Genomic DNA, 144,179 nt, shown 5'->3' on the forward strand with positions numbered 1-144,179 from the left:
CATTTCCAGCACCCCGCAAATTTGTTCTCTGCTGAAGAAGGGATTAACCTAGAAACACATGTGTCCAGAGATGCACAGTAAAGGCTGTACCTACTTAGAGGTGAAATATTTAAAAATTAATGGAGTTCGTTTTTTGAAGAAACTACATCTACCATGATGCAATGGGGCAGATTAATTGCTGGGATGTTAGGCAGGTGCGCTCCTAACTGTTTGTGACTTTAAAAAGGCTCCCTTGAGCTACTGGGCTGACGAGCTCTGGAGCAGGCACCAGCATGCCAGTGAAGAGGTATTGAAACCGGGTGATTAATGGCAGCATTTCCAGCACCCCGCAAATTTGTTCTCTGCTGAAGAAGGGATTAACCCAGAAACACATGTGTCCAGAGATGCACAGTAAAGGCTGTACCTACTTAGAGGTGAAATATTTAAAAATTAATGGAGTTCGTTTTTTGAAGAAACTACATCTACCATGATGCAATGGGGCAGATTAATTGCTGGGATGTTAGGCAGGTGCGCTCCTAACTGTTTGTGACTTTAAAAAGGCTCCCTTGAGCTACTGGGCTGACGAGCTCTGGAGCAGGCACCAGCATGCCAGTGAAGAGGTATTGAAACCGGGTGATTAATGGCAGCATTTCCAGCACCCCGCAAATTTGTTCTCTGCTGAAGAAGGGATTAACCCAGAAACACATGTGTCCAGAGATGCACAGTAAAGGCTGTACCTACTTAGAGGTGAAATATTTAAAAATTAATGGAGTTCGTTTTTTGAAGAAACTACATCTACCATGATGCAATGGGGCAGATTAATTGCTGGGATGTTAGGCAGGTGCGCTCCTAACTGTTTGTGACTTTAAAAAGGCTCCCTTGAGCTACTGGGCTGACGAGCTCTGGAGCAGGCACCAGCATGCCAGTGAAGAGGTATTGAAACCGGGTGATTAATGGCAGCATTTCCAGCACCCCACAAATTTGTTCTCTGCTGAAGAAGGGATTAACCCAGAAACACATGTGTCCAGAGATGCACAGTAAAGGCTGTACCTACTTAGAGGTGAAATATTTAAAAATTAATGGAGTTCGTTTTTTGAAGAAACTACATCTACCATGATGCAATGGGGCAGATTAATTGCTGGGATGTTAGGCAGGTGCGCTCCTAACTGTTTGTGACTTTAAAAAGGCTCCCTTGAGCTACTGGGCTGACGAGCTCTGGAGCAGGCACCAGCATGCCAGTGAAGAGGTATTGAAACCGGGTGATTAATGGCAGCATTTCCAGCACCCCGCAAATTTGTTCTCTGCTGAAGAAGGGATTAACCCAGAAACACATGTGTCCAGAGATGCACAGTAAAGGCTGTACCTACTTAGAGGTGAAATATTTAAAAATTAATGGAGTTCGTTTTTTGAAGAAACTACATCTACCATGATGCAATGGGGCAGATTAATTGCTGGGATGTTAGGCAGGTGCGCTCCTAACTGTTTGTGACTTTAAAAAGGCTCCCTTGAGCTACTGGGCTGACGAGCTCTGGAGCAGGCACCAGCATGCCAGTGAAGAGGTATTGAAACCGGGTCATTAATGGCAGCATTTCCAGCACCCCGCAAATTTGTTCTCTGCTGAAGAAGGGATTAACCCAGAAACACATGTGTCCAGAGATGCACAGTAAAGGCTGTACCTACTTAGAGGTGAAATATTTAAAAATTAATGGAGTTCGTTTTTTGAAGAAACTACATCTACCATGATGCAATGGGGCAGATTAATTGCTGGGATGTTAGGCAGGTGCGCTCCTAACTGTTTGAGACTTTAAAAAGGCTCCCTTGAGCTACTGGGCTGACGAGCTCTGGAGCAGGCACCAGCATGCCAGTGAAGAGGTATTGAAACCGGGTGATTAATGGCAGCATTTCCAGCACCCCGCAAATTTGTTCTCTGCTGAAGAAGGGATTAACCCAGAAACACATGTGTCCAGAGATGCACAGTAAAGGCTGTACCTACTTAGAGGTGAAATATTTAAAAATTAATGGAGTTCGTTTTTTGAAGAAACTACATCTACCATGATGCAATGGGGCAGATTAATTGCTGGGATGTTAGGCAGGTGCGCTCCTAACTGTTTGTGACTTTAAAAAGGCTCCCTTGAGCTACTGGGCTGACGAGCTCTGGAGCAGGCACCAGCATGCCAGTGAAGAGGTATTGAAACCGGGTGATTAATGGCAGCATTTCCAGCACCCCGCAAATTTGTTCTCTGCTGAAGAAGGGATTAACCCAGAAACACATGTGTCCAGAGATGCACAGTAAAGGCTGTACCTACTTAGAGGTGAAATATTTAAAAATTAATGGAGTTCGTTTTTTGAAGAAACTACATCTACCATGATGCAATGGGGCAGATTAATTGCTGGGATGTTAGGCAGGTGCGCTCCTAACTGTTTGTGACTTTAAAAAGGCTCCCTTGAGCTACTGGGCTGACGAGCTCTGGAGCAGGCACCAGCATGCCAGTGAAGAGGTATTGAAACCGGGTGATTAATGGCAGCATTTCCAGCACCCCGCAAATTTGTTCTCTGCTGAAGAAGGGATTAACCCTGAAACACATGTGTCCAGAGATGCACAGTAAAGGCTGTACCTACTTAGAGGTGAAATATTTAAAAATTAATGGAGTTCGTTTTTTGAAGAAACTACATCTACCATGATGCAATGGGGCAGATTAATTGCTGGGATGTTAGGCAGGTGCGCTCCTAACTGTTTGTGACTTTAAAAAGGCTCCCTTGAGCTACTGGGCTGACGAGCTCTGGAGCAGGCACCAGCATGCCAGTGAAGAGGTATTGAAACCGGGTGATTAATGGCAGCATTTCCAGCACCCCGCAAATTTGTTCTCTGCTGAAGAAGGGATTAACCCAGAAACACATGTGTCCAGAGATGCACAGTAAAGGCTGTACCTACTTAGAGGTGAAATATTTAAAAATTAATGGAGTTCGTTTTTTGAAGAAACTACATCTACCATGATGCAATGGGGCAGATTAATTGCTGGGATGTTAGGCAGGTGCGCTCCTAACTGTTTGTGACTTTAAAAAGGCTCCCTTGAGCTACTGGGCTGACGAGCTCTGGAGCAGGCACCAGCATGCCAGTGAAGAGGTATTGAAACCGGGTGATTAATGGCAGCATTTCCAGCACCCCGCAAATTTGTTCTCTGCTGAAGAAGGGATTAACCCAGAAACACATGTGTCCAGAGATGCACAGTAAAGGCTGTACCTACTTAGAGGTGAAATATTTAAAAATTAATGGAGTTCGTTTTTTGAAGAAACTACATCTACCATGATGCAATGGGGCAGATTAATTGCTGGGATGTTAGGCAGGTGCGCTCCTAACTGTTTGTGACTTTAAAAAGGCTCCCTTGAGCTACTGGGCTGACGAGCTCTGGAGCAGGCACCAGCATGCCAGTGAAGAGGTATTGAAACCGGGTGATTAATGGCAGCATTTCCAGCACCCCGCAAATTTGTTCTCTGCTGAAGAAGGGATTAACCCAGAAACACATGTGTCCAGAGATGCACAGTAAAGGCTGTACCTACTTAGAGGTGAAATATTTAAAAATTAATGGAGTTCGTTTTTTGAAGAAACTACATCTACCATGATGCAATGGGGCAGATTAATTGCTGGGATGTTAGGCAGGTGCGCTCCTAACTGTTTGTGACTTTAAAAAGGCTCCCTTGAGCTACTGGGCTGACGAGCTCTGGAGCAGGCACCAGCATGCCAGTGAAGAGGTATTGAAACCGGGTGATTAATGGCAGCATTTCCAGCACCCCGCAAATTTGTTCTCTGCTGAAGAAGGGATTAACCAAGAAACACATGTGTCCAGAGATGCACAGTAAAGGCTGTACCTACTTAGAGGTGAAATATTTAAAAATTAATGGAGTTCGTTTTTTGAAGAAACTACATCTACCATGATGCAATGGGGCAGATTAATTGCTGGGATGTTAGGCAGGTGCGCTCCTAACTGTTTGTGACTTTAAAAAGGCTCCCTTGAGCTACTGGGCTGACGAGCTCTGGAGCAGGCACCAGCATGCCAGTGAAGAGGTATTGAAACCGGGTGATTAATGGCAGCATTTCCAGCACCCCGCAAATTTGTTCTCTGCTGAAGAAGGGATTAACCCAGAAACACATGTGTCCAGAGATGCACAGTAAAGGCTGTACCTACTTAGAGGTGAAATATTTAAAAATTAATGGAGTTCGTTTTTTGAAGAAACTACATCTACCATGATGCAATGGGGCAGATTAATTGCTGGGATGTTAGGCAGGTGCGCTCCTAACTGTTTGTGATAGTACCAAAACAGCACTTCTAGCAGCCACTGATGACATACGTGCCATACTGGACCACAGAGACAAGGCTGCAGTCATCCTCCTCAACCTCTCTGCCGCATTTGAAACCGTCTCCCACTCCACTCTCTGCCCCAGACTCCACGATGGCAGCATTCGCGATGAAGCACTAGAATGGATCAGATCCTTCCTTACCAGAAGAATACAGAGTGTCAGACTACCACCGTTCACATCAGAAACCAAAGAAACATGCTGTGGAGTACCCCAAGGGTATTCACTCAGCCCAACACTCTTCAACATTTACATGGCCCCGCTCACCAAAATTATCAGACAACACGGCCTAAACATAGTCTCCTACGCCGACGATACCCAACTTAACCTCTACCTGACCGACGACCCAGCAAAGGCCAAGAGAAATTTCCACAACGGAATGAGAGCAGTTGTCGCCTGGATGGAAGCCAGTTGCATCAAACTCAACTTGGACAAGCCGGAGATCCTCGTACTCGGCTCCACCCCCTCCACCTGGAAGGACTCCTGGTAGCCTACGCCCTGGGAAGCACCCCTGCTCCCACTGACCACACACGCAATCTGGGCATCATTCAGGACTCCTCTCGGTCCATGACCCATCAAGTCAACATTGTTTCGTTGTCATGCTTCCACACTCTTCGACTCCTTCGAACGATCTTCAAGTGGATACCCACACAGACGAGGAGGACAGTCACCCATGCACTCCGCAGTAGCAAACTAGTCTATGGCAATACATTCTATGCCGGCATCACAAAGAAACTGCAAACAAGACTACAAAGAATCCAGAATGCAGTAGCCAAGCTCATCCTGGACATCCCCCACTCAGCCACATCTCCTCCCACCTCAAAGACCTACACTGGCTCCCAGTCAACAAAAGCATCACTTACAAGCTTCTGACACACACCTACAAGGTACTACACAACATAGGACCGGCCTACCTCAACCACTGCCTCACCTTCTACGCACCCAACGGACAACTCCGTTCTTCCAGGCTTGCCCTCACAGCTATTCCCAGAATCTGAAAAAGCACAGCAGGGGGAGGATCCTTCTCCTACCTCGCAGCTCAGACATGGAACACGCTACCACTCAAACACAGACAGACCTATTCACTGAAGCAGTTTAGGAAGGACTTCACGACCTGGCTACCCGAGTGAGCAGCATGCCCGCAACAGCACCTTGAGACCCCACGGGTGATAAGCTGCGCTATAAAAGTATTGATTGATTGATTGATTGAAAGGCTTCCCATTGGAAGAGCTGAACTCTGGATTGCCCCAAACATGGTGAAGCCAGCATTCCATGCCTTTACTGGTGTTGCAGGGTGTAGAGTGAATACTGAAAATTCTTTACCTATGAATTTCTTCAGTTGTTTATGGACGATGTATTTTTGGATGAGATTATTGAACAGACTAATCTCTATGCTGAACGGTATTTGAGGGACAACAGTGCCAGATTTAAGCCCCACTCTAGAGCAATCCGGTGGACTCCCACAAATCTGGATGAGGTGTAGAAGTTTTGTGGTTTAACTTTTTTGATGGGCTTGATACAGAAGCTGATCCTGTTTTGATATTGATCTACCAGTTCCTTGATGGCAACGCCATATTTCCTGCAATCATCAGTTATGATCAGTACAGTCCTAGCAAGAGTGCATGTTATGGAATTAAGATATATATGCTGTCTGAGAGTATTACAGGATAAGCCTATATTTTCCGGGTGCCTACTGGTAGGGATTCCACTAATGACCCCCCCCCCTCAGTTGTCCGTCCACGTTCGGAGTTAGTAAGAATATTGTGTGGGAACTTGGTAGAGAACCTTTTAACGAAGGTCACCATTTGTACTTAGATAACCTCTACACTAGCGTGCAATTGTTCAGGGATTTGTTCAATGTGGGCACTGTTGTTTGTGGCATAGTCTGCTCTAATCATAAAGGTTACCCAAAGGATTGTTTGTAAAAAACTTGAGAGGGGAAAGTGCAGTGCCGTGCGTAGTGATGAACTGCTAGCTGTGAAATTTGCAGACAGAATTGATGTCTACACGCTGACTACCATCCATGATGAAAGTACTTCACCTGTGACTGTTTTGTGTCAGGTTGTTGAAGTGTGCATACCTGTGTACGTTTTACACTACAATAAGCACATGGGTGGTGTAGATAGAGTAGCTCAGAAGTTGGAGCCTTACACCGCACATCTGGTACAAGAAGTTAGCTATCCATCTCTTCCATTTACCAAACTTTAATGCTTTTGTTGTGTTCACGGATTGTTCTTCTAAGTCAAAGATAACTTTTGTTCAGTTTCAGGAGTCTGTGATAGGCAGCCTTGCTGTGGTGGAACAGGGAATTATTCTGAGATTTGGAGTGGTGGAAGATGTGGCTAGATTGAAAGATCACCATTTTGCTGATCACATTCCTCCCACACCCAAAAAACACAAAGCCCTATGAGAGATGTAGAGTCTGTATGTGAAAAGGCATGTGGAAGGATAATCATATGCATTGCCCTGATTATCCTTCTAAACCTGGGCTGTGTGTGTCCATTTGTTTTAGGATGTACCACACACAAAAAAGTTTGAGAGCACCAGTGAGCATTGCCTGGTCTGTATCATCTTATGTTTTTGTTCAGTTTCACAGCTGCTATTAGTGTCATGTATATTGTTAGAGCTGCTATGTTTGTAGTTTTATATTTACTTACAATTGGTTTGTGTTTTCTTATTTGTTAAAAAAGATGTGATGACAATGTGTGTGGACTGGCATATGGCTGGTAGTGTGTGAGCTGGCGCTTGGCTGGCAGTGTGTTTGAGCTGGCTGGCAGTGTGAATGGGCTGGCACTTGGCTGGCGGTGTGTGTGAGCTGGTGCTTGGTTGGCAGTGTGTGTGAGCTGGTCTTGGCTAGTAGTGTGTGAGTAGTAACTTGCTGCTGGTCACTACACACGCTGCTAGCCAAATTCCAGTCCACACACTCCATCAGTCAGTGTGATTGCCCTTTCAGGTATGTGGATATATGAAAGTGATGGAACCTTGAATGGCACTGTCTGTTGATGTGAGTGTTGTAATGTGCTGGGCCTGAGGCTGGCTGAATGAATGATCTTAGGTGTGTCATGAATGAAAGGAGTGTGAATGGCCTGTAAAGTGGTTGGTGCCTTGTTGTGGCTTTTTCAGCTCACAAGTCATTGGTTCAGTTTTTTGACCTATCAATTATTAACAGTGCATTTCATTTTTGTGAAATCTCTGGTTAATAAAATGTTATATATTGAACCGTCACTCACCCTCATGCCAAATCCAACCAGTATTTATGTGTACCAGTAAAGCGAGCATGCTACAAAGTCTCTTACTTTTCTGATGTCCCAAACACTCAAATTATGAAAATCACTATTTTTTAACCTTTGCCCAAAGTTACCACGATTAAAAACAGGCCATACTGGTAGGTAACCACAAGACCGTTTCTTTGCACTTCTCCCCTGAGTTGGAAATTCAACTCATGAAAAAAAAACACTCCGCTGTAATCAGGTTTGGAAGCACGCCCTTGATGCTCTAAATGTCTCGGATAGGACCCCAATGATGAAGAATGCCACCAACTAGGTGCGTGGGTGAGGGGTCTTTTTAACAGAATGCAAGGCATGTTTTTGACAATTTGAGTGTTTGGGAAATCACAAACGTAAGAGACTTGGTAGTGTGCTTGCTTCTTGTCTAGGGATAATCTACCAACTCTAGATATGTTTGAAAACTAGACACACAGGGGAGTGCAGGGTGGTGTGTCTCTTGTGGATCCCAACAAGTTTTCTTAACCACAATGCCCTGCAAACCTCAAAATGTGACTAAAATCAGACATTTGTCGTGCATTCCTTCACCACATTCTCCCAGAAACAGAAATAAACCACAAATATACTACCACCTAGCATTCCCCTTGCTCTCCTGATAAAAATGATGTTACTTGTGTGGGTGGCAATAGCAGAGTCAACCTAAAAGCGTATTAAAATAAAACTGCCCTTTTGTACCTGCTTTGCTTCCCCCTCAAACTCTAAACATTTTTGGCCCTTCCCTGTCGCAGGCACATGGCCCACCCACACAAGTGAGGTATTATTTTTATTGGGATACCGAGAGGAACACTAAGTGGTAGAAAGTTTGTGGATCTCCTCAGATGCCACAACTTTTCATCACAGAAATGTGAGGAAAATGTGTTTTTAGACTATTTTTAAGGTTTGCAAGGGATTCTGGGCAACAGAACATGTAAGAGCCACACTAGTCACCCCATCCCAGATTCCCTTAGGTGTCTAGTTTTCAGAAATGTACATGTTTGCTAGGTTTCCCAAGGTGCCAGCTGAGCTAGTGCCCAAATCCCACAACTAGGCAATTTGGAAAAAATGAGGCAGTTTTCAGTGTGAAAATGTGATGTGTCCACATTGCATTTTGTGCCGTTCCCTGTCGCAGGACCTAGATCTATCCACACAAGTGAGAGCCATTTTTATCAGGAGATCTGTGGTAATGCTGGCTAGAAAGAAGTTTGTGGCTTCCCTCAGATTCCAGAACTTTCCATCAAAGAAATGTGAGGAAAATGTGGGTTTGTTAGACAAATTGTGAGGTTTGCAAGGGACTTTGGGTAAAAGAACATGGTAAGAGCCACACAAGTCACTCCATCCTGGATTTCTCCAGGTGTCTAGTTGTCAAAAATGTATAGGTTTACTAGGTTTCCCTTGGTGCCGGTTGAGCTAGAGCCCAAAATCCACTGGTAGACCAATGCAAAAAAACAAGTCAGTTTTCAGTGGAAAAAATTGATGTGTCCCTGTTGTGTTTTGTGCCGTTTCCTGTTTTTGGTACTAGGCCTACTCACGCAAGTGAGGTACCATTTTTATTGAGAGACTTGGGGAAATGCTGGGTGGAGGGACATTTGTGGCTCCCCTCAGATTCTAGAACTTTCCATCACAGAAATGTGAGGAAAATGTGTTTTTTGGAAAAAATTTGAGGTTTGTAAGGGATTCTGTGTAAGAGCCACACAACTCACCCTATCCTTGATTTCCCTCAATGTCTATTTTTTACAAATGTACACGTTTGCAAGGTTCCCTACGTGCTGCCTGTGCTAGAGCCCAAAATCAACAGCTAGGCACATTAAAAAACAAGCCTGTTTTCAGTGGAAAAATGTGATGTGTGCACGTTGCATTTTGTGCTGTTTCCTGTTGCGGCCACGAGGCCTACCCACACAAATGAGGTACCATTTTTATCAGGCGACTTAGGGAATGCTGGGTGGAAGGAAGTTTGTGACTCCCCTCACATTCCAGAGCTTTCAAACGCAGCAATCTGAGGGAAATGTGCTTTACACAGATTTTGAGGTTTGCAAGGGATTCTGGGTAAGAGAACTTGGTGAAAGCCACACAAGTCACCCAATCCTGGATTTCCATAAGTATCCAGTTTTCAAAAATGTACAAGTTTGCAAGGTTTCCCTAAGTGCCAGCTGTGCCAGGGCCCAAAATCCCCAGCTAGGCACATTGCAAAAAACAAGTCTGTGTTCAGTGGAATAATGTGAGGTGTTCACGTTGCAATTTGCTCTGTTTCCTGTCATGGGCAGTAGGCCTATCCACACAAGTGAGGTACCACTTTTATCAGGAGACTGAGGGGAACACTGAGTGGTAGGAAAGTTGTGGCTCTCCTCAGATTCCAGAACTTTCCATCACAGAAATGTGAGGAAAATGTGTTTTTAGACAGATTTTAAGGTTTGCAAGGAATTCTGGGTAACAGAACTTGGTGAGAGCCACACAAGTCACCACATTACGGATTCTCCAAAGTATCTATTTTTCAAAAATGTACAGGCTTGCTAGGTTTCCCTGGGTGCCAGCTGTGCTAGAGCTCAAACTCCACAGCTAGGCACATTGCAAAAAGTGAGTCCGTTTAGAGTGGAAAAATATGATGTGCCCACATTGCGTTTTGGGCCATTTCCTGTCATGGGCGGTAAATCTACCCACACAAGCGGGATACCATTTTTATTGGGAGACTTTGGGGAACACAGAAGAGCAGAAAAAGTGTTATTACCGTTAGTCTTTCTCTGCCTTTGTGCCTTTCAAATGCAAGACAGTATACAAGGAAGAAGTCATTTTGCTAAATGCTCTCTATTTTACGTGCTAGAATGGGTACCCACAAATTCAGAGATGTGCAAATAACCAGTGCTTCAAAATCCCATATCTTGTGCCAGTTTCAGAAATACAAAGGTTTCCTTGATACCTATTTTTCACTCTTATTAAATTAAATTAATTGCTGTACACCTGTTCACAATGAAAAACTATTGCAAGGTGCAGCTTAGTTTTTGGCTCTGAGTACCCCGGGTTCTTTGTGAACCTAAAAGCCGTATATCTTCCTGCATCCAGAAGGGTCCAACAGACTTAACGGTATATTGCTTTTGAAAATCCACCATAGTTAGAAAAAGTTACAGATGAAAATGAAGACATAAATGTCTGTTTTTTCAACTCAATTTCAATATTTTTTTATTTCAACTGTTACTTTCTATTGGAAAATTTTGAAGGATCAAAATATTGTCTATTTTTCTCAAATATATAGCTTTCCAGGATCCACCATTGGTTTCACACCCATTTCTACCACTAACTGGAAGAAGGTTGAAAGCACAAAAAAATAGGAAAACTGGGGCATGTACCAGTAAAATGCCAAAACTGTGTTGAAAAATGTGGTTTTCTGATTCAAGTCTGCCTGTTCCTAAAAGCTGGGAATGTGGTGATTTTAGCACCGCAAACCCTTTGTTGGTGTAATTTGCAGGGAAAAAACAGACGCTTTCTTCTGCATAACTTTTTTTCCATTTTTCCCAAAACATCCCAAATTTAGGTGTATTCTGGCTAATTTGTCGGTCCTCCTAATGGAAATCCACAAACCCCGAGTACGTTTAGGATTCCAAGGATGTTGGAAAAAGGACACAAATTTTGAGTGGATAGCTTATGTGGACAAAATGTTATGGGGGCCTAAGTGTGAACTACTACAAATAGCCAAAAAAGGCTTAGCATGGTGGGGGGAGTGGAGGGGAATGGCTTAGCAGCGAAGGAATTAAGAAACAATTCCCAAGCATTTCAGATTTTGTTTGAAGTGTACCAACATAACATCGCTGATGTGAATCAGTTGTTAACTTTGGTTGTGTCACCTGAGAGATAGATTGATTAAGGAAGAAGGGAGACAGAAGCCCAGAAACGGTGGGGACGTAAGCACACTGAACAATGCAGCTGCAGACGTATGCTCAGTGAAACCTGATTGGACAAATATCTTTAATTATAAAGCAAACAAAGAAGAGTACAATCAGATTACAAAGACAGGTTTAAAGATGTGTTTGTAAGGTATTTGAGCATTGCCTATCCTGCGGAAATAGCTAAAGAAGCTGTAATTGCTGCTTTTGTGCAGGGATTGTTAATGAAGGTGCAAACTAAATTGATGACTAAGGGCTCAATTCACAAACTGCATTTTTAGTACATTTAGTAGTACTACAGTAGTACCAATCATCTATTACTAAATGCAGTTCAATAACCTACGTGATATGATTTATGCGAAGAGCTTTCGGCCCTGACTACAGAGCTCTCTGCACACATCACACACACACACACACACACATATATATATATATATATATATATATATATATATATACAATATATGTAGAAAGGGCAAGGCGAAGTGGATAGAAAAGAGGGAACACCTACTACAAAATGGGAGGGGTTTATGGAGAAGTAATAGAGGTTTAAGGCGAGCTAAGGAAGGGTCTTGTAAGGAACATGTACCCACCCACAAAAGACTACACCCATTACTAGTCACAAACTAAACTTCTCAAGTTACTACAGCAAAAGGGACTGAAAACCATAGCAAATGTAGTGAAGCACAGAGGAAAGAAGAAGAAAGTTGAAGGGGCTGATTTTGAGTTTGGCAGAGAGGGTATTCCATCACAACAGCGATGCAGTACCCTCATCGTGAAACTGAAAGCTCGCCTGTCTTATTACAGATGGACAGAACTCAAGTATGTCAGCGATGATGTAAGAAAGTGGAGCATTATGCAGTGATTCTGGTTAGGCTTCCCTATGTGATACTCTCACAATATTCCGAAGATGGCACATGGATTCTCAGTAATTAACTCTTAGCTCTGTCCTGGTAGTGTGGAAAAATTAGTAGAGCAACATGTGTTAAGCATTTGGGAGTACTAGCAGGGACAATAAGTAATTGACATGACTCGAAAGAAATCCAACACCAATTTATAAAAATAAAGCAGATTTTAATATCAATTTAGACACCAAAAACAAAGTAAGTCAGATACGTATAACCAAAGTTAGGGAATTTCAGCTGAAACATAATTTAATACAGTTCATGCTTTCAAACTTTTACCATTGCAATCAATGGGGAAAAACACTAGTGACACACGGCCACCTGCGGGGTGAGTTCAGAGAATCTCACTTTTGGTTAAGGTCATGTGGGTCCCAGGACCAAGGTGTGACCGTCAGACCAATTTTACCTGGCTTGTGGGGCCCGGATGTAGAGGTGTAATGGCTGTCCATTTTGCTGAACTCAGGAGCCGCGGGTGCTGAAAAATGATGTTTGTGATACTCAGTCACTTGCAGGTTGAGCCCACTGGGGGTTAAGCTCGTATAGGCTCCTGGACCAGAATTCTCCAGGCAGAACAACTCCACCTAGGTCAGGAGTCTCTGGTGCAGAGGTGTGCTTGGCTATCCTTGGTGCTGAACACGAGCTGTGGTTGATGGCTTTGCCACTTTGACGGTGCAGGTGAGGACGCAGATGCAAAAACTCGATAACAGAGCCACTGGTGACATTGGATGAATTGTTGCTGTGTGCCCTCGGGTTGCAGCGTTGAGTATAGGTGGTGATGACCAGAATGGCCAGCAACAAGTCTTGGTACTGGTAAGGTAGAGGAGAAGCTATCTCTCCTTGCAGAGGTCCTGGAGGAAATGGTAACCGGCTGTAACTTGGTGGAGAGCTGGACTGCACTTCTCACAATGCACTGGACCACCTGCTTTTGGGATATCCCTCAGAGGGCCCAATGGCCAGCGCTTAGCTGGTTCCAGTAGGGCCTTTAGTTCACAAAGGGTTCCCTCTTGCTGGGGAAATCAAACTTTGGTCCAGGATGAGTAGTAGTCGAGCAGTTCCAGAAAGGTTGCCACAGGTTCAATGTATTACGCCTTTAGTTTGTGCAGGTTTCTGTTGTCGTTGATGCAGGTCTCCTTCACAAGTTGTTGAACATCTGAGGTTCAGATGCTAGGGGTGCCCCTTAAATTCTAGATTTAGGGGCATTAGAGGTGTGGGTGCAAACAGCCAATGGGCTACTAGTCCCAGTGGCTAATGGCTAATTCAACCCTGAAGTGACCACATCTGGTGGGTTGTGGAACCTTTTGTACCCAGAACCCTCTGTTTTGCCACTTTTCACGATGGCAGAAGGCTTCCTCAGCCGCACAGACTAAGTAGCCCACCCTAGCTGTATCGCTAGCCTACTGAGGGTGTACACCTCCTGATTATTTTCCAGCCTGCTGGGTGCAAATGTGCCTGGGGGCAGTGGGGTGGCTTTGTCCTCCACTGGGGGACAGCCTGCTTGCATATCAGAGGTGGTGTGCCCTTTGAAGCTCCCTGCCTTTATGTGCCAATTCACTAGCCTTACTGGGAGGAGGGAGATGAAACCCCTTCCAGTCCAAGCCTTTGACCTGACTCCTGAGTGTGTTCACACTTGTGCCCAGGGGTTCAGAATCCTGTCTTTGCGGCAGCAGCTGGGAGCTGGCAGACAGAGAACAAGAAAACTATGGCAACTAAGAAGGCAAGCTCTGAAGTCGCCACCTGGGTGCATGCCACATTGCCCTCAACATGAGATTCATGTCACGGGTGAGAAGGCATGTTGCTTGATACCAAACATGACCCTTTTTGCCGATACCATAATGTAGCTGGCAATCTTGGGTTTGCCCAGGAGCCAGCCTGTGCTACCTCACAGAACCCCTTTCACTTATAGTAGCCTTTATTGGAAAAGGCCACCATAGGGACATACAAGCTTGCACTTACATGTCCACAACCTTAATATAATGCATCCTGCCTTCTGGGCTCAGGAGGCCTTCTTTAGGGGTGACTGATATATATTAAAGACAGTGCTTTGGCTGTGCCACACATGGTGTGGGCACAGTTGAGCAGATTACCCTGCTCCTGCAGTTGGCAATGACAGGCTTGCTGGTAGTAGTTTACTTGAGTCACTCAACGTGGCACAACAGTTCTTCAGGCCCTGGAGATCCCTTTAACACCCATGCCCTGAGTACCACTGGTAAAATATACTTGGGACATATAAGGGGTGTTAAAGTCCTTGCCATTTGGGGAATGCCAATTCACATATATAAATATAGATAGAGAGCCTTGGCACTGGGGTCTGGTTCGCAGGTTCCAGTGCACTTTCAGAGTCTTAAACCAGCAGCTAGTAGTCCAAATGCAGAAAAAAAGTGGAGGGAACCCAAAAAAAGCCTGTTTTCCTACAGATGGAGACTACACCATCTCTTTCGCTGACATACTTCTCCAACAGCCCAAAGGAGTAAGGATCGTCTAAGGTTTGGACATTCAACTGCCTGCTCGATTTAGAGTGGGAAGTCCAATATCCAGTTTCTCCTCTCCCTTAGGCCTGTGAAAAATGCAGTAGTAAGGGACACGGAACGTTCAAATGGCCCCACATCAGGGGAGAGAACTCTCATTGTGTAGGGATCACTATTTTGTTGTTTTTAAGAAACAGTACCCCCCCCTTTTGGATTTTGCTGAAAAGAAAAAAAACATGTTAATATATTTACGGCACCATCCAGGAAAACTTTTAATATATTGCCTGGAATTGCTTTGACAGTGGTTCCTGCTATTGTTCTGAGTTGTCCGCAGAGGTGGTGGATAACTCTAAATTTGGCAGGCAAAGGGCCTTTGGTATGGAGGGATTAAAATACTCTACATACCAATGAACTTACCCCCCCCCACCAAACTCTAAATCAGCCCTTTTGTTTAAATCAAATGATAGACTAGCGCATGGCCTGCCTTCTAAGGGTGTCCAGAAAGAGCTAGCACTTATCCCAAAAACAATATATCCTATAGGGTTTTAGACAGAAAAACCACGCACATTCAGTGGTGAGATGTGACATAAAAGGGTTAAACTAGTAATATATCATTCTAGTAAGCCAATGAACATTCTAATACATAAGACACTCAATAAGATATACCTAGAAACACATACTTTTTTGCATATTAATAAAGGAGGAGTGCATAGGAAATGAAGTAAATGACATCAAATTTATATAACAGTGAAATACAGTAGACAATGGGCCTGACTCACAAAGGTAAACTTCAACCAAAAGTTTGGACCAAAAGTCTAAACTTAGACCAAAAGTCTAACTTTACTACTAGAAAAGTTAGCATTTTGGTCTGAGTTTGGACTTTCGGTCTAAGTTTAGACCAAAAGTCTAAACTTAGACAAAAAATAAAACTTTACTACTAGTAAACTAGAGACCAGATGTATCAAACTATTTTGCATTCGCAAATGGGCAGAATCGCAAATTGTCACCATTTGCGAATGCAAAATAGCCTACTACTATGAATGAAAGGCATTCACAGTGCAATTTTAAGTAATCGCTAAAATAACGATTCTCTAACATTGCGACTTAATTTTGTGAATCGCAAATTGCGATTCGCAAATAAGGAATCGCAATTTCAATGTACAAACCAATCACAAATTGTGAATGGTCGCAAAACGGGGATTTTGCATTTTACCACCAACTCAAATCAGGTAGTAATCAGGTGCAACATATAAAGAGAGGCCAAGAGTGCATCAGCCTTTTTTCAACAAGGGCTGCACTCTACGGTCATGGCGAGGAGGATAAGGATCCTGGCAAGTTTTTGGGAGAGGGAGGAGGAGATAGGAGCGCCTTTTCAAAGTGCGCATTACTCTGTTTGACCAGACAGAGGAGGAGATATTTGGTAAGTATAGATTGAACTCTGCCATGATACTAGACCTAAAAGCAGAATTACAACCACAACTGCAGCGACACACACACAGAATCAATGCCATACCCACTCATGTGCAGGTATTATGCTCCTTGCACCTCTTAGCCTCAGGAAGCTATCAGGGGGTTATAGCAGCAGCTGGAGATGTGTTTCAAAGTGCGCGCTCACGTTTCTTCAATGCATTTTTCAATGCAATGTTATCTAAACATAATCAGCACATCAAATTCCCCACCACCCCACAGGACTTGCAGCTCACAAAATTACATTTCTCCCAGGTAGCCCAATTCTACATCAGTGGCTGCATTGATGGGGCTCCTATGGCAATCTGTCCACCATCAGAAACTGAGTACATATACAGGAATAGAAAAAATAGTAATTCCATAAGCATACAGGGCATCTGCGATGCCTCCCACATCATTACAGATTGAGTTGCCAGATTCCCAGGTAGCACACATGATTTGTACATCTTCAGGTATAGTAGAATGTACACATGGCTTCTTGCTGGAGAGATGGAGAAGGATATCTACTTGGTAATGTAATAGAGAACAATGTAGCATATCATACAAGTGAGGTCACAGATAACAATTACTCAATTTTCACTCCTGTTATTGTAGAAGACAGTGTATATGCAGTGCGGTCCTTCATCCTAACACCATACCGCAATCTAGCCACACTAAGTAAACGGCGTAACAATGCGGCACATAGGAGAACGTGAAGTGTTATTGAGAGGACCTTTGACTTGCTGAAAAGTCGCTTCCAGTGCCGGCACAGAAGCAGGCGCGCACTACAATACAGTCTGGAAACCTCCTGTAAGATTGTGGCCACATGTGCTATGTTGCACAACATCACTACAACAAGAGGCATACCACTGGAACCCACAGTTACTGAGTAAGATGAGGATGACGACCCATTGCCAACCCCTAACACAGCAGACCGACCCAGGGTAGCAGACGTCAGTCAAAGACGTGCAGAGATTACGCGCAACTATTTCTGATGTAAGTAATGACAATACCACGTCTTGTTTATTTTTTTGCTACAGGTATCACATTTCTTGCCTTAACTTGAGGTCAAATATGTGGACATTGGACATAGGTAGTCCAAAATGCAATATCTGTACTCAAATTGAATGTTATACTATTAGCATCATGGTATCAATGCAGTGTCACAAACTATGCAAGGCCCAGCACGTCTACATTACTTTTTGCGTCCACACACTCCACTAGAATGCTCATTGGGCCTAGTGGCACCTCTTGTTGCGGGTTCTGAGACAGTACTGTGTCTGGAACTGCGACGCCTAGGATCCATCACAGGGGCTGTGACACTACTGAAGCTAGAGAGCTCCTCACTATCCCCACCACCCAGCTCGCTGCTAACAGCACTCCGGGCTGTCTGCATGGTCTCCAATGCATTGGTAACCTGCACCAATCCCCGTGCAATGTCCCACTGCAATGTGCCATTTCCACTTGCATGCTCACAGTACGTCGTGACAGCAAAGCAGTTGCATTAGTGAGGCGATTTACAGATCTGCTGAACCCATCCAACCTACCCATCAATTGGCGATGGCGTCTATGGTGGGTGAATTGGTCCTGCTGCATTACAGTGCAGCGTTCCTTAATTGCATTTGTCATCTCCCTTAGATTTTCTGCTGTAGCTTTCTGTCCTTCCTGCAGCTGGCACAGGCTATGATTAAAAGACACCAACTGCCTGTCTATTGATTTCATCTGCCTACATTGTAGATGCTGTACCTTTAACATGGATGCCTCCAGACCACCAAACAGAGAAGGGCCCTCACCTTCCTCTGTGCTCTGTCTGACATCTGCTCTATGCCTTCTCGGGGTTGAGTATACTGGCACTGGAAACAGCACTGACATCTGTGGGTGAGTCTACCATTAGAAGGTGGTGTGTGTATGTCTTCTTGCAAGTTATCAGAGTCCTGAGTAAATTCAGGGAGTGGGTCCACTGTTGCCCTGCGTCTGGGTGGTACTGATGTAATGGACTCAATGATGTCAGTCTCAGGCGGTGGCTGGCTTTCCTCAACCCCCTCTGTTTCTGTTTCTGCTGCATCAAGTGTAGGAACACATGCAACAACAGTGCGCAGCATGTCAGTCATAATGTACTTTTTTGATTTCTCAGTTCACAGTTTTTTAGTAAACATTTTCTCTGGCATAGGGTCTCTAATTGTCTTTTGTATTGTCTCTCTGTTTGGTTCTGCATGATAGTGCGATTTTTGGTGTAGGTGCACTGTTGGGGTAAGGACTTCCACTCCAATAAGGCATTGTTGTGTACCATGGAAAATGTGTCATGGACTGTTTTTCACAGTGCATGGTAACATTGCAATTAGCTAAGGGACAATTGTACATGCACGTATGGTGATTCAAATCATTACTGTCCTTACCTTTGCTGGTGCCCGGTGTGCCTAAGGTGTCAATATCAGTGTCATCACCTACTGCTTCAGGCTGCAGTGTTGACTCCACGATGTCCTCCAAGGAGGTGGGCAGTGTCTGGGTGGCTGGTCTTCTACCAATGCTCCTTGCCTCCTTCAGCCTGCTTCCTACCCTCTCCTTGGCATGTGACCGTAAGTCATACCAGTCCTTGCAAATCTCCTCAGTCGTACGCAGTGCAACACCCACCATGTTGATTTTAGCCTGGATGTCAGTCCATATTTTCCTCTTCTCACTTTGGACATGGAGTGAGTTTTTGCCAAATAACTTGTCATGGGTCTTGACCAACTCTTCTGTTAGCACCTCCAATCTCTGCTTACTGAACTTGAGATTTCTCTTTCTTCCTTCTGTGTCCTTGCCATTCCGTCCAGTGGCCATTATGTCTTATTGTCCTGACTGACTCTCCTGAGTACCTCCCTGGTGCTATGCTAGGTATGTCTGCCTGCTTCGGTGGCTTCTGGAAACAGCATGCACTGACTCACTTCCTGGTTGTGATGTAATTATGCTGCTCCAGAAAGCAAAATTCTCAATTTGTGATTACTAAATACAGATTCGCTTTTTTACCGAATCACTATTTGGTGCTTGTTATTTGAAATTGTGATTTTTTGGTAATCGCAAAATATTTTGCAATTGCCTTGATACATCATATTTTGCAAATCCCAAATAGCGATTTGGTGAAAACTGCTATTTAGGATGCACAGTTGTGGGGCTTCATACATATGGCCCTTAGACCTTTATACTTTTGGTCTAAGCTTAGACTTTTGGTCTACCTTTGTGAAACAAGCACAATAAATGGTCCACAGAAAAGGCTTGAGCAAAGGGCCTTGCAAGATACAAAGATAGGAACATCCTGAACATGGTTTTCTCCAAAGGAACACAAATAATACAATTGCAGAGACCATGGATTAGGGTTTCTTTTTTCTGCTTTTCTGAAATGGAAAAGCACAGATGAGACATGCTTGTGGAAAACCTTGCCCACATAAAACAAAAGTGCAGATTTATTCCCACAAATATGAACAGTTGTCACTGTAAGCTAGCTGAGGCCTAGTTATGACCCGGTTACCTATAATAACTTTATACTTGGAAATGGTGAATACTTGGAAATTTTCCTTTGTAAATAGGCCAGATTATTTGAATAGCAAACTAAATAGCTGGCTGAACTAGTAACTGTAGCAAATCATTTTGGTGTATTGAGGAGTTCAAGAAAGAATCAGTAGAATAGAAACTGATGTCTCCAAAATATAAAATACGCAACGGAATGTGAAGAGGAGAGTCTGAGGAGCTCCTTCACAATAGGAATAATGGCTGAGGGGGGGTGAAGAGCAGGGAGGTGAAAGGAGAAATGGGAGCCGCAAGGGAGAAGCTCAGAGATTAGGAGGGTCATGTTTTGCTTATGGGTATCTAGGACATTGGAAAAGGGATTGTCCTAATGCTATATCAAATGTGACTCATTAATCGGACCCACCAGAATTTAACCACATCAAACAAAAACCATACCTTGATTCGGAGAAACTGAGAAATGCATACTATACCCTGAACACTTTGATTTTCGTAGAACAAAAAGTTCCTATGCTGATCATGTAATAAACAGAAAATCCACTTCTTGCTTTATTGCTACTGGTGCAAGTTAGCAGCCCTAACACCCCCTAATTCCCCTCGCTGCTTCTCTCAGCTTTACAATAGACACTGACAGTGCTTCTGGAAGAAATTACCTCTTTTTGTATGATCACCCCGCCAAGTTTGTGAACAGATGCTGTTTCTTTTGTATTTAACAGGCCCAGACAGTCAAAACATGAAATTGCAGTTTTCACTTAACAAGGTTGGTGGTCCCAGTGGCTAATATGGAGCCTCACTAGCCATCACGCTAAGTGCTAAATTCCATTTGGGATCACCAAAAATGCATTACTCCAAGGTATCAAAGTAATTGTTATATTAAACTCAACTCATTGTGGAGATCAGATTTAAGGTAATTGTTCATAGAAAGTTGTCAAGAAAACTGCCTCTCCTGCCAGAAAGGTGAAGTGCTCCCAGGAACAGGGAACAAAGTGACTTGATGAAGAAAAGAGGTATGACCTCCTGCAGCAGGATGACTACCAGGTGGTGGCCACAGATGGCCCACTTGAAAGAAGGCATTGTCTCAGTGAAGCAAATGGCAATCACACCTTTGCCTGCCTGCTCCTTTTTTTAGGCAGACGAGCAGGAATCTCCTCCACTGGGGAAAACCTATGGCAGAACTGTTTATCCAGGAGGTGTGGCTCATTATGCTGGGTACACCCCTGTGGGGTTCCCAGGGCTCCTCACAGGGGAAGAAGGCTTGAGTTAAAGCAGAAAGGGTAGCTCTCTCAGACCTATTTCCCCATAGGCTAGCTAGTCCTTCCCTCCCAAATATGAGAAGATGGCATAAAAATGACCCCAAAGCCTTCATATCACTGGTGGAATGGCAAGTAGACGTAAGAAGGACTGCCCTGCTGCTCCATGGACCAAGCAAAGAGAGGCTGCACCAAAGACTGGACTGTATTTGCTGAACCCAAGGGACTCACAAGGAGGACTGTCCCTGCAGTGGCCACTAGTGGAAAGAGGATCCACTTGTTGTAGGACAGAAGAAGTGACTGTAAGGTCTAGGTGAACAGCTGCCTGTTTGGCACTAGGGACACAGAAGCTGAAGAAAGCCTTCCCTTGTGAGAGCCTAGCTGCCCAGGATCACCTGCCCTCTGCTGAAAGCTGAAGTGCTTGCTGGGAGACCGAGTCCTGGCCTGCCTGAGATTTTTACCAAGTCCACGGGACTTGTAGACATCATAGAATTGAACCCTAGGCCTCCTGCAAGAAAGAGACACTCACCTGCGTACAACTGCAGAGGCCACTGTAAATTGAGACCAGTCAACCAATGGCATCTGGACCTGCTGTGGGCTTCATTAGGGCATCATGGGAGACTGAGTCCTAAGGCCAGAGATGAACCATGAAGTTTGTTCACCACAGAGTAACCCCAGAGGCACTCACTGCATCACATCCACAGCTCCAGAATCTTCAGTATCCTTAGCATCGTCTCAGTAGCCTCAGCATCCTGTATCCCCAGCATCACAACCGCTTCTTTGCTGGCACCACGATTATGGTGAAATCTTCTGTGAGGACACTGAGACTGCTGGACCCAAAGGTAACTGTCTCCCAGGACCTAAGTGTTCCCCGTGACTGGCTTCCAACCTGGTGTGTCCAGTCCAAGAGAAGATTAATTATTCATACTAGCCTGTTGGTCCACGGCTGGCTATGCAGTTTAAAAAGATTTTTCTGGTACCTAGACAATTGTACTAACCTTTCAAAAATCATATCTCTAGTTCTCATCGAAAGGTTTTAGTTTTTTTGGTATCTAATTTATGATAAAATACACTCTGTTTTTATAAATTAGTATTAGATGTATTATGCTGTGTTTCTTACCTGTTGTTTTGGTACTTCTGAATCCTTTACACTTTTTCCTCAAGACTGGTTATTCTGTGCCACAACTACCTTGGACTGAGCTAAATGATTTGTTAAAGAAACCTAACTGGACCTGATAGAGAATGTGACATTATTATATGGCGAGGCCCCACAACCACATCACATAATAATCCACTTTCTTACAAAGTTCAAATCAATGGGCCCCACTAATAAAGGTAAACTTAGACTAACAGTCTAAGTTTAGACCAAAAGTCTAAGCTTAGACCTAAAGACTTTTGGTCTAAACTTAGACTTTTGGTCTAAGTTTACCTTTGTGAATTGGGCCCAAAGAGTTTCACACCACATTTCTAAGCCTGTTGCTATCACTCTTGGCTCTGTCACAGACAAGCATGCTATCTTTTTAAGCCCTACCTCTTCTGACATTCTGTTGACGTGTGATCGTATGTGTGAATTGAACTGCACAGTTTTCTATACACCAGACTGAATGTACCTCAATGTACAATACAGCAAGGAAGACAAGGTAATTGCCCTGTTGTTCAAAACTTATTGCAACCCCCTGCTGATAAATGTAAGATGTCTGAAGACCTTTCAGAATTTTTCACACAAGTGCCCTTACGTTAAGGGCCTCGGAGGATAATGATTTGGGGTGAAATACATCTTGCAAAACAGTAAAGATAAAAATAATTTCCATAAAAAAGTTGCACGATATCCCAAAGTATCATCTGGAGCCTGAAGCCAAAGCAAAAATGTAACTAGTCATCAGAGACCTTGTAAAACAAGGGGTTTATTAGCAGGTGTAATACCCTTATTCTTTCTTTCAAAATGGCAAGAAAGACCAATGTGTACAAATGTGTTCACAATTTGAGAGCCATAAATAATGTGGCTATCCCTAGTTTACCTGTATACCCCAACGCTACTACCATCCTTTCCTGTATCCTTGCTAATGCCTAATGGTTCACCCTGGGAGATTTATGTTCCACCCTCTTATCCACACCTCTTCAACAAGAAAGTCAGTTTATCTTTGCTTTTTCATTTGATGGATCCCAACTGGCAAGAAGGAGGCTATCTCAAGGATTTATGGAACCTTTTCATACCCTTAAAGAAGATTTAAATACCTTGGACTTTCCTAGAAATTCTACTTTTGTCCATTATATTTATGACGTTATTCTAGCCTCTGTTACTTTTTAGACAATGCAACAATTACACTTTCCAAATAATTGGTGAGAAAGGGCAAAAGGATTCAAAAGAAAAACTGCAATTTGTCATCCCAGTGTACAATATCTATGTGATGAGATATCTGTAGGAATGCACCATCTATCTACAGAACAGATTGAAGTCATCCATAAGTTACCAACTCTGGTAACTGGGTATAGGAACAGACTTTCTTAGGTATAGCTGGGTATTGTAAACAGTGGACCCTTAGATATGTCACTATGGTGAAACCTTTGCAAAATGTTATTAAACACACAGCCCTCAATGCTTGAAATGATCTTAAGAAGCTGAACAGGCATGTGCACAAATAAAACAAGCCCTGGTGTGCCTATGCTTGCCTTGGGGCTTACCAATTATGTGAAATGATTTATTCTGCATTGCCACGAATGAGATGGATTTGCACTTGGGTACTGGTGCAATATCACGGTGATCAGAAAAAGTCTGTAGTATACTATTTCCCCGCTTGCAGGGTTACCTCCATGCCTCCTCTCTGTACACACTGCTGTACACCTTGAAGAAGAGCCGAGTAATGCCTTGACTGTGGCTGTTCCTCATTTTGTGGTTGCTTTCCTCCTGACCAACAAAACCCAAAACCTTTCACTGCCTGGTTATCAGAATATGAAATATTACGGTTGCCTGCTGCCTGCATCACCCCTGATCCACTGCCACTGAACCCTATGATTATCATGTAGAAACCAAGAATCTGACAAAGCCTCACACTGATCTTACAGATAGTCTGATACCAAACTGTGAAAATGATATATTTTGTGGATTTTTCATGCCTTAAAAATAACCAGGAAGAGCTTGTGACTGGATATGCCTTGTATACTGTAAATCTACTCACTGAGAGCTTTTGTTGATCCAAAGTGGCATCAGCCAAGGTAGATGAGTTTGTTGCCCTCATCAGACTTTGTAATCTGACTGATCAAAAGATTGTAACTGGATTCACATATTCAAAGCATCCATTCAGAGTTGCTCATGACTTTGGGCTTCTCTGGGTGTAGTGGGGTTTTCTAACCTCTGCTAGCACCCCTAAATATGGCTTCAATGTAAAAGAGCATGCTTAGGGCCTGATTTAGATATTGGCGGGCAAATTACTCCATCACAACGGTGATGGATGTCCTGTCCCCCCAAATCTAAATCTGATTTTATCCTTACGGGGTTTAGATTTCGGTGGATGGGATATCCATCACCATTGTGGCAAAGTAACTCGTACGCCAGTATCCCAATCAAGACCTTAGTCTAATGGTTTTGCCATTTTGGACTACAATTGTTAAATGCACTGCCCAGCAAAATTCTCACAATGAAGTTTCTCAAGGAAATACCCTTGCTGATTCTGCTGCTAAAACTGATTTATCTCTAAATAATGAATCTGCCATTTATTTTGTACAGATGATTTTGTTCCTGTTCCATTTCCACAAGATGTATCTTTGTTGCAGGAGCAAGACTTAGAGATCACAAAACAATACTGAACACAGCAGAATTACACAAAGCACCCAGAAGCACTGGTTGATCACAAGGATGTATCACGGAGCTGTCCATTTTGGAGGCGATGGTATGTTTTATGCTGCTGCAACCCACTGGTATGCAGCCTTCTATCACCCAGAACTATTGCCACTACTATATCATCTTCCAGTTTCACGACATTGGTGTTGAAGCAGATATGCTAATTAAGAAAATTATAAATGATTTATATGTTGTTACTAATGAGAAAATACATAGTGAAATTAATTGAACAAAAATAATGTGCATGTTTGGAAAATGTGCCCTCGGGTTATGGTCACCATGTGTACTAAAACGACTGAAAATGTGAAAAATAATGAAAATATATGAGAAAAATTTGGGAATATGTCATAATGAGATGCATAACCTCTGTTTTGTATTATTAAGTTAGCTGAACTAAAGGCCAAGTTCCACTGGGCCTCGCCCACTCTGAACATGGAGAAAACAGATGCCTTGCAAAGGGCTGCAAATCGTGGACTACAGCCTTGACCCATTCAAAGTTCAAGTTACTTAGCTACAATTTTCTGCAGTGTACCGGCGGACAAGAGATGATGAAGACAATTTGAAACAATTATGTGTAGAGCAGGCTAAATGTACTTTCCCAGGACTTGAACAATAGAGGCACTGACTGGAGAGCTATATGCAACAATTTTTATACCTGAAGGGCCGGATGATGAGGGCATCGCATGAAGAACCAATCCGTTTCTTGTGACTTGGAATTTATAAAAATTAGTATATTTGGTAAACAAAAACTATAGGTTAAAGTCTTATCTGCTGACTGACTGACCAATTAGCAATTAGGGGGATGGACTGGAAGACCTTAATAAAAAGTCATGACAAGGGGCGAGGAATCAGAATTGCGGGAAAAAAATTGATGACGTTAGGAGACGCTGTCTGAGGTGCTGATATTGGGTTCATACTCCGTGAGCCTGATCTGTAGCCGACTGATTGATGACCTGAAGACAAAGACTGACTTGTTGCTTATCCATCCTGGATAGGTAGCTATGAAAATGTGACTGATGATTTTTTTATGCCTTTTCTTCTAGGTACCAACTGCGGTGTTTATAGAGATTCTCACTTAGGTAGAATTTTCCAAATTGATGTTTTCTCTAAATTGTTTTTGCACGAAGACCCCCATGCTAATGCTAATCTTGGTTAGGTAGGTTGTTAGGGGTGACGTTGATGGTGACACACGACTGACGAACTTAATTGCTGAATTACATTATTAATGCTGGTATTCATAGCTTATGGTATTGAAATGTTGCATATGTCTTCTTTAAGAAATAATGTATTTTAACTAATGAATTAATAAAGACTTGATTTGAATAACGTTGAACTAACAGATGATTTAGAATTGTAAACAATAGGGAAATAAAAATTGTTAACTCTTATTCTGAACACTGGTTATTCTTGATTAGTATGGTTTAAGGTTGTGATTTCATAGAGTGTTTCCTTGATTATTGATGTTAGATATTGATTCAATAGTCACTGCATGACTAGGATACTCCATGCGATTCAAAAGATTCATCGACCTATACGCGTCCCCTTGTAAGTTTACTTACTAAGGACCAGGCGCGCTTGCAGCTTTTGGTAGCAGCTTGATGGTTAGTTTCCTTGGGGAACTAGTTATGTGGTGATTATTGGTTACGGTAGTAGTTTAAGTTAGGATTCGTTGTTCATATTTTTATGAGGTTTGAATTTAGTTTTTCTGAAATGGCATGTGGGGCAAAGATGATGTCTCCTTAAGCCCAGAAATGACTTTCCTAGATCCTGGATCTTGCTAGTGGAGTTGGGTATGCTCTCTGCGTGTTTTGAGATAGTGTGAAAGTGGTAGATTGCTCTTGCACAGGCTTAAGAAAACCGCAGGTGAATTGTGATGTATGTAAGGTAAGTAGGGAGTCTGCGTACTCCAGTTGAGGTTAGTAGGAATGTGCGTACTCCATAGTATGAGAGTAGGGAAGTCATCGAACTTCACATGTGAGTGGCGCTTTGTGCTCAAAAAGTATCCATGTGGTTGTTGGTGATGTACAGAACCTGCGTGGTCTTAGACCCCTGAGTATATTGACAAGTGTAGGAGACACTTGGTTATATGTTGTAATCTGTCTGGTTTAGTAGGTTGACCGGGCGTGGTCAACAAGCCTGTGTGTGTGATAAATGAGTAAAAGAAATTTCGACTGAGATTTGGGAAGTTCTATGTGCACCAGGACAGACCTATTGATCAGTTGAGAGTAAAAATTTGCGGGTTGAATTTTGCTTGAGAATGTGGGAGACTGAGAAAGAAGAATAGCTACATAAGCAAAAAGAGCCATTAGTGAAAATCCGTTAGGTCTCTGAAGCGATTGTGTCCCTTCCTGTAGTAAACCAGCAGGTTTGTTTTAGTTATTGGTTTTTGGTAAGTGCTCGCAAAAATTTGCATTAGTTGTGTGAGCTGAGTTGAGGAGGACGAGCCGCAAGACTTGAGTCATCTACTGTGTGAGAGTGTCACGTCAGGTTGTGCCGCGCTGGGATAGGCTGGTTAGTGAGAAGAGTCGCGAGCGGATTGGGAGCCGTCCATAAGAGGCAATTGGTTGAGTAAGCGGGTGAAGGGAATCTCGGGAGTAAAAATCATTTCATTGGCAAGTACCTACCTTCTCTTCACCCCCCATAGCTCGCTCACCTCTGCTCTTCAACCTTTAACTGCCCTTGTATTACCCCTTACCCTTTCCGCCTACATCTGTTACTTTCTGCCGCTACTCAAGCATGATCCACACAGTAGTTCTCACATGGCAGGCTCTCCCCCAAATACATCTATCCCTATGCAGATCATATCCTGCAATGTCAATGGCCTGACCCATTTCATTAAACATGAAAAGATACTCTCATACCTCCAATCGAAGCAAGTAGGTATTGCCCTGCTACAAGAGACCCACCTAGATAGGGCGGAATCTGCTAAATTGCACCGGGACTTGGTATGGACGGCGTTATACAGCTGTAGCCCCTCTTCCGGGGAGAGAGACAAAGGTACCCCACAAAAATGTGGTGTTGCCATACTAGTGCGGAAAACCATCCCCTGTTCGGTTTCCAAAACATGGATAGACATGGAGGGTCGTTATGTGTTTGCTAGAATCAAGTTTGGAGATTCCTACCTACCTGTGTGGGATCCGTCTATGCTCCCACGAGTTCCAAGCGTTTGTTCTTCCTGCGACTCAATCGCCTGCTGTCGGAAATAGGAGCCACCAGATATGTCATAGGAGGAGATTGGAACCTGGCCAGGGATGCAGTGTTAGACAGGACGGGTCCCTTAGATGTGGCCAACAACGGGGATAGGGTCTTTCAGTCTGACGTGATGCAGGACAACGGGTTGGTGGACTACTGGAGAATGGCATACCCGGCCAATAAAGAATACACTTTCAGATCGTCGGTCCATGGTACTCAGTCCCGGCTGGGCTATTTACTCATCTCGCATGGCCTTGCGGTCCAGGTTTCCAGCGCCCAGATGCTGAAGGGTGGTCTATCTGACCATTCCCCAGTGCAAATTGTGGTCCATATAGGTCTGTCGTCTCCCGGTCGCAAACCCTGGAGATTGGCAGTCCACAGATATCGCTCCCCACAGGGCAAGGAACAATTATGGGAACATATGTCCACATACTTCCAGAACAACAGGGCTCTACTGACTATCAGAGAGTCCTATGGGCAGTGGCCAAGGCAACTATACGAGGGCAGATGATGAGAGATGCTGCACTGGCAAACAAAGACAGGAAAGCAAAACAAGCGAGCCTGGAGGAATCAGTACATCAACTGATGCAGCAATACACAGACCACCCATCCCTCCCCGTGCGCAGACGTTTAGAATCCACCAGCATGGCGTTCAATGACTTGCACACCATGCAGGCCGAGTACGCACTTCAACGCATACTGGGTAGACACTACGAGCAGGGGGAAAAGCAGGAAGGCCGATTGCGGCCCAACTCCGTCAGAGAACTGCAGCCATGGCCATACCACTGCTGACAGCCCACTCCGGAACGACGCTTACACGTCCACAGTACATAGTTAACGAGTTTGCATCTTACTACAGCCATCTCTATACTCCTGAATCGACAAATACACCCGAACACATTGAGACCTTCTTAAATGGCTTAGAGCTACTCTCCCTCTCCGCGGAAGGGCGTGCCCTCCTAGAAGGAGACATTAGCCGTCTAGCGATATCACAAGTCATCTCTGACCTTCCCTATCACAAATCCGAAGACGGCTTCCCAGCGGAATTTTACAAATGGGCAGGGGATGGTGCGCTTGATATCCTACATGGAGCACTAGATGAAGCCTGTCGAACGGGCTCCCTAGGCATTATCTGTAACACAGCCATAGCAGTCATACCAAAACTTGAACGAGATCCTTTACTTTGTAGTAACTATTGGCCAATTTCCCTCCTAAACGGGGACATTGAGATTCTAGCCAGCGTTCTAGTGAACCGCCTACGTAAAGTTATACCCTCACTTATCCACCATTCTCAAGTAGGATTTGTGCCGGGCTGCACCTCCAGAAATCACTTGCGTACCTTTTGCCACACCCTGTGGACACCTAGAAATTTGTCGGAAACCGCTCTAGCCTAATCCTTAGACGCTGAAAAGGCGTTCAACCGAATCGAATGGCCATACTTATTTGCAACCTTGAAAAGGTTCGGCCTCGGGGACCAGTTCATCTCCAAAGTTCGCCTCCTATACGATCACCCCATAACGCGGGTTGATTGCAGGGGCTTTCTTTCAGACCCCTTCCCCATTCGCAGAGGGACTCGCCAGGGCTGTCCCCTTTCCTCTCTTTTATTCTTGCTAGCTGTGGAACCGCTCGCAGCCACTATCCGTACGTCCCCCTCGATAATGGGACTCACATTGCCCGGTGGTGTCTCAAAAATTTACCTCTATGCCGTTGACATCCTACTCACAATACCGGACCTCGAGCGCTCCATCCCTGTGCTGCTGGAGACCATTGAGACTTTTGCTCCTATCTCTGGTTATCGAGTGAACTGGGGGAAGAGCGAGGCCCTCCCCCTCTCACAACTGACGACGAAGGCCGACATACGCAGGTATCCATTCCGATGGACGCCGAAACACCTTAAATATCTAGGAATACTGGTCAATAGAGGACTGGAACATATGCTGACGGATAATCTTACCCCTCTGATTAAACGAATGAGGCTGGACTTTGACAAATGGTCCCATTTGGGTCTCTCCAAGTGGGGACAGAGTGCAGGATCTGAGAATGGTTACAGTACTGTGATTTACCTATACCTTAGGCCTCCTACCACTTCAGGTACCTCTTCCGTTACTCCGATCTGTGGATGCAGCGATCAGAACCTTTGTATGGGGCTCCATGCGACCACGCCTTGCCCCTACCAAACTCAGGGTGTGCCGTTCCTATGGGGGTTTGGGCCTCCCTTTGGTGGAATACTACGCCCTAGCCTTATATCTGTCGCCCTTGGCTACACTAACATCGGACGTACTGGAACTGCCTCACTGGATAGCAATCAAGAAAGCTCTGCTCTCTCATAGTGGAGGTCTAGACAGTCTTTATAGAACTAGCTCATCTTCCTCTACATCTACAAATCCGATACTGAAGGCGACACGGGCAGCGTGGAGAAGGGCCCACCGCCTGCTTGGAGTTCACCCTTCTCTGCATACCCAGGCGCCCTTATGGAACAACAATGGCCTGCGGATAGGGAGGAGGGCCTTCACCTGGCAGTCCTGGAGGGAGGCTGGTATCGTCCATCTTGGCCAGATCCTGCAGGGTGGAGCGATCAGGAAATTTGCCTCACTACAAGAGAGTTTTGGACTCCACCCGTGACAAGAATGGCGGTACCTACAACTTCAACACAGACTGCAACATAATGCAGGCATTGCCGAACACGGATCTAAGTCTTTACCTGTGATGCTCTACCTCCGAATGTGGGGAAAGCACAAAGGTGTTATGGCAGGTCTTTATGAGGTTCTCATGCGGCATAAGTTATTGCAACCCTTCTAGAAAATCTCAGTTTGGAATGGCAAACCCGCCTGCAGAGATCCTTTGACGCGGAAGACTGGGTGGACTTACTAGAGGCACTGGACAGAGGCGTTTGCGAGCCTCAATTGAAATTCTGCCTCTTTAAAATTATCCACGACTAATACTGGACCCCGATGAGATTACATAGAGCAGGACTCCTTCCGCATGCGACATGCTGGTGCTGCCCGGAGCTCCCCTTTATGGGAGGCCGTGAACCTTACCCTCTCCGCCTCAATTTCACTCCCAGCACGGCTACCTCCCTCTCTTATCATCTTACACGATCTGGATACCCTCCCAGCACTATTGCGCCCTTCTCAGAGACTGCTGCATGCAGCAGTCGCCACAGCGAAAATATGTATCCTTCATCATTGGTGTTCGACGGACCCCCCCACACCGGATGAATGGATAACAGCAATGACCCGGATAGAAGCATGTGAAAAGATTATTTATAACTTCCAAGATCAGGCTGCCCTGTTCCACAGAATATGAGCTTCGTTCCTTACGGATACTCCGCCAACGTAAACATCGGTCTGCAAATAATGATCCCCTCGCTGTCACGATTCACCCTGAGCTTACCGTCGATGTTGGAGAGAGGTGGTGAGCGCCCCCGGTTCCTGCAAGTCCTGCTCTGGCCGAGGTAGGGGCGACCCCTTCCGGTAGCCACGGTGCTGTTTGACAATAGTAAGCCACTACAGTCCGTGCCCTCCAGAAGGAGTCCCAGAGGAAAAACCCCAAAAGGGTAAAAAACCTCCAACAGGAACTCCCTGAAACAGATGGAGGACACAAGGAATTAGAATTTAAGATCCTGGAATTCTGGAGACTGAAGACAGATCAAGAACGACTGGCGTCACAAAAGGAAACCAGCCGGAGCGTGACTACCACCGTAGGAGTGTTGCAACGCAATGAGAAGAAAGATAGATTCCCCTTATATACCCCTAGACAGGAAGTAGTAATACCACCATCTTGGTTTGGGAAAAGGCCCTAACTGAAAATAGAAAACATGCTCCTGAGTAAAGAGAAACAATGCATGCAGGGAAGAGAGGAAGTGCACAGCATGCTGGGAAGGAGAAAGGCATGCTTTATAAGCTAGTCATGTGTAGGCAGGCAGATCTTGTGCGTGTGACAGGTAAGTGGATTTATGGAGGGAGGCCTCTGGCATCCTAAAGTGTTAATTATCCTGTGCGCTGAGCACAGCGAGGACCGCGACCCGATTCTGGGTCTCCGGCCCTGCCGCGCTCGAAAAGCAGCTCGCGGCCGGAGAAAAGGGCCGTGGCGGGTGCCGCGACCCTTGACCCGAGCCGCGGCTTCCCCCGCGGCCCGCCTCTCCCCAGGTTGCGCCACAGTGGCTCATGCTCGCGGCCGCGGCACAACACTCCCTGCTGTTCCTATTCCTTATCATTTGACCATGGTATTGCCCATGGTCTAGTATTCACACTCACATACTTCACCCCCCCTCCCCTTCACTATCACTATCACTACCCCGATGCTCCCACCTACATTTAAACTTTCATGCCACTATCCACCGCACTCCCCTTTTTAGTCATTCTCTCTCTTTCTCCCCTCCACACCTTACCCCCCCTTTCTTCCCCCTTCCCTCTAATATCCTATCCCCCCACCTTCCCGTTTTTCATTATTTTTTCCTCATCCACCCCTCTCCCCACCATTTCATATTTCATATTTCGTCTTCTGTATGCGCCTCTTAGGTCTTGGACGACCGTTTCTTTTCTTTTCTCTTCTCTTCTTTCCCTTTCTTTTCTCTTCTCTTTTTTTCTCTTCTGTCCTTTCTTTTATCTTCTCTTTTTCTTCTCTTCTCTTTTCTTCTCTTCTCTTCTCTCCTCTTTTTTCCTGCTACTCCCTGACCATTCACTCTGGACTTCTTGTGGACGTGCTCGACTTTCCTCCCTCCCCCATACTCTTCAACACTCACCCTCTTTCTCCCCATGGTATATTACCTAGCCGTACAATTACCTGGATGGCATGTTCTATATTGCACACTCCTCTGTAGTCCTCGCACTGGCCCACTAATACTGAGCCGCCCTGCTCACTCGCAATTGTGTTCAACAATGACCTGTGACCTCGCTTGCGTTCTCACCAACTCTTTCTCTCCTTACCCCGTCCACTGTCTCCTCAATATTGTTCATTATTGTTTAGATATAGCACCTACGAGATTGCGATTGATGATGTATAACCAAGGCCATGTCCTCTACAATATGATTTGCACGTTTTATGTACAGATGTAGCAAACATGTATATGCATAAATATATGCCTTTCCTTCTGTAAACTGCACTGTACGGCCCACAGATGGGGATCCATCATTTCTCCTTTATGTTTCTAACCCTTGTTGCTCATAAAATAAATACAACACAAAAAACGTAATTAAATTGTTGAATTGAAGTAAACAGAACAGATAAAATTAAGTTTTTCAAGGCATTCAGAAGTGCGATGAAGGGTGATTCTTACATTAAGGCATCAATGGGGGAGCCGACCCCACCAGAAAATTCTCTGGCTTACATTGTGATGGAGGAGCGCGGTGTAGCACCGTATTTGTGGTTGAAGCAGTGGTGTAAGCTAACCAAGAAGCGAGGGTCCTTAGCATTCCCGGAGCATGGGATGTTTAATTTGAGAATACTGGAACAATTGCAAATGGCAATATAAGAGATGAAACCGTTACTGAGACCAGCACAGTTTGAGGCTTTAGCAGTATGGGAACTGGTGGCTACATAGCAACAAGAAATGAAGTTCAAAAGGAGAATGAAGTGAGTAGAGAAATCTTTAGCTGAAGCTAGATGGGATTGGGAACAGAAGAGATGGAGAGCGGAGACACTAGAGTGTTCTAAGTTGTTTCCTGCCATTACGGAGGAAGAAGAGGCAGAGAAGGAGGATGGCGCTAAAGAGGATGAAAGTGCAGGGAAAAAGAAAAAGAGAAAGTCTTATGTTGATGATTAAGATTCTGATGTTGAGGATCTCATTATGCAGTTGTTAAGAGATCAACCTCCACCTTAAACGACCTGTTCAGGGGGTCCAGGCACTAGTGCCACTACAGCTGCTCCAGCACAAGTACAGGGAACTGAGGGAGCTGTCCAGGCAGATAGTGGACAAATACCAGGGGTAGTACAGAGTACACCTAATGCAGGAACTACTACTGTGGTTCAAGAGCAGATGCACCCACCTTCGGTACAGAGACTTTATCCAGATGTACCAGTTCTTGAGACAGTCTCGAACATAATGGTACAGAGGGAGCATGTGCTTCCAAAGCCAATGCTAGTTCAGACAGAACCGACACCAATGTTATTGCCTTCAGCACAGGCGCAGGTTTTACGGAAGTTTACACCAATGACAGGAATACAGTCAGATATTACACCAGTCATGAATCAGGCAATGGGGGTAACATTCCAACAGGGTGCAAGTGTTAGGGCAGCTCCTGGTGCAATATCGCTACCTATTACTGTTGGTCCAACGGTACCCTTATTTTCGCAAAAGAAATCAAACGCACGAGAGCAGGATGAAATATTACAGAGTCTTGTGAGGAGGGGAGTGAGTGATCCTGTGTAAATGATGTCATCCGCCCAAATGCGAGTCAGAGTTTGAAACCTTTGACACCGCAAGCTTCAGGTGGAGTGGTGCAACAGCTACCAGTGTCAAATGTGAGTAACATTTCAATACAGGGATTGTCAGCTCAGCAGTTGAGTGAATGGTTACACTCCTCACAACACATCCGAAGGGGAAGAGCACATAAATTGTGTGAAGTTGAATATAAAAGCAACCAAACTAGTTGAGGGAACAATGAGTGTGAACAGACTGGAATCTTACACTGAAGAAGAGCTGAGGTATTTGTGCCCAAAGATTACGAGGGAGGTAAGTAAAATGCATCAGAAATTGGCAGAGCTAGCAGACAAACATGACATAGAGATTGAGGAAAAAAAGCATTTGAAACACAGTTACAGATTAGATTTCCAGGCAAAAGATTTCGAACACATGAGAGAAGCCAGTCGAGTGGTATCAGTAGACATATAGATTTGTAAAACTTTCTAAATGTCTGTGGGAAGACTTGAACACACTTTTGGAGATAGTCGTACCAGCTGACGTATGGGTTGAGTGTAAGGGAGCAGTGGATTGGCCAATAAGTGAACCAGGAAGGGAAAAGGTCACTGGTGCACCTTCTCCTGAGGTAATGAAAAATGATTATAAAGTGATTGAGTTCCTGAAGACAAGAATTTCTTCCAAAAATATTGACTGGCAAAGGATTGACAGAACGGTCCAAGAGTCTAAAGAGTCAATACATACTTACTATGAGAGATTTTTAAAGGCATTCAAGGAGTACAGTGGTAAGGAGGCAATTGAGCCGAAAGACATGCTGCATTTTGTGTTCATATTTGTTGAAGGGTTGAGACCAGAAGTAGGGCAGATGATTAAGAGTCATTTGACCGATTGATGAGGTATTGCTATATGCAAAATACTGTAGTGACGAGATTGAATTAAAACAGAAAAAGTTGAAGGAGGAAACGATGGTGATGCAAATAAAGGCAGCTCAAACAGGAGTGCAAGGAGTTATAGTACCGCCTATGCCGCCGAGGAAGAGAGCTGTTATGTTTCAGCCTCAAGTGAGAGGTAGAGGACGTGGAGTTGACATGATGCGTAGTCTGGAGTTAGGGACTGTAGTTGTTCAGAATGACATGTAGGGAATGAAAAAGATGTTGCTGTGTCATTTGTGCGGAAACGTGGGACACTGGAAGCAGGAGTGTCCATTGATAGCACAGGATGGTGTTGTTCAGCAAGGTGATGTCTGTACATTTCAAACTGTGGAAGTCCCAAGAATGTAAGGATTTATTCCTAACGTCCAGAATCGAGAACAGAATTTCTTACCAGTACAGCAAATGCAGGTGTCACACGCACAATTAACCCAATTGCAACCAATACAGCAGCAGGTTCCCAGGGTACCTAGACAGCAAATGCAGATACCTCAAGCCCCGATGGAGCAGCAACAGGTGATGCTTACTCAGCAGGTCACAGGTCAGAGACAAGACTGTAGTAATAACACAGTGCACCAATTTCCATTTTATAGTGAGGATGAAATAAACGAAGAATGGATGAGTGATAGTTTGTATGAAGGACCTTGTATGCCTGCAGCTTCCCTAGAAGCAGATCAGAGAGGACCTTTTGTGAAGGTAAAAGCAATGGGATACAAGGTCTTATTCTTAGTGGATACAGGAGCCACATGCTCTACAGTGAGAAGTATAGAGGTCCCAAATTTACCTCTTTCAGGCAGGACAGTTCAAGTGGTGGGAGTGGAAAATAGACAGTTGACAAACCCAATCACAGAACCAATGCAGGTTGAAATTGGAAATTACTAGGGATTACATAGATTTGTGGTATGTGATTTGAGTCCTGTATCTCTACTGGGAAGAGACTTACTATGTAAGACAAGAAGCTCCATTAATTGTTCGGACACTGGGATGGAAGTCCAAACAAATAGTGATGATGAGGAAGAACAGGTGACTGAAATGATGGTTAACAATGCTAAAGAAGAATACCTGTTGATTGAATTTTTCCCGATGTTTACTGTGAAAGAATTGCATGCAGACTTGCAGGGAACAGTGAAAGAGGAGGTCTGGGACCTGACAGGGAAAGAAGTAGGTCTGGTTAAAGGAGTAGAGCTGATTAAGATCACTCTGAAGCTCAATGCATTATTTCCGCAGCTTCCACAGTATAACATGCCACAAGATGTTCTAATGAAGGTGGCACAAATAATTGGAGACTTTCTAAAACAAGGAGTTTTGAAAGAAGGATTGAGCAGCCTGTGTAATTCACCAATAATGGGTTTAAAGAAGCCATGTGGGAAAGTGCGTGTTGTGCAGGACTTGCGAAAAGCTAAGGATTTGGTGGTTAAATGTTGCCCTGTGGTGCCAAATCCAGCAGTGACACTGTTTCAGATTCCTTGCGATGCAGAGTGGTTCACAGTAGTAGATCTGTCACAAGCTTTCTTTTCTGTGCTTCTTCATGAGGTTAGTCAGTTTCTTTTTAGTTTCAAATTCCTAGACAGAGTCTACAGCTGGTGCAAACTTCCACAAGGGTATATGGAGTCACCATCTCTGTTTAATCAGATTTTGAAAAAGAACCTGGAATCGTTGGAATTGCCATACCAATCGACTCTAGTACAGTACATTGATGATTTGCTGATCGCATCCAGAACAAGGGACGCGTGTAAACATGACTTGATTGCCCTATTGAACCATTTGGGAGAATTTGGACATAAGGTTTCACCTGTGAAATTGCAGTATTGCCAAAAATCAGTAAAATACCTGGGACACCAGTTTGAAAAGGGATTAAGGAGAATCTCTAGGGAGAGAATTACCATGATTCTGCTGAGATGTCCCCCGACTTCTCAGAGAGATGTCAGGATGTTTCCCGGAGTGGTGGGGTACTGCAGACAGTGGATTCCAAATTTTGCTGAGATTGCTAAACCATTGCAGCAGTTGACACATGAATAAGTTACAGATCCCTGTACCCTAGATGTAGATCAGATGAAAGCATTCACTGAATTGAGTGAGAGTTTGTGCAGAGCTCCAGCGTTGGAAATGCCTGATTACACAAAACCTTCCACTTTGTTTTGTCATGAACGTGATGCTTGTTCTTTGTCTGTTTTGAAAAAGGTCCATGGAGGTGCTTATTGCCCAGTAGCTCATTTTTCAGATACCTTGGACCCAGTCGCAGCAGCTTTACCAGGTTACCTGCGCGCAGTAGCCACAGTTGGTCAAAGTCTTTCCCAATGTAAGGGGGTAGTCATGGGAGCCCCTTTGACAGTAAAGGTACCACACTCTGTTGTGATTTTACTGACAAGAACAAAAACGCAATACTTGACAGGTGCAAGATTAACAAGGTATGAGACGAGCAGATTGGGTGCTCCAAATGTAACATTAAAGAGATATACAGTGCTGAATCCAGCGAAATTGCTTCCAAGTGATACTGTTGAAATTGAAAAAGAAGAAGACGTTGAGCATGATTGTCTTGAGGTAACTGAACTGTGTACAAAACCGAGGCCTGAAATTAGAGACACACGTTTAGAAGAAAATGACCAAATTGTCTTTGTTGATGGTTCGTGTATCAGAGATGGAACAGGCACACTGAGAGCAGGATATGCAGTGTGCACAATTACAGGCATGTTAGAAGCATCATGGCTTCCAGGTGTTTACTCTGCACAAGTGGCAGAATTAGTAGATATTACTAGAGCATTCAATGTTTCTGCAAGGTTAAGAGTCACAATCTATACTGACAGTGAATATGTATTTGGAATTGTTCATGATATTGGCCAGTTGTGGTCACAGCGAGGTTTTATGACCTCTACTGGAACATCAGTGAGAAATGGCGACCGAATAAAAGAATTGTTGTTTGCATTACAGTTACCTGAAGAAATTGCTGTGGTAAAATGCAGTGCACACCAAAAGACGCAGGATTATATTTCATTGGGAAATGGGTATGCAGATCAAGTCGCAAGGTTTTGTGCATTGAACTGTATCTCATTTAAAGACAAGTGGGAACTAATGCCTGAAGAAGAAAATAATTGTGCAAGTTTTGCTTTAAAGGTAATTGATACACTGGAGGAATTGAAAACATTGCAAGAGAATGCAGAGAAGGAATAGAAATGAGTTTGGGTGAGATTAAAGTGCATTCAAAGACCTGATGAGATTTGGGTTTCTGAGGAAGGTCAGATGGTATTGCCAAACAGTTTGTTGACTCAGATGACCAGGTATTACCATGGCCAAGCACATACTGGAAGAGATGCCATGGTTAGACTGTTTAAGGTTGATTGGTTTAATCTGAAATTCAGACAAGCAGCAGAGGCAGTATGTCATCGATGTGTAATGCGTCAGCAACTAAATGTGGGGAAAGGGCCAGTGGTGAATTTGAGCCACATTGGAAGGGCAGGAGGACCATTCAGCAGAATGCAGTTGGATTTCATTGAGATGCCTGCATGTGGTGGACTGAAGTATGTGTTGGTGATCCACACGAAGGAATGACAGTCTCACAGTAGCAAAGCTGTTGCTTAGAGAGTTAATACCACAATTCGGATTTCCGATCTCTTTATAATTAGATAGGGGAACTCACTTCAATAATGAAGTGATCAAGCTCTTATGTGCAGCAGTAAACATTGAGCAGAAGTTGCATTGCAGCTATCGCCCAAAAGCATCAGGACTAGTGGAACAAATTAATGGTACACTGAAGTCAAGAATTGCCAAAATGTGTGCTGCAACCAATCTAAAATAGGCAGATGCCTTCCCTTTGGTACTGATGTCAATGTGAAATATTCCTGACAGGGAGACAGGACTGTCGCCCCATGAGATCCTCATGGGCAGAGAAATGAGATTGCCAGCAATTCCAGCCAATGCTCTTGTAAATATGACAGATGATATGGTGTTGGACTACTGCAAGGGTCTGGCTGATGTGGTTTGCTCTTTCTCTCAGTAGGTGCAGGCTGGTATCCTGCCACCCATACATGACCGAGGTCACAATCTGAGAGCTGGAGATTGGGTCGTCATCAAAAAGCACGTTTGAAAGACCTGCTTGGAACCGCGTTACCATGTGGTGCTAACAACTACAACAACTGTAAAGTGTGCAGGATTGCCAAACTGGATACATGCAAGCCATACAAAGAGAGTGGTGAGCCCGCAAGAGCATGAAGAAGTGTTGTTGAGCACCAACAACAGCGAAGCAAGTGACTGTAAATGAGCCAGAACAAGAACAAGCTGATCTTGAAGTTGATCCTGAGCTTGTGGAAGATGGATAAATCACCCCCATAAGAGACGAAAGTGAAGAATTACAGGAGGGTGAGCAAGAGTCTAACTCCACGGATATAGCAGGAGAACCAAGTACAGCAGGGGTCCTCCCAGAAGCAGACGGTACGGAAGAGCAAGCAGAGCAAGTGCCAGATTAAGAGGGTGAAAGAGTTGAGACGGATCAAAGTCAAAGTGGTCTGACTCCTCCTGAACCCGTTGCAGGTCCATCAAGAGAATACACCATAGAAAGAGAAAAGGAGAAAAGTCCAATTCTGAGGCGAATATTGACTGAAGTATAGAGACAAGGAGACAATTGGCCTGAGTCGCGAATTAGAAAGAAGAAGGAGTTGGTCATAAATGAACCAATAGAAGAAGAAGAAGTGAATACTACGAGAAAAGAAGAACTGAGCGAAGGAGAATTAAGTGGAGAACGAAGGTTGAAAAGAAAGAGAGTAGCAAGTTGAAGATACGCAGGTCCTGAGTGGGCATATGCCGCAACAAGTGAATGGCAAACAAGTTAATTTCCTTTTGTTTTGACAGAGAAGTTCCGAATTAGTACTTTGATGAAACCTGAAAGGGATCAATAGACTGAGTTGTTGAGCTAATCTGAAGAAATCTGAAAAGAGACTGTTGAAATAAACCCGGAAAAGGCATTGATAACCTGATATGACACTTGAAAACCTGGATGTGACAAGCTGCTAACCGATTTTTGACAAAGGAGAAAAGGGTTCCTATGTGTGAAACTGAACTGCGAGAAAGAATTATTATTTTTTTTCTTTCTTTTTTTTTCCTCTTCATTTTTGATTTTTTCTGTTGCACTTTATCTAAGAGTTATTTCTACTTTCTGATTCTTAACAGATCATGGCTGAGTTAAATAACCGCATTAGAAATATTAGATATTGTAGGTATTTGAGTGTTGGCATGGCAATTATGTGTGGAATAATGTTTATAATAATGATTGTGGGAACGTCTGTTGAATGAAATGAAAGAAGCTACTATTATTTCTGTTCCTTAGACTACTACACTAACAGCTTTAGAGAAGTTTAAGTTAGATGAAAAATACTTGCATGACTATACTAATGCACAAGGAGAGCTTTCTTCTAATGTGTTCTATCAGTTGTTGAGTGAGTATGTTGAGACGATGCATGCAAGGAATTGTCTTGTATGTACGCAAATTCCTTTCTCTGTGGAAGAAGGGGTTACATACCATAGCTTGCCGTTAACTTATGGCATAACTTGTAGTTTGCTACTAACCAGATTCTATTACCAATATAACCAATATATTCAGTATTTTTATTCTAACCACGATTTTGTCTTTTCCTTTGTTCCTAATATTAGATATTTGAGTAAAGTAGCGAGGGAGCATGATATAGTATTAGTTAGAGGGTTCTTTGAGCCAACACTAACATTTGGTACTGCTTATGCGCACAAAAATAACCTGCTTACTAACTCCATTAGAAAAGAGCTTTATAGGGCATACTGATGATAGAAGGAAGGCATTGAAGGAGAAGTTAGAGAAGGGATTGGAGAAAAGGACCTATAAGAATCATTATGTTTATACTGCTATTAAAACGCAAGATAAATTAGCTTTAGATGCATTACATGTAGGGAAGCTTTGTATATACAGGCCAAAATCACACACTGACACTTTATTTGTGGGAACAAGTGAATGTAGGCATGTGTTTTTGTTTCAGAGTAAATCGACTTTTATGCTGAATGGTCAGGACCCTGCGATTCCAGGAATCTACTATATTTGTGGACTTAATGCTTATTACCGTCTTCCTAGAGGATGGTATCGGACATGCTATTTGGGGATAGTTTTCCCTAAAAATTATCAGATAGATGAAATAAAGAAATTTCCGAAAGTGACTAATTATATCATGAGCGACAGAGGAGGGAAACCTCTTCTGCAATTGTGGGAGATATTTTTGGTGCAGTGATTCCTTCTGTAGGAGTTATTTTGAATGCAATTAAGATACGAAAGTTGTCTAATACGGTGGAAAACATGCTGACAAACTTTACAGGGGCAATACTCCTGTTAGATACTGAATTGGCTGCAGATAGAGCTATGATGCTTCAAAATAGGCTTGCTTTAGACATACTTTTAGCGAACGACGGCGGAGTCTGTAAAATGATTAATGCTAGGCATTGTTGCTCCTTTATACCCGATAATGATAAGGAGATAAGAGACTTACTTACTAAGTTAACTAAGTTAACTAATTCAAGCTAGGATTTGAAAGAATTGAAGGAACCAGGAGTTTGGGAAAAGGTTGGAAATGGATTTGCTTCCGTGGGTACTTGGTTTAGTCAAATTTGGGATGGGGTATTCTGGAAAATTGTACAGGGAATATTAATTGTGATTGTTTCTATATTAGGATTATGGGACACATGCAAATTGTGGCAAAAGATAAAGTTAAGGAAGTCCAAGGAGGATCAGAGGAGGGAAGAACAGCCTAAGAGAAGAATCATTAGAGAAAATTCAAGAAGACGTCAAGAGACATCAGAAGCACAAATGTAAATTTAATGATGAGGGAAGGTGTGATTACATATTTAGACATCAGAGGAGGGACTGTTGAAGCAGATATGCTAATTAAAAAAAATTATTAATGATTTATATGTTGTTACTAATGAGAAAATGCATTGAGACATGAATCGTAGAAAAATAGTGTGCATGTTTGAAAAATGTGACCTTGGGGTATGGTCACCATTTGTACTAGAAGACTGACTGATCCATCCTGGATAGGTAGCTATGAGAATGTGACTGGTGATTTTTTTATGCCTTTTCTTCTAGGTTCCAACTGCGCTGTTTATAGAGATTCTCACTTAGGTAGAATTTTCCAAATTGATGTTTTCTCTAAATTGTTTTCGCGTGAAAACCCCCATGCTAATGCTAATCTTGGCTAGGAAGGTTGTTAGGGGTGACATTGACAATTGACTGACAAACTTAATTGCTGAATTACATTATTAATGCTGGTATTCATAGCTTATGGTATTGAAATGTCGCATATGTCTTCTTTAAGAAATAATGTCTTTTAACTAATGAATTAATAAAGAGTTGATTTAAATAAAGTTGAACTAACAGATGATTTAGAATTGTAAACAATAGGGAAATAAAAATTATTAACTCTTATTCTGAACAGTGGTTATTCTTGATTAGTATGGTTTAAGGTTGTAATTTCATAGAGTGTTTACTTGATTATTGATGTTAGATATTGATTCAATAGTCACTGCATGACTAGGATACTCCACGCGATTCAAAAGATTCATCGACCTATACGCATTCCCTTGTAAGTTTACTTACTAAGGACCAGGTGCGCTAGCATTGGTAAGGGTACCAAGACCACCCCGCTAGCCATCTAGCTCCTGGTGGGCCCAATTATCCTTGTAGAGATGAAAGTAATACAAAATGAAACATTTTATGGCAAGACCGGAGGCTCCTATTGTGCGTTTCTTTTCTTACTTTATTCTATAGCAGCAGTCAAGAAAAAACTACAAATCCCATGAGGCTATCACAAGCAGCCAATGGGATTCAAAACGTAATTCCAGACATATCAACCTATAGGGGTACACATATAGCATTATGATGTCACTTGACTGCAAGCAGCCCTCTTTTCTTGCTGCTGCAGTCAAGATAAGTTCACACTTAACGTTTCTCTTCATGTTTTATTGTTAATTGTGTTGTTATGGTTATTCATTACATTTTTACTGCGCTGTCAGCTTAAATACCTCATTTCGGATCCAGCGCTAGCTTTCCTTTATCGTAGTCGACAAGTTGCTGCATTCTTTAGATTCCAGTGCTCCCCTCGCGCGCAGCGTGTCAACATTCTTTCTCTAACCTCAGGCAGCAACCGTCTTTCGCGTTGCCCCTGAGGCGAGGGAAGCTCCAAGGACGCGCTCACCGCATTCTTTCTTCGTTTTTTCCTCAATCCTCGACGACGCTTGGCCGGCTCCTGTTTTCTCTGTGGCAGCACGTCGTCTTTTTAATTAAAACTCCGCCCAGGGGAGGAGTTTTGGTTTCCTGTCTTTCCCCTCAGCATATTAACCCGTTGTTGCCTGATTTCAGACTATAAAGCTTAGAGCTTTGTTTTTTTGTACATTTCCGTATGGAAACAGACACTTCTGCAATGGAACAGGGTGTTCCTATCCTAGTGATTTGGAAGATATTAGACATGAGCTCTGCACATTTAGTAGGAGTTCTGTGCATCAGGCAGTGTCTTCTTCCATTCAAAAATTATCTAGAAACCTAGAAACTTCCTTTTCAAATCTTTTGTCCAGATCTTTGGCCCAAACTGCGGGGGAATGCAGTCAGCGCCTATCACCCAAAAAATCTATTATTTTGGCGCAAAAGGATAGTGAGCTTGTCTCACACATGACAGAGGACGCGGTTCCTCATAAGGCTCCTGCCAAGGAGTATAATAATATGGCTTCTTCCAAACCATCTTTAAAGCGTAAATTCAAGTTGCATAACATCATTTCACCTGTCGCTGTCTCTGCCATCCCTGATACTGATGACGACATGCCTGATGTGGACTCAGACTGCTATTTTTGTGACAGTGATGATAATGACTCATTATCTGTTCCTCCTGTAAAGAAACCTAAAGTTTCCTCCGTTGTTTCCCCCCTCTTTGATGCAGAGGGTTTTTCTCATGTTTGATCCTGCACATATTCTTCATCCCAACTCAACAGAATGGTCCCCCGCAGACCATGTGGGTCGTTATGTTGCTGCAAAACTATTTTCGCCTCTGGGCAAACAAACAAGAGCCAAGTTAAAGTCAGAATGCCCTCGTCCGGCTCTTCCTCATAAGGTTACCATCACTCCCACCATTGATCAACCTTTGTTGACCTTTTTCACCAAATTGGGCAAAGACCCTCGTAAGGGGGTTGACAAAGCTTGGTTGTCATGTCAGGACAAACTCTTGGATGTCATTGTCTTTGACCTGGTTGAATCGGCCAGGTTGGATGGTACTTTTATAGACCCGGAAGAATTGTCATTGTGGGTCCAACGCTGTTTTTGCTTCCTGGGGAACGCTAATTCGGCCCTCATCCATGAGCGAAGGAAAGGTCTCCTTCTCAAACTCGACCCCAAGTTAATTAATCTGGCAACCGTCCACCCTCATTTAAAAACTGAAGGACAGCTTTTTGGGGAATCTTTTATTAAGGACTTGAGAAAATATGTTGCCACATTCACTTCCTTGGACAAGGCTCAGCAGTCAATGAAGAAAATGTTTAGCCAGCGTGTTTTTGCCAGGGCCAGTAGAGGCAGGGGCCGCTTTACCGGCCGCGGATTCGCCAATAAAGGCTCCGGGGGATTCTACAACGCTTCTTATCAAGAATTCAGACCACAGTTTTATCCCCAGCGCGGTAGAGGTACCCGCTCCAGGTCCTTCAGGAATTCAAGAACCTCCAATCCAACAGGTAAGCCCTCATGTTGGTTCCTTTCCGATAGGAGGTCGTATTTGCCATTTTCTTTCAAATTGGTCAGCAATTACCTCTGATTCTTGGGTTCTAGACACTGTTCAGGGGTACAGAATAGATCTCTACTCAACCCCTGTCCAAGTAGATACTCTTCCTTCTCCCCCTTTTTCCTCAGAAATGGTCCACCTCATTTCTCTCGAAGTAGACTCTCTGCTACAAAAACAGGCGATTTCGCTCGCCCACCCTCATTCGCTGGGTTTTACCAGCCCAATTTTCTTAGTTCAAAAGAAAAACAAAAAGATGCGTCCAGTTATCAATCTCAAACACTTCAATCGGTTTGTGGTATACCGCCATTTCAAAATGGGGACCATCCTTCACCTCGGAGAAATCCTTCTCCAAGGCGACTGGATGGTCCGTCTGGATCTACAGGATGCATATTTGGTGGTTTCATTCCATCCAAGTTTCAGAAAATGTCTTCATTTTCAATGGTTGGACCAAACTTATCATTTTACCTCTCTGCCCTTTGGACTATCGTCAGCTCCTTGGTGCGTCACCAAGCTCATGAAGCCCATTGTAGCTTACCTGAGAGCACAAGGGATAAGACTTCTAATTTACCTAGATGATATCCTCATCTTAAGTCAGTCTTCCCAGACTCTTCTCGTTCATTTAAAGATTACCTGCTCTCTCTTAGTGGACTTAGGCTTTATAGTAAACAGGGAAAAATCCCTTCTAATTCCCTCTCAAGTCATAGAATTCTTGGGATTCCAAATCAATTCTCTTTCGGCAACTCTTCTTCTCCCTGCTGCAAAGATAAAATCCATAAAGTCAGAAATTCTCCAAATCCTTCGCAGCTCCCTCATTTCTCTCAGGTCATTAGCTCGAATAGTAGGGCTTCTGTCCTCCTCTATCCAGGCAAATTTCCCAGGTCCCCTCCATTATCGTTCTCTCCAAAGACTGAAGATTCAGCACTTGAGAAAGGGGCTATCGTATTCAGACATCATCCCTCTAGATCTCGAGTCCCGTACAGAGCTTCAATGGTGGATAGACCATTTAGATGCTTGGAACGGGAAAAGTATTTTTCCATCAGCCCCAGATCTTGTGTTAGAATCAGATGCAAGCCGTCTGGGTTGGGGGGCCCGTTGTGGTCCCATCTCGACTGGAGGTATTTGGTCATCCGAGGAGTCCAAATTGCACATCAATTGTTTAGAGATGCTTTCCGTCTCCTTTGCAATCAGAAGCTTAGCAAAACACAAAGTTCACTGTGCAATCCTTCTCAGGATGGACAATATCTCAGTGGTCAGGAATATAAATCACCTCGGGCACAAAATCCAAACCCCTGGCAGATTTAGCCAAGAGCTTCTGGGAATTTTGCCTTTCAAACCATCTTTCGGTTCATGCAGAGTATCTGCCAGGTGCTCTCAATTCAGTAGCGGATTGGCATTCCCGTCATCTTCGAGATGCCAGCGATTGGAAACTCCATCCATCAATTTTCCACAACATTCACTCTCTATGGGGTCCTCTGTCTATAGACCTGTTTGCATCCCATCTGAACACTCAGCTTCCTCAATTTTACAGCTGGCGCCCAGGTCCCTTAGCCTTGGCATCAGGTGCCTTTTTACAGGATTGGTCTCTTTCCCTCAATTACGCCTTTCCTCCTTCCATCATGATCAGCAGGGTTCTGGCACACCTCAGACGTCAACACGCCACTTTAATTCTGATAGGCCCCTTTTTCTCAGTCCCAAGTCTGGTTCCCCACTCTCTTGGAACTTTCTGTGGACTTTCCTTTGCTCCTTCCGTCCTTCCCAGACCTATTGTTGGACCCTCTTCATCGTCCCCATCCCCTAATTGTGGACAATATCCTCACCCTATCCGCCTGGAAGATTTCAGGAATTCACAACCTACCCCTTTTATTTAGTCAGAAGCTTCACAATACATCTCAAATTCCTGGGCGCCTGGCACCAAAAAGGCCTACAAATCAGCCTGGTCTTTATGGCACAGCTGGTGTTTGAGAAAACATATTAATTCCCTTTCAGCAGATGTGATATTTGTAGTTAATTTTCTTGCTGCAGAGGCCAGTAAAGGTAAAGCTTTCCGAACTATCAACCTTTACAGGTCAGCCATATCTTCTAATCATATCCATGTCAACGGGAAACCAGTAGGTGAACATCCGTTGGTGTGCCGACTTTTGAAGGGAGTAAAATGTACCAAACCTCCCTTACCTAAATACAGTCAGTTGTGGGACGTTAATGTTGTTTTAAAGTTCCTGATGTCTTTACCTGATAATTCTGTTCTATCCTTGAAATTGTTATCTGCTAAATTAACAATGTTATTATGCCTGGTTTCCATCAAACATTTATCTGATGTCAAAGCTGTGGACGTCTCTAATCGGCAAATCACTCCTTCTGGACTGTTATTCTCGGTGGTACGACGAACTAAGACTAACTTATCGTCAGTTTTCTATCCCTATTTTCCACAACATCCGAAATTATGTGTGGGTCAATGTTTAAAGGTTTATGAACAAAGGACTGCAGATTTGAGAACATCCTCTGTTTCCCAACTCCTTATCTCCTTTACGAAAACCTATAATCCTGTTTCTGCCGTTACTTTAGCCCGTTAGGTTAGGTGGATCATGTCCTTAGCTGGTATTGACACTTCCAGGTTTGGAGCTCATTCTTCCAGAGGGGCTATGGCTTCCAAAGCCTTTTGGGCTGGTTCCCGTCTGGAGGATATTCTGAAATCTGCAGATTGGTCTAATGATAATATATTTAAAGTTTTTTATTGCAAACCTGTTGATAGTGTTTCAGTCAATGTAATTAATATGCTTTAAACTCGCATAATAGGAGCCTCCGGTCTTGCCATGAAATGTAGATTTTCCTAGTCTATGACCAAAAGTCTTAATTTTATTAAAGACACGGAGCCTCTGGTATAAATTTTGTTTCTCCCTCCCTTTCTTCCAGCGCCAGTTTTCACCAATCAACCAGCGGCTTAGATGTTCATCCTGCTCCAACGCTATCTTCCAGCCAAACTCTTCGATCTCTTCAAGTTCTGGAATTTCCCCATCTAGAATTTCGGAGCATACTTACCTTAATGGAATTTTGGACTTCTGTTCTGATGTGTTAGCCTTTGTTATGGCTCTGTTTATCCTTTGTTCCTTAATCCCTTTATTTACCTCTGATTGACTTTGTTCTCAAGAAAGGAGGGCTGCTTGCAGTCAAGTGACATCATAATGCTATATGTGTACCCCTATTGGTTGATATGTCTGGAACTGCGTTTTGAATCCCATTGGTTGTTTGTATTAGCCTCATGGGATTTGTAGTTTTTTCTTGACTGCTGCTATAGAATAAAGTAAGAAAAGAAACGCATAATACTCACCTCCGTGTCTTTAATAAAATTAAGACTTTCCGTCATAGACTAGGAAAATCTACATTGTGTTACCCAATCTTATGTGCTTCTAATTATCTGTATGTTTTCTGGGTGGGTTGAAGTGTATCCATGAGCAAGAGTGAATGGCATAAATGCTTGCTCGGGTAGTTTATTAAGTTATTTGGTATTCAGTAATGCCTTTCAGGTGAATAAGGAAAACACTTCGGGGCATATTTACAAGTGCCTTGCGTTCTTTAGCGACACAGAGGCGTAATTTTTTTTATATGCTACGGTGGCGTTAAGCAGGCCCTCACCCTGCCCCATATTTACAAAGTGGCGCAATGCTAGCATTGTGCCACTTTATAAAGCCTTGCGCCACATTATACCTGCGCCAGGTATAATGTGTGCACGCGGGCATTCCTCTACAGGGAGTCCCAAAAAATGGTGCAGTGACATTTACAAGCTTTCACTGCGCCATTCTAGCATCATTTTTTAAACCTAGTCAGGGCAGGTGTTAAAGTGACGCTAAGCTATTTCCAATGGACCTCCTCGAGCTTTGCTGGACTAGTGTCTAAATTTTGGGCGCTAGTCCAGCAAAGCACCACAATAAAGTTGAAAATGTTGATGCTATTGTGCTAAAGTGCACCAGGGTGCGCTGTATTGTAAACAAAGAACTACCATTGTGTCGTTAGGGGGGTGCAGGGTGATGCAAGAAAAATGTGCGCATCAGAGCCGATGCACCAGTTCCTTGTGAATATGCCCCTTAATTTCAGTTTTAGTTAAGAAGATTTGAAAAGTTTTAGTGATCGAGCTACACCTTTACTGTGCCTACCCCACCCCACCCCACCCCCCGAGTAAGCAGAGAAAAGCTGAGCGCAATAATAGCACGTTGAAAAATAAAATAGCAAAACTGTTCTGAGACCCAACTGAAATGGCCTGAAGCTCTGGCCCTTGGCATTCTGATCTACCCAGGGCCATTCCAACTCAGAGGACTAAACTGAACTCCTTTGAAATAGTTATGGGACACCCTACAATGTTGCATTCAAATTCACTTATTTCCGCTGCTAAATTAGACTTCCAATTGAACGATAATTCAGCTCTCCACTACCACAGAAAACTTATTTGATATCGCTATAGTTTTTTTCATGGTTTCAAGCTGCCTTACCTGACAGTCCATCTGAGGTCTATTCAGCTCTTCATTCAGGTAATTGAGTTTTCGTAATGGTGCATCAGAGGAAGTGTACCTTGCAGCCCCAGTAGAAAGGGACTGTATTTCTCATTACAAACATAGCCAACAAGTGTTGCAGATTGCCAATGTGGATCCACTGCTCCTAGTGCAAGTGTGCAGCAACCCCACCATGCATGTGACCACCGGTGCCCATCTCAGGACCTGTACTGACTCCACACCGGCGCCACCTGCTCAAACTACTCCTGCTTCTGCCTCATCTCCTGCAGCTATTCTGGACACCCAGGGACAACCCGCTCCACCGGCCTCCTGAGGTGAATCAACCTGTCCGTCTTGCTCACCTGCAGCTGCACAGTAAAATGTCCAGCAGGGAGTCACTGGTCTATGTATCAGACATAAATAATGATGTTAGAGAAATATCAAACTAAATATTTCTTTTGGATAGGTTTGCACTTACTTGCCCTATGTCACTTGAGGGTAAGTCTTTTGGATAGGAGTACCCCTCAGCAAAAACGAAACTTTCTTAGATCACTTTTACTATGGAGCCCAAGTGTGGTTATCCTAAGGCTGGAATGGGGTTTGTTACACTGTACATGTGGTTCCACCTCTCAGGCACCCTTCCAAACATCCCCTTCAGCTGTTCCGCACACGCCCTGAAATGTCTGAGGAAAACATACTTTTTTCCATTTTGTTTCCTAATTATGGTGTAGGCCAGGCTATTTGCGAACCAAGATGGTATGCTAAACAAATAGAGGAAATCGCCAACCCTACAGCCATTTCTTTAGGTTAGATAACTCATCCTTAGGCCCGATAGCTGGATATGCAGCCTCAAATATCAGACACTCCGCTGAACACCCCTTTCAGTGATTACGAAGATGCTATTTGGTGTCTGAGACAAAATATTTTTCTCAATTTTTTGTTTCCCTATTATGGTATAGCACAGGCTATGCACAAAACCAGAGGAAATGTTAAAATAATAGAGGACATCTACTAACAGTGATTTATATTAGGCCTGCTAACCAGACACTCAGACAACCGTGCTCATTCAAAATAGAATGGCCCTTGATTTGCCCTCGCAACCAAGGAAGGATTTCTGCCAGACTCAAGTCAGAATTCTGTACACACATATCTAACACCTCACTCAGCATACATGAACAAGTAAATCACGTCAAAAGTAGTATTAGGGAATTACACAGAATTAAAAGTGCATTAGACCTGAAAGGAAATGCCACCTGGTCTTTGATATCTGAGACACCTGGAAAGTAGATACTGACGATATTTGAAATGATTATAGTAGTAATTCTTATTTTGATAACTTTTTGTTTTGATCAAACTATGCCCGTGAACTACTGAATGCTTAGGCAGAAATAAAGGCATTGTCTCTGCTTATCCTCTTGATATGGTTGATAAGGCTAACTGTTGAATAGAAAAAGAAAAGTTGAATGATGGTGAATTTTATTCTGAACTGATTCTCGTTCGTGCTATCTCACAATTTTAGCTATTACTACTTGCTGATTCCTTACTCACGTTCGCGCTTTGATTGGGTTTTACCGTGGTTAACGCTTTCTTTAGAGCTACGTGCTAATTACAGACTTGCAGTGCGCCTCGATTTTATTCTCCGGACATGCCTCTGATTAATTGCAGTCGCCTCACCTCACAGCGTCTTTATTACCCGATCACTACCGCATGGGCTATTTTTACTTGCACTCCGACCGCGTTAACAGTTGACTTCAATACAATTACCCTAAGAGTTTTCATTGACTTTCACGGCAGTGTGGTGCTTTAATTCCACCTTTATTACCATATTAATCATTTCGTTTCGTTTTGTACTTGCCTTGCTCCCTGTCCTTGTAATTATTGTCTATTTCTCACCATGCCAGGATCACTATGCCGCCATGCAGGGTAAGACTCATCACGGCCTTTAATCACACTATTATACTCACACTCCCCATGGCTTGGGTCTTGCCCCATCTTAATAAAACATTTTTTTTTCCTTTTTTCCCCTCATCCAGGCTAAACCTACTCTTGTTTCTTTCCTTTCTCAATTTTGTCTGACACTTTCGTAGGTTATGACTACAGGCGTATGAGGGCCTCCTATACCTGTTTTACCAAACGTGTGCTTTACCTTACGCACCTGCTGCTGCTTGGGCAGCCTTACTACTCACGGGTCTACTACTCTAAAAAGATCATTTTTACTTTCTCAAGCCCACTCAACCGATCATAGGGCAACTTCGCTACTTACCATCACTACCTACCTACTCTGGCCGGACGGCCCAGGTATGAGTTACTTACGTTGGCCCCCAGGGCCCCCCGCCCTCGCCGTTTGTCCGCTACTCTACCATGGGCGTTTCTGTATCTCCCTTTTTGTGTTTCTACTCACCTTTTTTCCTGGTCTCTCTCAGTCCTGCTCTGGTCTACTCTCCCACTTATCACAGTTTACTTTACTCTCTCTGCATACCAACTCCTAGACAACGCTGTTTCTATCTACAAAACACTCTGGACATAAGCTTTCAGCAATTTTGGTTCTCAGTATAATCCACGCGATCACGGTGACTCACTTTGTCTCTTCATGCTCTGTAGTTTCGGTCCCAATCACCTATCTTGCTTGCCATGTTCACTTTATGCGGACTTATACAAGCTCTTACCACTGGTCACTGGTTTCTGGATTTGGAATCTTTCCCACATAATCACAGATTAATTCACAATAGATTCCAACCACATTTATATGCCAAATTTTGCTTTCATTATTGTTTTGCAGCCTTGATGAAGTCACCTGTGTGACGAAACACCTGTTGGCTGTATCTCGATGATGACACAATGATCTCTAACACCTACAAATAAAGACACCATCTGCAAACAAGACTTGAGACTTTTTTCAACTGCATACTTCCTCCAACCTGCAGCACAACATCAGGAATATCTATTCTTGCTATACTGTTGGACATTACATTCTGTGTGCTGTGGCCATCTTGTCCCATTAGATTAAATGCCATTGACTTGTTATAAGTTTGAATCTCTCTGTCAAAAAGAGGGAATGTGAAATAATTTTTAAGCTTGCTTAACGTATTCCCAAGGACTTTCCATTATTGCACATTTACTTGCCTTTTAAATGCACTGCCACCCCGTATTTCGGTGTTGTACATTGCTTACTTAACATGACTGCTCAAGTAAGAATAGCCTCGTTTTGAACCCGGCATAAACAAGGAAGAAACCTCAGAAAAAAATAAGTCTGTTTTCTATCTTATCCCACAGTCTACCCACATTCTTCCCACGAGAAGTGCTAGGCACATACGCAGCTATTTTGCCTTTCATGTTAATCTACATACTCTATCCTCTGTTTCTTCTATTATAGAACGTGTATAAAAGGGGGTCAAAAATAAAGTGAATTTAGCATTCTATGCTCCAACTGTTTCAATGGCGAAACAATGCTGTTGAAATTGTGAATTAGCACAGAGTATGTTTGCTGCTTGCTACATTTTTGCATAAAACTTGTATGTGACTTTCAGTGGACTTCTCAGAGTATTTCTTTTCTTTCACAACCTGGAGGCGAAAGGTATGCTTTTTAAATCTTGGCACTTTATTCATAGAAGTCACACTTAAACATAAAAGGACTGCATACCTCACAAAGCCCGTAATGTCCCGCACAGGATGGAAAACGTCACCAATCAAGACCACTCGTAGACCAAAAGTGGCCACCTGTTAACATCCTTGGACTCTTTTAGGAGCCTCATTGAATTTCCTTGGCCACCTCTTTGTTAGGTGGAAATCCAAATTACAGTTCATGAAAATATAAAAAACACACCAATAATTATAGAAAATCCAACAAGGAATATGACTTAAACTATGTAAGTCCAAGATTACTTTTCAGAGTCTTGTCATGGATTGTGTATAGGTGATCCCAACTTATTTAAATGTGTCGAGCCCTCAAGAGGAACTAGATGACAGATAGAATAGATAATATTGTTATGTGGAAAAAAGGCATATTATATGTTTGGGTTGTACTGTGTAATACACTTACCAACCCCTTAGGACCAGTAGGTTTCATTTGTCAAACCTTCAGCTCAACCCTGATTAGTTGTGGTTCAGCTCGGAGCAGCAAAAAGTACACAAAGAAACAAGTGTGAAGCATTTAGACAGCATCAAACGAGTTGAAAAAATAATTGTCAAAACACTCAAGAAATTCAACACCAATTTACAAAAACAGACTCTATTTTTATGTTTGTAGACACAACAGCAAAAAAGATCCACAGGAGGGTTCTGGAGGTATAGAATTTACAGTGTATAGTAAGTCAAAGCATTTTGCTCAACCGTGAACAAACATTGACAAATTCAAAGAATTTGACATTTGGAAACTTTTTCACCAAAAAGTAGGGCTAGTTGTATTGCAGTCAGTTAGAGTTATTTTGGGCAACCAACTCCAGTAGGAAATTGTCGGGGGCAGGCCTACCGGGCCGCAAGGAAAGGTGCAGCATATTTCAGGGGTGGAACATGTATTTGACATGTTTACAAGGTCCTCAGAATCATTTACCTCCACAGATGAAGCAGTCTGCAAGCAGTTCCAAGGTCTTTATCAGTTTTGCAAAGGATTCCTATGGAAGTAGTCCTAATGCAAGCGATGAAGTATGCTGAAGATGCTCAAGGATGCTGTGGATGCGATGTGGCCAAAGTGAGTGAGACGGTCCTGGTCACAGGGTCGATATCCTCTGATGGCCTCTCGGTGCTGGTAGAAGTCCAGTCTCAATGGGCTACCAGTCATCCAGTATTGCGTTCTCAGCTGAATCCTTCCCTCTGTGATAAGTCGGCATCTGGATGACCAAGCTGCACTCTGATGATTCTCCTTCACACTCCCAACACGGCAGATCCCTTCTCTCAGCGCTCAGAGCTCCCTAGCCCAACCCAGATGTCTGGCTACCAAGGGGGTTACAGGCCTCTGAACAACCATTTTGACAACAGGTTTACGCTCTCCTTCCCAGGTGTCCCTCTCCCAGGTTTTCCCTACTTGCTCTTCAAAGGCAACTTCTGCTCTGAAACTCACCTTTTGGACCAACACCCATGTGGCTTTCTGCAGAGGGGAGGTAACACCTATCTCCAGTGTATTCTGGCCCCTATCATCTCTTTTTCTGGGAGTCATTAGCATGTCTACTTAGGAGAGTAGAAAGCTGTCTCAGGTTCAAGCTCCTTGTGTAACTGTTAAGGGCACAGGAGATTGAAGGAAACAAAGTGACAACTTTGTAAAAAGTTTGCACACTGTTACCTGCTACATTAATTTCGACATGCTAATCAAGTCAGGCTTTATGTTACAACTTGTTCGATACCTTGGAGTATCAACCTTTGGTCGCAGCATTCAGGAGTTAGCATAGCTGCAGGACAACCCTGCACTCGCCAATGGGGTGACCAAGTTTTTTCAGCATAAAAACAACAGTTGAGCATCATCTACTGCCAAAACATGTAAAATATATGTCCTACCCCTGAAATATGCTGCACCTTTCCTTGGGGCCCGGTAGTCCTGCCATACACATTTTGCAGAGTGAGGTTTGGCTTTCCCATTGGTTTAAATAGCAAAGCCAACTAGCAGTTTTAAACTGCTCTTCCAGTCTTCAAGAGCAGACCGGGAGACTCATGTTACCTGTGTCATGCACAGGGTGGCACAAGCAGTGCTGTAATCCCTAGGGTGACTCTCTAACTTACTTGGTCTTGGTACCCTGAGTACCATATACTAGGAACTTACAGGTACGTCACTGTTAGAAATGGGGTTTTTGGTTGGCAGTCAGGTTACCCCCTGTCCAAGCAAAAGCCCTCACTCTAGTCAGGGTAAGTCACACACAATCCAAGATTATCCTGTGCCAACCCTCTGGTAGCTTGGCACGAGCAGTCAGGCTTAACTTAGAAGGCAATGTGTAAAGTATTTGTGCAATAAATCATACAATACCACCATATAACACCACAAAAATACACCACACAGTGTTTAGAAAAATATATAATATTTATCAGGATAATTGTAGGTCAAAAAGAATCAAGTTGCAATGTGAAATTGTAGAGATATCACTGAAAAGTGATATAAAGGGGGTCATTCCAACCCTGGCGGTCGGTGTTAAAGCGGCGGCCAACCCGCCAACAGGCAGGCGGTCAAAAAAATGGAATTCTGACCCTGGCGGGAACCGCCAACACACCCCGCCACTTTAACACTCAGACTGCCACGGCGGGACAAACAAACAGCGCGGCGGTCACCGCCAACAGACAGGCGGCAGACAATGTACCGCCCACACTATCACGACCCACCAATCCGCCACCTTTTACGGGGCGGGAGCCCCGCCGATAAAAACATGGCAGAAACAGACTACGAACGGGAAAACGCTCACCTATACACACTCCACGAGGAATCTGGACAGCATGGAACCCGAATTAAACATCCTACCAGCTATTGTCTTCCTGCTCCTCTACCAGGAGCACGAACGCCGGCGCAGAAGACAACGGTGAGTACTGCACCTACGACACAGGGGAGGAGAAAAGGTTACGGGCACACACATACGCGACCCCCCCCCCCCCAAATCCCTACACACCAATGCAGATCAACAAGTCAGAGTGACACCCCCCAAACCCCACGGAATAATGCAAAGACAAAATAAAATGTACATAAAAATTGAAGTATATTAAAGCATATATGAACCTAAGTGAAAATAGAAATTTATCAAATAAATATATTACAACATGGACAATATACCCATAGTCCAAAAGTCCGGCACATATTGCCTACATTCCATTGTTCGTGGGCCAATGTGCATAAACACATGGGCAAAGCCCACACACGAGACCCGTTTCTATTGGAGAGAACACTGCAGGGGCATCAGATAGTAAAACTACAGGCACCTGAGGGGGAAGGGAAGGGGGGGCACCTCAGCCAGATGAGTCCACGATGCCAGATCCACGAGGGGCCGCCATGCCCACTGTACCATCCTGGGGAGTGCAAAGCCACAGTCTCACAAGTCCAGATAGTGGGTGGATTGCCCACTGTACCATCCTGGGGAGTGCAAAGCCACAGTCTCACAAGTCCAGACAGTGGGTGGATTGCCCACTGTACCATCCTGGGGAGTGCAAAGCCACAGTCTCACAAGTCCAGACAGTGGGTGGATTGCCCACTGTACCATCCTGGGGAGTGCAAAGCCACAGTCTCACAAGTCCAGACAGTGGGTGGATTGCCCACTGTACCATCCTGGGGAGTGCAAAGCCACAGTCTCACAAGTCCAGACAGTGGGTGGATTGCCCACTGTTCCATCCTGGGGAGTGCAAAGCCACAGTCTCTCAAGTCTCTACAGTGGCTGGATTGCCCATGGTACCATCCGGGGTAGTGCAAAGCCAGAGTCCATCAGGTGGATTACAGACTCCACTGGTTATGGAGGAGGCATGTTGGCCAGAGTGCTTCGTGAAGCCCTGCCCAACACAGATCTGGCCCTTGCCAATGGGCCAGCGGTGCCTGAGATGAAGGGCTTAGCGGAGCGGTGCAGAGACGGCGGTGCCCAGCGGAGCGGTGCTTGACAGGAAGGGCCCAGCGGAGCGGTGCTTGAGATGAAGGGCCCAGCGGAGCGGTGCAGAGACGGCGGTGCCCAGCGGAGCGGTGCTTGAGATGAAGGGCCCAGCGGAGCGGTGCTTGAGAGGAAGGGCCCAGCGGAGCGGTGCTTGAGATGAAGGGCCCAGCGGAGCGGTGCAGAGACGGCGGTGCCCAGCGGAGCGGTGCTTGACAGGAAGGGCCCAGCAGAGCTGTGCTTGAGATGAAGGGCCCAGCGGAGCGGTGCAGAGACGGCGGTGCCCAGCGGAGCGGTGCTTGACAGGAAGGGCCCAGCGGAGCGGTGCAGAGACGGCGGTGCCCAGCGGAGCGGTGCTTGACAGGAAGGGCCCTGCGGAGCGGTGCTTGAGATGAAGGGCCCAGCGGAGTGGTGCTTGAGATGAAGGGCCCAGTGGAGCGGTGCTTGACAGGAAGGGCCCAGCGGAGCGGTGCTTGAGATGAAGGGCCCAGCGGAGCGGTGCTTGAGATGAAGGGCCCAGCGGAGCGGTGCTTGACAGGAAGGGCCCAGTGGAGCGGTGCTTCTCACGGCGGGCCCTGTTCAGCGGTGATTCTCACGGCGGGCCCTGTTCAGCGGTGCTTATCTTGCCGGGGCCCTGTTCAGCGGTGCTTCTCACGGCGGGCCCTGTTCAGCGGTGCTTCTCACGGCGGGCCCTGTTCAGCGGTGCTCCTCACGGCGGGCCCTGTTCAGCGGTGCTTGTCTTGCCGGGGCCCTGTTCAGCAGTGCTTCTCACGGCGGGCCCTGTTCAGTGGTGCTTGTCTTGCCGGGGCCCTGTTCAGCGGTGCTTCTCACGGCAGGCCCTGTTCAGCGGTGCTTCTCACGGCGGGCCCTGTTCAGCGGTGCTCCTCACGCCGGGCCCTGTTCAGCGGTGCTCCTCACGCCGGGCCCTGTTCAGCGGTGCTTGTCTTGCCGGGGCCCTGTTCAGCGGTGCTCCTCACGGCGGGCCCTGTTCAGCGGTGCTTGTCTTGCCGGGGCCCTGTTCAGCGGTGCTTCTCACGGCGGGCCCTGTTCAGCGGTGCTCCTCACGGCGGGCCCTGTTCAGCGGTGCTTGTCTTGCCGGGGCCCTGTTCAGCGGTGCTCCTCATGGCGGGCCCTGCTCAGCGGTGCTTGTCTTGTGCTTGTCTTGTGTTCCTAGGGAACCAGATCGGGCCAATATTTCCCGCTCAGTCGCCATCCGACCTTTCGCTTGCGGGGCCCTCCTGTGCTGGAGTCCTGGGCGCGTGGGTGTCCTCCGTCACACCCCAAATGGGGCTGGTGGGCCCCTCCTCGGCAGCTGGCCTGCTGCCGGACTTGTCTGCCCTGCTGCCCTTGCCCTCCTTTGCAGCATCTCTGGGGCCCTTGCCTCCCTTTGTGGAAGTGCCAGGTGACGGGGCAAGGCTAGTGTCCGCGCCGGCCCTTCACTTTTTTGGTTCTCTTCCCAGGGGGTGGGCTGGCTGTCCCCTTGCTGCTGGCCGATGTTCCTGCCCTAGGAGCTGGTGGACTCCAATAGCCCTGAACTATGGTCCTAGTAGGTGCAGGGCTTGTGGTGGCTGAGGTGCTGATTGGAGTCTTACGAGATGGAGGGGGTGGGTCAGTTGTTGGAAAGAGGTCAAGGTTGGAAAGGAAAATCAATTTAGAAAGACAGGGACGGGTTGGTGTAGTGGGTATGGGAGTGGAGGAAGAGGATGTGGTTGTAGGAGAGTCAAGTGTGCTGTCTTTGGGCGCAGGTGCTTGTGACGGAGGCTGTCGTGAGGTGGATGGCTGTTGGGTGGGTGGCTGTCTGCGTTTGTAAGGTTTGGAAGATGGGGTGACAGACACAGTGGGAGAGGACACAGGGGACGTGTAAATGGCAGTAGGGGTGGTGAGTGCACGTGTGCGGAGTGTTCTGCAGGGTGTGCTGGTGATGGACGTACTGGCTGATGGTGGTGTGAATGCAGGTGTAAGTGGAGACGTCACAGGGAGGGAGGAGGGAGACGAGGAGGAGGGGGACACAGAGGAGGCAGTGGCTGTTGGCATGTCTGCATGTGGATGTTGCTTGGGTGAATGCTTGTGTGATCTGTGGTGCTTATGTCTGGATGAGCTGTCCTTGAGTGTTGATGTGTGTGCAGGCTGGTCTGTAGGTGTGGCTGGGATAGGCAGAGGAACAGGGGATTGGGACTGGGTGGAGGGAGTTGGAGGAGGCAGGCTGGAGACAGGGACAATGGCTGCCGTCAGTGCTGAGGCCAGAGCATTGAACGATCGCTGATGGGCAGCCTGACCCGAATGAATGCCCTCCAGGTATGCATTGCTCCGATGCACCTCCCTTTCTACCCCCTGGATGGCATTCAAAAGGGTAGACTGCCCAACAATGAGCGTCTGGAGGAGGTCAATGATCTACGTACTGAGGGCAGCAGGGGTAACTGGGGCAGGGCCTGAGGTGCCTGGGGCGAAGGAGATGGCCGGCTTCCTGGCCGAGCGGGCACGGGGCGAACGCTGAGGGGCTGCTGGGAGGGCGGGGCTGGTGCGCTGGGTGGCGGCTGTACCTGTTGTAGCGGTGGGCACGGATGTTGCCGCCACCACAAGGGAGCTCCCTTCCGAGGACGTGTCGGTGTCGCTGACGTCTGCACGGGTCCCCGTTGTGGAGCTCCCCTCGCCCTCCGCCTCACTGGTGTACTCGGAGTCGGTTGCATGGCCCTCCGGGGCCATGTGAGATGCAGCTCCCTCGTGCGCCGATGCCACTTCTCCTCCGCCTGATGATGCTAATGCACACATGAACAGGAAGACCAAAAAAAAGGGGGGAGAGAAGAAAGAAAGACATGTTGAGTGCATGCATTGGCGACACCGTTGGCGGAGAGGACAGACACAGAAGCCCACTGCACTACGCAGCGCACTTGGGGTACACTACTCAATCACTGGGACATGGCCTACAAGCCTATGGACGACAACTGCACACATAGATGACACAGGGCCATGAGTAGCTGTACTAGGCACCCTACAGAGGTGGGGGGTGGGGGCACAGGGCCATGCCTCACGGAGGGGCCTAGCCTACAGAAATCGCCCTGGCCTAGGGATACCCACAGCCCTCCTCCCCCACCCAGGCACCTACACTGCGCGCAAAGATAGCAGAATGTGCTAGTACTCACCCCCTTGTGTCTGCTGTGATGTCCTCACGTGCCCATCCAAATCGGGGTAGGCCACCGCCAGGATCCGGGACATCAGGGGGGTCAAAGTCCGACTGGCACCCCTCCTAGGTTGGGAGGCCATCCCCAGCAGAGCCTCGGTGGTCTTTCTGCTCCCGCGGCGGATGTCCTCCCACCTCTTGCGGTAGTGGGTGCCCCGTCTGTTGTGGACCCCCAGGGTCCGGACGTCCTTGGCGATGGCACGCCAAATGTCGATCTTCTGATGGGCGCTGACCTATGTGACATGTACAGGGTGGGAAAAGAAACATCATCACTTTTCTGCATGGTCGATGTGAGTGGCCCCCCCTCCCCAACCTTGCCATGTGGCACATGCTCTCATCTGTCGTGCGATGCATTCCTCATTCGCTCCCCTCACCACCATTGTTCATTCACCCCACTCAACCCAGGCATTGCCCACTAAGCATGGTCCCAGTGTACTTACCTGTTGGTCTGGAGGACCGTAGAGTAGCGCATACTGGGGGAGGACCCCATCCACGAGTTTCTCCAACTCTTCTGAAGTGAAGGCAGGGGCCCTTTCCCCAGTCGCAGCAGCCATTGTCAGTTCCAGACAGAGGTCACAGCAGCACTTGCAGTATAGGTCCTCTCCTGTGGATGATCAGGTCTCGAGTGATTAAGCAGATAGAAAATGGCTGTCACGCCCGCGGCGGTGCGTACCGCGACCGCCGGCGCACATCCTCATTGGCTCATGAAACCCATAGGGTTCAATGTTGACCAATGTGGCTTTGCACCGCGGTCTTCGACCGCCTACCGCCACGGTGTGCCACGCCAGCACAATGAGCTCACATCACATTGTCACACTTCACAGGTCAGGCAGCCGCCATTTCAAAGGCCCACATGGCTTAATTTCAACTGCGTCACACAGGCCTAGGCCTTGAATTGCCACTCATACATGCCATTCAATGCATAGATAATCGTGTACACTGCAAGCTGTGTGAACTTACCTGTGGGTTGATTGACTCTGTGCTCCATGTTGTCCTTCCTAGGCACCGTCCACAGGGACTTGTGAGGAGATGGAGGGCTGTTCCGGTGTACAGACCGCTGGTGGACCTGTCGACAATGGAAGAACGACATGTCATACTCACCTACAGACTTGACCGTGCCACTATACAGGAACTGTGTGCCCAGCTGGAGCCAGACCTGATGTCACCCATCCGCCAACCCACAGGGATTCCCCCTCTAGTGCAGGTTCTGTCAGTACTCCATGTTTTGGCAAGTGGATCATTCCAAACAACAGTGGCCATTTCATCTGGGATGTCTCAGCCTATGTTTTCTAAGGTTTTATCCAGAGTGTTGTCTGCCCTGATGAAATACATGCGGAGCTACATTGTTTTCCCTGAGGTGGAGGATTTGGCTACAGTGAAGGGTGATTTCTATGCCCTTGGACATATTCCCAACATCATTGGTGCCATTGATGGGACCCATGTGGCTTTGGTACCCCCCAGAGGAAGTGAGCAGGTGTACAGGAACAGAAAAAGTTATCATTCGATGAATGTCCAGGTGGTCTGTTTGGCTGACCAGTACATCTCCCATGTAAATGCCAAGTTCCCTGGGTCAGTGCATGACGTGTACATCATAAGAAATAGCAGCATCCCTTATGTGATGGAACAGCTACAGAGACACCGTGTGTGGCTAATAGGTGACTCTGGTTACCCCAACCTGTCGTGGCTACTGACCCCAGTAAGGAATCCCAGGACAAGGGCAGAGGAACGGTACAATGAGGCCCATGGGCGTACTAGGAGGGTGATTGAGCGGACCTTCGGCCTCCTGAAGGCCAGGTTTAGGTGCCTGCATATGACAGGTGGATCCCTAATGTACTCACCAAAGAAGGTGTGTCATATCATCGTGGCCTGCTGTATGCTTCACAACTTGGCTTTGCGATGCCAGGTGCCTTTCCTGCAGGAGGATGGTCCAGATGGAGGTGTTGTAGCAGCGGTGGAACCTGTGGAGAGTGAAGAGGAGGAAGACGACTGGGACGACACAGACAACAGGGACAGAGTGATACTACAGTATTTTCAATAACACACAGGTAAGAATCAACACGGGCATTTTACAGTTACTTACAGTCTCCTGCCTCTCTACTGTCTGACCTATTCCCCCAGTGTATGTAAACTGAGTTGTGACTTTCCCTTCCAATTTCAGGTATGTGGCCCCCACTGCGTGACCTGTGCTTTGTTTCCCCATGGACTACAGCTGTATGACAGTGGTATGTTTTCATCACTGTGTTACTGGACATTTTGGCAGCATTATGTTCAATACATTTGTTCAAAATACAGGCAGACTCCAGATTGTTTTTGTGCAATAAGTGTTTTTATTAAATTGCTGAATTTAGGGACATGGTGGGATATCGGTGATTGGTGATGGTGGAGGAATGTCCATGGCAAAGTCCAGCTTTTCAGTCTCACAGGTGCATTGTCAATATGCCTGTGGAAGGTGGAGCAGGGGCAGTTAAAGGTTGGACCGGGTGACAATGTGGGACAGTGGGATGACATCAGGGGGTATCCTTTGCTGGCGGGGGTCTTGACATCCAACTCTGTCTTCTTACGAGATCTCAGGCCCCGCTTGCGGGGTGGTTCTTCTTCTGCAGGAGGTGGGGTTCTGGTGGCCTGTTGTTGTGTGGGGGCCTCCTGTCCACTAGCGCCGGCGGAGGTGGTTGCCTGTTCTTGGTCCATGCTAGTGACAGGGGCCCTTTGTGGTGCCACATGGTCCCGCAATGTGGTGACAATCTGGTTGAGTGCCCCTACGATGGTGCCCATTGCGGAACTGATGGTTCTAAGTTCTTCCCTGAACCCCATGTACTGTTGCTCCTGCATGACCTGGATCTCCTGGAACCTGGCCAGTACCGTCGCCATCGTCTCCTGGGAGTGGTGGTATGCTCCCATTATGGAGGAGAGGGCCTCTTGGAGAGGTGGTTCCCTTGGCCTGTCCCCCCCCTGTCGCACAGCAGCCCTCCCAGTTCCCCTGTGTTCCTGGGCCTCTGTCCCCTGGACCGTGTGCCCACTACCACTGCCCCCAGGTCCCTGTTGTTGTTGGGGTGGTGGGTTAACCTGGGTGCCGTGTAGTGGTGGACACACCGCTGATTGACGTGTCCTGAAGGCAGAGGCATGGGCCCGCTGGGTGGGAGCTGTGCTGGTGTTCCCAGAGGGGGTTGGGTCTGCTGTGGCCTGTGGCTGTGTGAGGGGAACCGACTGTCCAGAGGTCCCTGATGGTCCGGGCTGGTCATTTGGGTCCAGGTCGACAGAGCTGCTGTCATCACTGGTGGCCTCTTCTGGGGGGTGGGATGGACTATCTGGACCCTCCTGGGCGGTGTGGTGGCGTTCGGGTCCTGCAGGGGTATAGAGTTATGGTTATTGCTTCTGTGTGTGCCATATCGGTCAATGGGTGGGTGTCCGTGTACCCCAGGGCTGTCATTCCTGTGTGTGGGTGTTTGTGAGGGTGGCTTGTGGGGGAGATGTGTATGTGCAATGGGCATGCTTTGGTGATGGGTATCCATGCTATGTGGACGCATGCAGGTCTTGGTGTTGGGATGGGTGGGTTGTGATGGTGAGCCATTTTCAGGGAGTAGGTGTGATGGGGGTGGGGGTGAGGGTGGGGGTATGTACTGGCATGCAGGTGGGGTGGGGGTGGGAAGAAGTAGTTAAGATTTGACTTACCAGAGTCCATTCCTCCAGATACTCCTGCGAGGCCCTCAGGATGCAGGATGTGCAAGACTTCCTCCTCCCATGCTGTGAATTCTGGGGGAGTAGGTGGGGGTCCGCCGCCAGTCTTCTGCACCGCGATGTTGTGCCCTGATACCATGGAACGCACCTTCCCCCGTAGGTCGTTCCAGCGCTTCCTGATGTCATCCCGATTTCGTGGATGCTGTCCCACAGCGTTGACCCTGTCGACTATCCTTTGCCATAGCTCCATCTTCCTGGCAATGGTGGTGTGCTGCACCTGTGTCCCGAAGATCTGGGGCTCTACCCGAACTATTTCATCCACCATGACCCGGAGTTCGGCGTCTGAGAACCGGGGGTGTCTTTGGGGTGCCATAGGGTGGTGTGGATGAGGTGTGGGGTGGTGTATGTGTTGATGAGTGTGGTGAGTGTGGTGATGTGTGGTGTCTTGTGCGTGGATATTGTGTGGGTGATGGTGTGGTTTGCCTCTGTGTGATGGTGTTGTCTAAGCAGTGCTGTCTATCTCTGGCTTTCTATCGTTTTTTTTTTCGAAGGGGTTTGTGGGTGATGTGGGTGTGTGTTTTATATTGTATTGGGTGTGTGGGAGTGTTGTTTGTATGTGTATCAGGTGTGTGTGTTTCAAATTGTCCAATGTGGTAGTGTTTTGTAAGTGTGTGTGTATTTTGACCGCGGCGGTGTGTACCGCCAATGGGATACCGCGGTTGAAAGACCGCTGCGTGGATTCGTGGGTCGTAATGGCATGGGCGTATTTCTGTTGGCGTGACGGTGGAGGTTTGGTCATCGCCAGTTTTTCACTGACCTTTGGTGTGGCGGATTTTTGTGGATGTCGGGTTTTTGGCGGTTTGCCAGTTGCGGGTCAGAATGACCGTGGCGGTTAACCGCGGCCGCAGCGGTGTTATGGCGGTCTTCTGACCGGCGGTAAGCGCCTTTTACCGCCGAGGTCAGAATGACCACCAAAGTGTCTTAAGTCTTTAAAATATAAACAAAGTCTCTTTCAAGCACAAGTACCTGGTTTGGAGTGGAAAAATCTCCTCAGAGGGCCACAAAAGAAGAGGTGCGTGGAAAAAGGGTGTGTGCGTCGATTTCTCCCCAGCACACACGGACTTGCGTCGTTATTTTCCACGTGGGGAAGTCGTGCGTCGTTTTCCGGCACGCGGACAGTCTCTTTCTGTGGTTCGCGGGGATTACCAGATGTCCCGGGTCTGTGCGTGGATTGTCCTGCTTGTTTTCCGGCTGCGCGTCGTTCTGCAGGGCTGCGCTTCGAAATTACGATCTCACGGCAGGCGTTGCGTCGATTTCTCCTCTAGAGGTCGGGCGGCGTTGTCCTTGCGAAGCCGTGCGTCGGATTTCCGGTCGTCCCGAAGGCATCGCGTCGATCAGCGTCGGTGTGCGGCGTTTTTCTCGCCGCGGAACAAGCTGTGCGTCGAAATTTTCGGCGCACAGAGCGTCCAAGTGAAAAAGAGAAGTCTTTTTGGTCCTGAGACTTCAGGGAACAGGAGACAAGCTCTATCCAAGCCCTTGGAGAGCACTTTCACAGCCAGACAAGAGTTCAGCAAGGCAGCAGGCCAACAGCAAGGCAGCAGTCCTTTGTAGAAAGCAGACAGGTGAGTCCTTTGAGCAGCCAGGCAGTTCTTCTTGGCAGGATGTAGTTTCTGGTTTAGGTTTCTTCTCCAGCAAGTGTCTGATGAGGTAGGGCAGAGGCCCTGTTTTATACCCAAATGTGCCTTTGAAGTGGGGGAGACTTCAAAGAGTGGCTAAGAAGTGCACCAGGTCCCCTTTCAGTTCAATCCTGTCTGCCAGGGTCCCAGTATGGGGTGTGGCAGTCCTTTGTGTGAGAGCAGGCCCTCCACCCTCCCAGCCCAGGAAGACCCATTCAAAATGCAGATGTATGCAAGTGAGGCCGAGTACCCTGTGTTTGGGGTGTGCCTGCGTGAATGCACAAGGAGCTGTCAACCAAGCCCAGCCAGATGTGGATTGTAAGGCACAGAAAGATTTAAGTGCAAAGAAATGCTCACTTTCTAAAAGTTGCATTTCTAGAATAGCAATATTAAATCCAACTTCACCAGTCAGCAGGATTTTATATTACCATTCTGGCCATACTAAATATGACCTTCCTACTCCTTTCAGATCAGCAGCTACCACTTCAATACTGTATGAGGGCAGCCCCAATGTTAACCTATGAAGGGAGCAGGCCTCACAGTAGTGCAAAAACTAATTTAGGAGTTTTACACTACCAGGACATGTAAACTACACAGGTACATGTCCTGCCTTTCACCCACACAGCACCCTGCTATAGGGGTTACCTAGGGCACACATTAGAGGTGACTTATATGTGGAGAAAGGGGAGTTTTAGGCTTGGCAAGTACTTTTAAATGCCAAGTCGAGGTGTCAGTGAAAATGCACACACAGGCCTTGCAATGGGCAGCCTGAGGCAAGGAAAAAGGGGCTACTTAAGTGGGTGGCACAACGAGTGCTGCAGGCCCACTAGTAGCATTTAATCTACTGGCCCTATGCACATAGAGTGCACATTACTAGGGACTTATAAGTAAATTAATAGTCCAATCAGGTATGATTCAAGGTTACCCTGTTTTAAGGGAGAGAGCATATGCACTTTAGCACTGGTTAGCAGTGGTAAAGTGCGCAGAGTCTAAAAGCCAGCAAAAACAGTGTCCAAAAAGTGGAGGGAGGTAGGCAAAAAGTTAGGGGTGACTACCCTAAGGCTGTCAGGTCTAACAGTCACCCTTTCCCAATTGGGTATAGTCAATGTAACATACATGTTGTAGGATCAGGGCACTGGCACTGAGGTCTGGCTAGCAGGCATCAGTGAACCCTCAGAGTTGAAAACACAGGAGCAATGGTCCAAACATTTAGGGGTAATCATACAAAAAGAGGCATTTCCGTTCAATGGCAAATAACCATGGAAGAGAAACTGCATCAACATATACTAATACATAGTGAAGGGAAAATATGCTCAGAGTGTCTTTAATAAAATTAGGACTTTCCTTGGCTGAAACAGGTAGGAGAACTTCATTTTAAGAAAGATCAGAGGCTTTATTATGCTTGTTTAAAACCCATTCACTGTCTCCAAAGAGCCTTCAGCTTGTAATAAAATATTTTGAATGTAGACACTTCAGACCAATTAGTGGACATGAGAAAGTCTTCAAAACTAGCTCAAGCCCAAATGCTTAAGACACCATTTCCCCTCTAGTAGAATGAGCACCAAAGGTTCTAGTATACGGTGCATCAATGCCATTACATTTGCCTTACCTAGCAAACTATGAGAAGAAAGAGTATAAGGCTTCTGGAAAGATATCGGCAATTGAGAAGAGGACTTTCTCAAATTAGCTGTTTTCAACCTATATTCTTTAGGTCGTCTTGCCACATACAATTTGGGGATGAGGAAGAAAATATGGATATTCCAATGCAGTAGAGGTGTTTTTGTTACATTTTGTGATGGAAAAGAACACCCCTCCAGGTGAATGTTTAGTGTTATCCAAAGCCCTAAAATCAAGAACCAGTTTGAATGAAATCTAACAAAGTTGCACTCCTAGCTTTGGCAACAGTGGACCTGTCTTTCAAAGGTGAACTTACGTTTGTGTGTGAGTTTACAATTGTTTGCTACTCACAAAGGTAGTTAACTAATAGTAACTTTATGTCTGTGGAGTCTCCACACATAAAAATATATGACTGTTTTATCTATTTATGTGCGGAGACTTCGCAGTCAACAAGATACTACTACTAAAATCCCTTTGAGAATAGCAAACAATTGTAAACATTCACCAATGGGTAAATTTACCTTTGTGGCTCATTCCCACAATTTAAAAAAAAGGGAATGATTTCCCAGCCATTCCCGAAATAGAAGAAGGACCAATTTAATATTCCAAAGCAATGAATATCAGGAGTTAGGAGGATTAGAGTGGTAAATACCCCTCAAACAACCACACACTAAAGGGTGCGCGCTGTAGGAAATTGCTAACTTTTGTGTGCTATATCCCCAGATTTTTGCTTTCACTCTTTTGCTGGCGGTAGAACCCTGTGCTCTCCCTTACAACATGATGAAATAGGTATGCACCTTTTTGATAAATTTAGCTTACCTATAGGTCAATGGGTATATGGTACAAGGTATATCCAGGGCCTGGAAGTGAAATTCTACCAGTGGACTGCAGCACATATTTTTCCATATAGTACAGTGACAATTCAGACATGGATTCAGGTCTACCATACCAGTGTAGCCTGACTATAGCAGTGTAAAACTGCAACACGACCTGTAAAAATAAATCCTTTGACAGGTCAAAACCTCCCTTTTTATATAAATAAGACACCCCTAAGTAGGCATTATTGCCCTCAACGGAAGGCACATGCTATTTAAAAGTAGGACATGTAGAAATGTAATGTTAACATGCCTTTTTATGTGCTAATGGAGGATAGGAGACCGTTAATCTCAAGAACATATGAGGCAATGTGTCTCAACAGACAACAGTGAATAAATCAGCGCAGTCAATTATACAAGCCTTCTGGAGAGACATGAAAGTTAAAAACCATAAAGGATTATTAAGTTATTAAAATGAAAATACAGAAAGCAAAGTATAACAATCAGTCAAAATTCATCATAAATCAATCCAGAGATTTGCAATAAGGCTCTGTCAGATGCACAAAAGTGTCTAACATGTAGAGAAACTCTATAGTAAAATGTTCTAATTCTAAACAAAAGCCAGACTTACACGGATCTGCTCTCTAAATTCTCTAAATTCGAGGCAAACCAGACTTGCCTCACCTCCTGTTTGCAGATGTTTTATAACAAAATGACAATTGCATTGCCAGCATAAATCATGCCATAATACAAACTGCCAAACCAGAATACAAAATGCAATGCAGCGTCATCTAACTTCAGCCCAGTACCTTCCCCTAAATGAATATTAAATTCACCGCTTTTGATCTAATGTTATTGGGTGTGTCAGTACAAATCTAGTAACACTCAAAACCATGACAATCTCATAAAGTGAATAGGTCTACCGTAACACAGGCAGGAAGAGTCTTGAATGTAGCTATAGGCTTCCTCTGCAGATGGTCAAGAACAACATGAAAACACAAAGTATTATACGGGTGCACATTTTGTAATGTACGATGAGTGGAAGAATGAAAATACACATTGCTGCATTAGATTCAAGATGAACTTTAAGCCTATTTCGCAACAGAGTTTTGTCAAGCGCAGGTAAAATACAATTTTACACAGTGCAGTGCTTTTGCTTTAAAACAAAAATTTTCATAATGTTAGGCCCATAATTGTAATAAATCATCTTTCTCAGTTCCCCCTCTGATTGGCTATTCAATCATCAAAACCCACTTCTATATTTACAATACAGTTTCCATTATATTTAGTATCTTCTGATTCTTCCAAATCTTTCATCCCATCATAAACAGAAGCCTTTATTTTTTCCATCTTCTCTAACTCAATAATTTGTCTTTTCCTTTTTCTCTGTAGATGTTGCTGCTACCATCTTCACATGCCCACAATTTGAAGCTTTGTTGAGCAGATTAATTCAGAGAATTTTAGCACAGGAATGGGACCAATTATGCATGCAGAAATTATAATTATTTATGTTAGTATCTTTGAAAATACATCCCCACCAATACCATATACCAACCTTTGAAAAACCCTTTCCAAACTCTGTGATCCATGTATCAACTGATTCTCACAGCCCATGTTCTTCAAAAATCATTGCTCCACACGATACATTAGTGAAATTACTTGTGTAGTCATTCATAAATCTTTTGCTATCAACAATGAAAAAAGTGCAACATTTTTTAACCTTTGACACACAACAGACTCCACCCTCTTTTACTAGAAAGACATCTAAAGCAAGGCGGTTCGGCATGGTCATCGCTCCATTGCAAAAAATGTCTCATTAGTTTTAATTAATGCTCCAGAAGTGTTAATTACCAAACCTTAAACCAGTGTAAACGGCTTCCTAATCTTCACTTCAATTAAAGGCACACCATTTGGAGGAACAAACACCAAATACATCCATCAACACTTGTATAAAACTATGATTTGACCTTTAAGATCCATATTGCCCCTTCCAGTCATTTCATTATTCCATTGATATACATGCAGAAATACTAAGGCAAGATAGCAGCTTCCCACCCAATTATGTGGGAGGTTAAAATATGTGGTCTTACCGCAACCATAAATTTATCTCACGATTGGTTCTTCACCAATCATAAACACATCATCGGCTACATAACTTACATTAAACTCACTATTACCCACAAATTCAACAGATTTGGCATTCTGCGATTTTTCATGTAAAATACTCATAACTCCTCTCCTTTCTTCATCCGCTCTCAATCTAGGATGCATTTTTGAATATTCAGAACCCTCCTCAGCCTCTTCCTCCAATTCAATCTCTCTTGTTTCTTCCAAATTTTTACCAATTCTCATTTTTCTCTTGCTATATTCTTTTATAAATTCATGCTCAACATCGCTCAATTTGCACAAATGTGTTTTTAGTCATGTTAGAATTCAGGTTAGAATACATAATTGAATACATAATTGATCTCAAATGACTAGAAATGCATTTTAAATATTACGTTTCAGAAAGAGCTTCCGAGGTGATATTTTAGTCTGTGAGATATGGAGCTAGAAATTCTTGATCCAAGAAAACATTAACTGAAAGATTATGGGGGTTATTCTAACTTTGGAGGAGTGTTAATCCGTCCCAGAAGTGATGGTAAAGTGACGGATATACCACCAGCCGTATTACGAGTTCCATAGGATATAATGGACTCGTAATACGTCTGGTGGTAAATCCGTCACTTTTCCATCACTTTTGGGACGGATTAACACCTCCTCCAAAGTTAGAATAACCCCCTATATGACAACAAGTATGTCAAAAGGAATTGTAAATATGCCACTCCTTCTGACACAGAAGTTGGAAGAAACTTACAGACATAACAAATATTTACTATCATGATGTTTATGTATTCAGACAATAAATTCGTATAAACATAATCCTTAAAGTATCTAAAACCCTATTTCTATGTGTCAACTTTGTGTCTATTAAACTATTATATGCAGTGGTTAACTCTTTACTCTTATTTGCAGGTGAATCATATCCAACTGGCAAAACCAAACACAACAGTAAGCCAATTAAAAATATTATTATCAAGACTAATAAAACTATACGTCATTTTGAGCAGCATCTCAGATTGCTAGTTGCCATACCCCGTCTATAAAAGCACTAAACCTAAAAAATTTAAACTCTAACCACTAAATTTTAAAAGGCATAACACCAAAACTCAAAGTTCAAGAGATTTCAACATTTTTCGCCTTTTGATCCTCAACTAGATACATATGGTACAAAGGTAAACAGACTCCAACTGTGAATTGCTGTACACAAAAAATATAATTATTTAGAAAGTAAAATGTCTCTTCTTATTTTTATTAGTTCATGGTGGTTCTTAAAAAATAAATGGGCAACCTGTCAGATCATAGACTTCCACGTCGTCATGTTCTGATTCTGTGTTTGCAAAATAAAACCGTTCAGGAGCTGCACATAATCTATTAGCCATTCATACTTTTGTTGAGGTCTTAGCTCGTGGCTGCTCTCTTTCACTGTACTTAGAGGTTTGCTCATCTTGTTCTGATTCTTTGTCTCTGGTCTTCAGACTTTATTATGCAATCTTTTTCTAGCTCACACAGGCTCATGCCACTTATCTCTTTGATGTGCATCCTCATTTTCAGGTTCACTTATGACCACTGCTGTTTCTTTATCTTCACTTGCCACTTGAGTCACATTTTTTTCGGAAACAGTTTTATTTCCATCCTCCACATCAAAGTGTTTTCCTCTAGGGGCTCTGGAAACTAGAATGTTCAGTGTCACTCTTTGATTCTGAGTTTCCTGACTATTAGTTTGATTTTCTATCTAATCATGTTGTTCTTCTTGATTTTGATCTTCTTGATCTTGAGCACCTCTTTCTGGATTCATGCAGTAAACTCAGTCTTTACACTGTGAATCAGTAGTTGTTGTCCCCAATTCTTCATCTGCAATTTCCCCTCTATTCCTAGGAGACGCGTAGATCCACTGTGGCAAGTGTCCACATTTTACAGCAGTATTCTTCACAACGAAAGTCTGGTATGGGCCATTCCACCTCAGCTCAAAACAGGACTTGCAAACATGTTTCTTCGCTAATACCCAGTCCCCTGGCTGGAGTATATGACACAGTTCTTCTTTTGGTGAAGGTGTCATCAAATTCACCTGGACAGAGATACAGAGTACATCAGGCAGATCTTTGCAATCATCTAGTACAATGTCATCCCTAATAGACACAGGTGCTGTTGATATTTAGCAAGGGATCCTCATGGCCCTCCCACAAATACCTTTATGGGGGATAAACACTGCCACTTATCTGGTACACTCAGAGGCACCTAGGCACAACTGGAAATGCATCTGGCCACTTCAATGATTTTGAGTCACACATGTTCACCAGCTTGAACTGAACTGGTGTTTCCGGACTATAATTACAATGGAACTTCAACTTGATTTGCAAAGCTATGGGCAACAGCTTTATTGTTTCATTTTCGAAGAGTGTACCCCTAACGGACTCTAAATAAATTGGCAAAACGAATCTAGGGATCAATTCCCTCACAATAGTTTAGCTGATGTCATGCTGTCTGCTCACCTAGTGTAGGCTTCCACCCACCTAGAGAACAAACACACAATAGCAAGAATGTATCAAAGTTTATTGTAGACTGCCATCTCTAGGTTTTCTAACTGTATCAAAGTAAAAGGACCTTTGGACTTGCATATAAGGCTCATTGTCAACAAAGTTATGTTTCCTAGATTACTCTGTAGACAGGTATCACAACACTGACACAAATCTCAGAAACAAACCTAAAGTGTGGATTTTACCAATAATTATTAAATATTATTTATTAAAAAGCCTAACCATTGCATCTCGCACAAAGTGTGTTAGACAATGAATCTGCCTACGCATCGAAAATAACATTGAGTCAGGAAAAATGTATTGTCCCTCAGCTGTTACCCATACATTATTATGGTCTTTTGTACAACCTGCCATTTACCATTTTCTTTTCCCCACTTCTGGTGTCTCATCTAGGAGCTCTTTTAGCTCACTTAGGGCTTGGTTTATACTTTTTTAGCGCTGCATTTGCGTCACTTTTTTATGCAAAAGTGGCGCAAACTTACAAAATATAATTGAATTTTGTAAGATTCCCCTCTTTTGCATTAAAAAATGACACAAATACGGCACTAAAAAAAGTATAAATCAGGCCCAAAATGCCTGGACTGAAATAAATAGGAAACAATTTCAATTTTCATTCTCAGTATAGATTTTAGCACTCAAATCATCAGATAAACAGCATTCCATTGCAAGTGTAATTATTTCTGCTACTTTTGCAGAATTTACATCACACAAGTACGATGTTTCTACGGTACGTAACATGGTGCAGACTGCAAATCCAGCTCTCACTGTTCCATATTAGCCTGTCATACAACAACAGTCCATAACTATAACTTGATCAGCCTGTTTAAGTGGAACATCTTGTACGGCCAGTCTCATCAATCCAATCATGATCAAAGCCCTCATCATCACTCTCCTCATCCTCATCATCACTCTCCTCGTCTGCAATAGGCAAAAGTGTTGCAGGATTCAGGATATTGCATCTTCCGATTCAAATGTTATCAGCGACAAGAATTAACTTGTATTGAGTTAAGTGGCTGCTTGGCAAATGCTTTGTTTGTAGATGAGTCAGAAAAATCTCAACTAATTGAGGGACTAACACAATAAGTGCTTGCTGAATTTCATGACAAACTGCTGCTACTGATTTCAGATACCTTTTCTCTATATGGCGACCCAGATAGATAACATCTTTCATATAATAATGAAGTTTTGTAGGAGATCTTAATATACTGCAGCAGCCCTAAGTGGCAGGGCATCGGCAGACTCTCCAAATCTTTTTTTTTTCTTAAGAACTGGATGTAACATGGAGGGACTTTCTGCATACCCTTGTCGACACGGTACTACAGCAGAACTATTTTGAAGAATCTGAACGCAAGAAGGTATTGGCTATCTTCATGAAGAGAATTGAAAAAGAACGCTTTACACAAGTTGATGACTGTGAACCATTCTGCATTGGAGGAATCAGAAATAAAGTCACAGCAGGATTCGGGACCACAGTTCAACATGGTACTACTATTTTATCGATTTTTCTCAGATCTTGGACAGCTCTCCATTTTCTGCTTGACTTTTAATTACCATCACAGGTGAATTACAGTAACTGCCTGGTACAGACAAGTAGTCATTGACCTTATTGGAGAGTCCAATACAAATTCCCCGTAATGCTTGTTTCAGACTTATCCAATACTACGTTATCCACAGAGGATACCTTACTCCTTCCAAAATCAACCGTTAATTCAGTTGTACTGACATTGCCTGCTCTGGTGCCATTTGATTGATGTGGACTTAATCCACTTGTTGTGGGCCTACCCGTCCCTCCATCAATATTGGCAAGGATTCACGTCACACCTATCCACCTGCACAGTGAACCCTACACTGCACACATGGTGATTTTTCTTCTGGGCCTCTATCACAGAGACAAGAAACACAGGGCCACTTCCCAGTTCCTTGAACTATGATTTTTGATTGCTAAATGCCTCACCACCCAGGGAAGGAAATCACACGATCCTCCAGCTCATGTGGCCTGAACACAATCTCTTATCACATGGTCCAGGGCAGAAAGTGCATTCCTAACTAGGGAGGACAACCTGGGAATATGTAAATATCCAATAATGCCAGTTGGGATGCAACCCTGACAGATCTTCAGATGGCCACACAGCTTGCCCCAGATACACCAGATCATTTGTTAGTACAAGGGGAAAGCGAGGCGGACATTCAAGGATCCACATAATCACACATATCTTATGAGGTGTGTGACCTTCCCCTATGCACGTTATTCCTGCAATTAGAATTGCTGCCATTTCCTACTCATTTCTATGGTCTCCTGTCTAAAAGTGATGGAAATCGTTGTGTGTGTGTGGAGGGGGGGTCCAGGGTTTATCTTTATTTTTATTGATTGTTGTTTAATCATCAAAGTGAACTTGTTTGCCTCTGTGTGTTACACGTGGTGTTGATTCTTTCAGTATCCTGCCGGATTTGCATGGTACCTCATCCCAAATGAGGTTGCTCTGATCCTGGAAACCACCTGTGTGGCATTATGTAACTATCTGTGTTAGATAATGCAATTTGCTGGCACATACACTTTATTGTACTCCCTTGTAATCTGTCTAAGGGAAGTTGTATGAACTACAAAATTGCATTTAGGATTTGGTGTAAACATGACTCATTAAAACTTGAAAACTCAATAAACAGATAAACAAAATCTGCGTTTCATACCCTTCTCTGCTTCTTGTGTAAGCTTATACTGAGAAGTTTGAGCATAAACCACATTTGGTTTCACTGTAATTTGCAAAGGCTATGCACGCTTAATCAATCTTATTTCTTTATCAATAAAATCCCATCCCTTCTCTTTCACTGTGTGTCTTAGATCAGAAGGCAAATAGTTTTTTGTGACAATTGGGAACAAATGGACTTTTAACTTCTGCAATTTATTTTAAATTGAAAGTATTCAGCCTACATCACCCAGTGCCCAAATAAATTGTGAAATGCATTATGCTTAGTAGATCTCAACGTAAAAGGTTTATAGGACTCGTATCACAAATAATACATTTGTGGTCATTCTCCAGGGGGGCAGAATTTTACCTGAACATTTGCTAAGAATTGATTTGTGACTTATTTGTTATTAATACCAACAACTTGGAGTTGTTTTCCAAAGAGCGGTAGGTTTAGAACATCCATAGGACTTCCATGGAATGGGCAGGACTTGTATCAATCAGAAAAGATACTGTCTGGTTGTTCACCTCACCTCCTACATATGGTCCACTCTGGTGTTCCTCCAGGACTGCACCAAGCATGCAATCCTCCTCCTCCTCCAGGCACCCTCATGGAGGGGTTATTGAGTTCCTGAAAACTGTGAAATCATTATTAGCCATTAAAGGATTTTTCTGAAAGGAGAGCATTTTGTCTGCAGGTTCTGCTGCATCATTGGAGATACAGGTAAATTTGCAATGAGTTGCCTCTGATTCTGCATGTGCTCCACAGAATACAGTTGGACTGGGTCAACTATCCCAGTTGACTGCAATTGACTTGAATTCTGCTGCATATGGGGAACAAAATCATTTTGCATTTGATGTAGATGATTTTATGTTCCCTTTTGCAGTGTCCCATGTGCCCACAGTAGTGGCAAGTGGCTAAAGTTAATGTTCACATTTGTGCCGTTCAAATTCTTCACACAACCTCTACTTTTACCTTGAGGAACAACATTCAACACACCATTTCCCTGCACACTTACTCATTGCTTATTCAGGTTTACACCATCAACGGAACCAGAATCAAAACCTATATCCACTACCTGATTCTTAATACTCCATTAAATTCTCCTTCAACGTCCTCTGCTTTGCATCTAAGTAATCACATTACTTTGCATACTTCAGTATCTCATCAATACGCAGTCTGCCAACACCTCACACTCTACTAAGTTACGGGCCCAAACCCATCACAAACATTGATACAAAGTCTTTGACTTTACTGTACTTTCTGTAAATCTGAATTAATCTCTCATAGTAAGCATGCACCAACTGTTTTTGGCTCCTGAGTAGCCCTCATAATCTTTGACAACTTCACCTCTTTTTTCCTAGACTTTTGTTTCAAATGTGCAGTCACTTCCTTGTGTATTTTCATAACAACAGAATCTGAACAATTGTGAGGAAGTACTCTTAGATGCTCTTCTTTTGGCACTATTACTGTTACTTTGCATTTAGCCCACAAATCAGTTGGAACAAACATTTCAAATAATGTCTTCAAATCCATCTAAAGTACCTTTGTAATTCTCACCAGTCTCTCTATGTTCATATACCATTAACCTAAGCTTGGGAAAGCTTGTTATAAATGCAAGGAGTTCAGATCTCTGCCAAGGAACATGCACATAAATACCTTCATCCACTTCTCGCAAAGGAAATTCAGTCACAATTAATTCACTTGTGCACATGCTTTCACGTCTTTTTCTGCTTCAGTCTATTTTTTTTTATTTTTTGCCTCCCTTCTTACTCTATTTTTCTCTAAAGCTTTTCAAACTTCTACTAGATTTTAATGCTTTTTATTAATTCACTAGTATGCACTAGTATAACTATCAAACCTATTTCATTCACTTCATCACCCAGATCCATTCTATAGTTTATATGCCATTCTTTTCTATTACATAGATTAATGGCATATGTTCTGCTGATTCCGCAACTCAGCAAATGCATCACATGCACACCTAGCAGCGTCATTACTCAAAAATCCTAACTCTTCCATATTACATGTAGTCAAAATCCCTATGCCCAATGTGTCCTGCAAGATTTCTGCAAATTCAGTCTTTAAATTAGAGATTATTAATCTCTCTCCTTGCAGTTTACCCTGTTTTACTGCAGACGCAGTAGTGAAGGTATCAAAAGTAGGAGCAGCCATATGTGCAGGTGAGCTGACATGAGCAGTAATAATTATGCTAGTACCTGCTTCATTATTTGGCAGTGCAGTAAGCATTGGAAGTGTAAATGCTCTCCTGCTCCCATATTCTGAGGGGATCTGAGTACTTGTAAAAAAAAATACAGAAGAGGTCTTGAGTCTAGTAAGTCATCTAAAAAAATATCCTCCTCATCTGAATTCTTTTCCATATTTTATTTTCTTTCTTTTTTCATTTCACATTATTGTCTGATTTCTTTTTTTCTATCTCATTAGGAATTACAAAAAACACATCCAGCATCATAACCTCACACCACACTCTTCTGTCTTTCCCTATTTAGAACCTAGTCAGCGGCTCACAGCATTTTAACTATGGCTCTTCATGTTCTTACATTCATTCTCAACTGCAACACAATCCCATTCACTCGGTGTGCTGAACTGTATGCATCTACATTGTGGATTTCCTCTAATAAATCATGTCTTGAATACTCAAGCTGAGTACATGGTACAGTGTTTTTTTAATGCAAAATTGTTCATAATGTTAGACACACAATTATAATAAGCCAGAATCATCTTTCTTGTGTCCTTACAGTGAGTAGCACCCAAAGGCTAATTGTACAGTGAGAGGCCTAGTTGTCCTGTGTAGAAAAAAGGAGTACATATTAAAAATACTAATACCGTATCTCGGGAATGGGACTAGCTAAAAAGGTAACTAAACAATGATTTTTATAGGTATTAAGGATTCAATTCAGTGGTGAAGTCAGATTTTTTATAATTATTAAGGAAAATTAACCTTTAAAAGGTTACCCTTTCCTGACCAAAGTTCCTGGTGGCTAATTTGCATCTGCTCCCAAGCTTCTCTCAATCACTGTTTGGCAGATGTGCAAAAATAGGTGTGAAAACCCATTGTAGGAGCAAACAATGCACTTACCTGAATGGGCAGAGATGACTGCTCTGAACTTTTCCAACTATGCAGGGTGAGGGGCTGTGAGCATCCTTTTTAGCCTTATAGTGTCAAATCCTTCTTGAGTGTCAAAGCCTGTTTCACGGGTCTGGCAGGTTTACATGTAACACTTTGGGGTACACTTGAAAGGTGGAGAATAGGATGCCATGATCATTCTTGTGTATCTAATGCCTGGTTGATGAAGGACCCTGCATTGTCCCACCCAGACTTCTATCTCTCCGCTTTACATTTAGCACTGGGGGTGAATTTGAAAAGGTGGGAACAGCATGGCCAGACATTTCTATCCATGTAACCAAGGACTGGTTTGCTGATGAACGCTGTTTTGTTCTACCAGACAACTGTCTTTGGGTTTATTGCAGGTACAGTGCCTGCCCCAAACTGAATTTTAGTGGCAGATGTGGGAGGACACTAGGATTACCATAGTACACTCCCCATACACACCACCAGCCTTCAGAACCCTAGTTTAGTGTGGCAAACTTTTTTGCCATCTTGAAAATGCTCTAAGCGGGTAGGTTTAACCTGGGAACTTTTATCCAGTTGTTTAGAATGTGTCCGAGGGTCATTCTCTTAAGGGTTATAAGGTTGACTTCCTGTTCAAGCTACAGGGTACAACAAGCTTAGAGAGGCCTTTTCTGTGCCTGCCCATCCAACCATTGTGAACTGGACCTGATCCGGATAGTGCTGTCAGCCTCTTCCTGACACCTGTGAGTCTCAAAGTGTTTCATCTGAGGTCCTGGGGGCTTTAGAAATATACTCCATTGGTAGACTGAGACTTGCAGGTCTAAGTCAGATGGTAAATCTTTCGCCACTATGACCCTGGTTGGCATATCTGACCTGCATTCCATTGCAGCCAGTCTCAAATTGCACCTAGGTCCCAGTCTGCCATGACCATTGACTATCATTGGCACTTTATGGTTCTTGGCAAAGGTTCTACTTAAAACTTTTAAAAATCATATGTCCAATTCCCCTTATGGGATTTGTATCATGTTGGTGTCATTTTATTTATTAAATGTTACTTTACATTTCAAATTCTGTTTAAGATTTTTACTGTTTGCATTTTGACATAATTTGTTTTGATACTGCACAAATACTTTACACATTGTCCTATGTTAAGCCTGTCTGAGCTGTGCCATAGCTACCAAGAGGGTTCAGTACAGGTTAATTTAGTGACTTTGAGGGTTCACTCTGACAAGGGTTTTGATTATTCCGTGAGGTGGGTAGTCACCTACCCAAATATAAATCCATTTCTCACACCCACTGATCAGTTCATTGTCAATACTTTTATGACTTGCTCTTATATTGGGGACCTGTATCCATTAGTAGTCCTAAAGGTTTTTTTTGTAAGCTGCCAATGAGACTAGAAAAAAAGAACCACTGTGACATTGGCTAAAATTGGATCAAAACATTTCTCCAACATCAGCTACATCAAAATCCTCAGATAGAGATATACATTTTCGAAGTTCCTCAAGCCCAGGATGCCTGAATGAAGCTAATAGCTGACACCAAAATACCTTGAAGAATAAAGGTTACCCTGAAAAATCTCAAACCATCAACTGAACATTGTCTGACAAGGTCATCTTGTGGCTGGCTCCCTTTTGGTTCACCAATAGCTGAGGATGAGAGGGCAGAAGGACGTGACTGTCTATGGACAGCTCCATTAGTGATGGGAAACGTCCTCCAAAGGGAGCGAACAGGACGTTTTGGGCTCCTAGCCTGCAAATATGGGCAATGCACCTAGAGATCATGCAAAAAGTAGTAATGTGTAAATACTGTCTGCTGACTAATCTTGCGAGAAATCCTCATGAGTAAAACTCATCCAACAGGTTATTCAGATGGAAGACAAAGACCTTTAGAAAAAGGATGTTCCAAAGATTTTGCAAACTCTGTAAGGAATGAGGTTATAGCCTACAGACACTGTAATCCTTTAGGTGCTTGTAAAACCTATCAACAACTATATTGAAGGCCCTTGGAAAGAACTTCACCTCAGCTGATATTCTGTGATTGTGATAGAAATCCTAGAACACCGTAACTATCTTTGCAAGTAGTTTGGATCTGGTAACTTCTAAGCAACTGATATACCGGACTGCTGGGACATTTTCTATTTGCTGAAGTAACACATAACTTGCTCTGCCCTTTGTGTAACTGTGAACTGCAAAGCAGTCTGGTTGAAGCTCTAAACAATTCATATACATTAGTGACTCCTACCCATACCATGGTCCTCCTGTTGAGAACTGACCACAGAAAGCCCCCTATGACTGCCATCTGACTGTAGCAAAAATTGCTTACCTCTTCCAAATATCCAGGAGATCCATTCACCACATGATCTCTTCTAAGGTTTATGAATCTAGAGGGACCTAATCTGAGTAAGACAGACATCTGTTTAAATGTCTGATTTTTGATTTGTAGATGTTGTAGAGCATGATAATTGAGCTGGTCTGGAAATACTGCTGAAGCGGAAGAAGCTGACAAACCCACCACTCTGGCTAAGTGACACAAGGGTATGATGGAGAGGGATTGAAATAGCCTCAGTTCCTTTTTGATTAACTTAATCTTTCCCCTGGAAGCTGTAAAGTTTCCCTTTTCAATTCAATTAGGAATCTGAAAAGCAGATTTCTCTCAATTCACCTCAAATCCACAGCCCTGGATGACATGAATGGCAGCCTGAAGCTGGTCCTATAGAATCACACAGTCCTGGGCTAGAAAGAGTATAATATCTAGATCAGTGTTCTTAACCTGTTATCCGAAGACTGCTGGGGTCCACAAGGCCTCCTCAGGGGGTCTATGGCTGTTTTGCAAAATGAAATATCAAAATTAATCAATACAAATTATTAAAGTATATACAAATAAGTTAGCAATATTGTAAATTTGAAAACGTTGAAATATTTCAAAATGTGAGCATTTTTTGGATGTATAGTTGTTTTCATATTTTTTTATATTTTTTTGGAATCCAAAACACAGAAATTACTTAGGCCAGGGGTCCCCAGCTTCTAACTATGACTCATTAGGGTTCCCCGGATTCCAGTTCCGATTCAGTGGTGGTCCACAGATGTGAATAGGTTATGAACCTCTATCCTAGATAAATCATCAAGTGTATACCCTGCATTCACAAAGATACTGCTCTAGGCTTAAGCAACTTTGTGAAACACCACAGAGTAGAGAATAGGCCAAAAAGAAAAGCAGTATACTGCTAAACTTGCCTTTTCCACTGAAACTGAAGAAAAAGATAGCCATCTTTTAAATCTATCCTTGCCATCCAGTCTCCTGAATGAAGTGCATCTCTGATATGGACTACTGTTTCCTTTTTGAAGTGTCAGTAGAAAACAAACTGATTGAAATCCTTTATATTTATCACAAGGCAATACATCTTGATCCTTTTTTCTGGTGAAAAACATAATGCTTACAAAGCCCTGAATGTGTAGGGTACATTGTTCTATGTACTCTTTTGGCAATAGCTCTAATATTTCCTTTGTTATGATGCTTCTATGAAGAAGTGTATTGAAACCGGAAGAGATTCATGAAACGGGATCTAGTAAAATTCTATGGTCTGCACAACCCAGAGAACCCCAAAAGTTTCTGCCAATTGTGGATGAAGACAGCGACCCTGCAACTTACAAGAGAGGACTGGAGGGAAAGGGGAAGCACACATGGCTTTGGTTGACACTGCATCTTCTCTACCCACTTGTAGGGGGTAAACTGCCTTCTACTTTTTTAGGGAATAAAGTTGGATACTAAGGTTATGAAAGCTGGTTATTCTACCAGAAACTATTATCAATGGCATATCAGGCAGCAGATTGGTCTCTTAATCTTCCAGCTCTGGCAAAAACACACCTACCAAAAACTAGTCCTAAATACCATTGTGCCTTATCTAGAGAGAAGGAGGTGTGGACATACTTCGCATACCTTCAATAAAATAATAACTGTTAAGTAGTCCCAGAGTTTCAGGACAAGCCGGTGAGCCCATTATTTCCATCTCTCCTGTAATGAGGCTAAATTAGCGTGGCTAAGAAAACAGAAGGCTCTCTGTGCCCAATTAAACAGAATGTTAGGGTAAACTGATTTCCAATATTCTTTCAAGTTTTCACAGCATACATAAAACATTTGTAAGGTGGCTAACCACCACCAATATTTTTTCCTGACTAGCTATCAAGGCCCTAGCTATACCTTATCTTGGACCCTTCTTCCCTTTTCATTTTTATTCATGTATGCTATTAACAATGAATCTAAAGTTCAGTTACCATTACTTTGTTGAGTGTGCCACATTTGGGACATTGCTGCTTTAAGTTTACCTATGGGAGTGTTCAACAACATTCTAATTCTGAGTCTAAGCTACTCTGCCACATTATGAGGCAGGACTCATTCAGATGAATTAGGATGTTGTAATTGAGACGTGCTAAATGTAGGTTGCCCATTGGCATATGAAACAGCATTAGGCGTTGGCACTTTATCAATATCTTGTTACAGTAAAATATTAAAGAACCTTCATTTTTTGTGGTTGCTAGGTCAATCAGAACAATTATAAATATGGGTTTCCTCAACCTTGAGTCAAACGTATTATCATATAATATAGCAACATCATCATTATGAATGCTATTGTTGTTCCCATCCTAATCATCATCAAAATGTATATTCTCAATGTGGCTTCTCCAATACCAAATGGGAACTTTTGTTTGCCTTAATTTCTACTTCACGGCTACAACATTGTACAGCTGGCTTACAGTCAACAGTCTTTTGCGACTGAGACCACCATTAGTTTACATTGCTAAATGAGTCAGACAGCCATTGAACTTGGGAAGACTGGGAGAGACCCATGTTTTTGACAGTATATGCTACCCTTAGAAGTCTTCAGTGATCTCCTGTCCAGTGTTACCTTAGCAACATCATAAACTGCTACTATCAACACGAGGATTCAATTTATAAGAAACCATCTTGGCCAAAGAATTAGCAATGCCAAAGACAAACTTTTTCAAAGTAAACACCATAGCTCTCTGAATCGACTGGGAAACTGTTATCCAAAAATTAAAACAAGTCCTTATTAATGACTTCCTCTTCATTAAATGCATATTTTTGTTCTAGTTAAACCAATACATAAATAAGTGAAGTTACGTGGCAAAAGAATCATAAATTGGAGATTGAACAAATAAATAGACACTTAGGTATTGGCAGTGTTACCGCCAAGCTGTGTCGATGACAGACCCGAAAAGACTGTCAAGCCAACTGCATTCTGCCCACCATATTTGGATGTTGAAGCTCTGCAAGTTAATTGATTGTGACGGATTTCTGACGGAGGGAGACGGCAGTGGATCCCAATGGACTCTGTACAATGCAGGCTGTAGAAGAAAGGTGACACACACACACACACACTATCCCTTAACCATTTGCGTCCCACTGCACTACACAACACACAACATTCACACAATAACCCATTACCATTCCAACACTACACAACCAGTACAGGCCGAAAACACACATTGACATACATCCATAACACAACATACACCAGTTACACTGCACCTATAAACAAAACAACCACAACAACCAACAGAACTACACACTCATCTATACAAACACATAAACATAACTACACAAACACATGCACACACAGGCAAACTACACACAGCACAGCAACATCCACCACACAACAACACTCACATTAATGATGAATGTGTCACATGGTAACACAACATACACAACAGCACCAGTCTCACATGCAAGTGATACACACCACCCACTCCAGCTCCCTCCATCTCAGTCAATCCACACACACACACATTCACGTACTGACTTACATACACAACAGATAGCACAAACCTACCTGTACAGGTCCCGGTGAAATGCACAAACATGGACACTGTTGTTTAGTGTGAGTGCACTGTCACTGTGGTGCCATTAATTTTGCAATGAATGATGACGCCACGATGACAGTTGTGTATGTGTGTGATAGCGTGGCGTTCCAGAGAGTCCCCGACCATTTGTGATACCACTGTGTACCCCACATATGCATGTCATAGTAATGTTTTAAAATGTATGTGACATGTACATGCCTGCAGTGGCACGACCTCCCAAGCAGTGACCACTCAACGTACTCTGGCAATGCATTATCTCTACCTTCAAGTCAGGCGATGGGGGGTAGTGTTGTCTCCTTAGGTCAGTGTTTGCAGTCACGGCCGGTGTTGTTCAGTCATGTCCTGTCAAAAAAGGGGGTGGAATGGGGAAAATGGGAGTGTTCACCCCTTTTTCGCGCCCAATCCAACAACTCAAACATGGAAGTCAGACTGCCACTTTTTTCTTGGCAGTAAGGCACATTCAAATCTGCACGGCAGAGAGTGTCTCGGGTTCTGCCGTCAGCCACTTCTCCATCTCCTGACGTTGTCACAGGCAGTGTTTCTTGGTGGAAATGGCAGGTTAAATGTAGGCTTTCATCTATGGGACCATCAACATCTAAATATTCCGGGTGGACCATCATGGTAGCGGACGGGTTTTCAGTCCAAAAGTGAATGACGGACCAGCCCTGAGACTTTAAAAAGTAATGCGCAATAAATCCCCCAATAAGATTGTGAAGCTATGCTCTGTGCCACCTAGTGAAATAAACACAAAATAAACCACCTGACGTATAGTTAAAGGGCATCTGCCATTTGCTTCACACACCAGGTAATACATCAAAGATGCTCGTCCAGAAAGCAGTCATCAGGAGCTGTCTTCAGTGGTTCAGGCTATGGGGAAAACAAAAAGGCCAGGCATATCTTGAATAAACACAAGTGAGAACACACAAAGAGTGTCAATGAAGTAGCACAACATCGGATATTTTTGATCACTTTTCTGAGGTTATCATTAGGAAAAAAAGGTTAAGGAGATTCACAGATGGTCTGTATGAATGATCCTGATTCGTGACTTTTCTCATCCTGTGTGGACTATCACGGAAGTTGTGATATATGTAGTCCTTTTTGTTTGTTTAATTGTGACTGCTATGATTAAAGTGGCAACACACAGGCAGCATAATAGAGCTTTCGCTTTTCCATGAAATGTACATTCTTGCTTACAATTCACAATATCCAAAATAATAAAATCACTCATGTAGGAGAAAAAATCGAATGTTTTTTGTTTTTTTTATAGCAGAGCATATGTGTGCTTCTACTCAAAAATTACAAAAAGAATTTGCAATGTTTGGGAACGTTTCTGTGAAACTGTGCAAGGGTACTACCTATTGTGTATAAGTGCACACTGCACAAGAGAATAATGCTGTCACCGGCAGAGAGGTAATCCAATAACTGAAGTGGATGGACCCTGTTTCTTATTCTGTATGCTGTGGCTGAAGGAACAAAACTGTGAATGACAGATGGATGAAGGTGTCATAGAAATAAAGATGTATGTATATATACATATATTTTACTGAAAAAACAAACACTATGGGCCATTATAATTACGTTCAGATTTTACACACATAAAATGACAGAAACTCAGCAGTTATAGTCACCTGAGCAAACTATAACTTGCGACCCTGCAAAGCACTGCTTATGACCTTACATATTACATCACTCATGACATGGTCAGTGACATCACTGATGACATCTCAAATTACATCACTGATGATACCAGGCAGTGAGTGTGTTTCACAAACGTTTCTGAGACTTAAAAATATATAGTAAGCTACTGCATAAGTTAAATTACTATTCTTCCTGTACTTCTAATGAGTGATACTTTTTCTAACATATGTTGTCTGATCCATAATCCCATTTTATAGCAGATGTTCTATTCATCAGTAAAATAACCTCTACACTGACACATGTCCCTGCTAATGTATGTATATGGTTGTGCTTTGCGATACATCACTCCAGAGTGATGGCTGAGTATAGTTCTGTTTTATGACATACTAACCAGTTTCCTTAGACCTCTTTCCTTTGAGATGAATAAGAGTAGTAGAAGATTACATTACATTCATCTGTTCACCGAGACCTTTCTCTGGGGTTATTGCTCAGTGTAGTAGACATTTAGCACAGATTCAGCTCTCTGCTCACACCTTTCTCCAGGATGAAAAAAAACTGTAACACAATGGCCTGTCTGCTAACACCTCCCTACTGGTTGTATGTTGTAGTGGTCTGTGTAAATCCAACATTTGCATTAAAACCTCTTTTCAGGTTCACGAATGATGTTGTTGTGGTTTGCAACACACTGGCCTATACAGATAGAAGTTTTACTTTGATCATTAGTGTTTACAGTAGTGTCTTAGAAAACACAGGACTATCCACAAAGAACGGTCTCTTAGGTGATAAGTGAGTGTAGTAGTTGATAAGCTTACAGTGAGCTCTGTGTTGTATGTCTTTCACCTGTGTTGTCTCCTTACTTTTAAAAAGTTTAAATAGTATTAAAGTATATTAAAATGTACTTTGCTGGATGATGTCATCAGTGATGCAATTATGGATGTCATCAGTGATGTCACTTACCATTTCACAAGTGATGTAATATGTGGGGTCATAAGCACTGCATTGCGGGGGCGTAAGTTATAGATATCTCACATAACTATAGCTACTGAATTTCTATGGTTTGGTGTGTGTACAATCTAAACCTAGCTATAACATCCTTGTAACCTTTGTTCTTTTAATTAATTTCTATGTTTTCAATGGTATTTCCTACCTAGAACATCCCTGTAACCTTGTTTTTGTCAGTGAATTTCCACATTTTTAATGGCTTTTCCTACTGTAAGGCCCCTGTAACCATTGTTTTTTTCAGTGAATTTCTAATGTTTATTTATTAAATACAAGTAGCTGTAACATTACTTTAACTTTAGGTTTTTTAAGTGATTTTAATCTACAACTATCTTAGGTAAAACTATATAAAATATTAAAATACATAACTTTAATTAATTCTTTAAAGAATAAAAATTAGTTTTTTTAATGTTTTTAGGATCTGCCATAAGCCCAACCCATGCATACGTCCTGTTCTAGGCTCCATGAGGGAACTGCAGATCCAGCATGATTTTTAACATTTAAAAATATAAATGGATGCTGTTAAACTGATGTTTTAGGTGTTTTAGTAAAATAACATAGAAACGTATCTTTCAATAAATAATTCTAGGTGTGATTATGTTTTGTGGGTCTGTGAGTGTGTGAATGGGTGTGTGAGTTGGTGTGTGAGCAGCTGTGTAGGTCTGTGAGTCAGTATGGTAGTAGTTTTGTGGGTGTGTGAGTGTATGCATAGAGTAGATGTGTGTGTGATTGGGTGTGTGAGCAGGTGTGTGAATGGTTATGTGGGTCTATGAATAAGTGCTGTAGTGGTTTGGTGGGTCTGTGAGTGTGTGAATGAGTGTGTGAGTGGCTGTGTGGTTCTGTGAGGAGGTGCGGTAGTGGTTTTGTGGGTGTGTAAGTTTGATGGGTGTTTAAGTGGATATGGGAGTCTGTTAAAGGGTGTGTGAGTATTTAAATGGGTGTGTGAGTGGGTGAGTGAGTGTGTGAATGGGTGTGTGAGTTGGAGAGTAGGTATGTGAATGGGTGTGTGAGCATGAATGGGTGTGTGAGTGGGTGTGGGAGTGTGTGAATGGGTGTGTGATTGGATGTGTGAGTGGCTGTGTGAGCCGGTGTGGTAGTGGTTTTGTGGCACAGTGAGTGGCTGTGTAAATGGGTGAATAAGTGTGTGAGTCGGAGTGGGAGTGTGTCAATGAGTGGGTGAATATGTCAAGGGGTATGTGGGTGTGTGAGTGTGTGAATGGGTGTGTTAATGAGTGTGCAAGTGAGTGTGTGGGTGTGTGAGTAGCTGTGTGGGTCTGTGGCTGTGTGTGTGTGAGTGGGTGTGTGAGTTTGTGACAAGGTGCAGTGGTAGTTTTGTGGGTATTTGAATAGGTGGGTGTGAGTGTGTCAATGGGAGTGTGAGTGGGTGTGGGCATGTGTGAATGGGTGTGTGAGTGGGTATGTGAGTGTATGAATTGGTGTATAAATGGCTGTGGGTGTGTGAAGGAGGATGTGAGTGTATAGGTATATGCGTCTATGTGAGTAGGTGCGTGCATATGTAAATGGGTGTGTGTCACTGTATGGGTGTGTGAGTGGGTGTATACGGTGTATCGTGAATAAATGCATGGGTGTCTTAGTGGGGATGTGAATGTATTATGTGGGTGTGTTTGTGGGAACGGGAGTGGCTTTGTGGGTCTGGGAGTGGGTGTATGGGTGTGTTAGTGGGTCTCTGAGTGGTTTGTAGGTGTGTCAGTAGCTGTGTGAGTGACTGTATGGGTGTGTTAGTTGGGATGTAATTGTCTATTTGGGTGTGTGAGTGGGTGTGCATCAGTATATGAGTGGCAGTGTAGGTTTGTGTGTGGGTGTGAGAGTGGCTGTATGGGTGTATGAGTTGGGGTGCGAGTGCTTATATGGGTGTGTTAGTGGGTGTGCAAGGAAGTGTGTGAGTAGCTGTGTGAGTGTCTGTATGGGTGTGCAAGTGGGTCTTTGAATGGCTATGTGGATATGTAAAACGTGAGTGTCTGTATAGGTGTCTGAGTGGGTGTATGAGTGGCTGTATGGAACTGTAAGTAGGTGTCTGACTGTGTAAGTGGGTGCATGTTTTATTTTTTAATTGTAGTCTTGAACACCCTCATAATGTAATCTTATGAAAAAACACTAGAAATCCTTATTTGTAAACCAGATTACTCAAATAGGTGGTGCCATTCATCTGTATAAAATAGAATTATAAATTGAACTTGTGAATATGCAATACATATATTCATATATTTATAATAGCAATAAATCACTATACATTTCCCATGCTCTAAAGCTATGTTAAAATAAAAAATCAATATTTCATTATCCCTTTTTTACTGTTCTCAGATTTTATACTTATACAAAATGAATGATGTACTCTCTAAGGAAACACCCTTGAACATTGAGGAAACAGGGGAAATAAATAATAAATAATAATTTTTAAAAACGTACTGTTCCCGACACCGCTGCCTCGCCTGAGATGGCTGGCCAAGCACATTTAGTGCACAGACTCCACTTCCCCTTCTTTTTCCCCTCCCGTGGCCCAGCCCCCCCCTGCACATGCTGCTAGCTGAGCCAGCAACTGTAAAATAAACTGATAATTAAATATTGTTTTATTTTACAGCTGCTGGTTTTTAGCCAGGGGTGCCACGCTCCTCTGCAATTGCGGAGGAGCCCCCCTGGCCTTTCCACTCTTATACTGCTTCATGTTTTGTAGCAAACTCTGTATTATCCTACTTCTAAACATATGTACCCAATAATCCAAGGTGGTAATGGCAAAAATCTGTGCACCTCCAAGTGGTGTCCAATCTAGTACAGTTAATACACTAGTCCAAAAGTGGTGCAAGTGATCACGTGCCCTACTACCCCAAGGCACATGAATAGTGTATACGGGTATACACAATGTACATTAAACAGATACGACCACAGCACACAGGGCATACATAGTAGTACAATACAGGTGCACATTTCTGTATGACAGATCTGTTGATGAATAGTACAATACTCTTCTCTGTGTTCCAGAAAGATATTTATTTGGATCAATAGTTGTGTTTCAATGAACACAGCCAATCAAGCACAGCCATCAAGCACAGCCAACACGTGTTTTGTCACACAGTGACTTTTTCAAGGTTAGACTGGAGATGAGTAATTACAGTATTCAACTAGAAAAGGTGAAGTAAGGGAGCTGTATTCGTATCCTAATTAGAAGAGTGAGGAAGTATGTCGTTCCGGTGTCATAAAATATATAAGGACACCAAGGGCGAACTGGAAGCGCGCACCCAAATACAACTCTTAGGATTTACCAAGGTCTTTTTTTTCTTCGCTTACTTAGGACTCTACTACTTTCTGCACATACGGTACATACTAAACCTTGGTGTCCTTATATATTTTATGACACCGGAACGACATACTTCCTCACTCATGCGTCTGTCGGTGTATCTCTGGATGTGTAAGTAGCTGTGTGGGTGTGTGACTGGGTGTGTTAGTGACTGTATGGGTATCTAAATGCATATGTAAGTGGGTGTATGGATTGGCAACTGACTGGGTTTGGGTGTGTAACTGTTTATGCAAGTGTCTCTGTTAGTGGTGGATACCTATGTGGGTATATGAGTAGATGTGTAAGTGCCTCTCCCTGTCTGCCTGGGTTTGTGAGTGGCTCTATGGTTTTATAAATTGGCATGTGAGTGGCTGTATTGGTGAGGACTAGGCATATAAATGGGTGTATAGGTACGTGTGTAACTGAGTGCTAGGTACATAAATGGCTCACAGGTATTTGAGTAGGTGTAACAGTACCCATATGGTTGTGTGAATGACTATGTAAGTGAATGTTTAGGTGAATAAATGGATGTGTAAATGTTTTTATGGGTGTGTAACCAAACGTGTGAGTTACTGTCTGGCTATATCAATGGTGGGTACATGAGTGCTTTTGTGGGAGTGTAAGTGGGTGTGTAAGTGACTGCCTGACTGTGTGAGTTGGTACACATTACATACTATTGAATTACATACAAGCACCCACATCTAAATTCAAACACACTCTTTCATACTGCCTTAATAAAACAAGTATGTTATCGGTATTCCAATTCCTCTTCATTCTTTGCTGCTTACTATATTTTTAGTTAAAGTTCTCATCTAAATTTCCTTCTATTTTGCCTCTTACTGTAGTGTTTAGAAGCTCCCCATTTTCTTTTTAGTTTATTTAAACTCATAGGTTGTTTATAAATATACTTTTTCACTGTGCAACCGATTTAACATACCTGTAAGTTTTCTCTGTTATTGTCCAGCTTTTATATAAAATATATTTTAATATAAGTTTCCCACTGCAAATCTCAAGTCAGAAATCTCTCAATTCTCTTCCACTCTCAGTACAAAAGTATCAATAGTGGCTACCCTTCCCACTGTGCTCTCACTCATACTCCCATACCTGGGTGTGTAAGTGGTATTGTGGGTGTGTGAGGCTATATGTGGGTGTGTGAATGGGTATGAGAGTGGCTGTATGGGTATGTCAGTGCATGTGGGAGTGGCTGTGTGAGTCTGTGAGTGGGTATATGAGTGGTCTTGTGGGTCTTCGAGTGGGTGTGCAAGTGTGTGAATGTGTGTGTGTGAGTGGGTATGTTTGTGGCTGTGTGGGTCTGTGAGTGAGTATGTGAGTGACTGCATGGCTGTATGTGTGCGTGTGTGAATGGGTGAGTGAGGGGGTATATGGGTCTGCAAGAGGGTGTGTGAATGAGTGTGTGTGTGGGTCTGTGAGTCGGTGCATGAGTACCTGTGTAGGTCTGGGTGTGTGTGTGAATAGGTATGTGAATTGATATGTGACTGGGTGTGGAAGTGAGTGTGTGTGAGTGTGTGAATGATACATGAGTGAGTGTGTGGGTCTGTCTGCAGGTGTGTGGAAGTGCCTGTCTGGATCTGTAAGTGGGTGTGTAAATGGGTAGGTGAGTGGGTTTATGAGTGAGTGGTTGTGGATGTGTGGGTCTGTGAGTAGGTATTGTAGGGTTTTGTGGGTCTGTGAGTAGGAGTGTGAATAGGTGGTTAGGTGTGTGAGTGGGTGCATGGGTGTGTAAGTGGCAGTGTCAGTGGTTTTCTGGGTCTCTGAGTGGGTGTGTGAGTCTATAAGTGGGCATGTGAGTGTGCGATGGGTGGATGTTTGAGTGGATGTGTAAGTGGCTGTTTTGGTCTCTAAGTGATATTCCAGTGGGTGTGGATGTCATGGATTTACCCAGGGAGTAACGCTGTGCTCCGTGGTGGATTCTCACACACCCAAAAAAACATTTTGGGGCAATTTCACGGACCCCTTGATCACTCCCATGGGGTCAGGGTACCTCTACCTTGACCACTTTATCAATTTTAACTTTTATTTCCCCCACCCCACTGGTACCGAGTCCCAATATACAAAATGGCAGCCGCAACTTTCCTTTCATATTGCGGCCAGCCAATCATGGCATTGCTGCTGGTGCGTCCGCAGACCCACCGGGGTGAATTTGCATCTATAGATATACATAAATCTATTTTCTTCTGAACTCACTCCAAAACTACTGAATAGATTTACACCAAATTAGAAAAAGAAATCTTTTTAGACCAAGATCTAGCTTCCTGCTCAATTTGGTGTAACTCTGTTTGGCGGTTCAGGCTGTAGTTGTGTTTTAAATTCCTAAGGAAAATGGCATGGGGAAAATACATTTTTGGACCCTCACTTTTTCTCGGCCTCCGCTTGTTGAATCACCCCGAAACTTTCCAGACAGCCTCTGAACTGACTGGCACACTAGTTTTGAAAATGTCATGTAGCTTTGCACCGAAGTTATTAGCAAAACAAAAAATGCTTTTCCTATGGAAACTAAGTCCTAACTATAACTACCTACTGGAGACTGCAAGTAGGTAATAGAGACATATATATATATATTGTTCACCTGTTTTTGATTGCCCTTTCCTTGCTTTTTCCTCATTCTCACTGCTTTCACCTTGCTTCTTCACCTGCATTTTTTGTGTGCCCCCTCCTTGATGTTCCCCTGTTTTCACTGCTTTGTCCTTGCTTTCCCCCCATATTTTGTGTGCCCTCTTCTTGATTTCCCCTTATTTTCCCTGCTTTTTTCCTTGTATTTTGTGTACCTTCCATTTCCCTCATCCTCACTACTTTCTCCTTGTTTTTCTACCCTCTTTTAAGTGCCTTCTGATTGCTCTTCCCTCATTCTCACTGCTTTCAACTTGTTTTTATATCTGTTTTTTGCATACCCTCTACTTCCTTTTCCCATTTTTTCACTGCTTTCTCCTTGCTTTTCCCCCTGCATTTTGGGTGCATTCTTCTTGCTTTTCCCTCATTCATACTACTTTCTCCTTGCCTTTTCCCCCTTTTTTGAGTGCCTTCTCATTGCTTTTCCCTCATTCTAACTGCTTTCACCTTGCTTTTTCACCTGTTTTTATGGACGAGCGGAAAGCGCTCCTTCCCATTCTGTAATCTCTCTTTGGGCTTCCAATCACGCCCATGTCACATCGGTCACTTACATTGGTTCGTGGGCTTGACTCCGCTTGCTTTCACTTGCGAAAGGCATGCAAACGCCATGCCTTTTCCGGTGTTTAGCCCACCTACACAGCACTGGTAAACTACTAAAAACATACGAGGCTCGATGTTTTCAGCATGGTGTCTGGGCTACTTTATCTGTTTATTTTCCACACAGCGCCATCGCGCTGCATTTTACATAGTGCGATTGCGCTGCGTTATATTTTTCTTTACAACGCTAATAGCCCCAAATCAAGCTAATTTGAGACCCGTTGCATTGAAAATGCTTGTGTTATTTATTACCATACCAAGAGGTGTTAGAGCATGCCAACGGAGTAGTATGCTTGCTGGACTTCCCTTCCATACAGGAACATTCCAAGTAGCAGGGGGCTAAAAGCGATTTCTTCTAGAGCACCCGTGGTGACCCACAGAGACATCCTTTTGATGGATTGCACTATTTCCTGGCACACACTGGACGAAGAACCCCTCGATGTGGGTTAACCATCAGTCACACATTTGCTGGGGGTGATATGTACCATTTTCTGCCGTGCACGATGAAATTCCGGCTTGTGTCAGCCCGCACCTACAGCGACTCAACGCCAATGAACAGAGGCAGCAGTCCATAGTATCCAGAATTGATTGTTCTAATATTGCAGATGTTGTCTAGGTAGGTGCACACTCAACATTTTTCATGTGGATTCACATACATGTTGCATAGAGGTGCTGGAAATAACAGACCCCTTCTTACCCTTACTCGGCTCTGCTTTGCCTGGCAACAGATCTCAACAGAACCTGAGATAGTGGTGTTTCCCTGGTACTGGCAAGGCTCCTCCAGCATTAGAGGCCCAACATCGTAACCTGTTGAGTTGAAAACAAGCTTTAGCAAAGCCGGTCGGTCTCTTCTTTAATATGCAGGCACACACTTACTGGCTTTGCTAGTGCTTGTTTGCTTTTGACTTACTGTATGGCCAATGCATTCAAACACTGGACATCCTTCCACGTGCATTTTTGCAGACTTACAAGTGATCATCTTGGAGTAGATTCCGTAAAACCATACTTGCAAGATGGCACAGAAGCGAGCACTTTCCAATGGTTTTTGTAATAGTATGACATAGACTGTTCTAAGATGCCCCCCTGTGCCTCTGTGTTGAAGGGAATAGCATTATGCAACAGTACAGCGGTTTGGGGTACTGTGTTGCGTTTTAGCTTTGGGTAGGGCAGTGTTCATTATCTGTATATGAGACTATGCACGGCATTTGTAAATAGGACCTAGCTGTTCACAGGTGTATATAAAATATGATACTGTGCTTGTATGAGTGATGGAGAAGGACTGTCAGCTTTTTTATTTAAATGAAAAATAGCGTGCTGCATTTGTGAAAAACCAAAGGCCCTCGCCATGCACTGCTATTTACCCCACATATTACATCAGTAATTGGATCTTCTATGACGTCATTGATAATATCTTTGCAACATTTGCAGTAAAATTATTGATCTGAAAACTGTGCATGGAGGGGATGCGAGTTACAGTTACCTTAGGGCAAGAGTTATAGTTACTTGAAATAACTCTAACAGCTGAATTTCTATAGTTTGGTGCGTGTAAATTCTGATCCTAACTATAACGTACCTGTAACCTTAGTTTTTTCAGTGACTTTCTAAGGTTTTTAAATGCTAATTGCTAACTATAATGTCATATGTTTATGTATATATATATATTTACATACATTACCTATTGGCGATTGCCACTAGGTAGTTATAGTTAGGACCTAGCTGAAAAAATGTTTTCTGTTTTGCTAATAACTTTGGCGCTGATGAATCTTCACAAAATTTTCCAGACATAGTATGAGACACCAGGACTTGAACCTTCAATCTACTGAGTGATAGTTAAGTAGCTGTCCAGTAGGCCATTTTGATTGTTTTTTTAAGTTTGTTTTTTAAATGTACAGGAAAAAGCAAGGAGAAAGAATTCAAAATGAGGAAAAAAGCAAGGAGAGGGCATACAAAATATGAATGGAAAAGCAGGGAGAGGGCACACATAGTGCGGGGGAAAGTAAATAGAACTCAGTGAAAATGAAGGAAAAGCATGGAGAGGGCACACAAAACAGGAAAAAACTGGGGAAAGCAGTGTGAACAAGGGAAAAGCAAGGAGAGGGCACACAAAAAATTGTGAAATAGCAAAGTGAAAGCAGTGAGAACGAGGGAAATCAACGAGAGGACACAAAAACAGATAAAAAAGCAAGGAGAAAGCAGTGAGAACAAGGAAAAAGCAAAGGGGGCACTCAAATACAGGAAAAAAACAATGAAAAAGCATTGAAAACTAGGGAAAAGCAAGGAGAAGGCACTCAGAAAAGGGGGGAGCAGGGAGAAAGCAGTGAGAACAAAGGAAAAGGAAGGAGAAGACACACAAAATATGGGGGGAAATGGAAGGTGGAAGCAGTGAGAACGAGGGAAAAGCAAGGACAGGGCACTCAAGAAACAGGTGAAAAGGCAAAGAGAAATCAGTGAGAATGAGGGGAATCAAGGAGAGGGCATACAAAACAGAGGGGGAAAAGCAAGGAGAAAACAGTGAAAACAATAGAAAAGCAAGGAGAAGGCACACAAAACAGGCATTTGCAATGCAATGGGTCTCACATTTGCCAGAGTTAGAGCTATTAGCTTTTGAAACTCCTAACCGGACTTTTCTTGCCACATAAACTGAAAAGTAAAACAGTTTCACATAAGCAAGCCGACGGCCGCCATGAGCGTGAAGCAGACACAAAAAAGGAAACAGAAGTTCGCTCGCAGTGAAACGTATTGAAAAAAGTGCAATTATCCATGTCACCAGCAAGTAACCGGCAAAAGTGCAATTATCCGTATAACAGGGTTGATATAATTTTTTTTCATAAATCTGTTTATTAGCCTTTTGTCATATCATAACATCAAAATGTCAACAGCATTTGGATAACAGCTATTGTGCAATTACAATTTGCTTGTATACCCACATTCGAAAAAGGTAGGTGTCAGATCAAAATGTAACCAGGCCTCCAACCAACTTATTAAGCCGTAATTAGCCCAAGCGCGCACAGCTCATTAATAACAGTCCTGTAAGTCACAGAAAGAGCATGCATACGCTAGACGCCGGAAGCTTGTAAGTACTTAAAGGGATGACAGGTAGTTTCATAGTTCCACAAATCAGTCCGAAAGATCAGCTCCTTTCCACCTACATTTGAACATGGTTATTTCTTGCTGGTAGGCATATAGCGTAAACAGATCACAAATAACAGTGCGAACAATAACTGCTGGATACTATTTATACAGTCAGTGGATTACAATTCAAGCGCACTACAAACGGCATGGGAACCACTCTGCATCATCCCAACATACCAGTGGAGGGTGGGTTCTCATACTGGCCACGGATCAATATTGCCCTTCAGCTCACTAACTCTGACTACAAACTAAGCACCGGATCATGCCATTAGGCATCCACCCACCCCATCACACCACTCCCCTCCCTCAGCAGGCGCACATCCACCCCAACAACTAGACTGGTACTTCCGCAGCAGGACCCCCACTCATATTCCGCAGGCATAGTAACATCTCTTCCCAGCTATCCGACAACGGATATTTGCGCAGCCCTAGCGCGTCTTCTCTTTTCAACGCCACTCCCTCTGCTCCTGCCCACACCTCAAAGGAATATTTCCAGGCCTGTTCAGCCGGTGGGTCCGATGACTTCCACCTACGAGTCACCAGACGATTAGCCGTTATCATGCCCAGGTCCGTAAATCGCACCGCAGCTCTATGTCGCTCGCCTCTAGGAAAGAGTCCCATCACACGCACCTCCCAGGTGAACGGAACCAGCCGCGACGTACACTCCGATAGGCGGCCCACCACTGCCCTCCAGAAGCAGCCCAATGATGAGCAGGACCACAGCATGTGTATCAAGTCTGCATTTATATAAGAGCAGCGGGGACAAGCTGCACCCTGACGAGCAAAATATCTGTTCACTCGGGCTGGAGTGAGGTAGGCCCTGTGAATGATGTAGAATTGGATTAAACAAAATCTAGAGTTGTGGGGTATGTTAAGGTGGCAAGCAAGAGGTAACTTCCACTGCGCATCCGTAATTGGGCTGCCTGCATCCCCTTTCCAAGCCGCCCACAGCGCATCACATTCTAGAACTATATGCCCCCCCAGCGGGTCAGTAAACCATCAGATCAAGCGCCGCCCCGTCCCATCACCTGTATGTACTGTATCAGCAAGTGCGTGGGGGGAGCCACCGACACATCACCCCACCTGGACCTCAAAGCCCTCAACAACAAATTATATATCAAAAACTGCCCTGAAGGCAGCCCCGATTCCTGAAGCCTAGAAAACAAGAGCAGCTTGCCATCCTCGTAGAGATCACCTAGTGTATACAACTCCCCCTCATGCCACACATGCAACTCAGAGCCCGATGTGATCTTAGGGCCACGCGGAGTGCCCAACAACACCAAGGCTGGAGCGAATGGGACCACCCGCCCAGTGAGACGGAGGGACCCACGATAACAGCTATACGCCACCTTGAGGAATAATTGTTCCGGCATTGGCACGCATGTAAGTGGATGAAATAAGTGCGATACCTGCAGCAGAGACCAAGAGCCCCGTTCAGACACCGTATCCGCAAGGTGGAGGCCCTCCAGCCATTTGGACACCCATTGGAGCTGAGAGGACAGGTAGTAGTGCCCTAGATTAGGAACTGCCAGGCCACCTCTCTCCAACGGCAAGTACAGTTTTTTCAGCGCAACTTTGCAACGGCCCCCATTCCAAATAAATTCCCTCAACACTGATTCCAGACTCCTAAAAAAGCTGGGGGGAATGTAATGCGGAAGGTTAGAGAAGTAATATAATAGACGCGGTAAGACTACCATTTTTAGGAGCGCTATCCTATCTGCCACCGACAGCAGCAGCGTCTGCCAGAAAGTCATCTGGGATTTGATCGAAGACACCGCTCTCGTAAGGTTGCCATCAACTAGGTCTCTCTCCCGATTATAAATACGGACACCCAAATACCGGAATGTGTGCGGCTGCCACGGGACAGGACTCCCAGCAAGGCAAAGCTCTGGGCTCGAAAGCATAGAGTCAAAAGGGAAGAGGCATGATTTGGACCAATTAACCCTGAGGCCAGACAACAAAGCAAATAGCTGCAACTGCACCCCTACCTCCGGAGGGATCCGCGCAACATCCCTAAAATACAGTAGAAGGTCATCAGCATACAAGGATGCCACATGCAGGCCATCCCCCAGGGTAATACCCCATTCAGCCCCTCTGCCACGCAGGGCCGCTGCCAGGGGCTCCATGGCGAGAGAAAACAGCAATGTGGAAAGGGGGCAGCCCTGCCTCGTACCTCTGCACACACGGACCGGTTCTGATACTATGCCCCCCATCTTAACCCGAACCTGCGGTTCAGTATATAACAGCTTAACCATCCGAATGAAGTGGGTCCGATGCCAAACTGCCGCAGGACCCTGAACAGATAGGATCATTCTAGAGAATCAAAGGCCTTCTCCAAATCCAGTACTAGACATCCCGCCCGTGGCCAATCTCGTCTTGCATATTGCATGACGCGAAACAGCCACCTGATATTATGCGACGTATCCCTTGCCGGCACAAACCCATTCTGATCCGGGTGTACCAGATCCGGTATTATTGGCGCAAGACGCATTGCTTGTGCTTTGGCCAGGATTTTATAGTCAGTATTCAGCATCGCCAGTGGCCGGTACGAGCCCAACTCTACTGGGTCCTTCCCAGGCTTGGGAAGGGACACCAGCAGCGCCTCTCTCTGAGATGCCATCAAACGTCCCCTGAACTGCCTCCTCATACACGCAGAGTAGCCGAGGCGCGAGAATGGAAGTAAAAACTTTGTAAAAGTCAGCCAGTAGACCATTTGGGCCCTGCGTTTTACCTGATGCTAGCTCACGAATACTGGACTTTATCTCGTCAAGGTCAAGAGGCTCCTCCAGCGCCCTCACCTGCTCCTCCTTCAGAGACGGGAGTTACACTCCAGCAAGAAACTCTCTACAAGACAACTCAGCCGGAAGCACTCTTGAGGCATAGAGCGCCCTGTAATGCCGCGTAAACTCAGAATGTATTTCCCCAGGCGTATGCAACATTCCCCCAGCCTGCGAGCGAACCTCCATAACCGGGCCATTCTCGCAATCATGTCGGACCAGCCAGGCCATTATTCTGCCCGTCTTGTCTGCTGAGGCATGCGTTCTCGCCGAGTGTGCAGCGCAATTCAAACAGCGCAGCCATTCAAGTAGCGACAGATGCTCGGCACGGGCCTCGGACAACAGTGACTCCTCTGCAGAGCCACTAGCCGCCTCCCTCTCTGGTTGCAACGTGTCCCGCTCTATCCGAGCCAGGTCACGTTCAATTGAGCGGCGCAAATTCCATTGAGTCCCCAGACAGTGCCCTCAAATGAAAACCTTAAAGGCATCCCATTCCAGCAAGCCCGTCGAAGCCGTATCATCATTATGCTCAAAGAATTCCGATATCACCGCGTCCAGTGATGCCCTAAAGGCGGCGTCTTCTTAGAGCTCCGGCGTAAGCTTCCAGGTGGGGACAGCTGAGGGAGAATGGTCCCAGCTCAGTCGCATAAGCTGCAGGTTGTGATCTGAATTCGTACGCCCCAGGTAATCTATATCTACAATCACTGGGGTCAGATTCCGTGTGCAAAGCATCCTGTCCAGGCGCACAGGGAGTGCAGGGCAGAATAATATGAATAAACCCTGTCCTCAGCATGCCGGTGCCGCCATATATCTATCAATTGCCAGTGCTGCATCCAAGTCGCTAAACCCTGCGCGGCTACCACAACCGGGGACGTAGGCAGTGGGGGTAACGAACGGTCTAAATCAATGTCTAATACACTGTTAAAGTCCCCCCCCCCCAGTAACCAGGGAAAATCGCTCCAACCCGCAAAGTGCTGAAACAGACCGTGCAAAAAGGAAGTCTGATCTACATTCGGGGCATAGATAGAGCCCTGCACTATGGCCCAGCCCGCTAGCCTCCCACGAACCAGGGCAAATCTACCTTACGGGTCTATGATCTGCTCCTCCGCCACAAAGGGGACACCCGCTCTATTCCAGACCAGAGCACCTCTGGCATAGGTGGAGTGACCTGTTGCATATAGCTGCCCTCTCCAGCGCCTCTGCGAGCGTGGGAGCTCCAACAGGGTTGATATCATGCAAAACGCTCGATTACTGCCCAGCTTAATTGCGCTCCCTATGAAATAAAAAGTAGTCCAGAAACCATACAGAGAACATCCAGCTTCGTATGTTTACAGTAGTTAGCCAGTGCACTTGAGGAGGGCTAAATACCAGAAAAGGCATGACGTGTGCATGCCTTTCACTAATGAAAAAAGGCAAGCCCACAAATCAACCAAACTGATGGGCACGACGTGGGCGTGGATATAAGCCCCTGGAGAGATTACACAAGGGACAGAGCACTTTGTGTGCTCGACCCTAAAAAGCAGTTCTCCAAATCATGGAAGGATACTAGTCAGCCAGTCAAACTGATAGTAAAGAGGTTATGCTCTGGGGAGAAGGGAGGACACAAAGCAAAGGCAGCAATCCACTAAGTAAAAAGAAACAAAACCACAAAGCCTATCATTGTAAGGAGTGGGTAGGATTTAAGCTCAATCTAGCTTTTTGGTATGGGCAACAAGAATTATTTTGCAATAGACTGCTAAAAAAACATGGATTTGCAATGCAATAGGTCTCAAATTTGCTTGAGTTAGAGCTATTGGGATTGTAAATTCATAACTGGACTTTTCTTGCCACATAAATTGGTCAGCCCTGCCTCATAACTTTGTCTTTTCCTGCCATATAATTCCAGTGGCCCTGCATATAACTAAAGCACTTCCATTTACCTTCTTCCTCTATCTGCAGCAAAAAATGAAAATGTTGAAATGTAACATCCTAATTTAAATCGGCCATGCTATTTACAGTAGACTACCACTTTCACCACCCCACCATCAGAGTTGCTGGCTGGCTAAGACAATTCCCAGAAAAAGACACAAGAAGACATGGAGGAGTAAGGAAAGAAATTACATAGTATACATACACATTCTCTTCAGGCTTCCCTATGAAGAGCGTCCTTCAATCTCCAAAATGTTTATATGCAGTGCAGGACCTCATTTAGTGTACATATGCATTACACTGTTTAATTCTTACTCAAATACAGTGCAGTTCCTTTGTACACATATATCACACTGTCTCAGTAAAAAACATGAACACACTACCACCTTATGCAGCACATTACCATGGCACATAGGCAAACGCATGGTGCAGTGGAATAAACCCTTATGCAACACTACCACCTCCTCTATAGATGTGCAACAAATAGTTTTATGCACACACACACACACAATAAGCAAGCTGCTTCCACGCACAGAAGAAGCATGCTCCACCTCCATACACACATAGAACACTATTTTTTTCAATATGCACAAGCACATAGTTCCATCACAGTCTCCCATGCAGCAAACCACCCCTTCTACACACACGTTCATCGAGCTGTTTCCTTCCATCTATACACGTGTAAAGCAGCATGTACCCTGTATTGTAACATATGGAGCTTGGTTCTCCTTTTCATATGCACCATATACTGCAATTGACCATGAGAGCATTTTTTTTAAATACAGTGGACAATACTATTATATTGAAGTAAATTAAACTAACTGTATGCGCATTAACAATACACACTCAAGCCCATATGGGCTAATCATTTCTCTCTACTAAGGTCCTGATTTGTTCCTTGGACAATGTGTGGCAACTTTTATACTATTTCTCTGACATATTGTTTCCTTATTATCACATAATGTCTCTGCTCAACAACCCTCATACCCAAGTGGGCATATATAATATTCATACTGTGCTCTATATATGTAAAATAATGAATTAAGCTCTATGCATATATATTCCATGTTTTCGTGCAAATTTTATCCATTTCCTGTTTCATACCCATAGGTCCAGGAGCAACTATAGGAACATGATTCCCAAATCATAAATGTGAAATAATTCTTTATCCAAGTTCAATCCATTAGGGTCCCTGGCATCAAGTCTTAATATGTATAATGATTCTTTTCTCCTCAGTTCTTTTTCCCTGTCTCCTCCTCTCAGATTTTTTGCCCCTGCGTCTATAACATACTGTAGTATGGACACTTCACTGGCATGTATTTCAGTGAAATACCTGGCTACTGGATGGGTCTCTATGCTTTTTAGCTCTCACATGCTGAAAAATTATTTTGTGGACTTGACTGATCGTATTCCCCACATATTGCCTGCCACAAGGACAGCTCAATACATATATTGCATAATCTGTTCTGCAATTGTATGCTCCCTTGATCTTAATAGGGGCCCTCTCTAATAATGACTTATACTGTGTCTTGTTTACACCAAATACACATGTCTTACAACTCAAACATTTACAGAAACCCCTACTCTTTTACAGCCAATTCTTATTAGCACATGTTGGGTAAGATTTGTCTAAATCATCTCTCATTGATTTAACTCTTCTAAAGGTACAGCCCACCTTCACTGGCATAGATGGACCACTGATAGGATCATTTTGAACATAACTGCCAGTATTAGTTGAGAATTTATACAATAGCTCCCTACTCCATACTATACTGAGTAATGAATCTCATATGTGTGGCCTCTTTACTGCATGCTCCCTTCTTTTGGAACAACACCTGCTCTCTACTCATCTTTTTCACTTTTTCACATGTTTTTTCAATCACCTTCTCCACATTCCATAAATCTTTGTTTAACCTCGGTCACTGCATTTGTAAATTCTCCCTCTTCACTGCAATATACATATCTCCCATTGTCGGTCCTCAGTGGGTAGTTATAGTTAGGACTGTTTTTCCATAGGAAAAGCATTTTTGGATTTGCTAATAATTTTGGTGCCATTTGATGAATCATCACAAAACTTTCCAAAGAAAAGTTTTCCACCTCAACTCCATCCTTGAAAGTTTCAAGATGTTCCATTAAGATGGTGCCAAAATAAAGGGGGTGTCCCAAAACACATTTTCCACATTAATATTTCCATAGGAACTGTAGGCACAGCTACAACCCAAACCCTTCTGAGCTTCAATAGGGGGACCCATCCCCTGGGGCCTATCTGAAATTGAAAGCGTGGGACATGCAGCCTCCCTCCCAGAGTCTGTAACGCCCCATGGACCCCATCCCCCAGTGCCGGCTCAATTATAATGTCCTGGGTAGCCCACGCTCTGGGACACAGTAGTTTCCCTAGCAAGGAAACATATATCAGCTCCTACCTGGTGGGAACATTTTGAAAGCTCCCACTGGGTGGGAGCACACAAGCCTTCCATGCTCCTCAGGAATGCCAACAGGAATGGCATATCTGCTCCCACTCAATGGGAGCTTTGAAAATGCTCCTGCTTGTAATAGCAGACTTTTGTTCCCTGCCTGGTCTCTTGTGGGCATGGAAACACATATTGCTCCTACCAGGCAGGAGCAAACAAGACCAGCTGTCCCCAACTGGTCAGAGCAATGCGAGCTCCTACAGCATCCGAGATGGGTGTATGCGTGGAGCCAGAGTGTCCGTGGTGCTACCCCCTTGACTCTCAACATACAGGACCTCATTACAAGCAGCCTGCCAAAGCCGCTGCAGTTAACAGTCTGTTGACCACCATATTAGAAGTCCTGTTTGGACTTCTGCCCATTTATGGGAAGAAGACTGACTCCATCGGCCTGGCCAATGGAGTTGAAGAGGCGGTTCCACCATCAGCACCGCCACGGCAACAAGACACTACCTGCCATGTTACAATACGTAATATGGTGTGGCAGAGTCCTGTTGGCGGTGCTGTGCTGGCGGTGGAACCGCCTCTTCAACTCCGTTGGCCAGGCCGATGGAGTCGGATTTCCGCCCATAATGGAGTCGGGCCATCTCCTCCCAGATGACCACCTTGCCAGAAAAGGTAGGTTGATTGTTCGGAAGTGGGGGGTGTTGGGTGCATGTGTATGGTGTGTGTTTGTATGTGTGCCTGAATAGGTGTGCATGTGTGTGTGCATGGAAACCATGTCTGTGTCTGCAGGTATGCGGAGGGGAGGGGGGTGTCGGGGTGGAAGTGCATGTGTGTTTGTATGCGGAGGGGTGGGGGTATCTATCTGAGTGCGTGTCTGTGAGCAAATGGGGGTGCCTGAGTGCATGTTTGTGAGAGAGAGAGGGAGGTGTCTGGATGTATGCGCAGGGGAGGGCGTGTCAGGTGGGAGTGAGTAGATGTGTGTATTGGGATGTATGTGAGTGGGGGTGCATGTGTGCGAGTGCTGGGGTGTCTGTGTGCAAGTGTGCAGATGGGGGGGGTGCAAGTGTGTGTATGCAGAGGGGGGAGTGTGTGAATGTATGCGTGCATGGAGTGGGTGGGGGTGCGCATGAATGTGGGGGGGGAGTGGGTGTGAATGTTTGCAGAAGAGGTTGCGTATGTGTGAGTGCGACTGGGGGTGTGTGTAGGTCAGTGTGACAGCAGGTAGGGTTGTTTGTATGGATATGTGGGGTTGGGTAGGGGGTGTTTGCAAGTGTGTGGACAGGTGGGAGGTGCATGGAGTTGTGGGGACATGTGTACATGTGTGTGCTGGCGACAGGAATGGGGATTCCTGTCACCAGCTGCGTGACCGCTAGGGTTTTCGTGGCAGGGTGACTACATCACTCGCGTTAGCTACATGGCATGGAACAATAATAAGAAGGCTTACCATGGCCTTGCTCCGTATTGTTACCCCATGAAGGACAACTGGGACTTCATTGACTGAAAAAACAGCAACAACAGGCTACAGACCCTCAAAAACTATCTTCCAACCATAATCACGGACTCACTTGATCATCCGAGCTTTTGAAAACCATCCGCTAATTATAAATACTTATTATGCTTGGCCTTGAGAAGGTCAATGTGATGAAACACGTGTCGGCTGTTTACGGATGTACCATTGTTCAACAAGGAATAAACCTCAATCAACTACCACATATTGTTTTTTGGACTTTGAACTTTTTTCTCCACTTTGGATTAACTTCTTGGACTACTTTGGTGTGCCCTGGTTTATATTGACTTTGACGGAAAGCCTGGCGGTCTGCTGCCTCATAATCTGGCCCGCAGTGTGATCACACTGGCAGGCAAAGTGGCGTATTGGTGGTTTGGCTTAGGCCAAACCCCACATATTGCCATACAGCGGTCTTTACCGCCGCGACTGCCACCTCCACTGCGGCAGTCCACTGACTGCCAACACCATAATGAGGCCCACAGTTTGGTGGGTACCTTGAGTGGGCCCTGGCCACTCACACACACCAATTTAAGGCCCCGGGGGATGAGATCCCTGGGGGCTAGAACTGGCCCAAAGAGGGGGAATATGCACATCACTTCCCTCAAAGGCCCTGGAGGATAGGGTCCAGGGCCTCTTGTGGCTTAGGGAGGGGAACTGACCGCCCCCTTTACAAATATGTTCACAGGCCAGGCCCTGCAGCCAACCCCCATTGTGGATAACCAAAGGCCATCTGTGGTAATGGGTGGCTATCCAAATGGTATTAAACAATTACTTTATGTTAAAAAAAAAACTTACGAAAAACACTAAAAAACCGAAGGTTAAAGTAACATTATAGTTAGTTAAGAATGTGAGCAAGAAAGTAACAATTTAAACATACACAACCACAGAAATTCATCAGGTACAGTTATTGCAAGTAACTATAACTCATGCCCTAACTATAATACCCTTCCTTGCCATGCACTGCTAATTACCGTACATGGTACATCACTCCTGATATCTTCTATGACATCATTTATAATCTCACTGCAACATTTGCAATTACATTATTGATGACAACACTGTGCATTGAAGGGGTGTGAACTGCTACTCTATTGAGAGACACGAACTTCCACACCTTAGTGAAAATGTTCCAACTTTTAAGGCATATAGCAAAATACAAACCTACTGTGCAGTATTACAATAACCATCCAGTTTCGCAGCATCAGAAGAAATATTATCTTATTTATAGTACAGTACTCCAGATGACCAAAACAAGATGTTATCTTTATTATTGTTTTATTGCTATTGTAATTATTATCGTATTTGTTTTGTTATTGCATTTAAGTAGCACTTCTTACCCCTGACAAGGAGCTGAAATACATTACCAGGCTGATAACATGCAGCACATTAGGAAACTAGTTGGCTAGAAAAGTGTTGACATGCCTGTGTGGGAAGTGCTTTCATGTCATTCAAGGGCCACAATCGAAAAGGATACTGTGAGGCGAAGGCTGAAGCCATGTGCAATAGTGAGGGGGCGGCCCTGTATGCCCGAAGGGGCAGTGTTAAGAATTTCACATTGTTGTTCAGGCCCGGGGCGGTGGCAAGATGTGGTTACCAGCAGAACCAAGGACTGCGATTTGTTCTGCACCCCCCCGGCTGGAGAAGTAAGGTTAGCATGGGAACACCTAAACACGATCACCGAGGCGAGGGGCCCAAGCCAGGATCATTGTAGCCATCCCCCACACATGCTTTCCTACTCCTGTAATGTCTATTGCTATTGACATATTTGCAGTGCCACGTCGAATCTGTATTTGTACAACCATATGCCATGATTTGACAGTTGCCACTGCCCTAATGCAAAACTTTAATAAAGATAGCTAGAAAAAATAAATCCGGCATTAACCCCGCCCACCCGACCCCATTTGGAGAAGAATCAAACACTTACCCCGCAAACGGGGTGCACTCAGGAACTCCACATGCTTCACACCTGCTGGTGCGGGTAAGACTGGTCTCAGGACGCCCACCCCGGGAGAAACTTGCGGCAAGTAGCAATACATAGCTGGAACACTGCTGACTGTAACTTAGAGGATTGGAAATTGTGTGTGAACAGAGTGATGCCATTTTTTGTTGGATATATTTGCTCTTTGGGCTCAGCAAAAGCATTCATTGTGCAGATTAGCTCCTATAAGGAGAGCTTACACACATATGGAGCAAAGAGGGTCAGCCTTTGATTAATGGTTATGGTATTATGAGTCAGCACAGGAATATTGGGGTTTGACGGCCATCTACTGGTTTTGCTATGACACATGGAAATTCTGCCTGGGCTTTTGAGGCTGTATTTTGGTCTTTGAGGCGTTGTCTAGGCTTGTTATGGTTTTCACAGGCACAATATGGTTGACATTGGCAGAGGTCAGGGTATGAGCCTGTGTCTGAGCATTTGAAGCTACTTTTAAGAGAATGATGGCTGTAGCTGATCTATGATGGCTGTTCTCTTGGTCTGTGGGGTTTTTCTGGTCGGTGATAGATGTTCTTCTAGTCTATGCTGCTGGCCTTTTGTGAGTGAGCCCCTGGTACATCATCACAACAGCCTAGTAAATTTTGCTAATAACTGAAGCACACTTTTATATACTTTAATCTACTTTGGTTGTTCTTCAATATCGCACATTGTAGGTTTTAATTTTATCAATTTCTGTGTTTTCACTTATGAAAAATGACACCAAGGTAACATTACTTTCTGTGAAACCAACACGGTCAAAGGTCAAGTGATGTCACTTCCTGCAAGGTCACTAGGGTCAAAGGGCATGTGATGTCACTTCCATTACCCTAGGCATTTTGGAGAGTTGAAGTCCATGCCCCAGCACCAGAAATCTCTTCTCTAAATACAAAAGGGCATATTTAAGAGCTCTTAGCGCCATTCCAACACCACATTACCGTCATTTTTTTTTACGCTGTGGTGTTAGAAGGCCAAAAACGCTGTGCCATATTTACATAGAGGTGCAGTGCATGCATTGCTCCACTTTGTAATCCTTTGCGCTACATTATGTCTGCGCCAGGCATAATGTACGCAAAGGCGGTGTGCCACATTGGGGGGGGCAAACAAATGGCATAAGGAAATCTGAGAGATTTCCTTGCGCCATTTTTTTTGGCACTTTTAACGCCTGCTCAGAGCAGCCGTTAAAAGGAGGCTTCCGTTGCTTACAATGGGTCTCTGGGTGCTTAGCAGGACTAGCGTCAAAAGTGATTGATGCTAGTACCCTAAGTACCGCCATGGTGCACCATATTTTAAATACGGCACACACATGGTGGTGTTAGGGGGTGCTAAGGAGCTCAAGAAAAGTGGTGCTGCAATGTGTGCAGCACCACATTTCTTAAATATGACCCAAAGACTTCTGAGTAACATGAAAGTCAGCACACAGCCAAACTGCAGGGACAGCAAGAAAGGTCACCTAGCAAGCATTAACACATAAACCGCGAATGACTATGAGATCATGGGCAGCTGCACTAAAAACCTCAAGCAAGACTCTTTGTAAACTCAGCTCTGTGCCACCACTTGTTGCACCTCTGCAACAGGCAAGCCACACTCACCACCAGCTGAAAGAAGCCCACCCTCAGGGGTCCAGTAGCACAACCGGAAGAAGATCCAGCATGTCAGCGCCACAAGGACTTCACACAGCCTCCACATGGCCCCAGCCAATATGGATATGGATATCCTGAATTTAAGGAGAAGGTCCGCCCCAGCAATTAGCCAGCCCTACTGATGTACAGCCAGGACCACTGCAAATATAAGATTCTGTAGTATGTTCCGTATAATTATAGATTTGCTGCATTTGCCACACAATCCATCATCTGCTGCATGACTTGCAGATTAAACAAATGTTTTTACATCAAACTTGTAAAGTCTTTCTGAAAACACAATGACGTATTGCCATGCACTGGAAGGATTTCACTAAAGTTGGCTAGTCACCTTTCAGGTACTTTTTGTGGTATAACACTGTAAAATAAAATGACAAAATAATGATTGTTAGAAATGGAGTCTATGATTGGCAGTCAGTTTGCACTCTGTCCAAGCAGGGACCCTTACTCTAGTCAGGGTAAGGGAGATGCACAGCTCAGATAACACCTGCTCATCCCCTTGGTAGCTTGGCACGAGCAGTCAGGGTTATCTCGGAGGCAATTTGTAAAGTATTTGTACAAACACACACAGTGAAAAACACCACAAAATCACTCTACACCAATTAGAAAAATAGGTAATATCTATCTGAGTAAAACAAGACAATGACAAAAAATCCAACATACACAAGCAAAGTTATAAATTTTCAAAGATTAAACTTCAATATAGTGCTTAGAAAAACAAAAGCTTCAATTTGGTGCTTTCACTGCGTTGTGACTGAGTTGTTTCCAACAATTCAATGGCAATGGTGCCAGTCACGGAGTCCCACGGACCCCCAGGTACAGTAACTTTGGTAACAAAGAAACAAGCTGGTGCCTTGAGTCGGGCGAGGTGAGGTGAGGCGTCACTGGATCCGGTGTGGCGTTGGTTCCTTATTGCAGAGCAGGGGGAGTGATGCGGCATTGGTGCGAGGCATCGGTTCCTCATGCTCCGGCAGAGTCGATGAATCTGACAGGTCAAGACATGGTGGGGTGACCTCTTGGAATCGCAGTCATGCCATGTGGCTGCAGGGGCTGTGGTGGAGTTGGGTGTCACGAACATCAGTGACATGGCAGTCGGGACTCACAGAGTTGTGGGACGTCAGCTGGGCTGCGGCAGTGGCGGGCCTGCGGAGCCAGTCTCAGTCATCGCACTTCAGAGAGGACCCCATCTTTTGGTGCCGATGGCATCGCGGAGTCAGGCAGCAGCGTTGGTCCTGGTGTCGTCCGGAATCAGTGCTCAGGGTTCTTCTGGTTTTTAGGGCAGCTTTCACTCCCAAGGGCCTCATACCTGGAGTAAGTGAACCCAAAGGCTGGTTGGTGAAGCCTTTGCTGTCCCTGAGACTTCTTAACAGGAGACAAGCTCAGTCCAAGCTCTTGGATAAACTTCACAAGCAGGATTTCAGAAAGCAAAGTCCAGACCTTTCCCTCGTAGGCAGAAGCAGCAGCAGCAGGCCAGCACAGCAAAGCATTAGGCAGAGTGGCAGGTCATCCTCAAGCATCAACTCTTCTCATTGGCAGAGGTTCCTCTTTATCCATAAGTAATCTAAAAGTCTGGGATTTTGAGTCCACTTCTTATACTCATTCCTTCCTTTGAAGTAGGCAAACTTCAAAGGAAAGTCTCTGTTGTTCACAAGATCCTGCCTTGCCCAGGCCTGGCCCCAGACACACACCAGGGGGTTGGAGACCGCTTTGTGTGAGGACAGGCACAGCCCTTTCAGGTGCAGGTGTCTGCTCCTCTCTCCCCACTCTAGCCCAGGAGACTCATCAGGAGATGTAGGACACTCCTCTGCTCCCTTTGTGTCACTGTATAGACGGAATTCACAAACAGCCCAAATGTCGCTCTGACCCAGATGTGGATTCCCCAAGCAGGCAGAGGCACAGAATGGTTAAGCTAAAAAATGTGCACTCTAAAAGTGCCATTTTCAAACTGACAATCTAAAATTGTATTTTTAAATTGAGAGTTCAGAGACCCCAAACTCCAGATCTCTATCTGCTCCCAATGGGGAACTACACTTAAAAGATATGAAAAGGCAATCCCCATGTTAACCTTTGGGAGAGATAGGCCTTGCCATAAAGAAAACCGAATTTGGCAGTATTTCACTATCAAGACTTGTAAAACACACCTGTACATAACTTGCCTTTTAAATTCACTGTACCCTGCCCATGGAGCTATCTAGGACCCACCTCAGGGGTGACCTACATGTAGTAAAAGGGAAGGTTTGGGCCTGGCAAGTGGGTACACTTGCCAGGTCTAATTGGCAGTGCAGGACTGAACACACAGACACTGCAGTGGCAGGTCGGAGCCATGTTTACAGGGCTACATGGATGGGTGGCTCAATAAGTGCTGCAGGCCCACTGGTAACATTTGATTTACAGGTCCTGGGCACCAACAGTGCACTTTACTAGGGTCTTTCCAGTAAATTAAATATGCCAGTCATGGAAATTCAATTACCAATATCCTTTAGACAGAGAGCAGTTGCACTTTAGCACTTGTTAGCAGTGGAAAAGTGTCCAGAGTATTAAAAACCATCAAAACCGAATTAGAGCACAGGGTCCAAAAACAGGAGGTCAGAAGCAAAAAGAACAGGGAAACCACGCCAAGAGCTGACAGGTCTAACAATGATGTAATACTATCACGAAATGTGCATTATGCCACATAATTTGGCTTTCTAGCTGCATAATTTAGACAACCAAAACACATATTTTGGTCCATCCATGGCCTCATAATATGAGTGACCCTCCCTACAGCGCAGAGATCAGATAAGGCTCAAAAAGTAAGGTAGTTGTTGCCTCACGAGTTTGACTGGAGGGTATGCACACAGTGAAATTGAGCAGTGTGGACCAGAATACGTGTACCATCCAGACCGGGTTGCCTTATCTTGTAACCCAGCTACTTGGCCACAGAGACTTGCAATGCAGTCAGTCATGCGGGCCTCATTGCTCCCACACAGGCATCTGTTCTTGTGCAGCCAGCCTCAGCCGCGATCCACACAGCTGGTCCTACAGCAGGGGCATCCAATCCAAAACATAGGACAACATCCTCATCAGTGCAATAGTCTCTGTGAAGAAGAACAGTCTAAGAGTAAAGAGCTTGCCAGTAACTAATTTAAACATTAACATTAGACAAAATGTGCATGACCCATATTGCATATACTTACAAACGTTTGTTCCTGGAGATGCTAGAAAGGTGAGAAAAATGTTGGAACCCCATCCAAGAACGCATGTTGCCTCATGCACTAACAAATGCATTTTTTCTGGTCTTTTCTTTTAATTTGCTGTCTCCAAGTGCTGCCATACTACTCCCTCCATGGTGTTGTGAACCTCCATTCTGCCACCTAATGCAGGTCGCCAAAGGTGAAATGAAGGAAGAACGGGCCAATGTAAAGGTGAAGGGTGAAATGAAGGAAAGAAAGCCCTAGACCGGCTCACCTCCTTCCTCACCAATAGAACCCAAATAGTCCACCTCCCACCCTTCCGATCCACTGCCACCATAATCATCTGCGGAGTCCCCCAAGGATCCTCCCTCAGCCCCACAATCTTCAACATTTACATGATCCCACTAGCCAACATCCTCCAACCACACGGAATCACCATCCTCTCTAAAGCAGATAACACCCAACTCATCTTCTCCCTCACCCGCAACCCTACTACCGCCAAAACCAACCTCCACGCTGCACTCCTTGACACCACCGCCTGGATGACAGCTAACCACCTCAAGCTCAACTCCAACAAAACCGAGATCATCATTTTCAGCCCCCACAAAACCATATGGGATGCCTCCTGGTGGCCCACCCCCCCTAGGCCCCGCACCTACCCCCACAAACCACGCACACAACCTTGGCATCATCCTGGACCCCACCCTCTCCATGACACAGCAAATCAACGCCGTCACCTCCTCCTGTTTCAACACACTCCGCATGCTGAAAAAAACCTTCAAAGGGATTCCCACAGAGACCAGAAAGACCGTCACCCACGCACTCATCAGCAGCAGGCTAGTCTACGGTAACGCCCTCTACGCCGGCACCACACTCAAACTCAAGCGCAAACTCCAGAAAATCCAGAAAACAGCTGCGTGCCTCATCCTGGACCTCCCCTGCCATGAACACATCTCACCACACCTCAAATCCCTTCACTGGCTCCCCTTAGACAAAAGGATCACCTTCAAAATCCTCATCCACGCATACAAATCCCTCCACAACACCGGCCAAACCTACCTCAACAAAAGAGTGAACTTCCACATTCCCACCCGTCACCTCCGATCCGCTGACCTCGCACTCGCCACAGTCCCCCGCATCCAACGCACCACCACAGGAGGCAGATCATTCTCCTATCTCGCCCCCAAGGCCTGGAACTCCCTCCCCACCAACCTCCGCAAGACCCAAGACCTCCTGATTTTCCGAAAAATACCTCAAAACATGGCTGTTCGAACAGTGATCTCCCCCCCCACCCTCAATCCAGCGCCTTGAGACCCTCACGGGTGAGTAGCGCGCTCTATAAATTTCTTGATTGATTGATTGATTGAAAGGGTGGATTGATGGCAGAGTTAAATGGATGGATGAATGGGATGGTGAAAAAATGGATGAGTGAATCGATGCATGGATGGACAATCAAAAGTGTGACTGAATGGGCTGATGGATGCATGCATAAGAGAACGGATGATTGGCTGGATGGGTAGTGGATTGAAAAGATGGATGGTTAGATTTGGAAGGGTGAGAGATTTAAAGATGGGCTGATAGAATGGTGAAGGGTGAAAGGGTGGATGGATGGATCTTTCCAGGAAGAGTAAATCTCACCGGTGCCATTAGAGGCATCGTTCAAAGTGGATGGATTGTTTAATTAGTTTCCGTTCCTCTCCATGTAGAACTGTCAGGCCTTTGGCAGTTCCGTCTTCTAGAGATTGAACGATATTTGTTGGTACTAGCTGGATGCAGGAGCTCCATGTGGATACAGCCTGCCTTCGACTGGCAACAAAGTTCTTACAATGCCCACTAATTAGAAGTGTCCATTTTGCAGCTAACGACATTCTTGAATGAAGCAGCGTGCTTCGGAAAACGCTGGGGAGCAGCAAGCTAAGTCCGGGTTTTCGCTGTTCATTTTGGGAATTGTAGTCCTGTGTATCCCTTTGTAAAATAAAGAATACAAGCATCAGAAAAAAAGCTGGCTGTGGATGATCTACTCACGTATGGGCTTGGAAGCTTCAGAGCTGTGTTACCTTAGACAAGCAGATGCGGTCATAAAGATGTCATTTTTCCATTATTAAAAAAAAAGTAAGCAATCACGCGCAAAAAAAGACTTTGGGTGCTCTGATGTTCCGTGGTTAACTTGTGCATAGCATCGGGATTATGGAATGCCTTATATTGTGGGTTTAAAAAAAATAATCTTCATTTAAGCCTACCAGTCAATTCGGTTTTTTTTGCAGCTTGTCGAAAAAACACATTTTGATGAAGTTAAATAGTAATTACAATCATGCCTTGTAAAGATGTTGCAGATGATTCATATCAAATGGACACCAAGTTCCTAGTCACTGGTCACAAAGCAATGCATTCTGGAAGAAGAAATCTTGGTTCAGTAAAACGGGACTGACCAAAAGACTACAACTCCAAGAATGCAGTAATTTAGTTAAGGAAAGCTAGGACTGGAATATAGTGCTCCAGTAAAATAGGTAAACTAACTAACAAGAAAAATTAATTGTACGTTGAATACATTAATATGAAACGAGTAAAAGTCCCTTTACCGTGAGAGTAAAAATTAAAAACAAAGATGACACTTCAGGTGACTTTCTTTGAAACAAACATATGTTTCTTTAAAAAACAATGTTGCTTTTTCTGAGGGGTGTGCACTCGGAAGTGAGGGAGGAGTAGCAGGTAACTCAATACTCCAACAGAGAAGGAATAGACCCAAGGTGCAATTAATTAATCTATTGGCAGGCACTAATTAGGTTTCTACGACCGAGAATTTAAAATTAACATGTGAATAGCATTTCCGCAGAGCAACTTTGTGTTGTATTGGTGAAGCTCAAGGTCAGTGGTGGGTTTTGTTTTGGGTAGCTTTCTAATCGTTGTTGTTTGAGCTTGTTTTAAGTTAATTGGTAGATCTACCTTTATTGATTACCGTTATTCCAGGTGACTGTTGAAATAAATGCATATAAGTGTGCTAGTTTGCGAAGTGTAGTAAAATAATCTGTGGTGGGGAAAAGCAAGCGTTACCCTGCTGGTGAAGCACAATGAGGTAGACTTTAGAGTAGGGTGGCTTTTCTGTCTGAAGTGCTTGTACAGTCGCCTACGTTTGTTTAAACATATGTGTGTTTAAAATCCAGTCAGTCCCGTGGTTTCTGCCGCTTTGTTCTTTCTGGGTGTGGTGTGTGTTTTTTTTTTTTTTTTTTTTTTTTTTTTAAATCCCCCTTGCTTCCTGTCAATATTATATCTTACTTGCTTGTATTCCGTTTAGATATATTGTCAACCCTGACCCAAAACTGCTGCCTGTAACTTTAACACTTGTCTTTTTACAATTTGCGTCTATGTACCCTTTCTATGGGCCCTTCTTTCATTGTTTTTTCTGCTCCATTTGCCTTTTCTGGTGGATTTTTTTTTTTTTTTTTTTTTTTCCCTCCATTTTTGTGTAGGGTCTTCTGTGTGTTTGACGGATTCAGATTCTTTCCTAAGGGCAGTTGTGAATATAACCACGTATAACTCTCATTGCCGCCGGTTTCCTACGGCCTTGGGTACTCTTGTCTGTATGACAAAGTACTTCCCACCCACTCCCCTTGCTAAATCAAACTACTGGTAAAGGCACTCCGGGAAGTGGTGATCAGTTTGGTACTCGAGTACAGCTAATAAACTCAAGCTGATTTCCTGACCATTACTAGGCTTAAGGTTTTTATTTGCATGCAGAAAATGTATGTCCCTTAAAGTTATCTGGACAGAGCATTACTGTCTAAAAACATCCACCACTCACCCAAAACTGAACTGGTAACGTAATATACCACAAAAAAAGGGGGATGCACTTGTTGACTAAGGGGGGAAGCCGGACATACGCTCTTACCTGCGTGCTTGGGTCGCAGGACTAGTAGTGAGTGGTTCAGGGGACTATTAGCAGCTCCAGCTGGTTTGCCATTCAAGGTGCCAGGTTGCCAATTAATCTGAATGTCCTCTGTTGTTTGCCGCCCAAGCCTTCTCATAATTTCTAGAGGCCGGCGTCCGGAGCATCTGGCCATGGTCTTGGTTTTGTAGTGGGGGGCCCTATCTGGGTCAACGGGCACGGAGTTCGGCTAATGTCACCAGACGTCTCAAATACAACAGGTAGATAACTGCAATCAACAGTTCAAGAGGCCGGTATGACGGAGCCTAGAGTGAAAGGAGGGAAGCCTGAAGTCTCACTTATGCTTTTGAAAAGGAACCTCTTGTTAAGTTTTTATTGGGCCAGGCATGAGGAGGCTGTGACTTCCATAAGGCAATACTTCTCAGGCAGGGGGTGTGGGCAAGCTGCTCACTAAACTGTAGGGTAGGTGTGGGTGCAGTCTGTTTCTATTTTGGCCACAAATACACCATCTAATGAACTAAAGATTGCTTTTGCTTGGTCGATGCCGGCTGCAATTCACTCTTGTGTATGTTATGGCAGCTCCTCTTAAGGCTCTGTGGGCCCCCTAGGAAGGGGTGGGCGAGGGGCAAACAAACAGTTCTTCTCCTAAATCACCTCCCTTTTTTCATGCTACAAAGCTTTTGGAATGAGTCAAAGAAATTATGGTATTGGCTAACGCTTGCCAATAATTAGGGGTATTGATAGGTAGTCTGTCCAATAAAGTGACAGCTTTATATTTTAAATCCCAGGCGAGTGAAGAGCATGTTTTGTGGAATTCTTGGGCTTTTGCCACCAGAGAGGAAGTGAGAAACTTCCACCCGGATGTGTATTAGAAGGTTGGTGGTCGGGCATCATAGCAGGATCTCGCTGTTGGCAGAAAGTCTGCACTGCTTCCCGCATTCTCATTGTGAAGGGTTTCTGGTGCTGCATCTTGAATGGGTTAGAGTGAGTATACTGGGGATACATTGGTCAGGCAAACGGTAATCTAGTAGAATGGCACAGAAAGAAATGTAATTTAACTTGCTAAGATACTCTTACTTGTTTTTGCTATGGACATAGTTTCCTTTATATCTATGGGTCTTTTAGCCCAGCCTCCCCCTCCCCCCCCCCCCCCCCCCCCCCACGGGTTTTTGTTCAATGCCTTGTAATTTCAGAAGGCATTTATTTTTCCGTGGGAAACTGACGTGTGTTTTATTACCCCCTCAGTTGTACCGTTTTTTCGTCAGGTCACTGTCTCGCAGTATGCCTGTACCTTTCAGACTATAAATCTCAACTAAACTGTGTGCCTTATTCAGTGTATTCTGGCATAGTATCCCCCCCCCTTTTTTTTGGTGGGGGGGGTAATATGTTCTCAATTTACTTCAGTCCCCTTCCTCGCACTCTATTGTACATCCCACTCGTGCTAGACTTTCTCACTCCATTACCACCCTGTACACCTCACTCTTCCTATCTCCAGACATAGCAATGTTTGTATTGCCGCTTCTCTTCGCATTCTCACATCCAGCTCCTTCCTTCACTGGCTCTAATCACTCCTTTTCTCCCTGTTTGCTGTCACCAAGTCTTGCACACATTCACTCCATCCCACTGATACCGCCTGCCCTTCACACAATCTCATTATTCTATTTTTCCTGAATACCTGAGCTTGGGAATGACCACTCTCGGTTCCTCCCCCCCCCCCCCCCCCCACCCTCTACTTTTGACAGCTCTAGATTAGTTCATTGGGTAATGGAGAAAGGAAGTCTTTAGGTAGTGCACTCCAAGGTGCTAGGAGACAGTGAAGACAATGAATAGCTTTGCTTGCACTTAATGCAAGTACACAATCTATGTTCAAATCGCATCACATCTTTGATGCCGAAAATGGCGTGTAGGTATTTATAGGTACTTAAGGTGTCTGGTCAGAGGCTCTCGCCTTGGAATTCTTATCTTCCATGAATGTCCACTCCCCAGCAACTGTTAATTCCAATGGCTGGTTGGCTGGCTTGATGGAAGCCTGTTATGCAGTGTTAATTTACCATGACTATATTGTAGCTGAGAGCGAGGGTATTGCTGTGGAAGCTTAATCCCTAGATACAGCATCATTTCCCAAGCATCTTACACCATGTCACAATCTGATGACTACAAATCAATAGTTATTTGTTGCCGTGGTGCATTTTGTCTTGTCAGCTGTATATTACAGATTCAAGCTTCATGAACCCTTGCCAAACTCGTCAGATCTCAAAGCTCCTAATCCCATGGTATCAATCCCATGTGAAATGAGTTCTTTTTGTGTCCTTCTTGTTTCAAGGCAATTACATAATGCCTGGCAAGAGACAATTTCGCCTTGCAACTCCCCTCCCCTGTCAATTTCACTTGGCAAGTGCTACTGTTGCTTAGTGTGCTTAAAATCTATTTCTGACCCTCTCTTTAGTCTTGCTGTTTACAGGTTGTACATAGCACCACAGTGTCCCCTAACATACCTGGGGACACTGGCATTTACCATTAGTCTCCACAGCCTGACCATTTTGACATCACACAAGAAGGCCTGCACCATTGTGTGAAGTGGTGTAGCTCACGTGAACCTAAAGCTTAGCTTTCATCTTAAAGGGCCAAACATACAAATTATTTTTATTTCCTCCCCTCCTCCAAAAACCTGCACCCGGTCATTTCATGTTTGTGCTGGCATTCACCAACCACCCCTGGGTGTGATGCCCCTGAAAACAGGATGCATTTTTCCCTGGGGCTAGTCTGCATCAGTCCACTACAATTAATGATCTCATGCTTTGCCCGTGCTATAGAATAGTTAGTGGTACTGAGGGGAATAAGACTGAACTCTGAAACCAAAAAGGGAGGGCATAAGTCATAAGTTTATTAATCAACACATTTTTTTTTTTCCCTTCAAAATATGTGGGTTTCCATGGGCTTTTTAATATTACAGTATGGAAGCATCAAAGTTTCATCTCTTCCTATTAATAATCTGTCACTACTGCATGACCAGCACCAGATGTTTCTCCCCCCACCCCTTGAATCATCACAGATTGACTGACCTACTTTAACCTCAGAGTTGTGCTCTCTTCCTCTGACATGTCACAATTCTTCTTGGGCACAACGTCTGGACTTTCTAAGCCTGTTTTAAGTAATTTCTTAATGTGCTGTACAGCACTTTCTTCTGCCAAAACCTCACTTGATGGTCTTCCAATCTCCGCTTTCTCTAATTCCTTCCACGAGTCCCCATTTACAGTCCTAGGAGAACACTGTTGGCTGCCTGCCCCTTGATAAGATTCTGTTGGTATCTGTGTATCATGCAGCCTTGCTGTTATGTCATCGCAAATCTTTTTCATGTCCTTCTTTAGCGTCCCAGCCAAGCCTGAGTTGAGGGTGACCAACTAAGCCACTGAAGCATTTGTTGCTGCCGCTGTAAGTTCAGCCATTACTTAATTTGCACGTTTACTAAATTGTGGATCAGCAGCATGGACAAGCTGTCTACAATATTGGGCATAGTCCCCAATCTCCCTCTGCTTGAACGCAGGCACAGAAAAATTCAGTATACAACTGAACAAGAATATATGACCTTTTTTGTTAAAGGTTAGTGAGAATTTTACAGAAAGTAACCACATTTTGGTGAGGCCTGCATGAAACTTGAGTTATCCCAGTGAAAAGTTTAAATTTTGCTACTCACTAAATTCATAACATTTCTTGGCTTTACATCACTTTTGAATGCTATAGACTGGTTCAAGCAAAAAATGTATTGATGAAAAATGTTCTGCTAAACCCAGTCTCCCTCTAGTATCTTGCGTGACCTACTTGTGTGAAGTGCACATTTGTGAAAGTTGCACAGTAGACCAGCAAACAATTTCATTCCGAAAGTAGAATGTCATGAAAGATTGAGACTTCCAATGGTGCTAATTTTAGATTTTCACTTGCTTAACACAAGGTTCAATGAAAGTTAAGATGACCAGGCTTTGATGTGACAAAGAATAGTGTTGGAGACTCTGAACCTCCTTGCAACTGTTCACTAATGTTTCTTTCCATTCCTTAGCATCATGTCTGGCCGTGGTAAGAAAGTGGGCAAGCCAAAGGGCAGTGAACACAAGACCAGGTCCTCCAGAGCAGGCCTACAGTTTCCGGTTGGTCGCATCCATAGACTGCTGAAGAAGGGGCATTATGCAGAGCGGGTGGGCTCCGGCGCTCCTGTTTACTTGGCGGCCGTCCTGGAATACCTGACTGCAGAGGTGCTGGAACTGGCAGGAAACGCTGCCAGGGACAACAAAAGGTCTAGGATTGTGCCAAGACACCTCCAGCTGGCTGTCAGGAATGACGAAGAGCTAAACAAACTGTTTGCTGGTGTGACCATTGCAGAAGGCGGTGTCCTGCCAAACATCCAGGCTCAGTTGCTCCCCAAAAAGACTGCTAAGGGTTCATCGGAAGAACTTAAAGAAGTCCAATCTCAGGAATTCTAGAAGAAATTAGTCTTCGTACTTCAATCTTGAGTGTGTGGTTGTGGTTGTTTGTTGTTTGTATGCACTTAATTACCCTTATTTGAAAAGCTAATAAACTATTTTTATCTCACTACTTCATTTGGTCTGTTACTGTCACTTTCTTATTCCAGTACTTGAAGTGGAGTTTAAAGGTATGGAAGTTTAACTTTGTGCATTTTTATTCAAATGGTGGCCTAATGTGAGGTCAAAGAATTGGTGTTTTGAAAGATTGTTATAAAGGTTCTTTTGGTACTCAAAGTATAACTGCAGCAACACCCGTGGGGTTTCAACGAAGTCTGCTTTAGCACCTGGAGTAATAGCTCGACATGTATAAATCCTCGAATCTTTCAGCCTTAATTCATAGTGCCCCCCCACTACCCCCCTAAAGTCCTGACTCCTGTTCAAGTTAACACTATGCAAACTGTTTGAGGGTGGAACTCTGGTCTTTCACAAGCGAGTAGCCAGAAAATTAAACTACCACACGCACTTTCAACCATATACGCAATGGTATTGAGCAAGCCTAGGAATTTTTCAGGAAGCTACCATTTTTTCTTTCCTTCCGTGTGTGTGTGTGTGTGTGTGTGTGTGTGTGTGTGTGTGTGTGTGTGTGTGTGTGTGTGTGTGTGTTTTTTTTTTTTTTTTTTTTCCCTCCCTTCCTTGGTCTAACTTTTCCTTGGCTTTTGCTCTTCAAGTAGTCTCAGAATCCATCCTTTTTTTTAATGCAATCTTTTATCAATATTTCCTTTTTTCTCATCTCTTCTCGTCCTCCATCCATATAACATGCTCTCTATTCCACTAGAGCACCCTTCACCCCATCTATCACTTTCTATCCATGTCTCCATATATACTGCTTTACTTCCATCCATCAACCCTTTTGTCTATCGGTCACTTCGGTATCCTCTCATCCAGCTATCGTTCTTCCTCTCCTGCTATCCTTCCTAGACATTCATCTCTTCGTTTCATTTTGTTTCCCTGACTCACAGCTTCATGCTTTTCTCTTGCAGTGTTTTTTTCTGAGCTTCTATTTGGAGATCCGAATCTCAATTAATGAACTGCAATTTAGAAGTTTTATATTACAAAACTCTCTAGAAACACACCACCTCAAACCGCGGAAGGGGGATCGTCATGACGCCCGTGCTTCCACGAATATGAGGTTCGAATGTTTGGGTGAAATATTCCTACCTCGTATAGTAAACATTGGTCACCTGGTCTGAGTTGACCAGACCACACTTGTTTAACACTCTCAGTCTTGCTGTAGTGAAATTTATAATTCGTCTGATTTCTGTAGTTTTCTTCAACAGCCAGTCTCCTGCTTCAAAGTTTGTGCTTTTGGTTTGACAAAGATCATTCGTGTAATGCAAAGCCCTTAAAATATTCACTGGTCATATCTCAGGATGTGATTTATAACAAACTTTAAACAAGCTAAAGTTCTACCTTTGCTTGCTTCTTGAGGAAAGGGGTGACCTTTCTTTTATGGTGGAGGAGCGTCATCCCACTGCTGAAAGGCAGTAGAAAAATAAAATGATAATGAAACCATTTAATTTTTTCCTTATTTGGTCCAGGACTGGGCCATCCTGTGTGTCGGGAGGAGAATTTATAGGAGCACTCTAAGCACGCATGTCAGTTTGGCCGGCTGTCTTTGGCCGACCAAGCTGACATGACCACTTAAAACTCTCCATGCAAGCTGTATTGCACAGCAGGGTGGAGAACCAACACAGGTTCCCAGCCCCTAACTGAGCGGCGTTTCAGCTGCTCGGACCAATCCCACCATTGCTGTCCTGCTTGGTAACCGGGTGGGCAAAGTGTCTGGATCGGATGAGGAGGGGAGCAGAGGAACATTGAGGCAGCATCTGGCAGTGGCAGGTGAGTTGCTTTTAGTTAGATATATACCCCCACGCACTGCCCCACCAAGCATTGTTGGCAGCAGTTGGCACTCTGAAAACAAATTCATGTATATGGATTGTTAGACTTTTCATCCTTGGCGTGGGCTCGCTTAACTCTTAGCCTCAATTTCCCAGGTTGCTGATGTGTGCTGGTCTGATTTTGCTGTTTTTGTTACTCTGGGCACTTTACCACTGCTAAAGTGCAAGTGCTCCTATACAAAATTTTTATGCAATTGGTTCATCCATGATTGGCATATTTGATTTACTAGTAAGTCCCTAGTACATTGCAATAGAGGTGCCCAGGGCCTGTAAATCAAATGCTACTAGTGGGCCTGCAGCACTGGTTGTGCCACCCACATTAGTAGCTCTGTAATCATGTCTCAGACCTGCCTCTGCAGTGTCTGTATGTGCAGTTTTCAAATGTAACTTCGACTTGGCAAGTGTACCCAATTGCCAGGCCTAAACCTTCCCTTTTTCTTACATGTCACCTACCCCTACGGTAGGCTCTAAGTAGCCCCAAGGGCAGAGTGCAGTGTATGGTTACGGTAGGACATATACTAATGTGCTTTATATGTCCTAATAGTGAAATACTGCTAAATTAGTTTTTCACTGTTCCAAGGCCTGACCCTCTCATAGGTTAACATGGGGGCTAACTTTTAAATATGATTAAAGTGTAGATTCCCTTTGGGAGCAGATAGATGTGGAGTTTGGTGTCTCTGAGCTCACAACTTAAAAATACATCTTTTAGTAAAGTTGATTTTAAGATTGTGTGTTTGAAAATGCCACTTTTAGAAAGTGAGCATTTTCTTGCTTAAACCATTTCTGTGACTGTCTGTTTGCGTATTCCCTGTCTGGGTCAGTTTGACAGTTGGGCTGGTTGCACTGCTAGTGACACAAAGGGAGCTGGGATGTGGCCTGCATATCCTGATGAGCCATTTGTGCTAGGAAGGAGGGAAGGAGTGGTCACTCACACCTGAAAGGGCTGTGCCTGCCCTCACATAATGCAGTCTCCAACCCCCCTGGTGTGTGTCCAGAGCCTGGCCTGTGCAAGGCAGGAGTTCACAAACGAGTGACTTATTTGAAGTAAGCCTACTTCAAAGGGCAAAATGGGTATAAGAAGGGTACCCAAAACCACAGACTTTAGATAACTTCTGGAAACCAAGAGGAACCTCTGCCTAGAGAGGAGATGAGGAGGAAGAGCTGCTCTGCCTGTGACTGTTTTGTGGAGCTATCCTGTAGTTCTCTCTGCCAGCACCTGGAGCCTCTGCTGAGACTCCTACTCTGCCAAGTGGTGCCCATCCAGTCCTGGGACCCTGAAAGGAGAAGCTGGCAGAACAAGAGTAAGAAATCCACGCAAAGACTGCTGTGCAGGGAAAAGATTGATGCAACTCCGATCTGCGACTGAAAAATCGACGCGCTGCCGGCTTGTGACTGAAAATCTACGCTCGCCTGCAGCACGACAAAGATCGGCGCACGCGGCTGGGGAAACGACATGCAGCATCGCTGACAGAGGCTGGTGAGATTGCAGCCAGTGCTGTATGGTTTTCGGATCATTGAGCAGCAGGATTTCCGATGCAAACATCGCTGGGCGTGTAAAAACAATGCAGGCCTACCTGGACCCGAAAGTGCGGTTCGAATCGATGCATCGCTGTCCTGCAGAGAGAAGAAGCGACACATGCCGACTTGACTGAAGAAGAAATTATTCACTGTCTCGCTCATGAGTGATAGTGATGCATTGCAAGCCATTTTTGATGCACACTTGCCCGTGTGGGGTTATTTTTAACACACCCAGGTACATTTCCATGCGAACAGCATTAGCTTTGTGTTTAAAATTTTGTTTTTTAATTGATAACTTGACTTGTGTGTTGTGGATTTTTGTCGTTTTGGTCTTGTTTTGTTTAGATAAATATTCTTTTTCTAAACCTGTGTTGTCATTTTGCAGTGTTTTCATTAAGTTACTGTGTGTTGGTACAAATACTGAACACCTTCCTGAAGTTAAGCCTGCCTGCTCATGCCACCCTACTAAGGGGATGAGCGGGAGTTGAGGGTGATTCTCCTTTACCCTGACTAAAGTTAGGGTCCTTGCTTGGACAGGGGGGTAACCTGACTGCCAACCAAAGACCCATTTCTAACATGCATCCTAATGCACAACTTCTATTTTTAAATATCACCTACAGACAGCTTTTAGCTACACCTATTGTTGGCAGTACTAAGTTAGTGGGCTTTGGCAGAGTCCATTGCTTGCCACTGATTGGCTTTCTTCTTAGTATCATTTGCTTGTGGCAAATTAGAATTTCTTGTGTTTTTTGTCTGCTGCACCACTGAATATTGGCTTCTTCACTATCCTTTTGACTGGTTGACTTGTATCATGCCATACTTTGTCTTTCACATGTGTATGGCTTAGCCATCATACTGCAGGTGTGCAATGTTGATCCCTCATCTAATTGCCCACCACCCAAACTTGTCCACTGCTTCCTCACCCTGGCATTTTTTTAATTTTCTTCCCCCAATTCCTCTGTTGCTGACCCTCCCCTCTTAGTATTTTATTTTTGTTATTAAGAGTCCACTAACATTTGAGTGCTGCCAGCTGTTGTGTTTTTTTTTTTTTTTTTCGTTTTGCACTTCAGTGCAGGTTTTAATCCCTATTTACCATGAAAAATTGGTGTCTGCCTCCTGGTACAGTCAATGGCAAAGGCATCATGTAGTGGTCACATGTTTGGTGACTTATTCCCTAACCTGCCAAAAATGCATGGGAGTCATCACACTTGTTTCTTTTTGTGGGTACCGAGCAGCATTCGCAAACAAAGAGGCAAAATGTAAGGCCTATTGGCTTTGCCAATACTTATTTGGTCAAAGATAGTCCTGGTTCTATGTTATGCAATGGTTTGAAAAGCCAGTGCTCAAAACATAAATCTATGTCCTAAGTGTAAAAATTAGGGATAGAGGTGGGGCTTGGAGAGCTGTGGTCTTGTTGCATCTCTAGTTTGGGTATGGGAGATGGTGTGGGGTGTTGACGAGGAAAGATTTGGAGGTTTGGTGTGGTGGGAGCCAAGGGTATAGACTATCCATGAAAATCTACAGGAGAAGAGTGGAAGACCATACGTCCCCCACAGGATCAGACAATGAAACAACTGTGCTCCTTGGGGCGCCTCTGGTGAGTGTAATGTGGAGAAGGCCACGCACAACATGAGGGCCTGGGGAGCCACAGTCCAGTCTACAGCTTAATAAGACAAACATGGAGTTGATATCTGAGATAATTGTAATGTTTTTGGTTCATTTGAATTGAAATTGCTGTAAAATATTGTAGACTGTTATACAAAAGATTATTCGACTAAGTAGGCTTAGATCTCGAGACAGAAGAAAAACTGCTAAAGCTTTCAATACATTATAAAATATCATGACATTACTAAACAAGAGAACGAAGCTAGGCCTAATTGCAGTTGCTTTTCATAGTTATAAACTTGTTTTAAACTCTGCACAACCCCTGTGGCCTGACATGCTAAAAACTGTTAACGTTAACACATTCTTTGCAAAACAAATGTTTCACTTCTAACCTTTGCATGGCCTATTCATTTAACAAAGCTCCTGTCTTAAACAATAGTAGCATGCTTTTTTTTTTTTAATGCGCAGAATTGCACAAATTGTATCCTAAGCTGCATCTTTTATGAATGGACCTGCAGAGTGAAAGCTGTGCAAAAGGAAATGATTGCATCAGAATACATGGTAGTGTTGCTGATTCTGTTTTGAATTCAAGTTGGTTCTGCTTGAGAAATGTTGCAACATAAGAATGAATGTCATTTTATGACAAACTGTTAATGTTGTAACCAGTGATTCATTATAAAAGATGTCTGATGGAAAGTGTGTGTGTGGGGGGTTGGGGGTGAGGAGGGAGTTCAGTGAAGACCAGGTTAGCGATGAGGGAGAGCTGCTTGGGTTCCTGACATTTGGACATATCATTGAAAGCTATTTTGCCTCTTCGCAGGAAAAGTCTTCTTGACTATCTGTAGATGGGGAGAGTGAACTAGATAAACTGTTTCAGAATAGTATGATAGCTGCAGCTCATTGAGCTGATAGTCATGAGAACTATTTGAGATAGAATAAATAATTATTTGCTAAAATCTTTAACTGCATTTTCTCTGACTCCTTCAGTCAGACGAAAGTAAACTGTTGCTGTATTCTTTAGTAGCGCACTACATACTCTCCAAATAGAACTAAGACAAATAGAGTAGGGAAAGATTCAGGGCACGCTTCATGCAATGTTCTGTAAATATTGTTGATTAATTAAACTTATTACTTGTATTTGAATAAATATTTTAAACCATCCTAAACTCTTTATTGTTCTATAGAGAAAGAACTTACATTAAGTTTTGTTGCGTCTTATTATACCTAATTGCCACCCCTCAGGTCCAATGACCAGAAGTGGACTCGGTAGAGAAAAGTGGCATAAAACATAATTGATAACATTTGTAAGTTGCGCTGACCCAAATAATTTGGTAGCGTGAGGATGGTTGCGGGTGCTAGGGATATGAATTGCACAAATGAAAGAATATGGGAGTAAGAAGTAATAAAATAGTGTCCAATTTGCAGGGGGGGGCAGTTTTCAAAGCAATTGCGACTGGCAGTCACAGAATTGGTGATAAATTAGATGGGGGGGTGAGTATCAATAGGGTTGATGCATTATATGTAGGTGAATTGTAATTTGAATTTGCTGTATTATGTTGTAGATTGCTTTGTTAAAAGATAAAGAGATTATCAGACTAAAAAGACATCTAAAATCTTGGGACAGGTAAATACAGTTAATTAGAAATTGTCTACTAGGTTAAGTGTGAAATTGTGAGGCATCAATTTTGCACAAAAGATAGGGACATAATTGCACTTTGTAATGGTTGTACTAACATTAGATTAGTGATTGAGAAACCTGATGTGCAAAGGTGACGCAGTAATAATTGTGTGACTTCCTGCAGGACAATGAGTGTGTGTGTGTGTGTGTGTATATATATATATATTTTTGTTGTCAAAAATCGTACAAAGTATTACAACCTGGTTCTGATTGTATAGTGTACCTTTAATTTTACTTCGAAGGAGCAGAGTAGAATGGAGTTCTCAAACTAGAGCGGAGAGCATGCGCACAGAGCGCAATCTGGAGTGCTGCACTAATGGTCGCGCTGCAGTGAGGGGAGCACAGCAATCCAATACGACAGTAGTGGGGCGGCAGGCAGGGCCCAAATTATTCCAGACAGACCCTGCTCGGCAAACTACCGGCTCAACAACTGGACCGGTGTGACCCAGCCAAGAGGGGCAGGAGTAGGATGAGGATAGCTCAGTAAGGATTTCTTGGTGCTTCAGAGTCTCACAGCTCCTGGAGCAGGAATGGTAGGAGCAGCCCACAATTGAAGTCCTTCCCTCCCCCCCACCCACCACTCACCCCAATTTCCACCCGCATCTCCTTGGCACTCTGCAAATGAGTGAGTCTGCGCAAAAAGTAGCATTGGGGGTGGCAGAGGAGGGGCGCGGATTGTGTACGGTGGTCCAGAGGGAGCTGGCACCTCCAAACACCAAGGGGGTTCCAACATTTTATCTAATTACCCCCCCCCCCCCGAAACACAGAAGCCCCAGCAGCCCCATGCACTTGGAAGAGGGTCTGTAGTGCAGAACAGACTAGTGCCAGCAGTAAGCCAGGACTTCAGCTCAACTCCGCATTTGATCAGGGTGCAGAGGTGCATTACGTGGGCTGGTCTAATGCAGCTGCTGCAGAGTGAGCCCTGGGAGATTCACAGAAGCGGCCCAGCTGGGTCTGGGTGTGGCTTGTGGAACCCCATTGAGACCTGCTATTGTCCTGCCTGGGGGTTCCCAAGAACATTTCTTCCCGCCCACCACCCAGCCATTAGGATCTTTATCAGACAGAATCTACCAATTTCACCGTAGAATCTCTGAGCTGGGAGCTCTCACCCTCAGTGTGTATAAGCAACATTTTGTTTTACACTTTTGGGAGTAGCATCATATATTACCAACAATCTTCATGGGGGCCGACTCTCTCCATCAATCATGTTGCCCGTATGGGGGCCGAAAAAGGCAAACACGAAGAATGAGGCAAAGTTCCCCGGCGAGCTCATCCATAACACATTCAGGCGTCCTGACAAATGAAGGAAAACCGCTCCCGGAACTGTTGGAAAATGACAAAGCTCCACCTGCAAAAAAAAAAAAAAAAAAAGAGGCGCACAAAATAAGACTATCTAACAATTCGGCACCAAAGGCCCCAGGAATCAACAGACTCATCTAGAGTCGAGAACTTCGAGCAGGAAGGCTGAAACTGATAGTGCTGACCTCTGGGAGTCCATTTTCTCTTTGGAGCTCAGCTGTTTGGAGGACCCATCCCCAAGCCCACATACAAGGAACTATCCAGGACAGCTAGATCTTTCTGGCACTCACAACCACCCTTTAATAGAGCTCCTCAACATGGACTCCATTGCAGAAGATGCCATCACTATGCAGGATAGGAAGGTCTCAGCCCTTCCACTCGGGCTTGACAAAAAGGATGAAGAGGAAATGATGAACACTGCAGTTACCTTAAGCCCCATCCAGGACTACACGCAAAACTCTTGATTCCAAACGAAGGTACCAGCCAGCACATGGGGCTCACTTGTATCAACACTAGATGTTATGGCAGTGTCAATAAAGCATCAGGCCGATAAACAAGACATCCAAGTTGATTTACTTAACATCATGGGCAAGTATATTGTGGGTATCGACTCAAAGCTACAAACTTTCATTGACCTGATTCACCAAGCCCAAAACCACCCTTACGTGAAGCAAGCTGTTTGTAAATGTGCCACAACAGGGAGATAAACCCCAGGTCATCTCTTCTATCCTCAATGAAATACTATTGGAAGTCCGGGCCCAGGTCCTAAATACCAGGGAAAGGTTGTGGGTCTTAGAATCAGATGCATGGTAAGAAAAATCTGTGATTGTGGAAACCTCGCCAAGGGAACCATCAATACCAATTTCCCAGCAAAAAAAGAGGGCATGAAGAGCCCAGAAGGCCATCAATCCCTCTATTTGAAAAGGCTCATAATATCGGGGAAAACCTCAAGAGTGCAGGCACTACCACGGCAATGGAAACAAACCCCTTTCATAGTGCCCCACAAAGCTTGGTGCCTCCAAAAGGGAAAAGAAGAAGCAAAAAGAAGCACTGCTAAAAAAAAAAAAAAAAAGTACCGCCCAGCAGAAAAATATATGGCAACTCTTTGCAGAATGAAAACAGCTGTCCTTGCCAAAGATTAGTAAAGAGATTGTGGTTCTACCCAAATCATCAGATCGTAAGATGGTTTTGACAGCAGAGGAATGGCCCAACTCCAGTTTAAGCCCTCAAAGTCTAATTCCTTCGCCTGCAGACGAGGGTCAGAGAAGCAAGGAGCAAAGAACCATCCTTCGACAACCTGTAAAGGGAAATGGCAAAGAGGCAATCTCGATCAGTAAGCTGGGTACTACAAAGTTAGTTTATGCAGAAAATACCCCAGTGTGTCTTTCCACAAGAATGGGGTCTCCCAACTTATCAGGATAGTTAAATCAAAACAACAAGGAAGAGAGGCCACAGACCAAAGAGGGAAAGAGTGGAGCACATCTATCAACAGTTGCAGTCAAATTATTTGCCTCAACGTGGCCAAAAAGTAGGATTTGAGGGGTCCCCACAAAATCAACAAAGTTAAAGGAAATTGGTGTTCTGCCAGTGGTTCAGCCTCCAGAGATGCTGAAACTGCTTCTCATTCCACATTATAAATCGGAGGGGCGTTTCAATACTCTCAACAGAGGAAACATTTTAAAATTTACACTTTCCATGTGTCATCAGCAGATCTACTATCTGTTGAATTTAAACCTCATCCCTTAAGGAGTGATCACGATGTCCCAGTAACTGCATGGACTAGGGAGGCCTAGTACATCAACTAGTCTCCCATTCTGATATCTTTGGTTCATGGGGCATCAAGCTGCAACAGGTAGAATATTCTTGGTTCCCAGGTCTGCGGCGGCCCCCTAAGACCTGCAATTAATCAGTACTAGGAGGGGGTGACGGGAGCTGAATTAAATCTAGTGGATTTGGAAAAACGCATGGTTGTGAAGCAAGCTGGTGAGACTGGCATCAGCCAAATTTACAGAGGCCTTGAAGAGCACCAGCCACCTAAGTCACAAAAACGCTCCTGACAATATCGAAAAGCCTGGGGACCAGGGTTTAGTGTGGCTGTATGTTAACATCTTTTCATGGAATGTCCATGGAATCGAGTCAACACTACAAGACCCAGAAGCGCAGTCCTTCCTCCAGGGGTACAACATTATTTTACTTCGGGAATCCTGTATTCCAGGGCCAATTTCGGTAGCTGGGTACGCAGTCACGCATATTCCAGCGAAGAGTTCATGCAAATATGGCCATGCAAAAGGGGGGTCTGGCAGCCTTCATTTCTACGGTAGTCATAGGACATAGTTGACAGAGGGTCAAGTTGGATCCAGGCAACCGAGGTTACACTCTGCAGGCCGCACAGTAGTCAAATCTAACTAATTCTTATAAATGTTTACATCAACTCAAAAAAAAGCACGTAAAGGGGTCAAAGTGGAAGTGCTCGGTGAATTAAGGTCTTACCAAGGGAGCATAACAAGACCATAATTCATCCTCACCAGCGATTTCAATCTTAACCAGTTGGCCACAAAAAGGGGAAATGCAAAGAACTGAGCACACATAGGAAATTCCTGGAAAATTTAGGCCTAATATTGTTAAATGGGAACAGTAAGGACACCCCAGCATCCATAACTTTTGCAAGTGGTAAAACCTGCTCTGTTATTGATTACACTCTGAAAAACAACTCTGCGATGCCCTGGCGCAGAATTGTCGAATCAAATGCAGAGCTTAGAGCAACCACTTCACACAAACATTGGAACTGGTATCCAAATTGGAGCTGCTGCAAACCTCGAGCAGCTTAATCACACCCTCTTGTGTGCCCAGCCTCAAAAGAATAAAATGGTGTCCGCAAGGGGTAACTGCTGTGATGGCCGAGGTGTATCGCAGGACAGGGGCCCTAGAGGTGGTATCAAATCTAGTGGCCTTGCACGAAAAAGAGCCCTCTTTTAATTGCTTTTGCAACGAGGATTGGGCTGAGTTAATTAGCTGTTTGCTCGCATGAATTTACGGCCACCTCTAATTCAGCATCAGGCTTCTGATGCAAAGAGGGGTTGAGACAGTCTGCTCTGGTTTAACAAGGCTTTGCGCACTCAGAAATTACAATTTATTGTCCTAGTCCAGGAAACTGGTAAAAGCAGCCCTCTGGGGTGAGGGCAGAGACAAACTCATCTTGTGGGCCCTGAAAAAAAAAAAAAACAAAGTAGTGCATCGTCCATTGGGCCTCAAAGAAAAGTTTTTCAAGAAACCTCATGGTCAAAATTACTCTGGGCAAGTAAAATGTCAAACAGTAAGTGCTTCTAAGAATTGGTGAACGAGCTGGTGTTCGGCAAAAACAGACACCACAGCTTCAGGATTGACTCCACTTCATGGGAGAGTCATATCTCCAGCTTGTATGGTTCAACAGATGGTGGAAAAACACCGGTTAAGTCATCATCTCAGTTGCTGGGGACCCAGCCACACCCAGGAAACAACCAGCACCAAAGTTCCCAAGAAGAAGAGAAACTTTTAGCCACTTTGGAGAGGGCAGATCACGATCAAGTCAGGGAGCCAGACCAATTAGCCAGCCTGATTAAGAAAATGAAGTCCGAAGGGGATGCAGGACCCAGCGGCCTCCCAAATGCAGTTTTTTCTTTTTTTTTTTTAAAGGAGATACAGCATATTGGGTGCTGTACTTTTTAACATCATTACTCGTGCTAAATGGATCCCAAAGTCATGGAGAGGCAGCATTATGCACACAATTTATTAAAGTGGAAATTCGGCTCTGCCCTTGAACTACAGGCTAATTGCTGTTCTCGATGTGGAAGCCAAACTGTATGCATCCTGTTTGTTACAGCATCTCCAAACCTGGGCAGATGAAAATAAGTTACTCTCGAGAATCCAAACAGGCTTCAGGGCAGGCATGGGAAAAACAACAAATTTAATTGCTCCTTCCCTTATTGTAGAAAAGGCCAGCCACAGGAAGTTGAGCCTCTATGCCTGCTTTATAGATCTTAAGTCGGCTTTCGACCGGGTTCCCAGGGAAAGACTTTGGTCAAAACTGACCAAATGGGGAATACCGAATGATCTATTAAGGGCCATTATAGATCTTTAAAAACATTCCTGGGTTCAGGTGAAAATTGGAGATGGCACCAGAATAATAAAAAGGATACCTACAAAAGATAGGTTTAAAGCAAGGCTGTGCCTGGCTCCAATCCTGTTCAATTTATATCTGGTAGATCTTGCCGGTGTGTTAGCACAAGTAAATAGCCTTCCTCTGGCTTTAGGCCCAGAGAAAGTCGGGTGCCTACAATACGCCAACAATATCTTATTACTGAGTCATACTCCATGGGGTTTGCAACAGAGTATAACAACACTTAAAACTTGTGTGAATCAGCAAGGCCTAGAATTGAGACTAAACAAAATTGATGCAGCTCCTTGGTGCAAATCATAAATCTTCCACCTGGTTCCGGGGGAGGGAGGTGGGGGGGGTGAATGTGGATGTGGTGCAGTCCTGCAAATATCTAGGAGTCCATATTGAACCCCGATTAAAATGGAAGTGTCACCTACTCCCGATTCAGCCAAAGGTCCACTCATTATTATATAGCTTCAGGCTGCTTAAGAAAAAGTTGGACTGTCCTAATCTGTCTCACCTCCTAGAAGTCATGTCGGCTCAAGTGATCTCAGCCATTTCCTACAGGGCAGAAGTTTTACATGGCCGAAAGATCCTTTTATTAAACACGAGCCAAGTTAAAGTGTATAAGGCTGTATGTAAAATTCCAAAGAGTGCCTCCCCGGCCTAGCTTAGGCTGGAGTTGGTTCTAAAAAAATCAGATCTTTCAGCGTAAGCGAGTCTTCCTTAAAGCATTTTGGAAGCAATGGTCCACGGAGAATACCTCCATAGATTATTCCTGCTGGCAAGAAATGCAGGCACAACAAATCAGTAATAGAAAAATAACTTGGGGAAGCTAACTAAACCAAGTTATCTAGGCTTGGGCATAGAAGAAGCATGGAAGTGTAGCATGGGGAACTCTGTATTTAACATATTAGTTTATAACTCCCTCCATTCTCTATCGCTTATCACAGAAAAAGCCTCTCTGACCAAAAGAGGGTACGCCTGGGCAGTTCTGGGGTCTTATTCAACTTTGTCCCCACAAGGATACCTTACAGAACATTTTTCTATCCAAGTAAGACATCACTTCTTGTTATATTGTATGGGGTTCTTGGACACAAGACGCTTGCCCCTCTTGTGAAAAAACAAATAAAAAACAGTATGCTGACCAAAGTTGCCGCTTATGTGGCTACAAATGATATATATTTTTTTTTTTCGCGCCCTCTGTACTTGCCCATCTTTGGACCTGAAAAGAAGAAATCTGTGAAAGCATTTTTTGTTTCACAATTTCCGCTCCTGCAGATTGGCTGTAATAAGTTGGCTTAAGGGTGAGTCGATTCCGTTGTGTTGCAGGGGGGTGACGTTTTTACAGCTGTTTCATAAGAAGCTGGCTATGACTGACTTGAGGTAATTGTGGCAGCATCACTTCATGAAATCAGTTTTTTTTTTTCCCAAAATATAAGCTGGCATAGGAAGGTGTATCAATTTCTGCTCCCACCATTTTACGTATTTTAAGGTCGTAACTTTTTGACTTTTGTAGCTGGATTCATTCGTCAAAAACTGGCATTTTAGTTTGTATTATATTACAATGGTTTTTATTAATCGAGCAATAAAGATTATCTATTGAGTTCTTTCCCATTGTTTGTGGGAACATTTTATTTTTTTTAATCGGTAAGGAGAAGATTGTAAAGGATGGTGAACAACTGCAAGGAGTGAATTGTGATGTAAGCGTGGCACTGGTATTGGTCAGTAGATGTGAAGCCACACTGCGATTGGTTAAAGGTCGGCGAGAGGTATGTGGTTGTTGGTTGATATTTCCAAACTGTATTGGGATTTGACAAAAGGGGTGAGGGTAGAGCTTTGACAAATGCAGAACGGATTCTAAACCCTTAAAACACTGCAAATTTGATATTGGATGAATTCTAAAACTGAAATCATGAAATTCTTAAAGGCAATCACGAGAATAGTGAGAAGTGATGTAGAGATTCCTCTTCAAGAAGGCACCTCCTGAGGGCACACCAATGATGATTGAGAGAGGGTTACGTACTTGTCTTTAGCTTTGCGAATGGTATAGTCACAGAAAAGGAAGATACATTGAGATTCCCAAGGTGGGGGTCATTTAATTCGGGATTCCTTGGAAAGCTGTGAAATGTTTTGTATGATATGAAACCACCTCCTAGATCCAAGCGATTTGAGGCACTATGTGAATGGGAAAGAATGACATTAAAACATGACAAAAAAAAGGTATGAAAGGAGAAATAAAAGAGTGGTAAGATGTTCACTTGCAGTTTGGGATCATAGAGCACAGGCATGGAGGAAAATGGTAGCTGAAGAAACTAGATTATATCTCTCGCGTATGAAAGAAGTGTTAGGACAAAAGACTGTGAGAAACCAGCAAGAAAGAAATTTAAAAGTGATAATGTGACAAAGATCGAACAAAAGGTCAATACAATCATATTCTGGAGGTGACATTTTGGAAGAAATGTTATTGAAATGTCCACCACCCTATGTGGAACCTATAACCGATAGTGGGAATTCAGTAGTAAGAAATGTAGTCATTGCCACAGCTCCTGTAGATCCTGAAATTTCACGGAGTACTATTCAGATGCAAATAGTAATCCCGGCAAAGGTACAGCCTGGGGGTGGAGACCTTTTAAATGTGCCACAACTGAAAGTTGAATTGGAAAACATTTTGAGGGGATGTTTAAATCTCAAACACATTGAGCAGTATCAAGAGAAAATATTGGTTTACATGTATAAAGAAATCACAAGAAAGGTGGCCAAATTACATGACCAGTTAACCGAATTGGCTAATAAATACGATGTGGACATCTCTACATGTGTACCTTTTGCAGAGAAACTTTTGATTACAGCCAAATGATAAATCTATTGAAAGCCTGCGTTCACCAGGATTATAAATACATCTCATAGAATTAAAATAATGTGTAAGCAAATTGGGTGAGATGGACAAGTATAAAATTAAATGGGCACAAAAACAAGACCAGAAAAGAAAGCAATGTGGGGAAGTGGAAGAGAAAAGATAGCAGAAAGAACAGACTGGGAAGGATATAGTTTGTGCACAGGGAAACATTAGATGGTGTGTATGTACATGTACCTTGAAGTAGAGGCCTTTTTTAATTTACAAATTATTTTACAAAACTAAGACAGTCCAATGCTGTGGTATATGCAGGTTGATAGATTTGTGAAATTGTCTAAGGTGTTATGGACTGATCTAAATACTTTCTTTGACATTCTGGTTCAGAGTGATTTGTTGGCAGAATGGAAGTCTCCTGTTCAGTCGCAGGATACGGAACCTCCAAGAGATCTTTTTTATGATGTACCATCGCCTGTATGAGACGATAACTTTTTTGAAAGGTAGAATTCCACCCAAAAATGTAGATTATCTGAAATTGAAACTAATACAGCAGGAAACTCTGCATTGATTCTATGAACGGCTGATGAAAGCTTTTCAGCAGCATAGAGAACAGACAAATCTTGATCCAGGTGATGTGGGGTATTTCATTACATTTGTGCTTGGCTTGAGGCTGGAGATTTGTCAGAATATACAGCAGAATGTGACTTGTTGGCAAAGACTTTAGATGAGTCTGAAGCATGCACAGTACTGTAGCAGGAGATGAAGCAGTGGAAAATTAAAAGTTGATGTTGGTTCAGATGAAGTTTGCGCAACAGGTTTTTCAGAATCCAACGGTTATGGATAATGTTGGTGCGGTTAAAAGCATGAAAGGAGTCATTAAATGGAGTTCAAAAATTGAACACTGGGAGGTGCGGTGGTGTTGCCAGGGAGAGGAAGAGGTGTTTCTGTTGACTCCGGTGTTAATGTTGCGACGCTGAAGAAAATGACCACTTGTCACATGTGCAACAAGGTGTGGGGCATGGGAAATGTGAATGTAGGTTTAATCCAGATAGAAATCCAAATAATCAAATGCAGAACATGAATCAAAACAATTGTCGAATGTTTCCACACACAGAGTGAAAAACCCTATTCAAAATCAATTCATACCTATGCCGCAAGCCCCTGTGATCTAGCCTACTATGAATGGAGTAGGTTTTAATCAAAACCAAGTTCCTGGAATTAATCAAGATATGATGCAGGCCCAAAATCCCAATGTAATTCAACAATAACCATTGATTGAGAACAGCGAGATGCTAAACTCTGGCATGCTACAATGACTGTCACCGAGGGGGAATGCAGATTGTGTTCCTGGTGCAATCTTAGAGGTAGAACAGAGAGGACCATATTTAGATGGAGGTATGGATGGCCATAGAGTCATTTGTTATTGACACCGTAGCTACCCATTCCTCTGTGCAATCAGTGGAAGTTCCAGACCCATCCATCTCGGGAAGAGAAATACAAGTTGTAGGAGTTGGTAATAAACAAGTTATCAACCCAATTTCAGAAGCAGTGCCTTTGAAAATAGCTTCATTTGGGAAGAAGTATCAATTTGTGGTGTCTGATTCAAGCCCTGTTAGTTTTTTAGGAAGGGATTTGTTGTGCAAGTTAAATTGCACAATTAATTGTACTCCAAATGGAATAGTTTTTTCAAACACATGATGATGACGACATTGAGTTCTAATTCGATCCAAAAGAAACTGCAGAGTTCTAACCTATGTTGGTATTAAATACCTTGCCCAGTGAGCAAATTGAAAAAGCTAAACCTGAAGTATGGAATGTGACGGGAATTAATATTGGATTGATCAGGGGATTGAACCAGTTAAAATAACCATAAAATCAAATGCAGTTTCCCCAAGAACGCCACCCTACTCAATGACTCTAGAAGTGGTAGAGATTACACCATTTAATTAACTAGATGCTAGAGAGGCATTCTGAAAAAACTCATTGGAAGCCCATGCAATCTTCAGTTATGGGATTATGGAAATTCAGTGTCAAGTTCAGAATAGTGCAGGAATTGAGGAAAATAAATGAGATTGTTATCCCATGTTATCCTGTGGTACCGAATCCAGCCACCATATTCTCTGAAATTGCATGTACAGTGGAGAGGCTTAGTGATTGATTAGTGCAAGGCCTTCTTTTCAATCTTTACATGACAATAGTCAATTCCTATTCTACTTCCTGTTCAGAAAGAAGGTGTTAACGTAGTGCTGTGTCCCACAAGGGTCCACAGAAAGTCTGTCCCTTTTTAATCAGATACTGAAAAAGAATTTAGAGCCCCTGGAATTAACCAGATGTTTAGTTCTGATTCAGTACATTGATTAATTACTGATTGCATCAAGTACTAAAGAAAATTGTTAAATTGATTCTATAGAATTGCTAACTCATTTGGCAGAAAATGGACACAAAGTATCACCAAACGAACTGCAGTACTTTTGGAAGGAAGTGCAATACATGGGATATATTATTGAAAAGGGAGAGAGGAAAGTGTTCATAGAGTTGAGATGATTTTGAAAACTGATCATCTGAAAACACAAAAAAGTTAGGGTGTTTCTTGGAATAGTTGGCTACTGCAGAAAATGGATATCTAACTTTTCTTTGGTGGAAAACCTCTACTGAGGACGACTCAAAAGGATGTAACTATTCTGACTCCATGGGACAACTAATGCAAGAAAGTGTTCCTAGAGCTGGGAGAAAGTCTGTCATGCACTGGCATTGGGTATGCCAGATTATATGAAAGAGTTTGTTCTGTTTTGCAGTGAGGAGGGTTACACTCTCTCAGAGCTAACCCAAATTAATGGAGGTTATAAAGGGCCCATTGCCTACTCCTTGGTGACTCTTGATCCTATAACAGCTGCTTTTCTGAGATGCCTGAAACTAGTGGCTGCAGTGAGTGTGATTCTGGAGAAATGTGAAAACATTGTTATGGGATTTCCTTTGACTGTCATGGTCCTACATTCTGTTGAGATGTTACTAACAAAAACTAAAACACAGCACCTCATGAATTTGAGATTGACCGCAAATACTAGCAGCAAAAAATACTAGTGGATAACCATGTTGTGCTAAGGAGATGCCAAGTCCTGAATCCTAGCACATTGTTGCCCATTCCTGATGACATTGGAATTGATTACTTTGAACATGATTCCCTTGTTGTTATGGATTTATGCACCAAACCTTTACCTGATTGAAAGGATGAGCTGTTGATTAAAGCGGGCTGTTATTTGTGGATGGCTCATGTTTGAGAACAATTGAAGGGAACTTAAGAGCAGCCTATGCAGCATGCACCATCTACTAAATAGTTCAGGCTTCAAAGTATTTCTTCAGCGCAAGTTGCAGACTTAACTGCCCATACCAGAGCTTGCAGCTTAACAGCAAAAATGAGCGACAATATTCAGTGACAGCCACTATGGGTTTGATGTTGTCCAGGGCTATGGGCAATTATGGTCACAGCAAGGTTTCATGTCCTCAGCTGGGATGCCCATCAGAAATGGGCAATAAGTAAAAGATTTATTGGAAGCTCTACAGGAGCCTACTGAGTTTGCTGTTGCGAGGTGTGCAGTGCATAGGAATGACTGTAGTTATGTCACAATCTGAAAGAGGTATGCCAATTAAGTGGCACGCTACTGTGCAACTATGTCATGCACTTACAATGGGGGCATACAGAAGAAAAAGTCCAGAGGGAAGCCTCCTAGGCATGAACTTGAGAACAGCTGATAACTGGTGTTAGACCTGACAGCCTTAGGGTGGTCACCCCTAACTTTTTGCCTGCCTCCCTCCACTTTTTGGGCACTGTTTTTGCTGGTTTTTAGACTCTGCACACTTTATCACTGCTAACCAGTGCTAAAGTGCATATGCTCTCTCCCTTTAAACATGGTAACTTTGGATCATACCAGATTGGACTATTTAATTTACTTATAAGTCCCTAGTAGTGTGCACTATATGTGTCTAGGGCCTGTAGATTAAATGCTACTAGTGGGCCTGAGCACTGGTTGTGCCACCCACTTAAGTAGCCCCTTAACCTTGTCTCAGACCTACCATTGCAAGGCCTGTGTGTGCCGTTTCACTGCCAATTCGACTTGGCATTTAAAAGTACTTGCCAAGCCTAAAACACCCCTTTTCTACATAGAAGACACCCCTAAGGTATGCCCTAAGTAACCCATAGGGCAGGGTGCTGTGTAGGCAAAAGGCAGGACATGTACCTATGTAGTGTACATGTCCTGGTAGTGTAAAGCTCCCAAATTCGTTTTTTCACTGCTGTGAGGCCTGCTCCCTTTATAGGCTATAATTGGGGCTGCCCTCATACATTGTTTGAGTGGTAGCTGCTGATCTGAAAGGAGTAGGGAGGTCATATTTAGTATGGCAAGAATGGTGATATAAAATCCTGCTGACTGGTGAAGTTGGATTTAACATTACTATTTTAGAAATGCCACTTTTAGAAAGTGAGCATTTCTCTGCATTTAAATCTTTCTGTCCCTTAAAATCAATGTCTGGCTGGGTTTAGTTGACCGCTCCTTGTGCATTCACTCAGACACACCCCAAACACAGGATACTCAGCCTCACTTGCACACATCTGCATTTTGAATGGGTCTTCCTGGGCTGGGAGGGTGGAGGGCCTGCTCTCACACAAAGGAATGCCCCAACCCCTACTGGGACCCTGGCAGACAGGATTGAACTGAAAGGGGACCTGGTGCACTTCTAAGCCACTCTTTGATGTCTCCCCCACTTCAAAGGCACATTTGGGTATATCAACAAGGCCTCTGCCCCTTCCAACTCAGACACTTCCTGGAGAAGATAACTGGAACCAGAACATGCATCCTGCCAAGAAGAACTGCCTGGTTTCCCAAAGGACTCACCTGACTGCTTTCTGTGAAGGACTGCTGCCTTGCTGCTCTCTGGCTGTGGTGAAGAAGTGCTCTCCAAGGGCTTGGATAGAGCTTTTTTCCTGTTCCCTGAAGTCTCAGGACCAAAAAGACTTCTCTCTTGTAACTGGACTTCTTGTGCGGCGAAAATTTGATGCACAGCTTGCTAAAACCGACGCACAGCCTGCCCCATGGTGAGAAATTCACTGCACGCTGAACTGGAACGACGCAGCGTGACTTCCCAAGGAGAAGATCGATGCAGGGCCTTCGTTGCGACTGGAACTTCGACGCCAAGCCCACCGGACCTGCTGTGCAGGAGAAAATTCCACGCAACGCCCCCCGGATGGACGCATCGCTTGTGACTTCGCTCCGCAAGCCCAGGCCCCACGCACAGACCCCAGGGCTTCTAAAAACCCCACAACCCGAAGAGGATCCACGACCGAGCGCCAGAAATTGACGCACAGCCGTCCCTGTGAGGAAACTAAATGATGCATCGGCGTGTGCGACCTGAGAAATCGACGCACACCCCTTTGTTTCCATGCTTCTCCTCCACAGCGGCCCTTTGCAGAGACTTTTCACGTGAACCAGGTACTTTGTGCTTCAAAGAGACTTTGTTTGCTTTAAAAAGACTTCAGACACTTTATATCACTTTTCAGTGATATCTCTACATTTATTTATTGCATCTTTGATCGTTTTGACCTGCAAATATCCAGATAAATATTATAAATGTTTCTAAACACTGTGTGGTGTATTTTTGTGGTGCTATATTGTGTGATTTATTGCACAAATACTTTACACATTGCCTTCTAAGTTAAGCCTTACTGCTCAGTGCCAAACTACCAGAGGGTGGGCACAGGATAATTTGGATTGTGTGTGACTTAGCCTGACTAGAGTGAGGGTCCTTTCTTGGACAGGGGGGTAACCTGACTGCCAACCAAAGACCCCATTTCTAACAACTGGGATAAATTGACACAGATGCTGGCTAATGTTACTGACAAAGAACAACAGGGGTTCGCTCAGAGCAGGTTGTGGTATTGATGAGTACAATGCTTGGGGGTTGATGGCTGGAAGCCCAATATTGCCAGGCAGTTTACTTGTACCAATGACTTGTTGTTTCTTGGACAAGCACACATAGGTAGAGATGCTATGGTTCACACCTTCAGACAGTTTTGGTTGAATCCAAAATTTTTAGCATATGCTGAAGAGGTGTGCCACTGGTGTGTAGCATGCCAACAAATGAATGTTGGTAAAAGGACATGTCACCCTGAGTAATGTAGGTAGATTAGGGGGGTCCCTTTAACAGAATGCAGAAGTATTTCATAGATATGCCTGTTTGTAATGGTTTGAGTTATGCCCTTCTGATTGTTTGTATCTTTTCCTGGTGGGTGGAAACATACCTAAGATATTGATAAATACCTTTGGTATTGGTGAGTCTGAAAAGTACACCTGATAAAAGTACTGGCTTTTCTCCTCATGAGATCCTGATGGGGAGAGTGATGAGATTGCCTGCAGTACCAGAAAATGCACTTCTGACTATTAAAGAGGACATGATACTCGATTATTGCAAAGGGCTGGCTGATGTGGTGCATTCTGTGTCTTTAAAGGTTCAAGCTGTGAATGAAAATCCAAGTTGGGACCAATGTGAGCTCCGGAGACTGGGTCCCAGTAAAGAAACATGTGAGACAGTTCTGTTTAGAGCCCTGTTGGATAGGCCCTTACCAGTTGATTCTGATCTACAAATACTACAGTCAAGTGTGCAGGGATTCCAAATTGGGTGTATGCATCGCACACCCAAAAGAAAAGAAATCCTCATGAAGAAATAGTTCTGTACGATTCTGAGTAACCAAGAGCACTGGTGTACATGAAGAAAATCAATAAAGATAAAATTGTGATCAGATATTGCAAGACAGAACTGACGGTGAAGAAGCTCAAACAGGTGAAGTGGCCCAGTTGAACATATCACAAAGCAATGATCGAGAGATACTGATCGTAGCCATCAGAGATGGATATCCATAAACAGTCATAGAACCAGTTGATGACTAGGGAGAGGGTACGAGCTAAACATGCATGATGAGAACTGGCCTAGAGCAAATTGCAAAAGGAGACCAAAATCGAGTGTGCCTGCTGAATCTGTACCGTTAAAAGGAATCAAAGAAGAACAATCAAGTGGTACCAGTGATGCAGAAGGAGAATTAAACACACTCAGAAGTTCAAAGAGAACTCTAGTGCCCTGTTAAATGTATTAATCACCTGAATGGACATACTATTTGAGTCAGATCTTGAATGTTCCCATTCCTGACTTACTTGATTGTAGCAAAGAGTTGCATGGACCTCTCCCCCCCCCCCCCGAAAGACTAAGGCGGCCCTCATTACGAGTGTGGCGGTCTCAAGACTGCCACACTTGTGATGGCGAATGGACCACTGCAGACAGGCAGTTCGACAGTGACCGTGGCACTACTAGGTTGCTGCCTGTCGACAGCCTGGCGGTGCTGCCCTGGGGATTATGAGTCCCCTTTCTGCTAGTGTTTGCATGGCTGTCTCACCGCCATGCAAAAGCTGTTGGAAAGGGGATGACGGGCCCCCATGGAGGCCCCTACACTGCCCATGCGCTTGGAGTGGGCAGTGTAGGGGCCCTCATGGACAGCCCTGTCACACATTTCACTGCCCGAATGACAGGCAGTGAAATTTTTGACGGGTGCTGTCGCACCTGACGCACCACAAAATTGCCACCAGCTAGATCACGAGCCGGCGTCAACATTGTGGTGAGTTTTCCGCTGGGTCCGCGGGTGGAAATGCTGTTTTCGCCCGCTGGCGCAGTGGAAAACTTCTAATAGGGCAGGCAAAACACCTCCATTATTGGTGGTCTTTTGCCTGCAGCGGCTTCAGTGGTCCTGTGAAAGCACAGCCGAAGTCGTAATGAGGCCCTAAGTTACAAAAATAAGCTTTAGAATATACAGACATTATATGAACTATCTGAACAAAGAATTATTTGAAGATGTCCTAGTTTGAGACTAAGAACAATACAAATTTAGGAATAACAACTTCATAAGAACACTGGGTAGTGGTTTACCTAAATGAAGATTACTAACCATTTTGTAAGAAGAAGGATATTGTAATTGTTCAACTGCATAAGCTACATTTGCTGTCCCTAGCAAGTTATTGGTAGTAGATCTGACTGTAGAGGTAGCATGTGTACCATAAATAGAACCAGAATTAAGATCTTCCTTGGAACATTACTCACTCTAATAGTTTTGGTAGTAAGGGCTATAGTCTTAGAAATACATTTTACACCTGAAACTCAGAAAACAATATTTAACACTCCACAAAAGCCCATAATAGATGAAGTCAAGGTAAAGACATCATTTGTAGATTATATGAATGAAGATTATTCTATGAATGTTTATTCTAAGATTAGTACAATAAAACACTAAAGCTTTAGAAATTAAAGATTACTAAATTTGTGCTCACATGCCGTCTTCAGCTGATGAACAAGTTTCATATCACCACATTTTTCTTTCTTATACTATTTCTTGCAGTGTTATTCTTAGTTTAGTTAATAGACAATGACACTTTGGATATCATTATTCAAATTCAGAAATGGTACTTGATCAGTATAGGGAAAGGTGCGGAAGACATTGTGACGTGAAGGTTTAATTAGCTTGAGCAGTGTAGATGAGTGTGATGCCTTGTGAAACCTGAACAACTTGGAAAGGTTCACAATGTTGTTTTCAAGCTTGTTTCCCAACATTCCATAGATAAAATTATTCAGCTGCATGTGTAAGAAACAGGTTGTGTAGGAGACTCCGTCTCAACCTTGAGAACG

General features: G+C 44.0%; 1 protein-coding gene across 1 annotated transcript; it reads left to right on the forward strand.

The window, feature by feature from the left end:
• Nucleotides 1-120,015: 120,015 nt before the first annotated feature.
• LOC138249552 (late histone H2A.1-like) lies at nt 120,016-120,432 on the forward strand. The gene has a single exon (XM_069203502.1). The coding sequence runs from the start codon at nt 120,016-120,018 to the stop codon at nt 120,430-120,432; it is 417 nt and encodes a 138-aa protein (XP_069059603.1).
• Nucleotides 120,433-144,179: the final 23,747 nt, after the last annotated feature.

The sequence above is a fragment of the Pleurodeles waltl genome, chromosome 8, assembly GCF_031143425.1.
Source record: "Pleurodeles waltl isolate 20211129_DDA chromosome 8, aPleWal1.hap1.20221129, whole genome shotgun sequence".
Taxonomy (NCBI): domain Eukaryota; kingdom Metazoa; phylum Chordata; class Amphibia; order Caudata; family Salamandridae; genus Pleurodeles; species Pleurodeles waltl.

Coding starts and splice junctions, on each gene's coding strand:
- LOC138249552 (XM_069203502.1), top strand. CDS start 120,016: ATGTCTGGCCGTGGTAAGAAAGTGGGCAAGCCAAAGGGCAGTGAACAC.